Source organism: Gymnodraco acuticeps, unplaced genomic scaffold (genome assembly GCF_902827175.1).
Source record: "Gymnodraco acuticeps unplaced genomic scaffold, fGymAcu1.1, whole genome shotgun sequence".
In the NCBI taxonomy this organism is placed as follows: Eukaryota; Metazoa; Chordata; class Actinopteri; order Perciformes; family Bathydraconidae; genus Gymnodraco; species Gymnodraco acuticeps.
Genome location: NW_022991169.1, coordinates 110,541 through 254,719, shown reverse-complemented (window position 1 = coordinate 254,719; position 144,179 = coordinate 110,541). Strand labels below are relative to the sequence as shown.

The 144,179-nt window shown below is 42.7% G+C and overlaps 3 protein-coding genes across 3 annotated transcripts; 2 read left to right on the top strand and 1 right to left on the bottom strand.

Annotated features, from left to right (window-relative positions):
* Positions 1-1,507: 1,507 nt before the first annotated feature.
* On the top strand, positions 1,508-7,525 carry LOC117560702 (myb/SANT-like DNA-binding domain-containing protein 2). Its single transcript, XM_034237643.1, has 4 exons — positions 1,508-1,949; positions 4,013-4,268; positions 4,354-4,417; positions 5,004-7,525. The coding sequence occupies exons 1-4, from the start codon at positions 1,521-1,523 to the stop codon at positions 5,917-5,919; spliced, it is 1,665 nt and encodes a 554-aa protein (XP_034093534.1). The 5' UTR covers positions 1,508-1,520; the 3' UTR covers positions 5,920-7,525.
* Positions 7,526-26,752: 19,227 nt separating this feature from the next.
* Positions 26,753-110,898, top strand: esama (endothelial cell adhesion molecule a). Its single transcript, XM_034237648.1, has 7 exons — positions 26,753-27,129; positions 100,460-100,614; positions 105,241-105,442; positions 105,541-105,696; positions 107,092-107,214; positions 107,386-107,518; positions 108,312-110,898. The coding sequence occupies exons 1-7, from the start codon at positions 27,063-27,065 to the stop codon at positions 108,853-108,855; spliced, it is 1,380 nt and encodes a 459-aa protein (XP_034093539.1). The 5' UTR covers positions 26,753-27,062; the 3' UTR covers positions 108,856-110,898.
* A 1,371-nt stretch (positions 110,899-112,269) lies between these two features.
* fez1 (fasciculation and elongation protein zeta 1 (zygin I)) lies at positions 112,270-141,934 on the bottom strand. The gene is made up of 10 exons (XM_034237642.1): positions 141,669-141,934; positions 136,129-136,459; positions 118,918-119,005; positions 118,120-118,206; positions 117,642-117,816; positions 114,891-115,195; positions 114,074-114,154; positions 113,593-113,668; positions 113,437-113,502; positions 112,270-113,228 (listed from the first exon to the last, which is right to left on the bottom strand). Exons 2-10 carry the CDS (start codon positions 136,452-136,454, stop codon positions 113,212-113,214), a joined length of 1,221 nt encoding a protein of 406 aa, XP_034093533.1. The 5' UTR covers positions 136,455-136,459; positions 141,669-141,934; the 3' UTR covers positions 112,270-113,211.
* Between the last annotated feature and the right edge of the window lie 2,245 nt (positions 141,935-144,179).

Genomic DNA, 144,179 nt, shown 5'->3' with positions numbered 1-144,179 from the left:
CCTGTTTATTATTATTATCAACACAGTTACTTTTGTATACAGTGAGGTAAATGGTAAATGTATGTCGTTCAGTATGCGTTTACAGGTGAATACGTCTGCATTTCCTGCCAAATACTAGCCTCAAAAAGATTAAAATATAATTAATGCAAATAAACTACTTCTACTACTAATAATAATCATAATCAATTCAATAATATAAATACTATATTTTGTTATAATATAGTTGTAATATAGTCAAGACAAAACATGCTTATGACATGCTCAAAAACTGATATTTCTTAAATCTGTTTTCAAATGTAGTTCCCTCTGTCAGCAATGTATCAACAACTATACACACATTTCTATCAGTATTTCTCTGTGTTGTGGTTGACATGATGATGACTGTTAGGAGTTAAGGGGAGAGGCTGAGCATCACCATGAAATGCGCAAATTGACATAAAAATGTATAAGAGGGGGAAAAATGCTCCATGTTTTTTAGGCTGTAAACTCTAACTGTTACATAAGCCAACTAGACAGACAGTGTATCACTCTTCCTCCTGTACATTAGCAGATAAAAGGCATCACATACTTGAATGAATGTTAAATAAAGAATGCTGGAAATAACTGCATCTCCATTAGCCTGTATGCTCTGCAGAGACTGCCTTCTTCATGTCGTGAATTGCAGCTGATGTTTTAATATGGGAATTTGACTTATACAACATTCGCAAGTTGTACATTTGACTCATACAATAACCCACCTTCGAGTGATGCTCTAGTTTCTTCATGTTTTAGTTTTTTTCCCTCTTGTTTGCGCCGGACTGAAACTGTCTTTTCACCGACATCTCTTCACATGCACTAGTGGCCGTATCAAAGCCGTGATTGGTCAGATGTCGATTCATTGCAACGGTGTCGGGTTACAGACGTGCTCCCCTTGTCACCTCTCACTCTCGCGGAGAACTGAGCGGAGAACTGCACACAGCAGCTGAGGCCCTCTGCCCGGGGACCCCTGCGCAAGGCGGGGCCCCATGCAGCCTGCGTGATTGGCCTGTAGGGAGGGGCGGCCCTGGTTCTATACTTCTATTGCTCGAAGTGGAGTCGAAAGAGATGAGTTTTCAGAACTTTGTTTGTGTATGTAAAATGCTACTTGATGCAACAATATTATCTAGATATGTCACATATATAAATATAGTTATATACACACATAAAGGACTGTGGACATTCTGTACAATTTGGATTTTTACTTTTTACAATTGGCTGATAGGCCTAATACTTTTGTGCTTTTACTGAAGTAATATTTTGAACGCAGAACTTTCACTTGTATTTTGACAATAATGTAATGGTACTTGTAATCAAGTAAAGCATAAGCATCTGAATACTTCTTCCACCTCTGATTGTTAGTTAGTTTGTTTGCCTTAAAGTCAACCTCTTCCAGGATCCCTCTCTGGACCTCTCTCAGGATCCGCGCCGTATTTTTCTCCTCGCCATGTAGCGTAAAGACGTCACCCCCTCCCTCCCCCCCTCCCCCTAGCAACAGAGGCAACATGGCGGCGTCCAGTACCGCGGACCACTCTCCAGAGATATCGACGCCGTTAAAGATCCTGAAAACCGAGGTGCCATCCCCCGAGTCGGAAGACCTGAGTGACAGTAACCAGTACCACTCCAGTCCCTCCACCCCGAACCGCTTCTCGCCTCTGAACGTGGGCTCGGGGTCCGCGGGCCGGACGGCGGCCTCATCCTCCAACAGCTTCACGGCTTGCCGGGGGATGTCGTGGACACCGTCCGAGACTAACGCCCTTATCGCGGTGTGGGGCAACGAGAGGCTGACGGAGGCGAGGATGCAGCAGCTGGAGGTCGCGGGCACCGTGTTCTCTGGGAAGGCCCCCGGTCCTGCCATGTACGAGCGGGTGTCCAGAGCCCTGTCGGAGCTGGGGTACGAGAGGACCCCGTCCCAGTGCCGGGAGAGGATGAAGGTAAATCAGGTTAAGATGACACACCGGACAGGTCCCTCCTCCACCAGCAGGAGGGAGCTGGGTGGGGGGGGGGGGCATGTTACAGACAGAGAGGGCTATGACCAGGTACAGCTTGTTAACATGCAGCAACATCTCTCCTTTAACACTAGCTTACAGCCCACCATGTAAGAATCAAGTATCCCAACCAACATGCAACCTTTAAAATATGTTATCTTATACAGTAAATACTGGTCATGCATTGTCATGTATCTGACACAGGGACCCAATGGATACATGTCTTTAGTTGAGTTGTGCCCTTATGATGATCACCAAATCAATATCATATTTTACTGCATTTTCTATTTAGAACCACATTGCTCTATAAGAGTCAAATCAACCCTTAACTAAAGATTCTATTGATGAATTCATCAACTATTGTATTCATTCCCCTCCTTGCATGTATCAGCCAGAAAGGACAGCCTAGTTTGGGTCAATGCTTCATATTCATGTGACATTGTTATGCATTTGCCCCCATTGCTGTCAACACATGTCATGCATTAATGTTTCATTTTTATCACAAGTATATTTTAGGTTACATGTTTGTCAAAATCGTATTTCAACAGATTCCAAGTAATAAGAATTAACAAAATGGAGTTCTGCTTTTTAAATCAATATTTACATAATATAATATACATGAAAAAACGCCCTTACACTTAGTACTGATTTAATACCATTTGCCCCCTTTTGCCCAAACGTTTCTTAATGAACCGTATTGTTATGTGAGTAAACATGAGGCTGGATCTCTTCTGAATCTCTAGTGGACTGCTGATGTTGTGAGAAGATAAACTCCTGCTTATAGCTGAGGTGCTGTGATCAGAGCCAATACAGCTGTGCTTATCCACTCAAATATGTGTTTCTTCTTTTCTTATGTTTTAGCCTTATTATGGTTTTACACATCTGCTGTATAGTGTCTAGAGAGGACACAACTTAATATATTACTCGTTTAGTAGTCTGACTATTTATTTTAAACACATCTTAAAAATAGAGGTAACTTCCACCTGACATGGAGAAAATATAAAACTAGATAGAGTCAATCTTAGCTACAAGAAGCATTGTCAAAATTCACAGTAAAGGTCTACTACTGCCTTCACATTAAATGTAGCCGTTATTGTGCAGCACATACAGGAAGTGCTGAGTTACAGCAGCAGCATAACGAGCTACAATTGTAGCTTGTAAAAGTAGTTCATTGATGACCCGCTGATCCTGGCTCTGCTCAATGAGCTCCATCTCGGGGCGAACACTGATCCAACAGATCAGATTGATGCATCCAAACTAAGGCTGGAGCCACACGAGAACGGTAACGGTTGTATCCGCTACAGGCCCGGCATATGTACTACACGATACATTTGACAATTTTAAGCTTGGCCTACCATTTGATTGGAGCGATGAGGAACAGGTGGGGCTTGAAAAGGCCCACCAGTTCAAAGTGGGGAATGACAGGACAAGTTTGAGAACCACTGGGACATTTACATTGTTACAGCAGCAAGAGTATAGTGCAGATACATTGAAGAGAATTGCATGTGAAAAATAGCAAAGTATGCACACGTTATTATAATGAAGAATACAGTAAGTTAAAAAAACAAACGGCAGATAAATAAGTTGATTAAAATGAAAGAGATGGATGGTAATGTTTACAGATTGTTAATAAATTGAGAAAAAAAAGAAAGTATGAATTGCACAAGGGTATACTGCACATGCGTGTATATTGCACAAAGTTGTGTATTTACAGACAGTGTTATTGCACAGGGGTATAACAGTCTATGTGTGTGGGGTTCTACGAGGGGCCGTGGGGGTTATACAGCCGTACCACTGCAGTCAGACTACTGGAAGAACAGCTGAGTGAGTTCTTTATTCTCCCCCTACATACAGTTTTATTTTCTTTATTTATTGTATTTGTTTTCTCATGTCCTATATATAATATGTTGCACAGATGGAGGAGCTTGGGATCTAATATTTCCATTGCCATAACTTAACTGTAGCTACTGTGCATATGATAATAAAACCTGTGAATGTTGAATCTACAGACGCTGCGGCGCTGCTACAGCCGTGTGAAGGAGCACGGCATCGGCAAGAGGAAGAGCAGCTACACCATCGAGCAGCTGGAGAAGGTGTTCGGTCAGGGGGGCTGGGACTCCCAGAGCTGCGCCCCCGTGCTGATCAACAGCAGCGGGCTGTACCAGGAGATGGAGTCTGACAGCAGCACGCTGGAGGACTTCTCCCAGGAGGACTGGTGCAACCAGGTGCTGGACTCTGCCTTCCAGGAGGGGGACATGGAGACTGGTGAGTGAGCAGTGAGAGGACAGATAGCAGAAGAAACACAGGAAGAGTTGGTTTGAGCTAATATGTGTGTTTGTTTTCCCTCTAGAAGAAATCCAGGTGCCTAAAAACAGAGCTCTGCAGATTCAAATAGAGCTGTCCGAACAAACCCAGTAAGTCAACTAAAACTCTGTCTTTGTGAATGGAACATGTTTGATATAAAGCTTTGCAAAACACTATTGAAAAGCCAACACTGTCATTTTTCTAATGATTTTTAACGACTTCTCCGAACGGTATGTTCTCTCTGCCAGTCAAAACAGCCCAAAAGCATTAGTTCATACTCGTACAATACAACACATATTATCTTAGCTTTAAGATGTCATTAAGCTTGGATTTATCTTATTTTTGAATCTGTGTCCATATGCGGTGCTGTCTGCCAGAGTGTCTTCTTGATACTACTACAGGGAGTCCCTAAAGCCACAATTGATCAAATGTTACACTCAGAGACTTTAAGGAATCTCCTCCTAACTTCTTTGTAGTTATTTGTTTAAGAATTGTAGTTCACCCCCTGAATACTGTGTCAAAGGGTGCACAAAAGAATGAGAGACCTTCTGAAAGTCGTTTTTTTCATACGTAAGCTCCAGTAAACAGGCGACACATTTGAATAATTGTGTCTGGTCACGACTTGTTTGGCCCTTTATAAAATGTAAAACTTATTTTATTACGTCATCATTATAATGTATCTTGGGTTCTCTGCAGAAAAAGGGACATGATGCAGACGGTGGTGCGTATACTGGAGTCGGTCCAGCTGAAATGGGAGCACTTCCAGACCTGGGACCGAGTTCTCCCCGGCTGCATCTCTCCAAACAAACTGGCCATCTTCGGTGTGGGCTACAACACCCGCTGGCGAGAGGACGTGCGCTACCACTACGCTGAGATCAGCTCGCAGGTCCCGCTGGGCAAGAGGCTCCGTGAGTACTTCAACCCAGAGAAGCCGGAGGGCCGTGTCATCATGACCAAAGTTCAGAAGATGAACTGGAAGAATGTCTACTACAAGTTCCTGGACATCACCATCAGTGAGGCGCGCTGCCTGGAGCTGCACATGGAGGTGGAGTGGATCCCCGTGTCCCAGTCCAGAGCAGCAGGCTGCAGCAGAGACACGTCCCACTACCTCCTCCCTGTGGACATCCCCAAGGCCTACGGGCTGTACGCTATCGGCTATGAGGCGGTGTCATGTTGTAACGACACCGCTCACATCTTTCCCCAGAGCGACAGTGAAGAGCTACCTCAGAGTGAGTCAGAGAGGGGTCAGGCTGATGGAGGGGGAGGGTCACAGAACTGGTACAGGACTGGGGCTAATGTCACATACTGCTACCTGGGCATCGCCGAGGAGAGGACCATACAGCAGAGTCTCTTCCAGCACTTCCAGGGCTCTGGCAAACACTACGGCCATGGTGAGCCCTCGGCTGTGACCTGTTTCCTGCAGGAGAACTGCCGTGGCGGCGCCACCACAAACCAGAGTAGTGACGGAGGTGAAGAGTCGCCTCAACATTTTGCCATTTACATAAAATTCATCGAGGTGGAGCTGGACTTCCTCTCTGCAGGCTCCCTGGTGGAGTGCCTGGAAACTGCTATCGGTTGTTCATTGAAGTACAACATCAGAGAAACACTGTAACTACTCAGTGTTTCTGATCTGTAGGGAGATATCATTAAGGGTTACAGCCGGCAAGGCAACATGAAAGCTGACCAATTCTGTCTGTTACAAAGCATGGATGTGTGCAATAGTCGGCCATATTTTGGCAGCCTTTTCAGCTCTACTAAACTGATTTGTCATTATTAAGTCCTTAAAGAATGATGATGCACAATATGGCTAATGTATTGTGTAAAGATATGGGAACAGTAACTTAAGTATTACAGAGCTGCAACATCCACAAAGTATGTGCTTATCATGTCATGCTAATGTGCACTACTAAGGTTTTGCTGCTGGTTAAGTTAAGATAAATATTGCCTCATCAGGGAGGGTGGAGTTGGCATGGTGACTACTGCAGTATGCATCTGTCTACCTCAATAGGATGTAGCAAACACGGCAGTGAGGGGACCATAGCGTGTATTTATTTTAAAAAACTGCCTTTACTTTAAATGTTGAAGTGTGGACCTGGATTGAGCATTGAGAAGAAACTGCTGATTCATGCCTTATGTTCTGCACGTGTGACAGGGCTGCAGCTAGAGATGCTTCCATGCAAATGGTAAAAAAATCAATGTATATCCAACAGTATGGGGCAAAACAAACTTTGCCAGTTTGGCATAGTTTCCATTCAATTTCAATTCAGCACACTGAACGACACAGGCCTCTTATGCCTGTAACAACAATTCTGTGCAGCAAGAAGAACAATTACCCTGTGTATCAACAGCATTTGAATGATCACACTTACATTATTCAGACTGATAAGCATGGCTGCATCGAAATGGAAAAGGTTTTGTATTGTCTTTAAAAGACTACATTAGCTTTAAGCACTGCATCTCCTGCTGCTGTTTGGAGATTCAGAGTCATTACCTGCACTGCATTTGGTCTTGAGAAGGATTTTTTTCAACATATCTTGTTCCCTGTTTAGCCCTTTTTGCTGACTTTGTCGATGTATTGCTAATGCACATTCACATGGTTAGTGGTGTGTAAAGTTTTGCACAGGCAACACAACTTTGAGTTGAATCACAGTGGGGCAGTGTGTACTGTTGCAAGTACTTTGGAGCATCTCTAGCCGCAGCAGGGGGTTGTGGGTCAGTGGAGCTTCATCACAACAGATGAGTTTCCAGCAGCATTGGCACCAGTCCCTCAGATATCACACAATCATGCTTATAGGTGTAAACCAGGCTGCACTGATCTACAACTTCTAGTCAGGTTCAAATAATAATCTGCATCCTTGACCAAGAAATTAACTTATTTATGATTCCTGAGGTTATGTGCAATGTGCCAGGAAAGGACTGTAGAGAGAATCAAGCAATGGAGAAGTCCATTTTGAATCTATGTATATGAAATGTACCTTATATATCTATAATATATATATTTAAAGTTATTGATGTTCTTGAGCATTCCAGCTTTTGCAAACTTGCAATGTTCATTTGTTTGGGTATACAGTATATAAATATAAAAGGATATTTTATATTTTATTGTTTGACACCATGTCTTGTATGTGATTGTTTTAAAGTCACCGTCTTGTATGTTTACTGGTTTAAAAAACAATAAATGGGGCACTCACTCCCTGTCATTTGCCACACAGTGAAAATGGCCGTGTGTATCTGTTTGAGCTCATGAGCGGATACTTCCAGGATCATATTAGTATTCAGTGTCTCCGTCGGGACATGTCTCCATGCTTTAATGTTCAAAAAGCTCTTTATTTTTCTCATACTGCCTGCTGCAGCAGCTCTAATTTGAGTCTTTGCAGACCATCTACATGCACAAAAACCTATTGAACACACGCCAGGAAAGTGAGCATTCCAAAAAGCATAATAGGGCCTCTTTAAGCACTGATGATTACGTTAGCTAAGGATGTTGGTGTCTTATACAGCCCCAACCCCAAACTGGCACATACAGTGGGGCAAAAAGGTATTTAGTCAGCCACCAATTGTGCAAGTTCTCCCACTTAAAAAGATGATAGAGGCCTGTAATGTTCATCCTAGGTATACCTCAACTATGAGAGACAAAATGGGGGGAAAGAATCCAGGAAATCACATTGTAGGATTTTTAATGAATGAATTGGTAAATCCCAAGTGAAGGAGTTCAAGTATCTCGGGGTCTTGTTCTCGAGTGAGGGAACAATGGAGCGTGAGATGGGCCGGAGAATCGGAGCAGCGGGAGCGGTACTGCAGTCGCTTTACCGCACCGTTGTGACGAAAAGGGAGCTGAGCCAGAAGGCAAAGCTCTCTGTCTACCGGGCCATTTTCGTTCCTACCCTCACCTATGGTCATGAAGGATGGGTCATGACCGAAAGAACGAGATCGCGGATACAAGCGGCCGAGATGGGTTTTCTCCGCAGGGTGGCTGGTGTCTCCCTTAGGGATAAGGTGAGAAGTTCGGTCATCAGGGAGGGACTCGGAGTTGAGCCGCTCCTCCTTCGCGTCGAAAGGAGCCAGTTGAGGTGGTTCGGGCACCTAGTTAGGATGCCACCTGGGCGCCTCCCTAGGGAGGTGTTCCAGGCACGTCCAGCTGGGAAGAGACCAAGGGGTAGACCTAGGACCAGGTGGAGGGATTATATCTCTTCGCTGGCCTGGGAGCGCCTTGGGATCCCCCAGTCAGAGCTGGTTGATGTCGCCAGGGAAAAGAAAGTTTGGGGCTCTCTGCTGGAACTGCTACCCCCGCGACCCGACCACGGATAAGCGGGAGAAGATGGATGGATGGATGGAATTGGTAAATTCCTCGGTAAAATAAGTATTTGGTCACCTACAAACAAACAAGATTTCTGGCTCTCACAGACCTGTAACTTCTTCTTTAAGAGCCTCCTCTGTCCTCCACTTGTTAACTGTATTAATGGCACCTCTTTGAACTCGTTATCAGTATAAAAGACACCTGTCCACAACCTCAAACAGTCACACTCCAAACTCCACTATGGCCAAGACCAAAGAGCTGTCAAAGGACACCAGAAACACAATGGTAGACCTGCACCAGGCTGGGAAGACTGAATCTGCAATAGGTAAGCAGCTTGGTGTGAAGAAATCGACTGTGGGAGCAATTATTAGAAAATGGAAGACATACAAGACCACTGATAATCTCCCTCGATCTGGGGCTCCACGCAAGATCTCACCCCGTGGGGTCAAAATGATCACAAGAACGGTGAGCAAAAATCCCAGAACCACACGGGGGGACCTAGTCAATGACCTGCAGAGAGCTGGGACCAAAGTAACAAAGGCTACCATCAGTAACACACTACGCCGCCAGGGACTCAAATCCTGCAGTGCCAGACGTGTCCCCCTGCTTAAGCCAGTACATGTCCAGGCCCGTCTGAAGTTTGCTAGAGAGCATTTAGATGATCCAGAAGAGGATTGGGAGAATGTCATATGGTCAGATGAAACCAAAATAGAACTTTTTGGTAAAAACTCAACTAGACGTGTTTGGAGGAGAATGAATGCTGAGTTGCATCCAAAGAACACCATACCTACTGTGAAACATGGGGGTGGAAACATCATGCTTTAGGCCTGTTTTTCTGCAAAGGGACCAGGACGACTGATCCGTGTAAAGGAAAGAATGAATGGGGCCAGGTATCGTGAGATTTTGAGTGACAACCTCCTTCCATCAGCAAGGGCATTGAAGATGAAACGTGTCTGGGTCTTTCAGCATGACAATGATCCCAAACACACCGCCCGGGCAACGAAGGAGTGGCTTCGTAAGAAGCATTTCAAGGTCCTGGAGTGGCCTAGCCAGTCTCCAGATCTCAACCCCATAGACAATCTTTGGAGGGAGTTGAAAGTCTGTGTTGCCCAGCGACAGCCCCAAAACATCACTGCTCTAGAGGAGATCTGCATGGAGGAGATCTGCATGGAGGAATGGGCCAAAATACCAGCAACAGTGTGTGAAAACCTTGTACATACTTTTTTGCCCCACTGTATATCCCGGCCCCCCCACCCCCACGTGACAGAGTGAACTCTGTCTGTAGCCTCACTCTCACCTCGCAGCATGCTTTGGGACAAACTCCCCTCTTCACGACAGGAGCTATCCTAACTTTGTAAGCATGGTTATGTAATCAGCATCTCTCGTATGAAATTAAACAATTATAATTATAATAAACTCCAAAAAATGTGAATGCCATTTTATTTTGTAAACCTCTTTTCAGTTTGAAATCAGATGTTTATGAGCTGCTTGTTTTTTCTGAAATATAGAAAACTTTACAATCAAATGCACACCTGTACCATTTTTCAGACTAGACACTAAGTAATAAGTGAGTAGTAAGTGATCCCAAGTAAACAAATGATATATATAATGTCACCTTGAAGTTCTTTGCATCTCTGACCATATAACATTTATATGTCTTACTTTGTGTTTGCACAGAACTAAAGGTACACATTGTGTTCCATGACCATGAGGGACCCAAATTAAAGTGTTGCACATGTTCAGTAGGGCAGGTGGTTAGGTCAGGATGATGCAGACTTGCTGTTGGAGTTTAATAACTTACACTCCCCTCCACACTTTAAACCATGTGAAGAGGTGGGAGAACTACTCAGATATTGTACTCTAGTGAAATAAGCAGTAGTATTGTCATACTGATATTTTGTACAAACTGTAAAGTCCACTGAGACAAATGTAACATTTGTGATATTGGGCTATATAAATAAACATTGATTGATTGATAGTATAAGTTACAAGTAAAAGTGCAAAAGTATTAACATCGAAATATACTTAAAGTACCAAAAGTAAAAAGTACTTATGCAGACTGTTCCATTTCAGAATAATACATGATATGTTTTGATTATAATTATTGATGCATTAATATGTTATTAAATCTGGTAAAGGTGCAGCTTTTTATGTTTTTTATACATAAATATGTGTCCCCGGTGTGTAAGGAGACTCACAAAGTGTCAGAAAATAAAACTCTCTCTCTTTTCCTCCATACCCACATCTCTAAAAACGGGGGTACAACGGAACTGATCCAGATTTGATCATGACGACATTACTGAAATGTGAGCTGGCTTTGCGCCCTATCAGAAACGTTGCTATCAGAAACAATGTGCAACGTCTTTTGGAAGTAATGGTCTGTGTTTACATTAGCAAGCATCGCTAACACTCAGAGCTAACCTGTAGGCTACTGGAGAGAGTATGTGTAAAAAAGCAGGAAATAAAAAGGTACTCACCTTGTGGTAAACCATAGACTGTATACAGTGGCGGCCGGCCCATAGGGGCGCTAGGGGCGCGGCCCCACCTCTTCCCACATTAAATTAAAAAAAATATATATATTTTATATTTTTATTTTTAATGAACAAGGTAAATATCATACAATTGGTATCAGTAAAATGTATAATCTACAATAAAATCTCGTTTAAAATTGTGTTACGATGTCTAAAGTTACTGATAAGTCACATGTTTCCTGCCTGGCCTTGCCCATGGCATTAGTTTATCATTACCGGGCGGAGCCCCCGAGCCAAACAGCAGCAACCAGCACGTTGCAAAAGTCTCAATAGTAAACTGTGCCGCCGAAACATAATTTCAGCCAATCAGCGCCGTCAAATATTTTGGTCACGAGGGCGCTCACGTTGGCGCCCACGTTGCTTACATGACATGAGTTGTTTTTTAGACTCGTGAGTGACCAAGGTGACGCAGTATTTAGAATGGTGTGCAGGTGGAGTCGCCGGACCTCGGTCCGCACCCAATTCCGTGCAAGAGCTACTCTCCAATCCTTTCCAAAGGAGAAGTTTGGGAGATACATTGATACTTAAAGACCTTGGACCGCACCAACCCGATTTGTATATATCACAGCAAGCTCGTGAAAAAGACAAAACGTATCAACGAGGCTTCTCACATGGCTAGCTGGATGCAAACGATGCAAACAGGTAAATGCTATCTTTTGTTTCCCATGCTTGCTCTTCAAACAGCCGGGGACAGATACGATCTGTTCAGAAACTAGACAAAAGTTAAACAAGTACAAACCACAGACTGTCTGTGTCATGGAGAATACAGTCGCTGGTTTATTTATGTCTGTATATGCCGTTGTTGTGAGTGTGGACGGTCGGAGCATATAACGTTAGCTTAGCCAAGCTCCATTCAGAAAACAAGCATTCTAAAAGGTTTTTCGCCTGCCGTCTGTCTGCAGACTTGTCAAAGCATTAATTCATGGTTTTTACTAACCGGTATCAGTATGTTGTTACGTCGGCATCATTTAGAAACGTGTATTACAATTTAATCACGGTAAAATATGTTCATTTTGTTGTAGTTGTAGCTCCCGAGCCAGCGCGTCTTGTTTGAATGATGCGAGTAAACACAGCTGGCAGCCGCGGTGAAACTCGAGCGACTAGAGCGATGCGATAGGACCGTTTAGAGCGAAGCGAATATTCGCATCGCGTCCGGTCTGAACGCAGCATTAAAGCGAGCTCCGCGCTGCACTGGAAACGCGCCATTACATCACCAGAAGTCCTAATTTAAGGGATCATTTCTCCCAAAAAAAAATTGTTTACTCACTATATCAAAAGCCCCACCAAAAATATTTTCCACCAGCCGCCACTGACTGTATATATGTGGTAAACCCGCGAGAGAAAAAGCATTTGAGCTCCATACTGCTTAGGGCTGAACGATTTATCGATTTTAAATCGCGATTTGAAATGATGCAATTATCAAATCGCAAAGCCTGCGATTTTTTAAAACATTTAAAAAAAAACATTTTTAACCTATATATTTTTTTGTGTTCTTGTGTGTCAGTCATCCACACCAATCATACGTGCTGTGCTCCACATGTACCAGCCATTGTTAACCAATCAGAAGTGGCCCATGATAGAAGGTGATAGACAGATTGATCCAATCACCTGCCAAGTATTTTTGAAAGTGCCTGCCCTTTCCAAATGGCTTCCAATAGAGCTTTCCTAGATGGTTTGGTGAAACAAACCATCTGGGTCAGGTTAGTAATGCTCCATCACATGCTTCTATTACAGGGTGAATCTTAAACTGAAGCTTGACTTTAAAGCAACCCAACGGAAGTTTCATGTAAGTTTAGTTCTTTCACTCGTAGATCGGACTGCGGAGGTGCTAGAGACGGAAGCATGTTGATGCGACCTTCCTAGCCGGAGATATGGCCACATTTTACAATAAACTTCCGTTGGGTAGCTTAAAAACAAATATCGCAAATCGCAATCGCAATATTTGTCAGAAAAATCGCAATTAAATTATTTCCCAAAATCGTGCAGCCCTAATACTGCTCAGCCCCGGCCCATAGGACGATGCTCTGATGTCATCACCCTCGCACATTTGCCATATGTTTACAAAAAACGATATATATGTTAAAACTTTTCTCGGTCTTAATATAGACTATATTTAGGGTCGTATATGTGTTGACTTTACTTTAAAATAGCAGATCTCTGTGACCGGATATCGTTTTTTGGCTTAGTGAACGTGTGTCTGCTCCGATCAGGAGCTGCAGCACCACCCGGACTCCTCCGCTGCAGAGAGTCTGCAGCGGGGCCCCCAAACCTCCCGACCCGTCTTGTAACACGGAGCCCGTTTCTTAACACTAGAACCGCCAACGGGTACATTTTACCCGCAGCTGTTTTTTGATTGTATGTAACTTGTTTTCAATAACATATTAAAGTCTCCCAGTCCGTGACTTTTCCTGAAAGTGTGTTATGTATCACCCTCTGTTGTTAACAATTGTCAATATGAAGTCAGATTGAAAAAATCGGCAAAAAAATTACCATTTATAGTACCCATATCCGCCAGCGGGTAATATTTACCTCATAGAAAATGCAGCGTAAACATGACGTGTTGCTATAGCAACGACTTTTGTCTACTGCGGTTCCTTATAGATAGAGAGATAGATATATTGATAGAGAGAGAGATAGACAGATAGATAGTTATAGATAGTGTAACATCTTGGAGAATACAAGGTCTTGGATGACTGAGCTCACGTTGAGGACGTAATGCATGTGTGCAGGTTACGTGACTTGAATACAGATGGACACTCGGAATGAGAGAAGTAGTCCGAGTCATCTGTTTATGTAGACAATTATATGTCCATAGAACAGAACATTACAGATAGATTGATAGATAGTTATAGATAGAGAGATTTGTACCTAAACAAAACACAAGTCTAACACCAAGCGTTTTTAAATTAGCACTCTTAGCGATATTTTATACTTCCTGTTATCTGCACAAACTATATCATATGAAAAGCTGAGAGTCCACAGATTCTATTGGTATAAGTTTCATCCCTGTGCGATCAAAACTCACTGTTCTGTATGATAAATAAAATAACATTGTACCTTGAAAATCAATAGCGGGTACATTTTACCCGTTGGCGGTTTTAGGTATACAGCGACCTCTGGCGGTTCTAGTGTTCAACCATGCTAATTGTATGCTTAAGAGTTATGATCGGTCATAATATCACCGAATTTGGTGATGATTAAATCGTTTACAGTGAGTTAATAATTGAAGATGTAAATTAAATTCAGTTTATTTGTAGTACTTTCTATTTTTATTGTGTTATATGGTGGAATCAATGTGTGCATTTGATACAGATACATGAGCAGTTGCTTTAGGGCAGGGGTGGGGAACCTCCGGCCCCCGGGCTGTATACGGCCCGCGAGACAATTCGATACGGCCCTCGAGGTAACGGAACACACGCAAAAAAGAAAAGGAAAAAAAGAAATCTAGACCGCAAAAGAATTAAACAAGCGAGTACCTGTTTTTCCTGGCCAAGGTCAGGGTCCTTGAACACAACACAAGCCTAACGTGTCATCACATGCGATATGTCTTGTCCGACAGCAGTGTAGTTCTGACGGAGAGTACAAGAACGTCGCTCCGGGACTTCACAAATTGCAGTACCGATAAGGAGCCGCACACATGCTGCAGTTTTTGCATGGCTGTGTCTTTAGTTGTAAGCCCAGTGGCGATCTGTTCATCTGTCATACTGATCATACAGTCAATAACTTTGTTGTTATTAGCATCTGGTTAGCTAGCTATGCTAACGAATATAAGAAGCTTTTTCTACAACCAGTGAGGTAAAGGCACATCTTTATATGATCATTATAGTTATAAGAGAATAAAGTAAACAGGTATAAAATACTATATGACAGTAAAAAAAGGTTGTTATTAATAAACAAGAATACAGTTTGAAAGGGGAGTGATTTGTAAAATATCCAGAAAGAAAAATAAATCTGCTTCCAGTTCTGTTTCATATGGGTGTTGAGATGTATCCATAGATCTCCTAATGTTGCTCTCAAAGTGCACCAGATAGATGCTTTTAACTTCAACATTTAAAAACAAATCTTCCTGGGGGGGGCATGCCCCCAGACCCCCCTAGAGGAGGTTAGGTCCCCCCCCACACTTAAATCATGTTCACATGGATAGGAAACTAATTTGCACACATCTTGTGTCCATATCTTTCTGTTTTGGTGGTCACGCCACACCGTGCACATGCATGCATGCGCGAGTCATGGTAAGATACCTGGATTCAGAGGTTGCGTTTTCTTTGAACAGCATGAAAGAAAGGCCAAATGAATGGGCTGTGATTTTAGTATTTTTAAGCATAGGTCAATAATTTGTACGGCCCTCGGAGGATGTTGAAAACATTGAAATGGCCCCTGAGAGGAAAAAGGTTCCCCACCCCTGCTTTAGGGCCGTATAGCCCTTAAGGTCAAATAATGACGGCCCCTACACACGGCGGCGTGCGTTATCGCTTGCCGGCGGGGAGGTCTGAAACTCGACCAACAACCAATCACATGAATCTCCGCCCCAGACACCCAAGCACGCAGTTTGATTGGCTAGAGCTTGTACTGGCATATGATTCGATTTGCTGACGCCTCCGTCGAAGCGTCAAAAGTAGAACATTGCTCTACTTTTGCAGCGAGCACCGCGAGAGAAGCTACGCTTTGCTCCCACAATGCATTTTGGCGAATCGTGACGTCACCCCATTCAAAGTGAATGGGCAGAAGCGTTGAAGCGGCAACGCACGCCGCCGTGTGTAGGGGCCGTGGGGCTATACTGAACGGAACCGTGTGTACGTTACGTAACGTATCGTCCACACGGTTCCGTCGCGTTGAAGAGTGCCAGACACACAAGCACGCGGTTTGATTGGCTAGCGCTTGTACTGGCATATGATTTGATTGGCTGGCGCTTCCATCTACGTTTGAAAAGTTGAGCTTTTCTCAACTTTCAGCGCGAGCAACGGAGGCAAAGTGAAGCAACGGAACCACAATGCAGTTCGGCAAAGTGTGACGTCACCCCATTCAAAGTGAATGGGAAGCGTCTCCGTTGAAGCACGTGACGGAACCGTGTGGACGATACGTAAGGGCCAGGGCATTCTATCAAGGATATAGAATACCTTGGTTGAAGGATATAGAGACCCAGAACAATATCTGATTGGTTGCATTTATTTTCTAACACAAAACCACTCAAATGTGTAGTGCATGGACCGAGAAAGACAAACAAATCAGAGTAACACTGTAATATTACAGATCAACAACACAGATACGATTCTCATTTATTAATTGTATTGACATTTTATAAACATTTTATTAATATAATTAAATCGATTTTTTTGTTTGTTTTGGTTTTATCTGAGTGTTCCAGGGTATTCTCTAAATACCTTGAAGGCCCTGACGGTTCACCACTGGTAAAAGTACACCATTTATTTACCTCTGAATCGTAGTGTGGTAGAAGTACAAAGTAGCATAAAATGGAAATACTAAATTAAAGTGCATGTATCTCAAAATTGTACTTAAGTACAGTATTTGAGTTCATCTACTTAGCTACTTCCCACCTCTGACCATGTGAAGGGGGGAGTAATGGAGTGCAGGGCCGGATTGTAATTGGGCCAAAGTCTACGGCAGAGACCATAGACTGTATATATAGACCTGGGAGATGTAATTGGACACAGCGGCCAGGAGATGGCCATAGAGAGCTCCTGCTGAATGTCCCCACATGGTGGAGTAGAAATGTCCTTACGCTGCCTCTGAGGAGGAGAACTCTGTTGGCAGTGTGCTGTGGTGTGTGGGCCACTGCCCTTTAACTAAACTTTCAAACTGGAAATAATATATATTTTTCCAGACATCCAAATACAGCTCATAATACTTTAAATTAAATAAGTGACTTGAAGTGAACAGAATGAATGAATGTATTTTTCAGAGGTACTGAGACACCACCAGAGGAAATAGAAAGACATGTACTGTATTCTCTTGGGTTATAAAAAACATTCCTGGTTCAGCTAGCTAGAGCTACGGAACCCTGGAGGGTTCATAGAGAGAAAAATAAATAAAACTAGGCCAAGTTTTATTAATTTGTGCGCACGACAGGGGCGGACTGGCCATTGGGAATACGGGGTGTTTTCCCCGTATTCCCAATGTAATCCCGGTAGTGCCAGTCCGCTCCTGGCGCACAATATACTTTCTTATGGTTAGACACATCGAACTGCCCGATTATTACGCCATATTATTAGTTTTGTGTGTGTGTGGGCATTTGTTTTCAGAAGATAATTGAGATGATTTAGCACTAGCCTACATCGAGATTAAGATGAAACGAATTTCTTTCACTTGGGAATACACATATGGAGTTAGCCAGATGTGTGTAAATTACGGTTCATGGTAATTTGAAAACAAATGCCGTGTCAGACACACACACACACACACCCACACACAGGGCCGGACTGGGACAATAAGTCAGGCCGGGAATTATACACCCAGCCAGGCCACTACCAGTTTTTTGTGCCATTTTGCTGGATTTATTTGTCAATATGTACAGCGTTGCTGCCCATAGTGATAGCCCTCTAGTTTAAATCTACTACCCAAAAATAAACATATGGACATGGGTTACTATTTAAAAAAAATTGCAAATCTATTTAGGAACCTATTCATGTGAACATATTTTAAGTGGGGGTGGACCTCAAATCCTATAGGGGGGTCCGGGGGCATGCACGGACATGAATTCATAGATCAAGGCAGACTGGTTTACAGACTCTCCTGTTTTGCTAAATCTGGTGCTTAAACAAATAGCTCTACACCCCTGGCCGATATGTCCCTAAAATGAAGTCCGAGTTTGAAATAATTATATCTCAAATAATGTATGCACTGCCATTTCCCCACATAAACATAACAGTCTGCAATGAAATAGTTGTCTGCTGTGTGCTCCACTTCCTCCTTGGCGCACCGGTACATTTCTCAAAAAAAAAAAAAAAAAGTTGGGATAACGAGTTAGTATCTTTAGAAACGTTCTCGTGACCGTTATTACGTAATGGCAATAACGGGTTATTTATTATCCTGACTTTTTTTTTTCTCTCTCTGTTTTTTTTCTTTTCTTTTCATGTCCCTTTAGGGCAATAGTATGAAGCTGCAGCGTCGGAGACTGCAGTTTCAGGACCCTAGTTGTTTTGCAACACCGCCACCTAGCAAATTGGATGCCCACAAAAGTACAACCAGCGAGTACTGAGTCTCATACACAGCGAGTCTCTTTAGACATTGTAATGCTTGTTATTAACGATGTAAAAATGCATGAAAATATATTTTTCTTACAGAAATTAAATTATTATTATTAACAACACTTTGTTGTTAATATGTTTTTGTTTTTTAATAACAAATGTATTTTGTATGTTAGTTGTAAAAAGATAGTCTTTTATATGTCTTATCAAATTTGACATACAACGTAAATTAATATATGTATATATATACAGTATATATATACAGTATATATAAATATATATATATATATATATATTGTAGTATAATATATAATCTATTTATAATTGTAAATGTATATTGTATGTAGACATACATTTAGATGTATATTTTGTTAAAAGAAAACAAAAATGTTAATTTAGTTTTTGGGAGAAGGGGTGGGGTTAAATAAGTGTAAACTTCTTCCCACGTCTTTTCGGATGTGTAATTAGGTAGATCATTTGTTTATATATCATTTGTAAGTCAATAATATTTAGTTTATCAATTTGATACTGCTTACGTTTCTACAGTATCATAATTCTCTTGTTTCATTTCATTATTATATTACACGTTCAAAATCATTCGAAATAAATCAAATGAAATGTGTCTTTGAAGAGCTGCTTGATTACTCAAAAACAAAAACAACTGTTAGTGTGTTTCTGCACCTGGCTGCCAAAGATAAACATGCAGTTTGACCAGAGGCATTTCAGTGCAGAATACATTTTTATTTATTTAGAAGACGGGCACAATTTCCTTAACACGGACACGGAATGACCTCTGGAGTCCAGCATGTCTTTGAGTTCCTCTGACCCTTCCTCTGAAAGTGGAGAGGACACTGAGGATTCTTCACTGGGGTGAGGCGGGGTCTGTTGTTCCCTCAGCCACCAGAAAACAGCTGCAGTACACCGGGAAGCCCTCTTCGGAGTAAAAACCCTCCAAAATTCCTCGCCGTCCACTTCCCCGGTAGCCTGTGCCAAGGTCCTTATAAAGATGGTTGCATTGAAAGCACCCGGTTTCATTACACAAATAAACAAAAAGGCTAACAGTTGGTTTTGCAGCGAGTCGTCATAGGCTAACAGGTGACTGTTTCCCTGTAAGACTCACATTTAACACGTGTTGCTTGTATTGCTGTCCAATTCAATACACCAGAATAGTTGTTAACTTTAAACAAACAACACAATTCACATTACTCACACTCTTACTGTAATTAGTGATTAAATCAACAATTCATGTAGGACACCTAGTTGGGCTTGCCAAATCACGCTACAGTTTCATTAAACAAATAATCAAATATGCTAACAGTTTATTTTGCCGAAAGCTATAGCTAACGAATCATTGTTTTTAGTGCCTTTAATACGGTTAGAAGCTCATTGTCAGGATTATTATGTCATGTCACGTTTCTTTGTCTAGGTGTGGGTGTTTTTCCGTTCTCCTGGTCATGTTTTTCTCCCTGTATATTGTCTGGTCTCTTTTCCCTGTGTTTTCATGTCTGTCGTTAGTTTCCCTGGTGTGTCTAATTTCCTGATTGTTTTCACCTGTCACTCCTTGTGTGTCTCCTGTGCACATCAGTGTCAGCCCCGCCCCTGATTGTTCCCACCTGTGTCTAGTTACCCTGTGTTTAAATTCCCCTGTCTCCCAGTGTTCAGTGTCAGTTTGTATTGTCTCTTGCCATGGTCAGGTCTATGCTCTTTTGTGTTCAAGAATAGTTTTGTTCCTCACTACATGAGCGATTTTCCTTTTGGTCTCATTTTTTGTCATCTCATCCTGAGATTAGTTAGTGACCTTTTTTTTGGAAAAATAAAGTATCTTACCAGTACTTTACCTCTGTCTCCCTGTCTGCAATTGGGTCCAACATCCTAAGTGCCTGAGATTGTAACAGAATAAACTGACCAGAAATGGACCCAGCAGATGATCCTTTTGAGGTGGAACTACAACATTTTTCCTTTTATTTGGCTTGCTGCTATGATTGGTGGAAGGGAGCGTCCAGTGTTCTGCAGAGGGAGGCCGCTCTGGTAGAGGCGCACCGGTTGGCTATGGAGAAACCAGACTTTGTGAAATTCATACCTGGCTGGATGTTGAACTTCCTCTGGATGTGTGATTTCCAGCCTGCTGACTGCAGACGTCTCGGTGTGTTCCGTCTGGGGTCAACCAGTGCTTCTGCCCCAGTTCCTGCTCCTGTCCAGGAGTCGTTTTCTGGAACTCGTCTGGCTTTTGGAGGTCCACGGAGCCTTCAGGCGGCTTCTAAGAGAAGGAGGCGCAAAGCCAAGCTAGCAGCCATGCCTCCATGCTCCAGTACCGGCCCACGCAGCTTTGCGTCCATACTGGATTACCTGGCTTACATAGCCAGGGTCCAGGCTTCTGCTCCGGACCCAACAGCCATGGTTCCGGCTCCAGTGCCGGACCCAGCAGCCATGGTTCCGTGCTCCAGTACCATCCCACATAGCCATGGTACCGTGCTCCAGTACCACCCCACACAGCCATGGATCCGTGTTCCGGTTCCTTGCCCAGCAGCCATGGTTCCGGCTCCAGTGCCGGCCCCAGCAGCCATGATTCCTGCTCCAGAACCGGACCTTACAGCCATGTTTCCGGCTCCAAAACCGGCCCACACAGCCATGATCCAGGCTTCAGCTCCGGACCTTACAGCCATGTTTCCGGCTCCAGAACTGGATCTTACAGCCATGGTCCCTGCACCAGAGCTGGCCCATACAGCCATGGTTCCGGACCCAGTTCCAGCCATGGTTCCGGCTCAAGTACCGGCTCCAGCAGTCATTGTCCCGACTCCAGCTCCTCGTCACCTGTTGACTCATCGGCCGACGCCAGCTCCCCGAGTCCTGTCGGCATACCGGCCGACTCCAGCACTTCGTCTCCTGCTGGCTCTCCAGCCGACGCCAGTTCCCCGAGTCCTGTCGGCGTACCGGCCGACTCCAGCACCTCGTCTCCTGCTGGTTCCCCAGCCGAAGCCAGCTCCCCGAGTCTTGTCGGCGTACCGGCCGACTCCAGCACCTCGTCTCCTGTTGGCTCTCCAGCCAACGCCATCTCCCCGTGTCCTGTCGACGTACCGACCGACACAAGTCCCCTCTCAGGTCCCCTCTCAAGTCTCTTCTCCAGTTCCCTCTCCAGTTCCCTCTCGAATTCCCTCTCAGGTCCCCTCTCGAGTTCCCGCTCAGGTCCCCTCTCAAGTCCCCTCTCGAGTCCCCTCTCCAGTCCCCTCTCCAGTCACCTCTCCAGTTCCCTCTCAAGTCTCCTCTCCAGTTCATTCTCAAGTCACCTCTCGAGTTCCCTCTCGAGTCCCCTCTCGAGTTCCCTCTCAAGTCACCTCTGGAGTCTCTGATCAAGTTCCCTCTCGAGATTCCTCTCAAGTCAACTCTCAAGTTCCCTCTCGAGATTCCTCTCAAGTCAACTCTCAAGCCCTCTCTCGAGTTCCCACTCAAGTCCCTATTCAAGTGTCGTTGAAGTGCCTGCCAACTCTATGTCCTGTGCTGTTGGAGGCCCCGCTGACTACTCTCCTGCCGGGGGTCCTGCCAACCCTGTGTCCTGTGCCGTTGGAGGCCCCGCCGACTACTCTTCTGCCGGGGGTCCTGCCAGCCCTGTGTCCAGTGCCGTTGGAGGCCCCGCCGACTACTCTTCTGCCGGGGGTCCTGCCAACCCTATGTCCTGTGCCGTTGGAGGTCCCGCCGACTACTCTCCTGCCGGGGGTCCTGCCAACCCTGTGTCCTGTCCCGTTGGAGGCCCCGCCGACTACTCTTCTGCCGGGGGTCCTGCCAACCCTGTGTCCTGTGCCGTTGGAGGCCCCGCCGACTACTCTTCTGCCGGGGGGTCCTGCCAGCCCTGTGTCCTGTGCCGTTGGAGGCCCCGCCGACTACTCTTCTGCCGGGGGCCCTGCCAACCCCATGTCCTGTTTCGTTGGAGGCCTCGACATCACCTGTCTCGCCGGGGGTCCTGCTAACTCCTTGTCCTCTTCCGTGGGGGATCTTGCCGACACCTGTCCCACCGGCTCCGGTTCCTGTCCGGTCAACACCGGCTCCTGCCCGGTCCCCTAAGAGCTGTGGTCTTCGCCCCTCCTCAAACTCTGTCTTGCCCCCGGGCCGTCCGCCCGAGTTCCCCTTTTTGAACTCTGCCTTGCCCCCGGGCCGTCCGCCCGAGACCCCCTCCTCGAACTCTGCCTTGCCCCCGGGCCGTCCGCCCAAGTTCCCCTTTTTGAACTCTGCCTTGCCCCCGGGCCGTCCGCCCGAGACCCCATCCATGGTCTCTGCCTTGCCCCCTGGCCGTCCGCCCGAGACCCCTTCCTGGTCCTCTGCCGTGCCCTGGGCTGTCAGTCAAGGCCCGTCCTCCGGACCCCCTCCACCCACCCTGCTGGACCTTTTGGATTTTTTTTTTGTTTGTTTAGGGACGTCTAGTATCCGTCCCTTGAGGGGGTGGTTCTGTCAGGATTATTATGTCATGTCACGTGTCTATGTCTAGGTGTGGGTGTTTTTCCGTTCTCCTTGTCATGTTTTTCTCCCTGTATATTGTCTGGTCTCTTTTCCCTGTGTTTTCATGTCTGTCGTTAGTTTCCCTGGTGTGTCTAATTTCCTGATTGTTTTCACCTGTCACTCCTTGTGTGTCTCCTGTGCTCATCAGTGTCAGCCCCGCCCCTGATTGTTCCCACCTGGGTCTAGTTACCCTGTGTTTAAAATCCCCTGTCTCCCAGTGTTCAGTGTCAGTTCGTATTGTCTCTTTCCATGGTCAGGTCTATGCTCTTTTGTGCTCAAGAATAGTTGTGTTCCTCACTACGTGAGCGATTTTCCTTTTGGTCTCATTTTTTGTCATCTCATCCTGAGATTAGTTAGTGACCTTTTTTTTGTTCATCGTGTTTTTTTTGGAAAAATAAAGTATCTTACCAGTACTTTACCTCTGTCTCCCTGTCTGCAATTAGGTCCAACATCCTAAGTGCCTGAGATCGTAACAATCATAAGCTAACAGGTGATTGTTTGTATTGCCTTAAGACTATCATAGTTAACGTTAGCTAATCACACTTCGTTATTAATGTTAAACAAATAAAACTTTAAAAGCACTTCACATTACTCACACTGTGTGTGTTGTCGTTCATATTCATGTCTCCTACTCGCTAGGTGGCAGTGTCACGAAAAACTAGGGTCCCAGGAGTGCGGTCCTGAAACTGCAGTCTCCGACGCTGCAGCTTCATACTACTCCTTTAGGGGCTCCGTAAGTCAGTTAACAATTAATATGACATATCCATATTCATCCGTTTTATTTAGACGGTGTGGGTGCAAAACGTTTTCAATGACAGAAATTAATAACATGCTGTTTTATAATTGATAGGCCATTTTGCTTTTCTTCACAATGAATATGTAATACGTTTTCTTACATGTGTTATATCATGCAGGAAACAACAGGATTTTTAAATGTTTAATAATCTACATAAGGGTTTAATCCTTGAAGCATCATGGGGACCCAAGTTCCCATCAGCAAAAACACGTGGGTTTGCTATCCTGGCTCCAAAATGGTGGAATGAGCTCCCCATTGACATCAGGACAGCAGATAGCTTACACACCTTCCGGCGCAGACTGAAAACTCATCTCTTTCGACTCCACTTCGAGCGATAGAACTATTAACAAAGCACTTATATACTAATAAAGGGCTGGCTTACCTAAAGCCAGTTGAGTAGCACTTGAAATGTTTTTGCTCTATGAAACCTGATGTACTTATATGATTCTGTTTTCTTCAAGGTTGTATTTTGTTGGTCGAACGCACTTGTTGTAAGTCGCTTTGGATAAAAGCGTCAGCTAAATGCAATGTAATGTAATGGATCAATCTTGTGCTGAGCTGCTAACAGTATTAGTATTTAATTACTTGTTGAACAAACTGTAGAAGTGAAATGGAAAAAATTATTCACGAGCTGACATAAGAAAAAGCTTAACTAATCAAAAAGTGTCTATAGAGTATGTCCAGAAGCAGCAGGACGGGGTCAATAATCACGTCTCCGGTCTTTACGTATCTAGGACACGGATGATATCTGCCATAAACCAATAATACATGATGATGTAGATTTCACACATCAGCAATATCCTATAGAGTATAATCTGAAATAATCTGATCATAGAAACAATCACATAGTGGTCTTGTGTATCTATCGTTATATTTCATTAAAGCATGAAACATTTCCAAATTCCGTTGCACACAATGCACACATTTTGTATTTATGATTTGATGTCAACAGTTATTGCCCTTGATATTTATTTGTACTTATTTATCATATTATTGATAATACAAATGTTTGTCCGTTGTTGAAGGCATGGGTTACTTGCCAGTATTACAAAACCATGAACCCTTACATATAATTAATTGAAGCAAGCAGTTTGTTTGGCCTCCAGGTGTCAGGTTTGCTCATCGTATGGTTGGGTTTGTAGTCTTGTTAAAAATCAAGTATTAGGCTTGTGCTTACATTTTTATAGCAACACAATATAAACAGGGCTGTTTTGACAGCTCTCCTCTGAGTTCTGTATATTTCAGCTGGAGGCCCAGATGAAGATTACAACAACACAACAAAATCACATGAGGCTTGGACCCTGCTTCTTTGGATTTAATCACAGGGATAACCTTGTTCACCTCTCGTAATTGGGTGATCCTCATGCATTAGCCTCACCCTTGTTGCTGAGGCAACTGGGCAACCTTATAGGATGAAGTAAAGGGCTCTGACCACTGTGGAGAGCACAGGTCACTCCATATTTCTACATCAGGGGTGAGCTCACCTTGGGAATTCACGTCAAGCTGAGTCCTCTCTCTCTGTGTGTGTGTGTGTGTGTGTGTGTGTGTGTGTGTGTGTGTGTGTGTGTGTGTGTGTGTGTGTGTGTGTGTGTGTGTGTGTGTGTGTGTGTGTGTGTGTGTGTGTGTGTGTGTGTGTGTGTGTGTGTGTGTGTGTGTGTGTGTGTGTGTGTGTGTGTGTGTGTGTGTGTGTGTGTGTGTGTGTGTGTGTGTGTGTGTGTGTGTGTGTGTGTGTGTGTTGCAGACCCACACCTCTTCACACATGATGGAACAGGAGCTGACGGTCTGCAGGGGAAACATGGAGCTGCAGTTGTGTTGGTTTGGAAAAAGGCTTACTGATGAAAAGCTTGAGCCAGGGTATTTGAAAAGGGCAAATTGCACACGAGTGTGTCCGCCTACTATTTGATGAAACACACTTTTTGCTCTATATCTTTTTTAAAGACAATTTCAGGTTATAACAATTAGCCTAGTTGGTCAGACATTTGAGCTTTAAATAAGATGATGAAATGTAGCCTATATGGCGCATATTTTAATAAACCATAAGTGTTGGTGGGACCATAATAACTTATCTATACACAGATACAGGTGATTACTGTCTTACACCGTTTATGTTCATGTGTTTTAGGAACAAAATACACGGAAATCGTTTTTAACAGGTAACCTAGTTATATTTTTAGTTCACTGTTTTGTGAAATTGACTCCAAACTCCCAACATTGTACGTTAATCAGCTTTGCACGGTAGGCTACCGCTGCTAGCCAGAGGACAGGTGTAAGAAGCTGTTTCTACAACAAGGTGAAGGAAAGTCCTTTCCTGTCAGACTGAGTGGCTCAGATAACTACAGCTCAGTGAGGTAAAGGAAACTGAGTGTTTATATAGTTAACTTTAGTCTAAGTTATCTCAGTCGGTTTCAAACGGTTAGGTCACGATTTATGTAAACAATTATTTCCTAGGCACACCTTCATATGATCAATATAGTTATAAAACAATAAGAGAATAAATGAAAAACAGTTATGAAATAGTAAAACAGTAAAACAAGAATAGGCCTACAGTTTAAAAGGGGAGTGATTTGTAAAATATCCATAAAGAAAAAGAAAATCTGTTTACAGTTCTGTTTCATTTGGGTGTTGAGAGATGTATCCATAGATCTCTTCATTTTGCTCTCAAAGTGCACCAGATTGATGCTTTTAACTTTGATATTTTTAAAAGTATATTCTCACTCCAAGCTGAACTCAAAGGCTGGCAGTCCTGGGTGTACCTGCGAGTCAGTCAAGCTATAACATTTGAGCGGGAAAATAACGGATGTCAATAAAATGTTCCTGACAATATAAAAGCGGACTGTCACGATAAGCGTTCGCTAGAACTGTGTACGTAAAAAGGTTTTATTTTGAAGGACATCACCGGAACTCGTAATGATTATTAAGGTAAGGTGGTACTGCTTTTCTCTCTCTCTCTCTCTCTCTCTCCTCTCTCTCTCTCTCTCTCTCTCTCTCTCTCTCTCTCTCTCTCTCTCATCTCTCTCTCTCTCTCTCTCTCTCTCTCTCTCTCTTTCACACGCACTCACGCACACACACACACACACACACACACACACACACACACACACACACACACACACACACACACTCAGAGTTTTACTCGCTGGTGGAGCAGGGAGTAGCAGATGCAGCTGAGCGTTAAGAAGAGTAGTAGAAGAAGAAGAAGAAGAAGAGTGGTTACAGACCTCCAGTGTCCGCTGTGCTGATCCCACTCCACTGTCACCATCTCAGCTGGGTCAGGAGGATTCCCGCCGCTCTGTGGGACCGACCGGCTCCTCATATTTCCTCACCCCAAGTGTCCCTTACCTTCCGCGGCTGGCTCTGTGCTGGGCTCGGGGGGAGACACCTGCCAGACTGAGCCTGCGGCGGACAGAGTCACAGAGCCGGTGAAAGACACTCACAACCATGGAGCTCTCCAACACTTCCAGGAAACTTCCTCTGCTTGCACTCACCTTTCTGTGGGCGCTCTCAGGTCAGTGACAGCTCATTCCATAGCTCTCCTCCGCGTCAGAAGCACGAGACTGAATTACTGAGGGAATTGTGTTCCGTGACATTTTAGAGATAGAAATGACACACATTACAATTTTGTAACTTCCAGGTGGACAACAAAAAGTACAGTTGCTCCATTTTAAAACGAAATGAGACAAAGATAAATAAAACATTTATTAAAATATATTAATACCAATAAGAAGTTAAAGTCAGACTGTGCAATACAAAGATAAAATAAAATAAAGATATTTGTTTAAATATAAGAAGTCAAAGTAAAAGGATCAAAGGATTCAACAAATCTGACATTTTCCTTTGGTCTATCAGCAAATCAAAGCTGAAGTCTATCTGAGAGTGTTTTCAGACAGTCAGTATTCCTGTGATGAATGGTATTGAAATGATCTCGACATTATTCACCATGGCTTAATAACTAATGAGCAGATGACATCAGGCTGTGTTTCTGGGGGTTCTCTCTGTGTGTGCGCCGCAGGATGAAGCTGGACTTAAAGCTGGAACACCTGTTTGTTTTTCACAGGATTTGAAACAAGTGTGTTACACATGATTATGTCTTCCAGGGAATAATCCCTTTATAGCTGCTGTAACATTGGCTCAGCCGCACTCTCTCTAGCAATGTATTAAACTCCTACTGTGACTCGTATACAGGCAGCCTACTTTCCCCGTCAACTCTGATTAAAAAATTGGGGCACAGTACGGCTGTATGAGTATTTTGCAAATATTTTAAGGAATGAGTAGTTTTAAATGATTAATCGGGTAAAAAAGTGTTTTCTTGAGGGGAGCATTTTACAGAACAAGAATACTGTGGTTTTAAATCCTTGAGAGTTGTGCTTGGCTTTATGAGAGGCAGAAACTTGAAATCAAATAGTCTCAGTCAACAGGCTGCATAACTTGAGGTCATATAAAGCCACATGCCTCTGATCTGACAGAAACACATCCTTAAATAGCCACAACGGATTGCTGTAAATTCATATTCATCTGGTCTATCATTCCTCTTTAACAGAAACTTCATTTTTCATGGATGTCCAGATTTACGTCTCAAACATTGACTTGGATGTAGACTTCTCTCACAAACTGTCCTGCGTGCATATAGGTGGAACACATTGAGATATCCATTGAAGCTAAGCTGCTCCAGGTGAGTGTGTGTTAGTTCATTCAGCCTGTGAGACAGCAGGAGCTTCACATGTTGACTGCTCTCAGCTGAAGCCACTGTGTTCTAGCACTGTTGCCAAAACAATCACATGCGCTGACACGGGCAATCCCAGGCTGCCTGTTACTCAGAGGCAGGGCTGTTACCTGGGAAATGTTCCATTTACTAACATGCTTTAGACGACTTAAGGCATTTCAAGGACTTATTGCTAGTAATGTCTCCTACCTGAGGTTTAACAGCAGGCTGTGACTCATGTCAGACAGGACATCAGGACAATACAACCACAGTGCTGACCTTGACCTCAACATTTGACTGGCCATCAATCGCCCTGCAGGTGTGTCCTGAAAACACTCAGTGGTCAGACACAGGGAGGAAACAGCCATGAATAGCAGCCTGGCAACAGGAAAGCTCCCGATGGAGCCGAGTGCCTCAGAGCCGGAAGTGAGCGAACGTCCTCCAACAAACAAGACATGGTTGGTGTTTCAGTCTGAAGTCAGAGCAGTGGAGGAAGGAAGGAAAGAACAGGTTAGATGTTGACGTTAGACGAGAAAGAGCGGGATTTCGGTCAGATACCAAATAAAATATCTTCATGAAATTTAAAATGAAGACCTTACTGAAAAAACTGAAAGGTTGACTTTAATAAACAGATTTTTTAAATTAGGATATTTAAAAGCAATAACTTTAAGTTGAACCTACTATTTTTGTTAACATAATACATTTCATTGAGGTAGTTTGACTTTCTTACCTGTATACTACGTTTTTCAGAAGATTTTTGTTCTATATACAGTTTTAGTAATTATTGAAGTGGAATCACCATTTGATCATAAGCTTTGGAAGTGTGAGTAACTGCTGCATGTCCTAATCCTATACCACATGTAATGTTCTGGGGTTAGTTGGTGTGCCATGTTCACTGCTTTCTGAACGCATTTAGACCCATAGGCTGGAGAAAATGTGGAGGGGGTCTCAGAGACTTCATCATAGTTTTCTAAAGCTAAATGTGGTTGGCTCTATATCCCGTGAAACCATGTCTTTGTCATTATGCTACTAATCTCTAGTCCGTTTTATAACTATAAATAACCCTAACCCTAATTTTTGTATCTCATGTATTGCTCCTCTCTGGATGTTTATGTTTTGTTTTGTTGTATTCATTTTGACGAAATGTGAACAGTCACTCCAAACAGAGGAGCTGCCACTTATACATCAATCTAAGTTTGATTCTACTGGGGTCATGTAAATACCTTAACCTAATTATATTTCTTAATTAAAACCATATTCAGAGGATTAATGCTGTCATTAAAGGATGTGGAGCAGCGCAGTATTAGCTGCATATTTAAATTCCTGCTTTGACCTTTAAAAATCAAGTTAAGGCTATTTATCAGAGGTTTGCTCCAAATTCACACTTACTGCTATTTTGAAGTGTACACACACATTCATATTGAAATGTTTGAAAGAGGCATATGAGTAACATAGCTAGTAGCTTGTTACTTGGATATGTGTTGAACTGTTGTTGCCTCACTGAAAAAATGGATTCCTTGACTTTAATGTATGTATTTAAGTTTCACATAAATGTATTACGGTTAGTTGAAAGTATATAATATAAAAAAAATAAAGTTGAACCTAACGTTTTTTATTTAAACTTAATATGATTGTTTTCAAGTAACCTAATACAGTTATGTGAAATCTATTGACATTATACATTTCCACATGAATTAAAGTCAACGTTTCAGTGTTTTCAGTGCATTTCAAGCTGAATTATTTGGACTGTTGTTGAGACAAACAAGATGTTGTCAGGCCGACTTGGGCTGTAGGAATCTGGGATGTGCAGTTTTTAAAGTCTTGACCCGTAGACTGTTTAAAACATGGAGCTTGTCTACGTGACACCACCCATAGATGTATTAAGAGCTGTTGTGAAGCTCAATGTGGGTGTGTCCAGCCAACACCATCTCCTCAGTCCTGACTCTGCCTAACTCCCGGCTGGACAAAAAGTGGGCCAATAGGTGGAGCTGAGGCGGACAGGGTGACGCAACAGAGCAGACATGAGAGACCCACCTTTCAATCATAACGGCCACACCCTAATGATGCATAACTTTGAGCCTTATGATCATTTTTATTTGTGGTAAGAAAAATCACTGCTCTGTATAGTTTTCACAGATAGGGAAATAAGCTATAGAGATGTGTGTGTGTGTGTGTGTGTGTGTGTGTGTGTGTGTGTGTGTGTCTAACAATGCATTTCCATGAGCACGCATTTGTTGCAGCTTATCAGAGGCCAGTTGTTGGTGGCTCTGTGTGTAAGCCGTGCCTTATCTTCTGTACCATTACTCTTCTATTCTGAACACACCAGCTGGCAAAAGAACATCTTCATTCTTTTTCCAGGTGTGTCCCACAATGGACTTAACTTATTTAACAAGGTCAAACCATAAAAGCTTCAAAGGCTCCATTGGGACAGGATGGGGCTGGGGGGGGGGGGGGGTAGAAATCTGTGCTGCCACTGCTGATTTTTTGTGGCACTTCTCAGTGATTTGGAGTGAGGAACTAGAGGGTTGAAAGCATTATTTTTAGTATTGTTTTAACACGGGGCCATTTAGGGCCCTGATGCTCCCCCCATGCCTTAAAGCTTATCATTCTCACACTCTATATATGACAATATGACAACATTGGTTTGTTTCTGGTTTCACTCCCTATTGTTACCCTGACGACACTTATATCCCAAAATATAAAATATGTCCCCTGAGACTGGCAAAGGGAGGGCCATGGAACGCAGTTTGCCCAACCTACGACTATTGCCTTATCTCTAATTGCCTATTTCTTAGAATAATACCAAGTGGATGTGCAGCAAAGCCCCTTTCCACTTTAGCCGGGATTACAGCGGGCTGACGCTCCTCCTGATGTGTTCCCAGCAACTGGTGCAATTTTGATTTGAGGAAGGAGATTGAGGGATTTATCAGTTCCTACGTAATGACACAGAAATACATCAGTGTACTTTTCCTCCCCAGCGAGGCAGTTTGCTGTCCAATCGTCAGTCCGTGTAAATGTGCCAGTGCCTCATGTAATCCCATGAACATCCACTGACACTCTGTGCAGGGCCCAGGAGAGCAGGAACCTGCAGGAGATTAGTGCGGGTCCAACATCACAGCAATGGATAAAGGTCCAGAGCGAACAATCTTAACATGTTTCTCAATTTTTTTAAATACAATTCTTTAAAACAATACATTTATACGTTAGATCACGTTTCATTTAGCTGTTACTTTTATCCAATGCCATCCATGAAGATACAAACTCATAAAAGCAAGAGTCCTGCAGGTACATTAGCTCAGTGTCGATTCTAGAACAATTGTACTGGGGGCGAGCTGGGGCCTGTTATTTTATGAGGGGGGCACATTTAATGCGGGACAAACGAGACGAAGAGAGAGATCAAGATTTCAAAATGTTTAGTACAATATGAAGTTATAGTGCACAGAAACCCATACCATTTTCATTTGTCCCGCTCATGGTACGCAAAACCAAATGTACAATAATTGCCAACAAAACATGACTCTAGCAAAACACCATAGAGCGAAAAGGAGCAGGGAGAAGAATACAATCTTATGTGACCTGCCCCTTTCTAAAAAACTAAATAAATACAAATAGCATTAACAGCATTGTGATTTGTTGCAGCAACAGTAACAACATTGAAATGATACTATTGAAAACAAAACACATTCCTGTTAAATCCGGCTCAAATGACAGCACAGTATTTGCTTCAACACTATCACGGGTGGTACTATTATACACTCTTCTTGCTGTGGCCCCCCCACAGAACCATCCATGTTTTAGCTATCTACAGTAACCGCCAAACCACTGTATGGCAGTGCTAAGAAGTGGGAACAGTCACTTTAAACAGAGCCACCATGTACATCTTCACGTCATCTTAGTTTCTGATTGGGATGGGGGTCATGTAAACACCTTCATCTAATGGTAATACCTTAAAGTCATAATTACAGGATTAATGCTATGATTAAAGGATGTGGAGCAGCGTAGTATAAGCTGCATATTTAAAATGCTGCTTTGACCTCCAAAGATCATGTTCAGGCTAACTATTAGAGGGTCGCTCTACATTCACAGACTATTTTTAAATATACACACACATTCATATTTAAATGCGTATCCTCACAGCGAGAGCCGCCATTAGATGAGGAGGAGCTGTGTCTCTCAGCTGTGGGTTGTCCCCTGCTCTCTCCGATGTCCCTGCTCCATCCGTGGACGCAGGAGGAAGACGGCCTCCTCTCAGGGGTCATGAGAAAGCCTCTGGGCGACTTTCCCAACACTGGGCCCTGGCCTGGGGACTGTTAAAGGCACAGACACATGCTTACATCTTTCTCTTCCCTCTTTCTCTCTGTCGGTCCCTCCCCTCAAAAAAAGAAAAACCCAACACCCTACAGATATGGGCATAGTGGCTGTTTTTTCTACCCATTGATTGATGCCTGGTAAGTTGATAGAAATCTCCAGTGTACAGTAAAACATGCTATTGTGTATTGTTTTGCGTAGGGGTTACATAAACAGAGTGATTACCAGCTGATGTTTGCTTGAAGCAGGAAATAGTTTTCCTCAACAAGTTAATATATGGCTAATATATAAATAAATGCGTAGTATAGTATAAAGACATTATCATGGTTTCTGTAGGGTTTGCCCTCAGTCATAATAAAGGCATGTGCTGCTGGATTACACACACATGACAGCGTCAGCCTCATGCCGTCTTAATGCAGGGTTTGCTGTGGTGCTGCTGGAGCCAGGCTTAGACAGTTCACTGGTTAATGACTGTTTACAGCCAATAGAGCCGCAGGAAGATTATCAGCTGCTTTTCAGCCCGGTCGGGGCGCTCCGCTGTGTTCTCTCTCTCTTCACGTCAGACTGCTGATGTCAAAAAAATGGTTACCTTGAATAAAAACTGATAATAGGTCCCTGACTTGCTCCTCACTTCATCCCATAATATACTGTAGGATAAAGGTGACATCAGGATGTTCAGTTTGTTACTCCTTAACACATGTGGTATCCAGCAGATCAGCGGAGCAGTGGAAACAAGAGGAATGACAGCACTGCTGTCTTTAGTCATTGTGACCATACTAAACAACATGACTCATTAAATGTGCGAGCCAACAACTACATGGCTTTTGGGTAAAACAAGCCCATTTATACTCAAGAACTGCAAGGTCTGACACTGTCATGTAATGAACACAAAAGTATTTCATTTTTGGTCCAATAAAAGTGAAATAAAAAGTATTGATTGCATATTATCTGTGACAAATACCAATAGAATGATACATTTTCTAATTGGTGTTCTGTTGAACTGTCAGGTAGCAACCACACGTTTATTGTTCTACTTAGTTCATCATTCTTTTTCAATTTTCAACAAAAACAACACATTAATGTGCATTTAATGACATTCACCTAACATGCATAACATCTATTTAGCACAGGGTTTTGTTTCATGTCATTTATTCTGATCTCATTTTGACACTGGTCAAAATGAGCTTTAAAAGATTGAAACATAGTTACAGGGTTCATGTATTTAGAAATAAAAGCTTTGTTTACCATATAACCTATCCTCAGAAAGAGGGTGGAATATTCACTCTTTGTTGTGTAATTTTCAGTTGAAGAGCCGTGTCTGATATCTAATGGGTTTTGAAAGGGTCTCCTAAGGTCGAGTTTTGTAGAATCTTACCCAGCCACGGGGTCCACAGTTACTAAAGCCGGGGCTAGAGGAGCCCTGGTGTGGCTGAAGGCCTCCCAGCATCCCCAGTCAGCTGAGATGCTGCTGAGAGAAGGCGTCCTGCTTCTGGTGCCACTGACAGATGTTGCAGGCTGAGGTCAACAACAAGCGCAGCCACATATCCTTCTAAACCTGTCCTTCAGAAAAAAAAGTGAATAAAGCTGCTGACAGACGGGAATTGAGGGCATGAGCTTAGACAAGATAGGCTATGTTAAATGATTCTTACTTGGAGGTATTTAGGTGGGGGTGGGTTAGAGTCTGATGCCTTAACGACTTCAGGGACATAATCCTGGTTGTCTTCTTTAAGTGCTTGGGCAGCTCATAATCACACTCTGTAAACATGTATCCTGCTGCATTGTTTTGTTCCATGTCCACTCCTGCTTTCTTAAAGGAGCCGTTCCATCTGATCTTTGAGATATCATGGACTTAATCATAATTAGTGATAGCCGTTTGTCGTTTTAGCTGGCGCTGTTTGAGCCGGCTTAAATGAGAGGGGAGCTGAAGGTTCTGTACCCTGGTGTTTGCAATGAGAGAAAGAGACGGATACAATATTTGATAACAGATTTGGTACCATCTGAGCTTATTGTATTTGACCATTTTGGATGTTTTGATTTGTCATTTTTCACAATTGCACACAGACGAGGTGAATAACACACAGCAGAGTGCATAAGGATCAGATTTACTTTAGATGATACCATTATTTAAATACCCACAAGCTGCCCAGCGCTGATATTTAGCATCTACTCAGAACATCTGTGCTGATGCATTTTTCATGAAGCTTAATAACCCTAATTGCATCTTTCATAAAACATTTGAAGTACTTTTTATTAGTTAGTTAGTTTCAACAAAGTCATCGATGTGAGGAGATGATGTAAGCCTTTTATACTGGTTGGCGTGTCTCACAACTATATAGTGCATTGCTTCATGGATGCCACACTCAGAGCCATGTCGTTCTTCTGGCACCTGAGTGTTGAAATAAAATGTCTGTGACATTAGCAAAAGTGTAATTACAGTGACCAAATGAAATCCATACAGAGTAATCATGTATGAGATGACACTGGCAGCGAGCAGCTATGTGGAAAAAGTCATTATAGTCACACTATTAGGCAGGGGTCTTCAGGGCATCAGAACTGTTTCCTCAGTGAGGCAGAACGAGGGAAGAAGAGCCGTTATAAAGACAGGAGGGGACACAAGTAAGGTTTATGCCTTCTAGACGCTGCTGAGGGAGAAATCCCTCCCTGATGCTGATATCATTCATTAGCACCATGGCCTGCGCTCTCAGGAGGGATGTTTGATGGAGTGTTGAAACTCTATTTTAGGGGGGTTTGCAGCTTAGGAGGAGGTCCAATCGAAAGGTCAGTGGTTCCATCTCCAACCCCCCGCAGTCAACATGTGGTAGTGTCCTTAGGCAACACACTGAACCCCAAATTGCTCCCTATGGCATGGGCAACGGTGTGTGAATGTCAGCTTCCCTCAGAAGGCACCTTGTCTGGCTGCCTCTGCCTCCGTGTGAATGGGTGAATATTGAAAGCACCTAGAGGGGTCACAAAGAATGGAATAGCGTCCTTTTACCATTTCACTTGACTCTACTAAATCCTCCCTCGAATACTTAGTGATTTTCTACATTGAGTCATTGACCACAAGAAAATGAACCACAAAGAATAACAGCGGGTTCCTTGTATTTAGATTTTAATATTACTATCACCAATAATATTATTGTACACATTACATTACATTTAGCTGACACTTTATTCAAAGCGACTTACCATGTGCAATAAACCTTAACGATATAAACTCAAAGCAACGAGAAAAATGCTGATATATTCACTTATGTTCTGGTACATTAGTTTCAAATGGGCTCAGCTCTTCAAGTGCAATCTTTTGCAGATCCTTCCACCATTTGGGAGGCAGGATATCAAACAGGTGTGTTTTCCTTGATTGTTACCTTGGTCCCACTCGCAGTGAGCTGATTGGCTGATGTGCGTGAAGTGCAAATGCTGGAGTGTATGGTTTAACCTGGATTTAGGCAGTACATGTGAGAGAGGCACTGATGCAGCACTCTCTGTCTCAGTCTGTGAGAAGCAGGGCTCTGAGTGTGTGACTCTCTTAAGGTCAGTTTGATCAGAGGCCTGTTTAAGGGGAGTGAACCAGAGTTCTACCCCCTTCTCACACTGTGGATGACGCACAGCGGTCAATCGAGCACACCCCTACAACCATTTGTACAGTTTTTTGCATTACTGTGCTGACAATAGAAGCAGACGTGCATTCGGGAGGATGTTGGCCGTGCAGTATCATCAATTAGTGTCAGGATTTCTGAGATATGCCCTAATGCTCAGAAGGCATAGATTTGAAGGATTAGTCAAATTAAGATCTATTTCAAGCATTCAAAAGCTCAGCAAAACATTTGATATGTCTACATTTCACTCTCGAGAGAAGCATCAGGCATAAGTGCTAATATATTTGAGAAATAGTTTGACGTTCTGCTAAATACACATCGTTGTTTTCCTTGACAAAACATCATTAAACATGAGCATAGAAATTGTTTATAAAAAATGAATGAAAAGACACTTAAATATTTGGGCATACATCTCTTCTGACCCTTTGTGGCAGTGTTCCTGCACAAGGACATCCATCTCCCCTGGGTAGAAAGTCTGGATTCTTCTTTCCATCACCAAATCTCCAGAAGAGCATGGCACTCAAGAAGCACACTGGACTAAAAGTCGGTTTACTGTAATCCTCATCAATAGCTTAATAGCATAAGAGCTTTACTGAAAACATTCTGTAGTCCACTTCCAAATGCAGCAAAGGTCTTTCAACGACCTTCATGTGGCGCACCGTTAGCTGAAGAACATAGGCGACCAGGAAGTTAGCATCCAAGCACTCCCTCAACTAAAAGCAACAGGATTTTCCATTGGATTTTGGAATTTATAAATAATCTCTGTGGCAAACAAACATGTATGATCGTTACATGTTTTGTACAGCAGGATAATCTCCACATATTAACAGCACTTTCATAAAAGTTGCAATTGCAGAAGTAAAAGGCTAACGTAAGGCTATAAAGGAACTACAGCACGGTCACATGACTACACGTCAACACCGCTAAGCTAAAGGTGGCTAATGTTGTCACGATCTGTCTGTGTTGTTGTTTTGTCTTGTCTTTTTCTATCTTTGGGTTTCCTGTTTTATTTTGTAAATTGTTCACCCCCGTTTCCTGCCTGTTGCTTTCTGTCTGTTTTCCCTCCCTGATTACCCGATTGTGTTCACCTGGTGCCTCTGTGTTTTCTCCTCCCTCCTCACCTGTGTCTTGTTTGTGTGATTAGTCTTGTGTGTATTTAAGTTCTGTCTTTGTCGGTTCGTCTTTCGTTGTTGACTGTGTTCACCGGTGAGTGTTCTGTCCGTCCTAGTTCTATATTTCACTATCCTTGAAATAAAGGTATTATCAGTTTATCTGCATTTGGGTCCTGCTTCCTTCGCTCTACCGTGACAGAACGAACCGACCAAGAAATGGACCCAGCAGATGATCCATTTGAGGTGGAACTACAACATTTTTCCTTTTATTTGGCTTGCTGCTATGATTGGTGGAAGGGGGCGTCCAGTGTTCGGCAGAGGGAGGCCGCTCTGGTAGAGGCGCACCGGTTGGCTATGGAGAAACCAGACTTGGTGAAGTTCTTACCTGGCTGGATTTTGGACTTCCTCTGGGTGTGTGATTTCCAGCCTGCTGAATACAACCGTCTCTGTGTGTTCCGTCTGGAGTCAACCAGTGCTTCTGCCCCAGTTCCTGCTCCTGTCCAGGAGTCGTTTTCTGGAACTCGTCTGGCTTTTGGAGGTCCACGGAGCCTTAAGGCGGCTTCTAGGAGAAGGAGTCGCAAGTCCAGGCTAGCAGCCCGAGCCCCAAGAGCCATGATTCCGGTCCTAGTTCTGGCCCCAGCGGCCATGGTTCTGGCCCCAGCGGCCATGGTTCCAGACCCAGCTCTTGCCCCAGCTGCCATAGTCCCATCTCAAGTTCCTTCTCTAGTCCCTCCTCTGGTCCACTCTCTAGTCCCTTCCCAAGTCCTTTCTCAAGTCCCTCCTTTAGTCCCTTCTCAAATCCCAACTCTAGTCCCATCTCAAGTCCCCTCTCGAGTTCCCTCTCCAGTCCCTACTGAAGTGCCGTTGGAGGTTCTGGCTTCAGTACCGGCCCACACAGCAATGATCCAGGCTTCAGAACCGGACCTTACAGCCATGATTCCGGCTCCAGAGCCGGCCCATTCAGCCATGTTTCCGGCTCCAGAACCGGACCTTACAGCCATGATTCTGGCTTCAATTCCGACCCCCGCAGCCATGGTTCCGGCCCCAGCAGCCATGGTTCCGGCTTCAGTACCGTCCCCGGAAGCCATGGGCTCGACTCCAGTTTCGGCTACAGGGCTGGCTCCTCAGCCGACGCCAGCTCCCCGAGTCTTGTCGGCGTACCGGCCGACTCCAGCACCTCGTCTTCTGCTGGCTCCCCAGCCGACGCCAGCTCCCCGAGTCTTGTCGGCGTACCGGCCGACTCCAGCACCTCGTCTTCTGCTGGCTCCCCAGCCGACGCCAGCTCCCCGAGTCTTGTCGGTGTACCGGCCGACTCCAGCACCTGGTCTCCGGCTGGCTCCCCAGACGAAGCCAGCTCCTTGTCCTGTCCCGTTGGAGGTCCCGCCATCTACTCTCCTGCCGGGGGTCCTGCCAATCCTTTGTCCTGTGCCGTTGGAGGCCCCGCCGACTACTCTCCTGCCGGGGGTCCTGCCAACCCTTTGTCCTGTGCCGTTGGAGGGCCCGCCGACTACTCTCCTGCCGGGGGTCCTGCCAACCCTTTGTCCTGTGCTGTTGGAGGTCACGCCGTCTACTCTCCTGCCGGGGGTCCTGCCAATCCTATGTCCTGTGCCGTTGGAGGCCCCGCCGACTACTCTCCTGCCGGGGTCCTGCCAACCCTTTGTCCTGTGCTGTTGGAGGTCCCGCCGACTACTCTCCTGCCGGGGGTCCTGCCAACCCTTTGTCCTGTCTCGTTGGAGGTCCCGCCGTCTACTCTCCTGCTGGGGGTCCTGCCAATCCTTTGTCCTGTGCCGTTGGAGGCCCCGTCGACTACTCTCCTGCCGGGGGTCCTGCCAACCCTTTGTCCTGTGCTGTTGGAGGCCCCGCCGACTACTCTCCTGCCGGGGGTCCTGCCAACCCTTTGTCCTGTGCTGTTGGAGGCCCCGCCGTCTACTCTCCTGCCGGGGGTCCTGCCAATCCTATGTACTGTGCCGTTGGAGGCCCCGCCGACTGCTCTCCTGCTGGGGATCCTGCAAATCCCGTGTTCTCTTCCGTGGGGGATCCTGCCGAGGCCTGTCCCACCAGCTCCGACACCGGGTCCTGCCCGGTCTCTGGCACTGTCCCGTCAGCGCCTTCCTGCCCGGCCTCCGGAGCTCTCTGGTCTTCGCCCTCGAGCCCGGCCCCCTGACTCTTCCGGCCGCAGTCCTCGCCCTCATGCTCGGCCCCCTGACTTTTCCGGCCGCAGTCCTCGCCCTCATGCTCGGCCCCCTGAGTTCGCCCGCGGTGGCCTTTGCCCCTCCATAACCCCCATTTTGGACTCTGCCTTGCCCCCGGGCCGTCCGCCCGAGACCCCTTCCTGGTCCTCTGCCTTGCCCCCGGGCCGTCCGCCCGAGACCCCTTCCTGGTCCTCTGCCTTGCCCCCGGGCCGTCCGCCCGAGACCCCTTCCTGGTCCTCTGCCGTGCCCCTGGGCTGTCAACCCAAGCCCGTCCTCCAGACCCCCTCCACCCGCCCTGGTGGCTTAGTGATGCGTCCCTCCTCCGGACCCCCTCCACCCACCCTGCTTAAGGTTTTGGACTTTTTTTGTTTTGTTTTGGGACGTCTGGGATCCGTCCCTTGAGGGGGGGGGTACTGTCACGATCTGTCTGTGTTGTTGTTTTGTCTTGTCTTTTTCTATCTTTGGGTTTCCTGTTTTATTTTGTAAATTGTTCACCCCGGTTTCCTGCCTGTTGCTTTCTGTCGGTTTTCCCTCCCTGATTACCCGATTGTGTTCACCTGGTGCCTCTGTGTTTTCTCCTCCCTCCTCACCTGTGTCTTGTTTGTGTGATTAGTCTTGTGTGTATTTAAGTTCTGTCTTTGTCGGTTCGTCTTTCGTTGTTGACTGTGTTCACCGGTGAGTGTTCTGTCTGTCCTAGTTCTATATTTCACTATCCTTGAAATAAAGGTATTATCAGTTTATCTGCATTTGGGTCCTGCTTCCTTCGCTCTACCGTGACAAATGTTCTGTCGTCTCTTTTAGACACTTGTTAGCAACTGCCGATTTTGAGACACATAGAAGCTTCAGAAATTCACCAGTGGGGTATTCACTGACATATTGTATGTTACAGACCTTTTATTCTGGCCTCTAATCGAAAACTCTCTAATCCCGTTAACTTTGAAACAAGGAAGCCCAGAAGTGGTAAACTCATTTCCGGGTTTAGCACTCATTCCTGCACCCCTCTACTAGGTCAGTCCCACAGTCCAGGAGAGCAGTCCCATCTGCATTATCAATGACTGGACCAATAATCCAGCCACTTCAAAATCACACCTTAGATAGTAGAAGAAAAGAGAGAGTCACTGTCTCTAGATAACCAGCCAGACACCGCACACACCACGTCTCAGAGATCATCCCACATGATGTGAGATATGACTGAAACATTTCATAAAGGACGTAAATCATTTGCCCAACAGGAGAAGTAGCATTATTCCCCTGTTATTTCACTGTCTTGTGTCTGTGGTCCTCCAGAGAGCAAGCCCTCCTGTCACCTCAGCACTGACTGCATTAAACCCCCCCCCTCCCCGCACGAATAACATAACATGTGTTACTGTTTATTTTTTAAGAGATACAGATCTGTTGAGAATGTTTCATCCTTTTCATTCATAAAGTACATCTCCTTTTTCGTCCCTCTTCTTCTGCTCTTCTCTGCTCACAAACATCTCTCCGTGTCGTTCATCAACAATATTACATCCCCACCCGTTCCTTTTCTCTTTATCCTTTCTTCTAATCTTCATCTTCATCCTCCTCCTCCTCCTCCTCCTCCTCCTCCTATTCCATCCCATCTCTCCTGAGGGTTACAGCTCCAGCATCTCATCAGCATCAGAGTGTAGGGTCAGCCAGCAGGGTTAGAGCAGAGGGGCTTTGTACGTGTGTGTGTTTCCCCTCCTTTAGCCTTTCCCCCTCAGCCCTTAATACTTCATTGCCAGTTCAGATCATTTCTCCCTCCATCTCTCCTCTCCCTCTGTGGGAGGTGTGTGTAATTATAAGCTCTTATCTATTTTTCTGTCACACACAACTACACTCGTGGAGAGCTTAGTTAATGTCATCATCTCTGATAATAGCTCAGAGGTTCAGCCCCCCCACCCCTATTACCCCATCTTCACCACGCTCCAGCACATATAATTTAATTGCTATTTATTGAAAACATCTCCCACATTGCTCACCTCCCCTGGCTGATACCCCTCTCCCACAGACAGTTATTGGAGTGGATATGTTTCAATGTGCTGCTAATACAGGGATCCCTGCCAACAGGTTCATCATTGGATTTCTCTTTCTTCATGTTTAGTCCATGTGACAGCAGCCCTCAGAGGAAGCATGTGTGCCGTCGTCAGATGAAGTGCTTTCTGTCTATCAGTCACACAAACCACTGTATTAACACCCCTGTCATTTCCCCAACAAGTCCTACAAAGAAACCATTGGTCTGTTCCAAAGAAAACGTTACATATCAGTGAACTTTAATGCAAACTAATTATAATGTGACAATGATATGTTTAAGGTTTGGGAATACGATGTTTACAAGGTGGGCAAAGTTACAGAGCGTGTCAGCTGCATTGCTCTGTGTTCTAGACGTCATGTGTTCTGGCTCAGTATTGTGTGTAAAGCATAATGTCTCAATAGTGCAAGCGTTAAAAAGGAGATACACTTGAAATGTGAAATCAAGCCTGGGGTCATTCGACCAGTTTGAGCTGTTAGCTATGTTAAAGGTTGGAGTGATTCAAATAACTGCGTGTCAGAAGCAACATGAGACTGTGAAACATATCCTGTGCAGTAAAGCAGTTTCACTTTTTAGGTGTTTTAGGCTCAAAAACAACACAGAAGTTACAGTATATTGGTTGTGTTCAGGCCACCAGAAAGTGAGCCGGACGTTGAAGCAAATCTGCATAGTGGCCAATCGACGGCATTACAACTTCTGTGTCAGTCAGTCAGTCATCAGCCGATCTTTTCTTTTAATGAAATCAACTGCCCAGTAGGAAAACTTGTATAGCCCTTATCTAAATCATTATGGTCACAACATTTTAAAATGCATTAAAAGCCGAATGGAGTTATTTTCCCTCTCCATTCATCTGACTGAGCCGAGATCGGCTGTGATGCTGCGGACTGGAGGCGGGGCTTAAGCAAAACGCAAGCGTGCATGTTCTATATAGATACTGGTACGTTTGTTGGGAGTCAAGCCATTTGGCTTCATGCGCCACGTGAGCCCACCCCCCCACCTCTGCTCCATAGTCATATAAATCATTGCTATAGCCACTAGAATTCTTTGTCACTTGAGCACTTGCTGAAGGAGGACCCCTCCTGTTTCGCAGGCTCTTCACCACTAGCTGTAAAAATACCTTCTCAAAGCTTCCGCTGCTCAGGTCCAGCTGTCCTCGCATGAAACTATTGTTAATTGTGAAAGTCACTAAGGATCTGTGGCCCAAAGAAAAGGCTGGGTCAGTTTCCTTGAATGTCTGACGCAAGCTCTATTTTCTGACTCTGGAGCCAAAAACAATGTGATAATGGCTGAAATGTAGCAAGACAGGAAAGTACGAAGGAAATTCTAACTTAGATACAATGCTGTTATTGAATGCTACCCTCATCCTAAATGTCACTGTTGCCTTTGTTGTGTCCCCTCTATGACAGAAGAAACACATTACACCTCCATTCATTGCTCTTCTCATGTGTGTATGCACAGCACTATACTGTACTCTGAACTACAGTAGAACTGAGGCACAGAAAGCCCCCATAATCTCCCCTCACATGTGTTTGAAGAGGTGGAAGTCTCTCATCTGAATGCTAAACAGGATCCATAAGGATTAGGTCTTGGTTTGAGGCAGTGTAGCTTATTGCTGACTCTGTTTCAGGACCGGGAATTTGGAAAATATAGCCACTTTAACAACAAAGCGACAGATTTCTCTCATGTGGCACTCAGAGTCTCGCTAAGCCACTCCGATAAAGCTTCTTTTTTTTTCTTTTTTGAAAGCACCAACAGACCCAAAGCCCTTCAGTTGAGTATCATCATTGATGTTTTGAGTGTTCATTAGTAACTGCTCATTATGTTCACTGATTTCCTGAGGCCAACCATCCGTGAGAGTCCATTAACCCCGGACATTTAGAATAATTAGGCAAAGTGCAGATATTTTTACTCTGGATTGTTTGTGTGGATATACTGTATATAAAACGCCCTGAAGGAAATTGGTAAGAAAATGGACCTGGGAACTTTAATTGCTATACTCTGAATAACTGAAACGTTGACTTGGATGAAATGTATTATGTCACATAGCTGTATGAGGTTAGTTGAAAGCAATTATATTTCTGTAAGTTGAATATATCATTTTTTATTCAAACATAATTGTATTGCTTTCAACTAACCTAATACAGTTATGTTAAATCTGTTGACAACATAATACATTTAGTCAATGTTTCAATTTTCTCAGTGTAGGCAGCGGTGCAGATGTGAGTGAAAGAAAAGCTTATTGAAGGAGACAAACATTGGTGGTGGGGTCATGCTAGGAAGGATCCTCCACGCGTTCATACATGGCACAAAGGCCTTATTAAATGTCTTCCTCGTGTTGTCATATGGAATGAAAATCCTCATTTACAGTGTTTTTCATTTTTCCATCCCTCTTGGAGACCCTGCGATGCGCTGACTTCATTATCTCGTACTCTTGTCGTTTCCAGGATTCTCCCGTCAATTCCCCCGATGGGAAAACTTTAATCATGATGGCAGATCCATATATCTCCACCTCCATCCATCCGCGTGCTCACAAACACACTCGCTCATTCATTTCTATACTCACCCTCTGGGAAGGCAAACCTCGTCTGATCCGTAATCGCTCTCTTGAGTGCGCCCCCCCCCCACGCACCTCCACCGCATAACCGTCATCAAGAAAATAACTTTACAGATTCCGTTTAATAACAGCAACGGTATGCACAGAGCCCCCAGAGGAATACTAGCTCCTGTCTCATCTCGCCTCCTGACACTACCTGTCAGTGTGCGAGACGTCTCACAGCGGGGAGCAGGAGAACCATCAGACCCCCCCTCAACCGCCTATGCACTCATCTGTCTTTTACCTCCCCCCCTTGTTAAAAATAGACCCAAGCTGTCAAGTGCCAACCACAATTTGTTCTCTCTCTCCCCCACCCATTCCCTCCGTTACTCACTTTCTTCATATTCATAATTCCCTGGCTGAAATAGACTCCTCTGGTCATTACAAGTCATTTTCAATCTTTCTATCCGTTTCTCAATCACTGCTGGTGTTAGCTTGTCAAGGCAGTGTGCACAAACACGAAAAATACACTTTTAAAAGCAACATCTCTGACCCCGAATATCTGTACAAGATATATATATATATATATACATATATATATATACAAGGCAAGTTTATTTATATAGCAAGGCAAGGCAAGTTTATTTATATAGCACTTTTCAACACAAGGCAATTCAAAGTGCTTTACAAAAAATGAAAGAGATTAAGAAAATGGCATTTAAAATCAGTCATTAAAAAGAAAAGCTAATAAAATAAACATTAAAAGAAAAAATACATGGATAAAAGTTACAGTGCAGTCTAAGATATGAATAGTTCAATTATACAAGGCAACATAAGCCACTAAAAAAGCTTCAGAAGTCAGTGCTGTGGTCCAAAGTTGTGGAGCTGAAAGCATGATGTCATTCTTTCACCTTCTTGGTAAAAACAATATTGTGCTCTTCGGGAAGTTTTCTGCTAGTATTGCAAATGTGCCTTTGCTGAAACCAGTCTGAAAGTATTTGGTGTTTTTATGTGAACCTTAACTCACCTCAAATATAAACTCTCATCATCAGTGGATGCACAGCACGTGTGTACCATGAACTTTAATGACCTTAGTAAATGTGCTAAACTTAAAAAAGACAGGGATGAATACAAATGGGGGCATGGCAGGATAAACATGACAGAGCAAAACAAGCAAACACAAATAACACAACAACTGTGGATCTGCTGGTGGAGGGTGTGTATCAGCGAGGGTCCGAGGCAGTATATTGTGTACGGTTTTGTGTTCTTTAAGAAGGAAACAAATAAAGAAATATACAATAGATCATCAATGAAAATACTTTAAAGAGGTTCATGTGTCTTATCTTCAGCTTCAGTGTGTATATTTCATTGAGAGTGGATTGTAGTAAGTGTTTCTCCTCTGAAATACAAAGCTGACAATCAGAGTCAGGAAGGAGTGTCCGCTGCTTTCACAAGGACACGCAGTAGTTACTGTTGTCCTTCATCAAACTTTTTGTGTTTCCATTTCACTTCAGAAGTTATGTGATCAATTACTGCTACAAGCCAAATGCATCATGGGTGATAAGACTGTGCTGAGACCTCTGTTTAGTCCTTGTGTACACAAATACAAACTTAAAGGCTCACAAACACACAGAGAATATAAATGTTTGATTGTTATCACTAATGGATGGCTCATTCATCTTCCCTTCAGTGTGTGATGAATGGGCGGGTTCAGTAAATATGGAGTGCAAATGTGTGTCTGCATGTCTAGACAGATGAGTGTGACTGATATTTACTTGAGTGTTGTAATAAAAACATTTTGAAGCAGTTTCTTTGTCATTTCCATGCTATATTCTGTTAGCTTAATCAAGGACATTGCAGAATTAGCAGGAAATCCGTATTCAAGGGCACAAAGGGTCCATTGAATGAAAATCACCAACTACTTATGCAGCTGTTGCATATTTATGGTATTACTTATATAATAAGTTACAAATAACTGTAAATATGTAAAAACATTTTGAATAAATGTTGGGTTGAGAGTCATATAATTGGGAAAACAATTTCACAAAAGAAGCCGTTGACTAAATGAGAGTGGAGTGACACTGAGTGCACTCAGGTTGATTTGTCCCAGCCCTGTTAAAGGTCAACCAGAGCTGGGTTCTGTTCTGGGTCTTTCAATCAAAAGCACCCAAACAGCCATTAGCAGAAAGGTTACCAAAGTGCTCATCAATAGTGCCATGAGTACTGTGAACGCTAGCATGAGCTGAGTCAATGTCACATTAGCTGTGTGTTCTGAAGTAACTAAAAAAGGTTCATCCAGATGTAATGAAGTGGGGTTAATTGAGATACCTATCCAGTCAGTGTTTTACCTACAGTACATGTGTTGTGGAGACTTTCACTCGTCAACAATCTGGGGATGTACTAGTAGTATAGGCTAATAATAATAATAATAAAACTGGTCCGATGCAAACAGAGTCGTCTTGTTGGTTCTTTATTTGAAGCACTTTAAAGGTACATGTCTCACAGAGTACAGAGTAGTCTCCAGGAGTGCACCCAGAGGGAAATGTGTGTGTGTGTTGTATAGAGGACTTTGGCGGTCTTCCTGTAACTGTTGCTGTGCAGACAAAGAGAGATTCTGTCGACTGTTATCTTGCAATGCTCTTTTGAGGAACAATACACTGTACTGTTCAAATGTGACCTTGGCAGGAAGCATCTGGGTGAACAACAAGTCGAGCAATGAAAACTGGGTTACTGAGTACACTTTTCATCATATAAGCGTTGCATTTGGTTTTACCATATCAAGTAATATAAGAAATGACCACTACACATGTCAGGAGGTTCTGAAGACAGGAATACCTGCAAGAAGCTAATCATCTACTACTGTAAACAGGGGCAGCAGCAACACATATTTTAGAAACTGGAAATGAGCCTTAATCCAGGCTTGTTTCAAAGCCACCAGACTGCTCTGACAAAATGTCAGTTTTACCTCACATCATTTGGGAGTTACTGCTGCCTTGATCGATGATACGGCCCGGCTCATAGGCTGCAACAAAGATGGGAGACCAGACAAGTTGAGTGTAACAAAAAGCGTATTTATTTACGATATAACAAAAACCAAAGGACTTCAAAGAAACCTAAGCAAACGTGGAAGTCAGTTATCAGTAATGATTTGGTGTATGGGTGTGTATAACAATCGATGAGTTAGTTGGTGACATTGTGGTACTTTTTGATACAAACTTACAAAGTAGTACCCCATTCTGCTCCTCAAAACTGGGAGCATGTCTCTGTTTTTAGAAGGGATTGGGAAAATAGCATTATGTGTCTAAACTGCAGTGATGATTTACGATATTGGAGGAATATAAAACGTTTTTTACGAGGATTTACCTGGTCCTTTGCAAGAACCAAACAAAATAATTGTTTTAAGTCTGTAGCGTACGATTTGATGACGTTTCTCTGTTCCAACACAACACTTAGTTCAAGTTGATATTTTGCCTTAAACAAATGTTGCACCTCTAAGGTACACTACTGGGAAACCACAGAATATTAGGAAAGAAATCAAAAAGTAATGGACCCGCCCTTTAACAAGCACTCAGTGACAGCCCAGGGATGTGCACACTGAGATGGACCGTGACACCCAATACTTTTAGGAAAAAGCTTGGACTATATTGAAACTCTGGTTAGACCCTCCTTAATTTCGTTACACTGTGCTTGCATTTTGTAATGGCAATAAATTAATCTAATCTAATCTAATCTAAAATGACAGTAGATGTGATTTGGGGACAAGAAAAAGGTGAAACACAGAGGATGGTTCTGTTGGGTCTCTTGATCCAGCAAACGGTCTTACAGGTGGAGGTGAGTCGTTTTAAAGCTCAGTGCTGCACTTCAGAAACTATCTCCACTGAAGTCTACAGCTGCAGTTGCTCATGCATACATTGCTTTAAGTTGCACTTAGAAATCAACATTCTTCACAAACCTGTGTTACTATGTCCTGAATAACCCTTTGTGTTCCAAAGCTTTTAACCACATCTCATGGTGTTCCTTCGCTCAGTTGTCATGGAATGATTTATTGTTGTCATGTGACCTAAGTATGGAGTTTTAGTCCTCTGATATCTGGTTTTATACCAGGTTGGATGGTCAAAGATGATTTTTAACATTGGATGTGTGTGTCCTCCTGCATCTTCCTGACTCTTTGGTGATGACCTCTGACTTCTTCCATGTCAATGTTGTGACTGCTCTGTTGTTCCTGTTATTCAGCCTCCTGTTCAGGTTCATTCAAATATTTAGCTTTTCACACAAATCCTCCAAATGAAAGGACAAAATACAGTATGTCACAGAGAAGTTATTTCCTATCTGTTGCTACTATCAACAGGATGGCAGCCTTACATAGCTGTCACCTTGTAGGTGTAGATGGGACATAAAGGTGTGTGTTGTATCCTTCTGGCAACAACAGAAAGGGGGTCCTCACAACATAGTATTGGGTTATGGTCCTCACAATCATAGCAAAACATCAATGTGTACATTACATTATATGAAGACTTCTAAACTGTGATTGGGAAGCTATTCATACTCTCTTTCTTGACTGCACTGCTTTCTTTTCATATTTTGAGCAGACATGACTGACTAAACTCATTGAAAGCCTAAGCTCCAAAACCTATGCAGTAGGATTTTTTTTTTTTAAACGAAGGAATTAAAAATATGCTTCTCACTACAATCAACAACTTTTATTGAAGAAGGACTTTATAAACGTTTGGACCATTTTAAGCTAAGAGAGATATTCTTTAGAAGGTAGAAAGAATTTGGGTTTATTAAGATTGTTGGAGCTAGTTTCAAAAGCATCTTCTGAAGGTGAAATAACGGTCGAGCTGTTTTGACAGAAACCCAGTTGTAGTTTTATCTGAGCCGAAAGAAAGATGCTGCAGAAGCATCTCTGGGACGCTGAGAGCCAATGAGTGAGAGGGAAAAAGAGGACAGCGGATAATCAGAGAGGCTGAAAGAGAGGAAGGCAGACGACACAAAGACGATAAAGAACATGTTGTCGGGAGTCACGAGGTGGAGGGGAGGGCATGGGAGGAGGGAAAGGAAAGGCAGAAAGAAAGTGGAGGAGAGCAAATGAAGAGAGTGGCAGATAGAGCCAGATACTGAGCCGGAGATTTGGCTGCTTAATCGAGTGGGCGAGGATTAGAGCCGGATTATGGAGGGAATTGCGACATAGCAACAAATTAGCCTGGTAGCTTTAATCTGCTAGGCGGACAAGCCGAGTACTTGACCAGACAGCAGTGTGTGTGTGTGTGTGTGTGTGTGTGTGTTAAACCTAAGTAATGTGTCGACACAGTTCATGATGTCCGTTAAACAAAGTCTAAGGATGCACATTAAGAAAATGATCCGGTTCTCTCCTGCTGTGTTGATAGAAACAACACCTATTTAACCATTTTACGGTTTATCATTAATTATATTTTTGTTTATATACCTCATCTTTTGTGTTTCTTATTGTTTTTACTTTCTCTCAGAAATCAATACATAACAAATATAAGTTAGCAGTCATGCTGTGGTTTGTGAGTGAACGTTCTATCTGAGCAGTCTGATTCATCTACACAATAAAGAATATTGGCAGGCTAAAAAGATTTTTTAAGTTCACTGATATTTTTTTCGGAATGTTTCCCCTCTCAAATAGATGTGCCAAATCATTTAGGATCTCACATACCCAAAGCAGCCAACTTTTACTCGTTACTTTTCAACCATAGACTTCACTGTCCACATAAAGTTACACTAAATAAACTTTACACAGCAGACACTGTTAGACCAATAATCCTCACACACACACACATACCATGTATACATCACTTCAGGGGACATTACATTGACTTACATGCATTTCCTGGAGACTTATCCTAACCATAACCAACACATGCCTAACCCTAACCCTTACCCTTAACCTTACGGTACGTCCACACACAGCAGCTTTTAAAAAACTTGAAAATCTTGGAGCTGGGCGTGTCTGAAAGCTTGGGGATTTCGCGACCAACAACCAATCACATGAATCTCCCGCCCCCGACATACAAAGCAAAAAAACCCGGTTCTTCTCCACTATTTCTTTTAACATTTTGAACATTTATGAGATTAATGTCTATGGTGCTATTTTATGCTACATTCCATGCTGGCTAATGATACTGTCTATGCTTGCTAGCAACGAAGTAAACTAGCAACTGAGTAAACTGGATATAAACTCCCCAAACAGGCGAAAACCTACCAGTTTCACCCACTGCCTCTGCCACCTCCCTCCATGCCTGGTTACTCCGGTTTGTATCCCGGTAAGTAAATAGGGACTGGTCATAAAGAACCGGGTGATTTGCTACCGCAATAACTAACTTCTCCTCCATTTTTGTGGAATATAGAAATGAACTGCGGTCTGGCTCTCCCAGCTTGCACGCGGTTTGATTGGCTAGCACTTGAACTGTCAGATTTGCATAAACGGGATTTGATTGGCTGACGCTTCCAGCTCAGCTTCAAAAGTTGAACATTGCTCAACTTTGAAATCCTGGAAATCCTGGAAATCTTCGCTTCGCCCCCCCCACAATGCAGTTCGGCGACAAGCGAGGGAAAGTGACGTCATCCCCATTCAAAGTCAATGGGCGGAGACGCGCTGGAAGCAGTGGACAAATCGCCAAAAGCTGCTGTGTGTACGGGCCGTTACCCTAACCCTAACCCTAACCAAGTCTTCACCCTAAAATGAATGATTCCCCTCATGGAGACCTCCAATTTGTCCCCATAAGGGAGGCGAGTCCCCACACGTGACTGTGTAAACAGATTTAGGTCCCCACAAGTATAGTAATGCTAGGCCACACACACACACACACACACACACACACACACACACACACACACACACACACACACACACACACACTGATGCATGGCAACATGTTGACCATGAGCACAGTAGTAGTTAATGAGAACTCTTTAGTTCTCATGAACTAAGTACAGATCGGGTTCACACCGGAATAAGTCCCTGGGGAAGAATTAGGCAAATGAAGCCGCTGACGTCACTTCTTCTTCTTCTGTTTTGGGTTTACTGGCAGGCCGCAAACAACTTCACAGTGTATACTGCCACCCGAAGTCCCCGGCCGGAAGTCCCCGGAGCTGGGAGTCCCAGCAGCTTCTACTGAAGCCTTCCGAGTAAATTGCCAGAACGCCGACACCTCCTCATCTCCACCGCTCCCATGTTTTCTTTGTGTTGCCATAAATTAATCTCTCTGCGTTTGTGCGCTGGGCTAATGCTAATGCTAATAATGCTAATGCGAGGATAATAAAATGGCGCTTCACAAAACTTTTTGGGAGTTTTACGGGGCGTGGTTTGCAATCCGCCCAGCCAATCAGACATAGGAACCTTTTTTTCTCCCACGAAAGTACCTGCTCTCTAGCAAAGGGGGTAAAAAGGTTCTCATGAACTAATTTTAGTTCCAGATTTTTTTGGTGTGAACGCAACATTTTGGAACTATATCGGAACTAAAGTGGGAAAAGTACTGCGGTGTGAATGCGCCTATTGTGATGGAAACTTCTGAAGCAATGAAGACAGGACTCAGAGAGACTCGGGGAGAGCAGGAACTTTGATGGCAAACACTGATGGTTTATTATGGAGTTACGTCCGGAGGATTGACAAAGACATGTGCTGTGCCACGAGTTGACACACCAGATGCCAAACCAATTCTGAAGATCTCTACCCCAGACCAATGTATTCTGAGAGAATAATCAATATTGTGCATAACAAGATACAACCATAACACCTCTATGAGCTGACACAAACAGGCAGGAACATAGAACCATAACACCTCTATCAGCTGTGATATAATGAGCATATATCACGGCCTGAAGTGAGCTATTGCTTTTATAAAACGGTTACCAAGTGTGGCAATATGAAAGAAAAATACACACTCTAATTTAAATAGTTTTTATTAGTAAATAATGATGTTCAAAATAAAATAGTCCCTCCGTTGCCTTCTGCACGAAACATAGTGCGAGGTGGTTGCTATGCAACAACACTAACAGGTAGCGAACATATTAGACAGAGAGCGTTGATCCATTATTTGGCTATTTATTTACATTCATTTGTATGTTGCCGTTTATTGTGCACCCACTTAAAAACTGTCCAGCATCAGTAGAATGGCTTACGTGGTTACTTGTATAGGTTGAGGTTGTTCTAATCTAGGCTGTTGCTTGGCGTGGTCAGAATATTGCTCCGATTTCTCCGGTCCCCGAGATTTGGCTTCCACTAGCTCTGGAGAGAGCTTTCGCACCTGTGGCCATTAACGGTCATAATTTCTCTGCTTTGTTTCAAGACCCGCATCAGAAAGCTTTTGAATGGTGGTACTTTTCCAGTTGGTCTACCTGCTCTTCACGTAGCTCTGCATGTCGTCGTTTAGGTGCTTTCTTCTTCTGGAGAATGGCACTGCTCAATCCACTCCTCCATAGTAAGAAGACCCCCCCGGAGGTCGAAGTTAATCTTAAATGTTTCCATCTTATGCTTTGTAAGTTTGTTTCGTAACTGAAGAAATGGAAATATATAAAACTGACAAGTCAAATCAAGCAATCTGATTGGTCGATAGTGTTTTTGCGGACCTCTTTGATTACAGATTTGAAAACATTGTTGCTTGCTTTAAAAGTAGCTCAATTCATTATGTCAAACCTTGGAAAGTATCTAGATATCCCTGCCATAATGCCAAAGAAACTGCACACTGAATATGTTTTGCCGTTTGATGTCTATGTCTGGACCGCTGCGTAAAAAGAAGGGTTTCTGCCCCGTTACTTCTCCGCTGCTTTCTTGTTCCAGTTTGAAAAGCAAACTGCAGGCAGTTTGCTTTTCAGCCCAACGGTATACTGTTTTACTCAGACGCGGAGGGATACTGACTTGTTGTGAAAAGTAACTTACAATTCTACCCGTGGTATACGCTCAGTATATCACGGCTAAGAACCAATCAGATTGCTTGATTTGACTTGTCCGTTTTATAAAGAACCATAACACCTCTATCAGCTGACACCAACAGGCAAGAACATAGAACCATAACACCTCTATCAGCTGACGCCAACAGGCAGGAACATAGAACCATAACACCTCTATCAGCTGACGCCAACAGGCAGGAACATAGAATCATAACACCTCTATCAGCTGATCCAACAGGCAGGAACATAGAATCATAACACCTCTATCAGCTGACACCAACAGGCAGGAACATAGAACCATAACACCTCTATCAGCTGACGTCAACAGGCAGGAACATAGAATCATAACACCTCTATCAGCTGACGCCAACAGGCAGGAACATAGAACCATAACACCTCTATCAGCTGACGCCAACAGGCAGGAACATAGAACCATAACACCTCTATCAGCTGATCCAACAGGCAGGAACATAGAACCATAACACCTCTATCAGCTGACGCCAACAGGCAGGAACATAGAACCATAACACCTCTATCAGCTGACACCAACAGGCAGGAACATAGAACCATAACACCTCTATCAGCTGATCCAACAGGCAGGAACATAGAACCATAACACCTCTATCAGCTGACACCAACAGGCAGGAACATAGAACCATAACACCTCTATCAGCTGACGCCAACAGGCAGGAACATAGAACCATAACACCTATATCAGCTGACGCCAACAGGCAGGAACATAGAACCATAACACCTCTATCAGCTGACGCCAACAGGCAGGAACATAGAACCATAACACCTCTATCAGCTGACGCCAACAGGCAGGAACATAGAACCATAACACCTCTATCAGCTGACGCCAACAGGCAGGAACATAGAACCATAACACCTCTATCAGCTGACACCAACAGGCAGGAACATAGAACCATAACACCTCTATCAGCTGACGCCAACAGGCAGGAACATAGAACCATAACACCTCTATCAGCTGACGTCAACAGGCAGGAACATAGAACCATAACACCTCTATCAGCTGACGCCAACAGGCAGGAACATAGAACCATAACACCTCTATCAGCTGACACCAACAGGCAGGAACATAGAACCATAACACCTCTATCAGCTGACGCCAACAGGCAGGAACATAGAACCATAACACCTCTATCAGCTGACACCAACAGGCAGGAACATAGAACCATAACACCTCTATCAGCTGACGCCAACAGGCAGGAACATAGAACCATAACACCTCTATCAGCTGACGCCGACAGGCAGGAACATAGAATCATAACACCTCTATCAGCTGACGGCAACTGGCAGGAACATAGAATCATAACACCTCTATCAGCTGACGCCAACAGGCAGGAACATAGAACCATAACACCTCTATCAGCTGATCCAACAGGCAGGAACATAGAACCATAACACCTCTATCAGCTGACGCCAACAGGCAGGAACATAGAACCATAACACCTCTATCAGCTGACACCAACAGGCAGGAACATAGAACCATAACACCTCTATCAGCTGACACCAACAGGCAGGAACATAGAATCATAACACCTCTATCAGCTGACGCCAACAGGCAGGAACATAGAATCATAACACCTCTATCAGCTGACGCCAACAGGCAGGAACATAGAACCATAACACCTCTATCAGCTGACACCAACAGGCAGGAACATAGAAACCATAACACCTCTATCAGCTGACACCAACAGGCAGGAACATAGAACCATAACACCTCTATCAGCTGACACCAACAGGCAGGAACATAGAACCATAACACCTCTATCAGCTGATCCAACAGGCAGGAACATAGAACCATAACACCTCTATCAGCTGACACCAACAGGCAGGAACATAGAACCATAACACCTCTATCAGCTGACACCAACAGGCAGGAACATAGAACCATAACACCTCTATCAGCTGACGCCAACAGGCAGGAACATAGAACCATAACACCTCTATCAGCTGACACCAACAGGCAGGAACAGGGAGACAAAACCCTGAGAGCAGCCCAATGGTGCAGGCCTGTGCTCAGTGAGGGCAGAACAAACTGATAAAATGGGCCAAATTCATGGGCCCAGGAAAATATTTCCCCCAACAGACATGATGTGTTGAGGGCCTGCAGCAGTCTGTGTGGACTCAACACATGAGAGAGTGAGGGAGTGGCCACTCATCCACAGGTAGAGGTAGGCAGGGCTGTGGCAAGTAGATTGCTCTCATGTGTGTTCAAACACAAAGTGTGTATGTGTGTGTGTTTTTTTTTTCTCATGGTAATGAAGGTATTGCAAAATCTATGTTATTCCAGTTTGTCACGCCAGTGATGAAACCTGTATGCCCATCGACCCTTATTTACAATGCAATTGTGATTTAAAGGTGGGTTCAAATGCAATGATTCAATTAAAGATGTTACACACATAGCACCAGTATACTAGGATTCATAAACCGCTCTATTTATTCTGTTTTCCAATCCAAACACCTTTTTAATACACTATCACAGATCACAAGCAACTATAAAGTCACTGAAAAAAATGAAACTCGACTTTAATTAAATGTATTATGTCAACACATTTCACATAACTGTATTAGGTTAGTTGAAAGCTATAGTATGCAGTTCAATCTAATATTTTTAATTCAAACTTAAAATGTGTGCTTTCAACTAACCTTATATGTGAAATGTATTGACATAATACATTTGATTAAAGTCAACGTTTCAGTGCTCCTGTGTCGAGCGAGTTCATTTTAATTATCTTTACCGACTCCAAAGTAGTTTTTACTTAATTTAACTTAATTTGGGAATGAAAATGACCCTTTAAAGAAAGGTTTTTGAATCTATCTGTGAGCATGTAGCTGTAGATGCAGTGTGGCAGCAGGAGTTAGCAGGAGGATCTCAAGAGAAGCAGTTCCAGTCCTGTGAGCAGACAGCCTGCATGAAACCTGATCAGAGCAGGTAGGTCAGGCCCCATGAAGAGAGAGACAGTCCAGTGAGTCACCACACACACTGCAACGCTGACATGCCGCACACACATGCACAGCTCGCACCAACCCACACCTGAGTGTGTTGCACACTCTTTATGGGATAAACTCACACTGTTACACTGCAGCACATTTTCAATCAAGGAGGAGTGAAAGTCGCTTCACCTGAGCCTGGTTCTGCACCTCTGCAAATGAGGATAGGTGAGGTGCAGAGAAGCACAACATCTGAGTTATAACTTATTACAGATATGTGTGGGTGAGTGAGTGAGTGAGTGAGTGAGTGAGTGAGTGAGTGAGTGAGTGAGTGAGTGAGTGAGTGAGTGAGTGAGTGAGTGAGTGAGTGAGTGAGTGAGTGAGTGAGTGAGTGTGTGTGTGTGTGTGTGTGTGTGTGTGTGTGTGTGTGTGTGTGTGTGTGTGCAGGGGGGGATGGGCGGACAGTATGAAGACTTACATAAGAGCTCCTGCCCAGCCTACAGTAGCACCTTGCACCGCTCCTCTCTGTAATGGAGACGCCCGCAGCCCCGGAGCGGCGGTCTCGTGTCCATCTGAATCACGCTCCCTTCACTGGGACCTGGCGCCTTGTTTTCCCGCCTCAGCGCTGAGCGAGCATCGCTAACAGGCTGCAGGCATCATCTCTTATTAGTGCACATTCCACACACACTTCACCTAGGGGCATGTGTAGATGTTTTCTCAAGACAGTGCAACTTATTCACTGCTAGACAAATGCTTGTGTTTGTTTTCTGCTCTACTAACCCATTTGTCATGTTCTTTGGCGAGAATTTGGAAAGCTTCAGACACAATGAGAGCAGCTCTTTGTTCCTTCTGGCCGCAGGACATTCAGCCAGCCAATGTGAAGGTAGCTCTTCCCTGACTGCTGATACAGCATTCCAACTATCTGTTATTCTACGGACAAAAAGTTTATTATTATTATTCCGCCGACTTATTTTGCCGCGCTTCTTCTCCCACATTCCACAACGCAGAAACTCCGTTCGAACATCAAAACGTTCAGCTCGGTCGGAAATCAATGGCTATTACTTTTCTCATTCATAACTTTCATAATTCCAGAGATACATCCCATAATACATCCCATTTTAACCATTGAAGTCAATGGAGAAATTCTTCAGACTTCAACAAATCTTCATGCGACTTCAACTGCTAACTGCTCCTTCATACTTTCACTCAGAAACCTCATTCCAACTTTCAAATGTTACACATCTTTCTGACATTATTCTTGTAAAACAACTTTTAAATCTCATTATGACTTTTAGAGATATTAACATTTGTTTAGACCTTGTTTTAGAGGTTTTCTTCAGATTTTAACATTAACTAGAGTGCGTGATGTCACAGCTAGAGTGGAGGACAGCTTGAAATTTGTCTTCATATTTTTTTTTTAAACTGCCATAATTCCCAAACCCTACATTCCTGAGACATCATTGTTCATGACAAACGTAGGAAAACATCTCGTAGCTTGAAAAATGACAAATAATTAAGCAAAAATAATTAAACAAAATGCCTCTTGAGGGCATGAAGTGACAAAAACGTTCAACATTCCTCCATTGAAGCCCATTGTAATTTCAGGCTGATATTTCCTCACAGCAACAGACGCACACCTTTAGTTAAACTGCCAAAAAGGCCACATTATTAACCCGAAAGTACACAAAAATTACACTTCAGATACTCAACTTCCTTGACATGCTTCACGTTTTGAAATGTCACAGATATCTGTTACGGTTCTTCCACAAAACGTTCACATGTAAGAGGTTAATCTCTCATTCAGAACAATGGAAACCTGTGATCTCTACACACCTCGTTAGTTCAACTATAAACACCTGTGTCATGGAACACGATGATGTCATCGCTCCAACTGACATGCTCAGAGCAGCAGACTTCAGATAGCAGTGTGCTAACGGCCCGTCCACACAGCGGCGTGCGTTGAAGCTTCCAACGCTTCTGCCCATTCACTTTGAATGGGGTGTCACTTTTAGCCAAACTGCATTTTGGGAAGCGACGTGGAGCGTTGCTGGCGTTGCTGGCTTCAAAATTTGAGCAATGTTCAACTTTTGACGCCTCGATGGAGGCGTCAGCCAATCGAATCATATGCCAGTACAAGCTCTAGCCAATCAAACTGCATGCTTGTGTGTCTGGGGCGGGAGATTCATGTGATTGGTTGTTGGTCGAGTGTCAGACACGCCCGCCGGCAAGCGTCAATGGACGCCGCTGTGTGGACGGGCCGTAACAGTCCGGCCGTGAAGACATCTAGGACAGTTTTGAGATTTCTTCAAATGCCATTGCCATGGCAACACAATGCTCGCCATGAAACACGGTTTTCTCATAACTTCAGTGAAAATGCTCCAAACGCCCCAAAACTTCACAGGTTTGGTAACGATGCAGCCATCAACGCATCTAAGCGTATTATGGGGTGTCATCAAATGCCGTTGCCATGGCGACGGATCATTCACCATCAAGTTAGTTCAAAAGTTTGCAGTTCAAATATTCTGCTGCTTTTCCAAGCCTTTTTACTTTCTTTTCTTCTCTCATCACACATTCAAGCCCCCAGTGTTCATGTATCATTTCAATCTAAATTCTTCACTTTCTTCTTACACATTACATTTGAGCATAGCAGTTTAGCGTCAGCTTTTCAGCATAAAGCATTCCCACTAGCAATTTCTTCAGGAATTGCATTCTCTAGTTGAATTTGTATCTCTTTCGGTCAAACTAGAGAAATGGTCACTAAAATCTATGCTGAACATAAATATAATCAATCAATCAATCAATGTTTATTTATATAGCCCAATATCACAAATGTTACATTTGTCTCAGTGGACTTCACAGTGTGTACAGAATATCAGTATGACAATACCACACCCTCTGTCCTTAGACCCTCACATCGTACAAGGAAACACTTCCGGAGAAAACCCACAGTTTAAAGGGAAAAATGGGAGAAACCTCAGGGAGAGCAACAGAGGAGGGATCCCTCTCCCAGGACGGACAGACGTGCAATAGATGCCGTGTGTAAATTGAAAAGATAATACATTTGCAACATAGGTAGTCCAAATGTTTGGAAATGCATGTGTGTATAATAGGAAGATGAATCCACGAGGATATCCATCCAGGACCTATGATCCAGGACCACAGCCACGACTCAAGATCCAGGGCTCGCGATCCAGGACACAGGACCGCAGGATCATCCATGACTCCGGATCCCGGCGTATATAGACACCAAAAAGAAAGACATTTGGGGAAGCTGGGTTAATCGGAAAATGAGAGTACACAGGTATAGACAGAGAGAAGGAAGAAGTAAGATGTCCCCCGACAAACTAAGCCTATATCAGCAAAACTAGGGGCTGAATCTAATCAGCCCTAACTATAAGCTTTATCAAAAAGGAAGGTCTTAAGCGCACTCTTAAAAACGGATAGGGTGTCTGCCGCCCGAACACAAACTGGAAGCTGATTCCACAAATGTGGAGCTTGATAAGAAAAGGCTCTGGCTCCCATTAGGCGCATTCACACCGCAGTACTTTTCCCACAAAGGTTCATGAGAACTTAGTTCATGAGAACTCTTTTGTCGCGTTCACACCAAAAAGAGCCGGTACTAAAATTAGTTCATGAGAACCTTTTTACCCCCTTTTCAGTCCCTGCTATGCGGCTTTCACACCAGCGCTTTTCCCTTTCTAGCTCTGAGCTAGAGCTTTTCTGGTTCAGCTCCGGTTTCCCTTTTCTGCTCCCGCTCTGTTCACACCGCCCAGCACCCGACTGGTGCTGCCGCTGCTGCGTCATGACGTCACCGTTTACATCGCTGATTTGCTCCCCAACGGCATTACGGCGCTCACAACAACGGGGAACTGCGTCGGGTCGATGATCGTGTTGCTTTTAATCACACGAAGCCAGAATAAATTGAATAACGACTTCTCCAACCTTATACTTTGCTCCAGAGTGCCGTGGTTCATTGTTTATTCATGTGTTTCTGCAGCAGTGTTGGCTGCTCTTCCACGGGAGTTTATTCTCCTCCGTTAGCTCCCGGTTAGCTCACACTGCAGCGGCCACTCTAAAGTATTCACTGTCCGACTCACACAAGCAGCTGATACATATCCCCAGTTCCCCTTAGCCTAAGTGAATGTGTGTCAGTCTGAATTGACGCTGTTTGGTATCACAACGCTGTTATGAAAGTTTCTCTGGTATAAAATGGGTGATGTTAGCATAGCAACCGAAGCTAAACTGACTACTTGCTATTGCTATCCTATTGTGGCATAAACCGTTTTCTACAGGCACATTTATTTTACCGGCGTATTTTTATTATGATTCTACTTGTGATAGTTGGACACGACAACCTGTGCAGCCCATGTATTGATTCCATCCGATAGCTGCTATAATACAAAACAACACGTCTGCCTCTCTCCACAATGATCAATAACAGTGAACGGATGGTCAAAGTAAGGTACAAATAAACAGAATCACACGAAGCCTGGTTAGTGTTGCCTGACTTTATAAAGTGTGTTTATAAGCACTACTGCTTGTAGGCAGGCATGACAGTCGACCCATGTTCAGGGGAGGTGGGTTTAGTTTCCTGCACGCCTCGACGTAACCCCCAAAACACACCAGGAGCGTCTGCGTCGTGTTACGGCCGCGCCGCGGCGGTCGTAAGGATCGTGGCCACTCTAGTCAATGGGTGCTATTACACCACACGCGCCGCGTTACGGCTCAGACGCGTCCCAGAAGCGGCTCGGCGCAGCGCTTCTCTAAAATTAGGATGAATCCTATTTTTTGCCGCGGCGCAGCCGTAAGGTAAAGTCGGGCAGGCAGCCCCCCCCTCGCAGGAAGTGGAAAGGTGAGCATCCGGGCCAGGCAAATCCCCCACATATACTAATTTAGCAGACCCCACAAGTAGGAGAATACATGCCAGCGTTCTCCTCCGGTTTACAGGCACTGTAAATGATATATATATAGAATAATTATGATGATGAATGCATATTTTTTTACCACTAAAATACAGCAACACATCTTTGATTCATGTCGTTTATAACTGGAATATTACAATTATTATTAACTGTGTATGTAGTCTACAACACAACAACATAGGAAATAACAACAATAAACACGATTTAAACAGACACAAACATAAACCATTTAACTACGTATAGCCTACTTACTTGTAGAAGTACAAATGTCCAGGAAATATTCCAAAATCAACAACAACTGCGAGGCTGCACACACGACGCTCCGCTTCCGCAACGTTTTGAAACGCGTCTGGTGTGTGTTGTCGCAGGAGGAGGTCGCAGCGTGGCGCAGCCGCAACGTAACGCGGCGCAGACGCTCCTGGTGTGTTTTGGGGGTGAGAGAGACGTAAGCGACGCCACCTCTTAGCTCCGAAGCTCTTGCCTCTAGACCGACAATTTTTTGGAGCTGGAAGTGAACCGGATTCCGGAGCTAAGAGCCGGCGCCGCTGCGGTGTGAACAGGAAAAACCGGCGCTTTTCAGGCTCCAGCACCGAGCCGGAGCTGAAAAAGCGCTGGTGTGAAAGCTGCTGACTGAAGCCAGTCCCCAACTCCGGGGACTTCCGGCCGGGGACTTTGGGCGGCAGTATACGCCGTGAAGTGGTTTGTGGCCTGCCAGTAAATCCAAAGCAGAAGAAGAAGAAGTGACGTCAGCGGCTTCATTTGCCTAATCCACCCCCAGGGACTTATTCCGGTGTGAACGCGATCTATACTTAGTTCATGAGAACTAAAGAGTTCTCATGAACTAAGTTCTCATGAACCTTTGTGGGAAAAGTACTGCGGTGTGAATGCGCCTATTGTACTTTTAGAGACTCTAGGAACAACCAACAACCCTGCATTCTTGGAACGCAATACCCTAGTACAGGGGTCGGCAACAGGCGGACCGCGGAGCTATAATCAATACATTAATAGCGGTTTTTTTCGGCTCCTCCCGCTTTTTTAACGCTGATTTGGTTGACTTGTGTAATACGTGGAGAACCGAAGAGTTTTCGTTTTGGGGGTGGGTGGGGGGAGTCCGTCAGTCAGTCCGACTGACGGACAACTTCTCACTTAAAAAAAGAAGAACAAATCTAGACCGCAAAAATAATTAAACAAGCGAGTACCTGTTTTTCCTGGCCAAGGACAGGTTCCTTGAACACAACACGAGCGTAACGTGTCTTCACGTGGTATATGTCTCGTCTGAAAGGAGTGCTGACGGAGAGCACCGGAACGCCGCTCCAGCTCTTCAAATATTGCAATACCCATAAGGAGCCATACACATGCCGCAGTGTTTGCGTGGCTGTGTCTTTAGTTGTAAGCACAGTGGCGATCTGTTGTTATTAGCATCTGGTTAGCTAGCTATGCTAACGAATTTAAAGAGCTTTTCAACAACCAGGTGGAAGAGAGCTCTCTCCTGAGAGGCTCAAATAACCTCAGCTCAGTGAGGTTAAGGCACACCTTGATATGATCATTATAGTTATTAATGAGACTAAATGAAAAACAGGTATAAAATACTATATGACAGTAACAAAAAAGTTGTTAAAAATAACAAGAATAGAGTTTGAAAGGGGAGTGATTTGTAAAAATATCCAAAAAGAAAAATATGCTTACAGTTCTGTTTCATAGGGGTGTTGAGAGATGTATCCATAGATCTCTTCATTTTTCTCTCTAAGTGCACCAGATTGATGCTTTTAACTTCAATATTAAAAACAAAATCTTCCCGGGGGAGCATGCCCCCGGACCCCCCTAGAGGAGGTTAGGTCCCCCCCCCACTTAAATCATGTTCACATGGATAGGATACTAAATACATTTGGACACATCTTGTGTCCATATCTTTCTGTGTTGGTGGTCATGCCACACCGTGCACATGCATGCATACGTGAGTCATGGTGAGATATCTGGATTGGTTGCTTTTTCTTTGCACAGCATGAAAGAAAGGCCAAATGAATGGGCTGTGATTTTAGTTTTTTTAAGCAGAGGTTGAGTTCAATCATTTGTACGACCCTCGGAGGATGTTGTAAAAATTGAAAGGAAAAAGGTTCCCCACCCCTGCTGTAAATAATAATAAAAACCCTTGATTTATAACTTAACATCTCTGTCTCCTCTTGATCTGAGTATATTATAAAGAATAGCAGTTAACTGAAGCATTATAGCACAGGCCTTTGTCAGACGGTATATTACGCTGTTTTTTTCCTGCTTCGAATAGTTCTCTCTTTTTTCACCATACCTGTGTTTGCATCACTGTAACCAATGAGCACCTGCATGTGTGTATGAGAATGGCCCTGACACCATTTCAGCCCAGATTTAAACTCCTGGCAGGACAAGCTCCAGCTCAATTCTCACACTGAATTTAAAAAAAGTGAGTGAGGGACTGCAATATAAGAGGGAAAGAAAGAGAAACTTTAAAACGGTTCAATTGTTATGATGTTTAAAGACTGATATTGTTCTATAATCGGCTGAAACTGTTAACAAAGAAACAGGGAAACTCAAGCTGCTGCTACACTTTATTTTATTTATCTAAAATTAAGCACTTTTAAGATGCACAACATTTTATTTATTTTCTCTATTTTATTTGTAAATGCAGCCCGAGAGGAACATTACACATATCCACAGTATTTACTATATATCTGTATAGTTCAATGTTAATTGACAATAAATATTGTTGTTTTTTAATTGTACTCTCTTTATTTGATCGGCAGTCAGTTGTTGATTACATGCAGACGTTGATACAGCTGCAGGCTACTTCAATATATATCACACTAATTCATAAAGCAACTTAGACATTTTGATGTTCCGGACCTTTGCACGGGGAGATTTTCTCTAACTGGACCTCGTTGAATTTTAGTTGAAGACCCCTGCCCTAGTAGGACAGTAGGGTATAATGAGTTATTTAAGGTAAGATGGCGCCTGCCCATTAAGGGCTTTGTAGGCGAGAAGAATAATTTTAAATTCTATCCTGTGTTCTATAGGGAGCCAGTGTAAGGCAGCCAGAACAGGAGTAATGTGGTCCCTTTTCCTAACTCTGGTTAGTACACGAGCTGCAGCATTTTGAATCAGCTGAAGTGACTTAACTGACTTCTTGGTACACCCTGATAATAAGGAGTTACAATAATCCAGCCTTGAAGTAACAAATGCATGGACTAGTTTCTCTGCATCGTTTTGAGGCAAGATATGAGCCCTCATACTGTATATCTGACTGTATAGCAGCATTTCTTAACCTGAAAAAGTTATAACATGTATCTCTAAAGTGGTTGGCAATACAGTGCGTTTATCATGTTAATATTTGACAGCAGCAGCTGAGAAACATGGAGAACAACGTAGCATTCATGTTCTCAGAGTGAGAGACAGATTATTTTTTTAAATATCAATGACGGTAGTGTCAGAACAAGATTAAGGATGGCTAGCATTAATACTGAAGGTATGGATCCACCCTTTTTGAACAGGAAGAGATCGGACTAGAACTTTGGCATGTAGTTGACAAGTGACACAGGAACACAGGATTACAACTATTTTTATATTTCTGTGTACTGAGTGTACTGGCCATACTTAAAGGGGATAGTTTGAAAGGACAGGATACTATCTGCAGCCCGGCCTCTACCTCCTGTCCGTCCTCTCTGCTGATTTGTTTGTTTATCGGTTGAACAACATGACAGGGTAATCCCCCCCCCCCCCCCCTGGGACTCAGTGGGAAGATCAAGGGCAAACAACTGACTTCTGAGGCAGGAGCAGGATATCACTATCACCACTGCCCATCACATAATTACAGCCCTTCTCCCAGAGGATGCTCACTACTGTGGTGATATTGGGGGGGTATGAACCTCCCCAGTGGGGGATGTTTCCTCAGGACAGGGACGTCCTGCAGAGTGCTGCGTTCAGGGGTAGGAGAGTGTCTTGCATTATGCATGTGCCGTTAGTTCACAGGTTGTTGTTTTGGTGGCTACCTTAACCTCCTCTCCCTCTCTCCGTGTTTACTCTCTCTGCACTTGGTTTCACTGCGTCAGGGAAATGGGTTTGAGAAGACCCAGTGGGTTCCATTAACGTGTCCTGTCTCCAGAGTGGTGAGGGCCCCAGTTTGAGGAGGACTCAGAGTGGACCCGCCTGATATGACAGAGCCGGCTCTCACTATGAGGCCACTCAGAGAATGAGAGGCAGAGAGTGGCCCGCTCTGGAGCCCATGCATTATTTCACACAGCCAGTGGCAGCTCAGCACACAGACACAAATGCCAACAGACGCCAGGGTGTCAGCAAGAGGTGTGCATGTGTGTTTGTGTTTGTGTGTGTGTGTGTGTGTGTGTGTGTGTGTGTGTGTGTGTGTTTGTGTTCTGTCTTAATGCCTTTGCTACTGTGGATGCTCAGCATACAGTTTTATTCCCCACCCGAATATATATATATATATATATATGGTCAGGTTGAGTGGAATTGTAAGACTAGCAGACTTGTCCTTCAAAAGGCCTTCAAAAGGCAAAGCAATAACTGTTTCGGAACGGTTGGTGATAAAAAGCTGTTTGTTGTAAATGCTCTTTAAATGACCTTGATATCGCATTGGTCTATTAAAGCCTCATTACCTGGAAGAGTTGCTCATTCATTTTAAATGAGAATAAGATGCATCATTACGTTGTGGCTGCTCCTGATTAACCCAACAATTGAGGAGGGAAGAGTATTGATGGAGGCTGCTTTGATGGGTAACTGAAACAGTTTGACTTCAACGGTTCACACTCTTCTCTCTCATTGATGGTGTTTCTCTCTCATTGAGTTGGTTATTTGTGTTAATGAATTGCGTCATCTTTAAAAAATATTGACCAAAGTCTTAATAATAACTATTGGTTACACCACCTATTCATTTAATTACTTTTGGTCTCACCTTGTAGGCCGTTGCTGGGTGATAGACTTTAAGGGGCCTATTAAGCTTTTTTAGGTTCTCCCTTTCCTGTACTGTGTTCTATAGGGTTTTTGCTAAAATCCCTGTGTTACCTCCAGAGGGAATTTTTCGTTACAACCTTTTCTTACAATATTGAATTGAAGTAGTGGATGGATATAAACATTTATTCACATTTACTGTTGTTACTTATTTATGAGGAAGAATTGTTGCCACATTTAGATATACTTGGGTAGTTTACCTACATCTGTTCCTTACCACCATGACTATTTTGCTATTACTACACCACTTTACTATAAGCTTATCTTTTGCTTAAATGAAAAGAAAGATGCATTTAAAAACATGGTTGACTTGGACACATGATAACATGCTAACACACATGTTCACACAGTTGTCACATGAACTTTAGTCTTCAGTTCCGTCACCCCTGTCTCCCTTGGTGTAACATTCAGATACCTTCAGCATCACAACGCTGCAATTTCTCTTTTCCTCCCCCAATTCAATCTAAAACCTGCTGATAAAGACGCATATGTATATATGACATAGAAAGAGTGAGTGAAGAGAGGACCGGATTGGAGATAGAGGAAATAGAACTCAAATCACAGACAGGAGAAGGGGGGGGGGGTCTTCTCTCTACTGTTGGTGATTATGCAGGAAAGGTTGTGTGGTGTGTGTGTGTGTGTGTGTGCTCGCCTGAATGTGTTATTTGTCCACGCCTGACTCTATGTGTGTGTTTGCACGTTACATTCTAGCCTACTTCCTCTTTCCCCTCCTGACACACCACTTCCCGTCACAGCGGCCTGGCGCTCCCAGATAAGGCCTTCCAGAACATTCCTCCTTCCTGTCGTCCCTCTCCCCTCCATCCAGCACCAATTCCAGCCCGCGGCGATCAATCCCGCCGATAACGGTTAGCCACCAAAATAAATAAATACATTCTGTCTTCTCTACATCTCAATACAAAAGGCTGTGAGTGGAAAACAGCCTCTATTGTAGCAGAAGGGTGGAGGAAAAAACAACCTGGGGAGGATGTTGCTGGTGTGGAGACCTCAGCTGTGAAGAAAACCACATATCAATATTTTGTTGCCAATTTGGGTGATTAGGAATCAGGTGCAGGAATGCATATGCTGCGTTCCATTTACATTGGAAGTCGGAGGACGGAACTGAGAGTGTGTCACATTCGAGATGACTGCGTTCTAGTAGCACAAGTTGGAAAAACATGGCCGCCTGCAGGAAAGTTTGTTTGCCTTGTTTACAGTTTTAGCAGTCACCTTGGGTTGGCAGCCATTGTTAGCAATACTGGTTGATAACTACACTTTGTTTTGTATTTTGGGAAGTCAAACATCGTAGCAACATATCCACAGATAGTAGATGAGCAGTACACTATGTACAGTTGATTTAATATGAAACCAATAATACTGAAGAGCTCAAAATGTTATATTATCAAAGTGCTCTCTTAATGTTCATATGAGGAGACTCCATTTTGAATGATAATCTGGGGTACGGCAAGGTATTTTTCCAAGTACGAATTCCGACAATGTTCTAGTTGAAATTTCCGACTAAGACTTCCAAGTTCAAATGGAACGCAGCTTTATGCACTGGTTGTGAGTTTGTCTTCAGAGGAAAAGGGATTGTTGTGGGCCGGTGTGACAGGGACACCACGCCCATTCCTCCTGCAACCGGATCCCTGCTGGGTACGGGCCGGAGGGGGTCGGAAATCATGCGGAGAGTGTGTGTGACTTGTCTCCCGTTCCTGCTCATGTCCATGAGTGTACAGGTGCCTGGAAATCGGAGATAGACCCCATTGTCCATTGTCGTGAGGGATTCTGGGTAGCAGAGCAGACTGTGGTGAATACAAAGGCTCGATTTAGACACAGGCTTTACCTGGAAAATAAAAGTATCCAGGTCTTTACTCCGGCTCCAGCACTCAAACAGCAGCTGCTTCTAAAAGTCTCTCTAACAGAGAAGTGTTACTGTGTGATGCCTGCTCCTTTACAGAGAGTGGGAAGATTATGTAGCAGATTACTGAAATGGATAGGGGGGTGTTTGGTTCACTTTGCTCATTTCTTGTATGTAGCATAACACTGTGAGCCAATCAAATCCTTGCCAATCATTTATCTTAAAGGAAATGTTATTTCATTCATTATTCTTTTCACAAATGTGTGAAAGAGCTTGTTAATGAGCGTGAAACAGATGTTATGGAACTGGATTTCAGCAGCAATTTGATTCTTTTCAGAGTAGAATAAGTACAGAATGTTGGTGTTTCTTGAATATATATCAAGATCTTCATTACATCTCATGAGGGCCTATTTATGAACATTTTTGGTATCCAAGGCAACATGCTACAAGGCAAGGCAAGGCAAGGCAAGTTTATTTATATAGCACTTTTCAACACAAGGCAATTCAAAGTGCTTTACAAAAAATGAAAGACATTAAGAAAATGGCATTTAAAATCAGTCATTAAAAAGAAAAGCTAATAAAATAAACATTAAAATAAAAAATATATGGATAAAAGTTACAGTGCTGTCAATTAAACATTAAAAGAAAAAAGTACATGGATAAAAGTTACAGTGCAGTCTAAGATATGAATAGTTCAATTAAAAGCAGCGACAAAAAGAAAAGTCTTCAGCCTGGATTTAAAAGTAGTCAGAGTTGCAGCGGACCTGCAGGTTTCTGGGAGTTTGTTCCAGATATTTGGAGCATAATAACTGAACGCTGCTTTACCATGTTTAGTTCTGACTCTGGGGACAGAAAGCTGACCAGTCCCTGAAGACCTGAGAGATCTGGATGGTTCATAATTTAGCAGGAGGTCAGAAATGTATTTTGGGCCTAAACCATTCAGTGCTTTATAAACCAGCAGCAGTATTTTGAAATCTATTCTTTGACACACAGGAAGCCAGTGTAAAGACTTCAGAACTGGAGTGATGTGATCCACTTTCTTAGTGTTAGTGAGGACTCGAGCAGCAGCGTTCTGAATTAGCTGCAGCTTCCTAATAGATTTTTTAGTGAGACCTGTGAAGACACCATTACAGTAGTCGAGTCTACTGAAGATAAAAGCATGGACAAGTTTTTCCAAATCCTGCTGTGACATTAGTCTTTTAATCCTAGATATATTCTTTAGGTGATAGTAGGCTGATTTAGTAACAGTTTTAATGTGACTGTTGAAACTCAGGTCAGAGTCCATGACTACACCTAGATTTCTGGCTTTATCTGTTGTTTTGAACATTGCACACTGAAGCTCAGCGCTAACTTTTATACGTTCTGCCTTGGCTCCAAAAACTATTACCCTCAGTTTTATCTTTGTTTAATTGGAGAAAAGTTCTGACACATCCAGTCATTGATTTGTTCAATGCACTTACTCAGTGTTTGAATTGGAGCATAGTCTCCTGGTGAAATTGTTACGTAAATTTGTGTGTCATCTGCATAGCTATGGTAACTTATTTTGTTGTTCTTCATTATCTGAGCCAGTGGTAGCATGTAGATGTTAAAGAGAAGAGGCCCCAAGATGGAGCCTTGAGGAACCCCACATGTCATATTTGTCAACTCAGATGTGTATTTACCTATAGAAACAAAGTTGTTTCTGTCCTTTAAGTAGGATTCAAACCAATTTAGAACTGTTTCCGAAAGTCCCACCCAGTTCTCCAGTCGGTCTAGTAATATGCTGTGGTCAACAGTGTCAAACGCAGCACTGAGATCTAATAATACTAACACTGAAGTTCTGCCACTGTCTGTGTTTAAGTGGATGTCATTAAAGACCTTTACAAGAGCAGTCTCAGTGCTGTGGTTTGGACGAAAGCCTGACTGGAACACATCAAAACAGTTATTTAAATGCAAGAAATTACTCAACTGTTGAAAAACAACTTTTTCAATGATTTTACCTAGAAATGGGAGGTTTGATATGGGCCTGTAATTGTTCATTACTGAAGCATCTAGATTATTCTTTTTTAAGAGCGGTTTAATGACTGCAGTTTTCAGGTAACCTCTCTTCACATTCACCTCTTTACTCAGCGTCTCACATTGTTTATGTCTGTAATAAATCAGCGAGAATAGAGAAAGTTAGCTGCAGGTAGTGAGAGAGGAACTGTGAGTGATTAGTGCACAATTGGTTATAAATATTCAAGTTTTGGTCTGAGTGCTGGAGGTGGCAGATCGTTTACACAAACATTAGGACAGCTCCTAATGTTGATGTGATTCAATAATGAATTCAAATGTAACTGTTTGTAGTGTCTAGTTTACAGCTTATTGGGGTGTCAAACTGATAGCTTTGGATGGATAATACCAACACAGTCTCACTCCCTGATAGTCCAATAGCGACGCTTGGTCAGGTTCCTTTGGCGTGCAGTTGTGACGCACCGAGTCTCCTTCAGCTTCATAAACGGACGCAAAGAGCTTTCAACTGATTTCAACGTATTCCCATCGGCGGCAGTGTTTGACACTCAGGGAAGCACCGCATCCGTCCATGTCGGCGGCAGTTAAAGGCAATATGAGCGTCCATTCCCATTGGATAATGGAGAATTTTACACCCGGATATAAGTATTCTCCTTACTGTCGATTGATTTTACAGTGATATCTGCACTACTCATCAACTCAAAAACACCAGATTATCCTTGTTAATTACACAACATTGATTGGTTTAAATTGTGTACAATGCTTTTGTATTTTCCCCCTTCGATTCGGAGAAACAAATATTTTTTCGGAGTTTAGGATGGCAGAAGACACTACTCTACCCAGAATCCTCAGCTATTGTTTGGGACTACACCATGTGCTTTGCTTGACAAACCCCGTGATTAGTCCTCAAGCTCTGTGATTGGATGTTGGAGTGGCAGTGCGCCAAGGTTACGTCGAGCGTCAAACAGCACTTTGAAACGGAATGAAGCCCATTGACGGCACACTATTCAAAACAGGACTCGAACCTGTCCACCCCCCCACCCCCAGAACTACACATGGTGGCTATATGTGTGTTTCGCAACATGTTCTATGTCCCAAAGGACCCTGACCAAGCGTCGCTATTGGACTATCAGGGAGTGAGATGGTGTTGATAATACATGAACCCTGGTAATTTTTCAGAGAAAGACATTCCAAACATACTGTATGTGCAGAGTCTGATGTCATGATCCCCTGCAGCCGATAATGCTGATGAATATGTGTTGTTCCTGATGAATAAATGCACAGAGTAAAGTAAAGATGTCCTCTATTGATATTTAGTTTATCTTCTGTGACATGTCTCCATGCTTTAAAGCTCACCTATTATGCTATATTTGAAAAATATATTATAGGGCCATATCTATGCAAAACATGTTTCTGAAGTGTTTTTCTCAAAATACCAAACAGATCACCCATTGTAGCATGCCTCATACCCCTCTATTTCAGCCCTGTTACTAAAGTGCTGATCCTGGGTCTGGCCCTTTAAATAGAGTGGTGAAGTCACGCCCATCTACTTCCGGTCCACGGGACCTTATTTGGGAAAAATAATGTATTGAAGTCAATGGAGAGAGAAAACGTATCTTTCAATCCCGTTTGAATTGTGCCATGAATTACACATATGATGTTTATCAATCTTAAAAAATAATTTCCATGTCAAAAAAGTCACAGTTTGTCGTAAAACTGTTGAAATATAAGACTATGAAAAATACGCAACTAGAAAGACTACAAATCCCAGAGTCGCATAAGTGATGTCACAATTGTTTTCCTCCACTAAGAGATAGCTAAGATCAGCGCCATATAGATCTAATCTATCTATATGGCGCTGGCTAAGATAAGATAACTTTAACAAGATGCCTGTGTGCTTAGTACCAGGTTGTTATCATACCAGCAATGGGTCTTGCTCGTTCTTTCGCTTCCCGTCTGATGAAAGGACCAGGAGTGGCTGGATCAAGTTAACTACCTAGCACGTTAGTTAGCATTACAGCCTTGTCATTTTTATTAGCCTTAACATGAAGTAACATTAAGTAACCCAAAATGTTAAACAGTAAGAGTAGTAGTCATATTTCGTAAACCCTTTGAAGAGTACTGTCACACCGGTGTGATCATTCTATAATACACAATTAAGCCCGGGAGAGAAATGCTAACGCTACATTAGCATCGGCGATATTTTCTACTTCATGCTATCTGCACAAATGGTTGACATTAAACATTAAAAAGACCAGGCAGTTCAGAGAGAATCAAAGGAAGGCAGGCAGCTTTGCATGACATTCTTCTGGACGTGTTTCATTGTGGTGATAGTGAGGGTAGTCAATCGTTTTGTTGACAAGACAGTAGTGACGGCCATCTTGGTGACGTGTGTTGTTCTGCGAGACCAGAGATTTAGTTAATTGAGCGTTTCACACAAACAAATGTGTTACTTCACAGTTTTACGACACATTTTTTTTTTTTTTACTTGCAAAATTATCTTTTAAATTGACAAACATCATATGTGTAATTCATGGCACAATTCAAACGGGATCGAAAGATAATCTTTCTCTCTCCATTGACTTCAATACATAACTTTTTCGAAATAAGGTCCCATGGAGGTCCACAGGAAGGGGAGGGACTTCGCCACTCTATGTAACCGAGCTGCTGCTGGCCACACCCCTTTGTAGCTGCTGCTGGCCACGCCCCTTTGAAGCTGCTGCTGGCCACGCCCCTTTGGAGCATCTACATGTAAGCAGTGATCTTTGTGAAGAGAAGGTTGTCTACCAGCAGAAACTCATCTAAACGCTGCTGTGATTAAACGCCATATTATGTTCTAAACCACATCAAGCATTATTTCTGAAACAGATATGTATAAAATAGATCAAAAAGTGCATTTTGCATAATAGGTGACCTTTAACCTGTTAAGCCCCACAAGTGTAATAACAAAGGCTTTGAATTAGCCCTGAGCGAAAAAATGCTAACACAATTAGCATAGAACTCAAGGTAAAATACCCTTATTATTTATCGGATCTGCACAAATAATTAGCAAGCTGAGATTCCACAGATTCCAGACATATAGGTATCATCACTGAGCGATCAGAACTCGCGACAGGGGAAGCAAAAACAGACATCACAACACGTAGCTTCACGGAGGAAACGCGGAGATATTCTTACCTCAGCTGTTGTTCTGATCAAAAGTTGTGTTCAATGGCATCAAAACGATAAAAACGCTGCTGAAGGTTAATCCAATGGTTAATCCAATTTTCCTCCCGGGAAAAGATTGTCCCACTCTTGACCTAACAATCAACATCGGCACCTCAGTTGTTTCCCCGACTCAGACTGCAAGGAATCTGGGTGTGACCCTAGATAACAACCTGTCCTTCACTGCAAACATCGCTGCTACAACCCGTTGCTGCAGATACACGCTTTACAACATCAGGAAGATACGTCCCCAGCTGACTCAGAAAGCGACTCAGGTTCTGGTCCAGGCTCTCGTCATCTCACGCCTAGACTACTGCAACTCCCTCCTGGCTGGTCTACCTGCATGTGCCATCCGACCTCTGCAGCTCATCCAGAATGCAGCGGCTCGTCTGGTCTTCAACCTTCCTAAATTCTCCCACACCACTCCGCTCCTCCGCTCCCTTCACTGGCTTCCGGTAACTGCTAGAATCCACTTCAAGACACTGGTACTTGCCTACCATGCTGCGAATGGATCTGGCCCTTCCTACATCCAGGACATGGTTAAACCGTACACCCCAGCGCGTGCACTATGCTCTGCATCAGCCAAACGACTCGTTGCGCCCTCGCTGCGAAGGGGACCCAAGTTCCCATCAGCAAAAACACGTGGGTTTGCTGTCCTGGCTCCAACATGGTGGAATGAGCTCCCCATTGACATCAGGACGGCAGATAGCTTGCACATCTTCCGGCGCAAACTGAAAACTCATCTCTTTCGACTCCACTTCGAGCGTTAGAACTATTAACGAAGCACTTTTATACTAATAAAGGACTGGCTTATCTAAAGCCAGTTGAGTAGCACTTGAAATGTTTGGCTCTATGAAACCTGATGTACTTATATGATTCTGTTTTCTTCAAGGTTGTGTCTTCCTGGTCGAATGTACTTATTGTAAGTCGCTTTGGATAAAAGCGTCAGCTAAATGCAATGTAATGTAATGTGTCTGTGTCACTTTTAAATGATTACTGATAATCCATCTTCATATTTACTAGTTTGAGCCTAGGTTTCAGTTTTCAGTTTTCAGAGCTTTCGACGGCTGCGCGTCACACTCACTCCTCAATGGTAACTTGTGTGTGTATGTGGAACTTCCCCTTCGATTCTATTGGCTCTAACGGTTCAAAAGAGATGTCAATCACCAAAATCGACCAATGGGTTCCAGAGAAACGGCAAATCCACCCAAATCCACCCAAATGACCCCAAAGGTGGGTTTATTTTGGCTAAACCTCTCTAAAAAGGTCAAATGTCACTTGTTTTGCATCAATCTTGATACAGGGTACTTATTATATGTTATAGTTTGGATTCCTAAAGCTTTTAGTCTACTATCCCAGGGGTTCCCAATCCCTCCCAAGGTGTTACTGCCGGGCCGCGAAATAGCTGTGAGTTTATCGTAATATTTGCAGAATTATAAATATATAAAATTATATTTATCATAATGTTTTTTTCAATAAGTGTTTAATTTTCACACCTATACCAGTCATATTATTTCATCCAGTAGCCTAGGTAAACTTCCACCAGAAAACAGTTGAAAATTGCTTTTATGGTGTTCCGAGGGATTCGGCAGCTCAGCAGGTCTCAGCCTCTCGTTCGCACGAGCAGTGGCGGCGCCAGAGTATTTTTGTTGGGTAATCTATGGTAGGGCTAACCCATACAGTGGTGGGGCTCAAGTCAGTGTTTGTAATGTAATTACATACACGCTATATCGCACCCCTTGACAGTGAAACGCCACGCGTGAGGCTTTTATTAGCTTTTATTAGTCTCCTTTTATCTGCTAAATTACATCGAGAGCAACAGGTGTGAGTTAAACAATACAATAGCCTATTCTGCTAATTCCACGTTGTTACAACATGCTACGCAGCGGAAGAAACAAGAAAAGTTGGCATATAGAATTGACACGGAGAGGGAGAGAGAGAGAGAAAGAGGGAAAGAGAGAGGGAGAGAGAGAGAGACACAGGTAAACAGAGAGAGACAGACACAGCACACAACAGGTGGCTTGTGTCTCTATTGTCATACAAAACACTTTTTCAAATTACCCATTATTACAAAATATATTCAAAACTCACTATTGACGTTCTCAAAGCAGCACGATCCGCCGGTTGTTGTGATTGGAAGCGAAAATGTAAATGACACGCTGGACATCCAGTGCCTTACTCCTCTGCTTATTGATAGCCAGCAGGCCCAGGTTGCTGTTCCGTGCATCACCACTGCTATTTCTTAGATAATTCTTGATGCAACGGAGACAGGAAAAGCTGCGTTCGCAGCCAGCAGAGGTCACAGGCAGAGTCAGGGAAATGCATATGAGTCTGTGTAAATCCGTAAAGGCATCCTTGTAGGGTCGCATTAAAGCCAGAAATTCCGCTGTGTCCTTCAGTTCATGTCCCTGTTGTTTCTTTCTTTCCAGTAGGCGCTTAACCTGGTGTAGCTCTGGGGTCAGGTTCTCTTCCGTCACTCCATAGAACTTGGCCATGGGTTGCAGACATTTATTGTCTAAGAAGGATGCATGTTTGGGGCTGAGTGCAGAGACTCCGGATAGGACACCACCGGCCTCGGTTGAGAAACGTCTTCTCATTTCAACCACAAGTCTGTCAATTACCGGGTAGAAACACTCTGTGCGCAGCGCATCTAGGGATGTAGCTGGTGTGCGTTCGATTTGGGCTTCCACAACAAACTCCTGTAGATTTCGAGGAGGGTGTGCCTGTCTCCTTTTGGGTGTCTCGTTGTGATTTACATTGGCTTTGGTGCACAGGTCGCTTGCTCTGTCCCGAATTTCCCTCCATGACTCCTCTGCACGTCTGTCTGTCAGTGTCGCTATGACCGAATCAGCCAAGTCCATTGCGGAGGACAGCTCAAGGCTGGGAGATTGGAGCTGGTCAGACATGAATTTTGTGACACGGGAAAGATCCTCGAAAAGCGTAAGAAGCAAGACAAACTGCTCATCAATTAGTCCACTCACCGCTCTGGCCTCCGTTTTCCTCCGCGCATTGGGCTGAGACATGATCTCTGTAAATGTTGCCTTTACTGCAGGCAGTGATTTGCGGATAGCCACCAGCGCTGTATATTGACATGACCAGCGTGTTTCCGGTTCTTAAGTTTAACTGGTTGTGAAGTTGGCTCCATTTATCTCTGTTTCTTGATGAAAATATCATGGGCGACTGAGTTGGCGAAGAAGTTGTACAGCATTTGTACAGTTTCAAAAAAGTAGGCTGCTGCTTCAACGTTGCGGACCACATCAACCAACACGAGGTTTAATCTGTATGCATGGCAGTGGATATACAAAGCATTTGGCACCTCCTTTTTAAACTTCTGCTGTACTCCGTTCTTGCATCCCAACATGACAGCAGCCCCATCGTAACACTGTCCAACACACATGTGTGGGTCGATGTTGCATTGGCTGAGCGTCTGTTTGATGGTACTGAGGAGCGAGTCGGCGTCCAGGCCCTCTGTGCGTCTGAAGTGCAGGAATTCTTCACGCACTTGTTCTCCTTTTATATAACGTACAACGATAGACAGTTGCTCGCTTTTACTGACATCTTTGGTTTCGTCAACCATTAGGGCGAAACATTCAGCTTCCCTAATTTCTGCACTTATTTCACTTCGGACCATATCTGCCATTATCTGGAAAATCTCGTTTTGGAGGTTTTGATGTGTATATTTAGCATTTTGAGGATTGTCGTTCAGTTTCATTGCTACAGTCACGTCAAATTCACCAATTAAGTGTAGCAGCTCTCGGAAGTTTCCCCTGTTAACCGAGTTCTCCTCACCCTCCTGCTCCCGGTGACCTCGCTGTGCAATGTCTTGACATGCAGTATAACGTAAGGACATCACCACAGCCTTCATGTACTCACGGGTTTCTTTCACTAGTTTTAAATGACCTGCATCAATCATGTTTCCCAGTCTTGAGCCATCTTTCATTGTCTGTTTAAATTCAGCCCATGCCTCCATGGCAAACCTGTGTGCTGCACTCCCGTTGTGTTTTTTGAAAGCACCTGTTGCATTTTTCCAGTTTTTAAATCCATTGGCAGGCTCGGAATGGAATCGCTTCCCAGCACCCAAAAAATGACGTCAGGCAAAGCAAAACACTGAGTCAGTTTCAACTGAATATTCGACCCAGCTTTATGTGTCAAACCAGGCCCAATTAAAAGACCGTTGCTGGCTTCCAATCCGTCTTGACGGATAATTTTTTCAAATTGGACGTTTTGGTCCATTTCCGGGTCCTTGGCTAATGTCGCTAGCAGCCTCAGGTCCTTGGCTGATGTCGCTAACGTTAGCGGCTTCCTGCTCGACATTTTTCATCATCTTCGCCACCTCTGGCCTCTCCCATCGGGTCCCCGCTGGCTGGCATCCTCTTCAGGTGGGTCGTGTGACTCTGGCACCTGTTCGATTTGTACCTCAATGCGAGGGCGTTTAAGAACAAATCTATCCATCCGAAATATACAATTAATCCTAGAAGTTGTGCTGTCTGTACAATTTACTCGGCGCGAGTTTGGGGACTTTTCACTGTGAACGTGACATATCAGTAATGCATGTAGATCTATTCAAATTGCATTCGGATGCATTTTGATCTGACCGCGGCCGCGCTGATATTATAACGCGAGAGAATGTCCACACCTTTAGTGTATACAACTCCCTCACTACTCAGACTATTCCTTGCACCCCTCTAGCATAAGCCCGAATGGTCTCAACCATATTGCGTCAGTAACGTGCACTTGTTGTTACAGCAGGATCAGTTTGTGTGTTGTGGACACGACCGGTAGATTTTCGCAATCCGTGTTCTCAACATGCTTAATTTAAGGCAAGGCAAGGCAAGGCAAGGCAAGGCAAGGCAAGGCAAGGCAAGGCAAGTTTATTTATATAGCACTTTTCAACACAAGGCAATTCAAAGTGCTTTACAAAAAATGAAAGAGATTAAGAAAATGACCATAATTTTTCATGGTCGTGCTAAGGTAGGGCTAAGCCATTTCTTGGTATGGCTGTAGCCTACCCCAGCCATACCCTGGCGCCGCCACTGCGCACGAGAAAGTTACCGGTGTGCCAAGAGGAGCGCACAGGAGATGACTGTTTCATTGCAGACTGTTATGTTTATGTGGGGAAATGGCAGTGCATACATTATTTGAGATATATTTCAAACTCGGACTTCATTTTAAGGACATGTCGGCCAGGGGTGTAGAGCTATTTGTTTAAGCACCGGATTGGCAAAACAGGAGAGTCTGTAAACCAGTCTGCCTTGATCTACTGTATGAATTCATGTCCGGGACTCTCACGGTATCTGCTGCCCGCAGTTGTTTTATAGAAGGAAAACCTCCTTCCCTTCATGAAATGGCTGCAGCATCAGGAGGCAGCGGGACGTGTAACTCCACCTCTGAGAAGTGCAGCACCAGCGCACCGAGAGCTGTGCCTTTTTACGCACCGCCTTCACTGTGTTTACCTTCATCAGAACAGCTTAAGAGTGACTGCAGGCTGCTATGTGTTAACCACACACACACACACACACACACACACACACACACACACACACACACACACACACACACACACACACACACACACACACACACACACACACACAACACACACACACACACACACACCTCTACACACATCGAACTGCCCGATTATTCCCCCTATTACTCGTTTTATGAAGGAGATGTCCGGTCACCAAGGCGCATGATGTGTGTGTGTGTAGTGCTCTGCTCAGCTCAGCTCTGTGTGTGTGTTCGGTGTGTTTGTGTCTGTCCGACAACGGCATTTGTTTTCAAATGACCATGAACAGTAATTTACACACATCTGGCTAACTCCATATATGTGGGTGTTCCCAAAATAAATGAGTTTAATCTTAATCTCGATGTAGTGCTAAATGCTGTCGGGGTGCACCGGAACGAACGTCACTATCATAATATCTTCTGAAAACAAAAGCCAGTGACACACACACACACACACACACTTTAAAATAAAACAATATTGATTCTGACTTTTCTACATCCAACTCACAGGTGTATCATTGCTTTGAGAAAAAAGATTATTAATTTACCCCTTTTAGAAGTGAAGTTATGGTAATTTGTTCTGGGAATGTCATTTTCGAGCCTGAGGGGGTTTAACAGGTCAATGTTCAAAAAGCTCATTATTTTTCTCATACTGCCTGTGCTGCAGCACCTCTTTTCACCCTCTGTCTGAAACCAGAGCCCAGTGATTGGTGTGATTCATCAATCACTTACCCCTAATTTCCACCGGGTCCGTCTGCGTTGTGTTACGGCCGCGTTTTGCTGCGCCGCAGCGTTCGCAAAGATCGAAGCCACTCTAGTCAATGGGTGCTATTCCACCACACGCGGCGCGTTACGGCTCAGAAGCGTCCCAAAATTAGGATGAATCCTATTTTTGACGCGACACAGCCGTAAGGTAATGTCAGGCAGGCAGGAAGTGGAACGGTCAGAGCATATATAGCATATATACACACAAACTAATTTTGCAGACCCTATCCCTCCGTAGTCTTTCAAGTAGGAGGAGAAATGCCAGCGTTCACAGGCACTGTGTAAATTATATATATATAGAATTATGTTGATGAATGCATTTTTTTACCACTAAAATACAGCAACACATCTTTGATTCATGTCGTTTATAACTGGAATATTATTATTATTATTATTATTATTATTATTATTATTAACTGTGTCTGTACAAAGTAGCCTGTCCAGGAAATATGCCCAAATCAACAAAAACTGCGAGCCGGCAGGCAAGACGCTCCGCTTCTGAAATGCTTCAATTTTAAATCACAGTTGAGCTTCTAACCCTTTGTGTCAAAGTCTGACCTTAGATCAGGGCTGAACAATTAATTTGTATCAAAATGGCAATATATTTATTACAGGCGGAATGTGTTTCAAAATAGCTGCTGAGATGCCCTGGGACACACGTCCATTTCTAGTGACTTAAAATACAAAACGTTGCTACAGATCCTAAAAAGATCCCCCACCATAATAATGTAAGTATATTTTTGAATGACTATGAGTTTCTGTGCCATAAAAACACACTTAACACTAGAACCGCCAGGGGTCGCCGTATACCTAAAACCACCAACGGGTAAAATGTACCTGCTATTAGAATGCATTGATTTTCAAGGTACAATGTTATTTTATTTATCATACTAGAACACAGGGTTAACTGTGAGTTTTGATCGCACATTGATGACACTTATACCAATAGAATCTGTGGACTCTCAGCTTTCATATGATATCTAGTGGGCAGATAGCATGAAGTATAAAATATCGCTAAAAGTGTCTCTCTATCTATAACTAACAATCGATCGATCTATACATATCTCTCTCTCTCTCTCTCTCTCTCTCTCTATCTATCTATCTATCTATCTATCTATCTATCTATCTATCTATCTATCTATCTATCTATCTATCTATCTATCTATCTATCTATCTATCTATCTATCTATCTCTCTATCTATAAGGAACCGCAGTAAACAACAGGCGTTGCTATAGCAACAGGTCATGTTTATGTTTTCGCGCGAGATCAATAGCGCGAAAATCACTGCATTTTCTATAAGGTAAATATTACCCGCTGGCGCTAATGGGTATAAATGGCCATTCTTTGGGCCATTTTTTCAATCTGACTTCATATTGGCATTTTTTAACAAAAGAGAGTGCTACTGTACATAACACAATTTCAGGAAAAGTCACGGACTGGGAGACTTGAATATTTTATTGAAAAAAAGTTACATACAATCAAGAAACAGCTGCAGGTCAAATGTACCCGTTGGCAGTTCTAGTGTTAAGAAGGTGTATAGCAAAATGCTAAGCTACGATTAAATTCCACTCCCGACAATAGTATTTTCTGATGCCTTTGCACATACTGTACTCTACACTGTAAAAAAAAAATTGTAAAAAAGAAAAATTGTACAAAAACGGCGACGGGGGCGCCAGAAAATGTCCGTTAAAAAAAGGAAAAAAACGTACCTTACCACCATATTTTTCTCTTAACATATATTATTTGTTAGAATATAGAATCATACACCTCTAGAAAACAGAATAATTATCTTTAAAAAATGATAAAGAAAATCTAAAATACAGAAAATTACTTTTATTATTATGAGCTAGTAGGGCATAGACAAATGTCTCCTATATAACCCACAGTCTATGGCTGTTACTTGTGGGTTATGCAGAGTTCCTGTTAGCCGGTAATTACCGGACTATGACCGGTAAAATATGCTGAAGACCGGTAAATCTAAATCTCTCCGGTCAAAATAATTTCCGTTTAGCGCAATACCGCATCAGTTGTGCAACTTGCGCCACTTATGTGACAGACAAAAGAGTATGTGACAGACAAGAATAGTCAATTATAATGTCTAACACTTAATATGGAGAAATAGATGTCCTGTATGGGTGCGTTGATCTGTTGGTAATGCCTAGGGGTTCCGGTGGGCATGTAAACAAATGCATAATGCTGCGCTATACTTTGCGGCCTCACCCGGTTGCATAGTGACGCTTATTGTTTAGGTGTCTTTTAATAAGCAGGTAGTCCTATCATTAACTAGAACTAGTCAGATCTGATCGATATGGACATAAACGCGAGTAAAGTCTAACTGGAGAGAGAGATCAGCTGCTGCTGACGAGTCGACACGCAGCTCTGCATAATCCAACACATCCTCACTCCCAGGTCGGCCTATGTTGACTTTATGTCAAGTCCCCTGTCGGCTTTTTCCAACGCAAGGGGGGGGGGCCTTAGCGTCCATTTTCAACGCAAGGGGGGGGCCCTTAGCGTCCATTTTCAGCTTTCCGGGATGTCCATATGCTTCTATGGACGCTCATGGAAGCACGGCGTTCGTTTGTGTCGACTGCCCTTAAAGGCAATGTGAGCGTCCATTCCCATTGGATAACGGAGAATTGTACACCCGGAAGTAAGTATCCCCTTACTGTCGATTGATTTTACAGTGATATCTGCACTACTCATCGACTAAAAAACACCAGATTATCCTTGTTAATTACACAACATTGATTGGTTTAAATTGTGTGCAATGCTTTTGTATTTTCCCCTAGCATCATTGTATATCTGTATTGTGCTCTGGTAGGAATTGGCACCCAACATGTTAATAACAGTCAACTTTATTTTGTTGTATTTAACTCTATGGTTTTACACAGTTTTTATAACCTGAAATTCACATATTTAACAATTCAATCCTCAAAAAGTAATACAAGTCAAAATATGTTAAAAATGTAGTTGTTTTACTATAATAGGATAGTCAATACCTGTGATTTTTCAGTTTATCAATGTAAAGTAGTGGTTAAATTAAGCAACATTACAAAAATATTTCTTTCTTTACTCATATATTTTCTTGCAATTATATATTTTTTAAATGAGTATTAACAGTATTTCTTATGTATTTGACAGTGATATAGCCATAACAAAAGTATGTTTTTGTAAAATTACAGAAAATTCAGCTAATTTTGCCAACAGAAAATCATTTATTTTTACGGTTAGTTTTGTTAGTTTTAAAAACAGCTAAAAAACAGATAAATAATGTATTCCATTTCTACAGCTTTTTTTGTAAAAATTAGGGCTGTCAAGTTAACGCGTTAACGCAAAAAAGATTAACGCCACTAATTATTTTAACGCGATTAACGCATGTGTATCTTTTGTCCTCGGCCGCCCCGTAGTTTCAGAGCGCATCGAGTTTAAAATACCATCTACAAGCTGATGCTCACAGCCCTTCTCCTGCCGTCCGCTTGCGGCAGACCACACTTCCACGCTCACCGGCAGGCACCGACTGGCCATCGGGAGGGTGTGTGTATGTGTGGCGCGAGCGAGCGAGAACGCGCACACCTTACGTGTATTGTTGTTGTTAGCATCTGGTGCTAGCTAGCTGCGCTAAAGGATATAAGAAGCTGTTTCAATGAAAACAGAGGAGTGTAGTGATCAGACATTTCGCCGACAACTGCGCCGAGCACTTGACTTTATGCAGGAAGCCAGACAGTGGGACATTGTACGAAAAGTCAGCACACTCAGCACGGATAGTGCGCACAACATGATTGCAGCGTCCAGGCAGCTCCCGTTCTAGCCTTGAGTTGCACATAAGTCCAACGATCCATCACAGGGTCCACACACACACACACACACACACACACACACACACACACACACACACACACACACACACACACACACTTTGTATTATTGTATGAGAGAGGTTCCAGGTTGAATTGAGGCGAATATTTGTAATGTTCAGAGGTTGCTGTGTTTAATATTCATGAGAATATTTGTCATTGTTCAAATGATAATAAACATTTGCATAAAGCATATTTGTCCACTCATATGTTGATAAGAGTATTAAAAACTTGAAAAATATTCCTCTAAGGTACATTTAGAACAGACAAAAAATGTGTGATTAATTCGCGATTAATCGCGATTAACTATGGACAATCATGCGATTAATCGCGATTAAATATTTTAATCGACTGATAGTCCTAGTTAAAATACATCACACATTTCAATAAACCTTTTATTCTTGTAATTTTAATATGATTTCCTGTAATTATGAAATACAATAAAAAACTGTACATTTTTGGGGGAAAAACTGTTGCTGCACTTCTTTTTTTTTCAGTGTAGTTAAATTCCTGGTTAGTGGTGATATAGGGAACAAGGGTACAGGCTGAGGTGCAGCCCTTTTTCCTGTGGCATAGATTATAGCAATCAAATGTTTTCAGACTCCATGCCAGCAGCTCTATGATTCACTGTTGATCCGACAGTGTGTCCACCACGGTTTCTTAAACTTGCTGTATTACATTAAATGGTAGTGACAAAATCTGTGTCTCTTCGATGGTGGTCGCACTGTCTACCATAAAACTCATTTCATCTCCTCTCATGTGATCTTATTAAAGCTAGTCTCCTGATGACGGACTGACAGCTGGCTTGATGATTGAAACGCTTTACAACAGAGCAGCTAATATTTCTCATCGTCAGTTTGATTTCCGTCAGTGACATGTTTACTCTCAGTCACTTTTTATTTATAGCTGGTAGCAAGGTTTCATTATAACATGTGGTGGATGTCAAACATAGCCTGTATGCCTGACTCCCTGTCCGTCTGCTGCTACCACCCCTCCACCCAGCACCAGATGTGTGTGTGTCTTCAGGGAGCCTTACCTTTAGCACTGCCTTTGAACACTGATACGATTAGCAGTGCTGAGGCTTAGCACCTCGCTGCTCCGCCATCCAACCCAATCAGCTGTGAGTGCAGCTGAGACGAGATGAAGAGCTCCCACACCTCTGTCCACATGCTTTTATGTTGTATCTACCAACACAGTCTCACTCCCTGATAGTCCAATAGCGACGCTTGGTCAGGGTCCTTTAGTATGAAGGTAGATATGGTGCAAAATGTGAGAGCTTGTAAAACCTGATGTAAGCAATTGCAGACAACAAATCTGAGATAGTGTGCATACATTTACACTTGTATAAAATATCCACGCATCTGTGAACCAAATTTGAAGTCCATTACAACTGCAACTTGGTTATTACAACCTCTCAAATCAGTCATTACAACTTGACGAATCTGCTCTGTGGCAGTATACATCGACGAATCTGCGGCCTTGACTTTTGCTACACTTCTTGCGATGAATGTGTCGCTAAAGTAATTTTCACCTGTAGATGTGGGGGGAGGGAGGAGGGAGGAGGGTTGGAGCGAAGGGGCGGAGCTATCAATGGAAACGGAAATGGAACAAAACCACGCCAGACTATCCAAAACTGGAATCGAACGCCCCCCCAGTACACATGCTGGCTATTGTGTTTCGCAAAATGTTCTATGGGACGTCTCTACTGATGAATGAAAAACTTGGGTCGCAGGTTCCTCAACAGTGCATTACAAGACATCTATCAATATGTGTGTATACCTCCACCATTAAACTGTCAAATTCTGCACATTTCTTATACTATCTACATACATAAGAGTATAATTCATATGTATAATATCATTTAAAATAAGTGCTTCAACATAGTTAACATTGCAGGAAAGCAATATATTAGACGTTAAATACTTTGTCAGGCTTAATATTTATCTGTAGATCGATACCCCCAAAGCTTTTTTCTTATTTGAAAGAAGACCTTACTCTAAAGTATTATTTAATGTTTAAATAAAGGTTAATTCGTTTTTCTGTTTTGCACATCCTCCTATTAATATCTTTGTACATTCTGCACTAAACTGTTTTATTGTAGAGATCACTTATAGTATCGTCTTGATTTTTTATATTCTATATTTCTATCGTAGACGTATTGTGTGAAGAGAAATTGAAGATGTTGTTTAATTGCTGATATATTTATGATCCAGTTTTTCCAAAGGTCTTCTCATCAGGGCTCTATAAATAAAGACCTACGGCAGATCTGTAATATGTAATGCAGCCGAACCGTGTATTACAATGCCGTTATGTGATGACTTTCAAAGAGAAAAGCAAAAACACTCGGAATAAAGTATTATTTTCTTTTTGATATGGCATGAACACCATATCCCTACATGCATTGCGGCTAAAACATCCAATCAGCGAGCTTAAACCATAGCTGAGGATCTTGGGTAATCAGTTCAGTGGCAGTGTATCGCAATGACGCTCGAAATGTCCCTTATAGGCCTACGTCTGTTTCCGGTTATTTTTATTTTGAAATTCAGTTCCTGACGGACGCTAAAAAAGCCCGAGATTATGGAATAAAACAAATAAATAAAAACAAGGATAATGGTGTGTTATTGGTGAGTAAATAACACTGTGTTATTTTGAAAAGAATAACAAATTAGAAGGAAAAAAAGATTTTAAAAAATACAGATTTCAGTATTCTGAGGCTCTGAGCCCCATTTATTTTCCTCACAGACGACAAAAAAAGTCCGACATTATACGATTTCAAATAAAATCGTGGCTTGATATTGAGTAAGAACATGTTTTTATGAACCACACAGCTTCCGGTCTTCCAAGACCCGAACGGACAAAAAGACGTGCTGCAGGCACGAAACATACTACCAATAGAAATACATTGCTTTGAAAATCGTTCTGTGTGACACGAAGAAAAGGGGAAAATCGTGTTGATGAACACGAATCAATAGATTAAATGTCGTGACTATAACATGAAATGCAGTGAGACTGGGTTGGGGGAAAACAGGGCCTCTGGAATACGTTAAAAGTATGGAAGGTTAAATATATGAATGGCAGTGCAGGACATTCACACATTATGCATGCATTTAAACACATGTATTGATATATCAATGTTTTAAAGATTTTATAATTTTTGAAAACGACCTAGCTAGGGTGCTACAATGAAATCACATTAAATACACATTAAATGCAACAGTGCTGGGATGTGTGGGGATGTCCATTCATTGTGAGCAGCAAGAGGATATATCCCACAAAGTGTTGAGATGTACTGATATAGAGGTCACTTTTGTGAAAATTATTATTAGTGTGATAATGTGTGCTTCATGTGAGTGATGGGGGCTGTAGTGAGATCATTATATTCTCTCCAGTAAAGGCAATAATTACAGCATAAATATAGGCTCTCTCCCAGGGGTTCATCCCATTACTGTTTTCACAAACTCCTGTGACTGACCCAGCCCCCTGCATGCCACACCAACTAAATGCAACCATATCATTATGTGGCACAATTGCTATTATTATAATACATTTTCCATACATTATGCCAGGAGCACTCATTATGACGCCCTGAACTCAGTCACTGAAGGACAAACTGTGTTTGACTCTTGACTTCAAACAGTCAACACAGATAAGCTTTATGTTTATTGACCAAATGATTTGTGACAACCACAAAATCCACTGCACACACTGATGACGTCAGTAACTGTAAAGCCTGATCTACTGTTTCAGGACAGGAAAAGTCATGTATTATCCTGAAACATTTGGGAATTGTCTAACTATAAAATGCTTCAATCATTTACTTGAGTAACAGTAGCAGTGCCTCACTGCATTTATATTTTGCAGCATTTTCTGTATTTTGTAGCTTTCACACAAGTACCTTAAATGTACTGCAATATATATTGCAATGTTCATTAAACCTACTTTGCAGTCACTATCAATGAAGTCAAATAAACACTGTTTGCCTTGAGTTGAGAATACTTTTGAGTTTCAAGACGGGTTTCCTGTTTTGCTCACAGACTGAATGTGTCTGTTTCATTCATTAACTGTCACTTCCAAAGACACAGTTGCATTGATATGACAATAAACAACACATGTATCCCAGTCTTTAATAAGACTTAACAAGTTGGCAATAATAACACAGGCTATTCCTTAAAAAATATATTTGAAATCAAGTTATTCATTACAGTGCCCTGTGCCCAGAGAGTTGACACTGAGCAGCACTGTAGATTCAGCTTTATCAGAGACTCTCTGAGTTCTCCATCTATAGCTCTGTGATAGCTTGTCATGAGTTCTGCCTCTCCTTTGCTCTCTCTCTGTCTCTTGAGACTCATACTTAACAAATATCCCACCGCACTTATTTCATAGCTTCCTCTTTAGGTGGTTTTTACTTTTGTTCCTATTATCACAGTTAGTGTACATTTACTGCGGACAAAAAAGGGACATTTTCCATAGTACTGAGGCTGGAGGGGATATCAGAGACCAAAGTAAAATAAGCACTTCCTCTGGGGACTGTGAACTTTGCTGTCACTTCCTCGCCTCTGAGAGCTCTTTTGTTTGTTTTTGATGCCCCCACGCCCACACGCTCTCTGTGGAATCATAAGCTCGCTAATTAGGATATGCAACGTCTTCTCAGAGAAGGAAAGACAGGATGTTATCAGAGGATGCAGAGGGCGCCATAGTGCGGTTTGGTGACGTGATAGATGTACAGTTTAGCAACTAAATGTTTATCAGCAGTGTACCACTCTGTTTATGCCAATGCCTTGTTTAGGGAAGTCATGCAGATTGTAGGATGCACATCCAAAACTCTTCAACAGGTTGATGATGACAAGGCAAAAAGTCAGAGGAAAACAAAAGAACTGTGCGCTGTGCTGATATCACAGCAGATGTACTGTCACAGACCTTCATCAGCCGCCGTCAGAATATTGTTTTTTAGAACGTTTTATCATAAACTACAATGAGCCAATCACATATTTCTATGTAGCAATAACTATTTCAATATTATAATAGGTTGATTTTGAAAAAAAGGAGTGATTTCTGTCATTTCAAATCAGCCTTTTATATATTTTGGATATTAACATTCAGTTAAACTTCATTTGGCTGACGCTAATGCTATCCTGCAAAGAGCAACTTACATGAGAAGAATGTTACTTCTCATTATGTTTTCTTTAAGTATGAAGCCAAAGCAAGCACAGCTTCTTAGCTCAGCAGAGTTTAGCTTAGAGACTGGAAGCTAGGGTAAAGTGCTAACTGCAGGAACTGCTCCATCCAAAGCAACAGTCCCTCACTTGCAGTGTGTGTGTGTGTGTGTGTGTGTGTGTGTGTGTGTGTGTGTGTGTGTGTGTGTGTGTGTGTGTCATATTTAATCTACCACACTTCCTGAGAACATCATTTAATCCAGCCCTTGCTCTGTGTCATTTCACAACTCGTGACTGCTTTTGTACCATTAACGATGTAATGCAGAAAATACACTGGCGTGTGTTTCTGTAGGCCTATTGCTGGCAAAAAGCCTCCCGAGAGAGAAAGTTTCCCCCTCATTCTTCCTTCATTAGCATTTGAGGTTAAATTAGCATGTTAAGTTGTCTGACATCTTATATTAGCATTGCTACACGGCAGACAGCCTCTCCCTCCTGATCCTATACGTTATCAGACTCTGTGTCAAAACAAGATGAATGCCTCTGACTCCCTTATCTGTGATTCCAAGCTCCATCCTCCTCTCCTTCCTGCCTTTTCAAGGGTGAGCAACACTAGGTTCTCAGTTATGGAGAAACCTGTTTAAAAAGTTACATCCTAAAAGATATGTAACCTCAAAAAGCACAAAGAAAAGACCTGGAGCTAGTTCTAATACGAGGAAGCTTTCAGAAGTGAGATGAACTGTGAGAAAAAAGCCAATGAAGATGTTAGAACCATATGTGACAGCGTCTCTGCTGCTCATTCACTCAGAGGATCAGGCAGGTGGATTAGTTACACACTTTGATAAAAACATCCAAACATCAACATCTGCTCCTGCTAGTTCTGAGAGAGAGGAGGCGGGCCCAATGCAGCGTGTGCATTGCATCATGGGAGGACCAAATGGCGTTATGATGGCCGTCGTCCACTCCCTCAGTGCCAGGAAGACTACTTTCATCTTCCACAAACCAAGGTCTTCTTTTCCGTCTTGAAAGTGTAGTGCTCCACAGCCTGCAGGCTTGCTTCAAGTCCTCTGCCTCTCTGAGATTGTTCCCGATGAAAGCATTTTGTCAGATTATAGGTTGAGTTAAAATGATCGTTAATGTGATTATCACCGTACCTAATCAGTTTTACCTCGGCCTGGCTTTATGTCGGCTCAGAGCTCTGCGCTCAACCGGCAGCAGCAGCAATGCATTATGGATCAAGCGTGATCCCGGGACAACACAGCAACTAAACACACATACACAACACATGCTACATTATAGAAACACACTGCATTTATCCATTTATCCCTCGTTACTCATCCCCAGCAGAATATCATCTCACCTGGCTTCACATAACTGCCTGTCAACCATGCCAGCACATCTCTGTAATGGCATCCACTGACACACACACTCACACGCACAAACACACACACACACACACACACACACACACACACACACACACACACACACAATCAGCCACTGGAGACAGCACATCTCTGTAATGGCATCCACTGACACACACACTCACACGCACAAACACACACACACACACACACACACACACACACACCCACACACACACACCCACACACACACACACACACACACACACACACACACACACACACACACACACACACACACACACACACACACACACACACAATCAGCCACTGGAGACAGCACATCTCTGCCCATCTTTTCTGACCCAGCAGAGTCACGTCAGACCAAAATGATTCCTGTCTTTTGATTAAAGTGGAGACATCATACCCAGATCCCTGAAGAATGGCAGTTGGGTTTACATGTCAAACCCCTTGTGTGCGTGTGCGTGTGCGTGTGTGTGTGTGTGTGTGTGTGTATGTGTGTGTGTGTGTGTGTGTGTGTGTGTATGTGTGTGTGTGTGTGTGTGTGTGTGTGTGTGTGTGTGTGTGTGTGTGTGTGTGTGTGGTGTGTGGGGGGGGGGGGGGGGTTTAACATGCTCTATGGTTTGAAACTAAAAGTCATATCCAGCCTCTTCTCACTGTTTTGTCCTTTCTGTGTTCTGCTGCCCAGATTTTGAATAGTTGTAAGAAATGCTGCCTTATCAAAATGACCTTGATGCTGCAGGAGGTCCCACATGGAGGTCACAGGTCACATAAAGGCCAAACCATCAATGAGTTGTTACTCTTGCTTTATTATGTGCTGTGTAGCATCCAATTCATCCGTGGAACATGTAGGCTTGTTCGACCATGTAGTAGACAAACATCCCAGCATGCATTTACAGTGGCGTTTCTATATGTACAGAAGTGGTGGGGCACAAAAAACTTAGATGTCTATATATAAGCTTCTGCAGTGACGTGCAGTGAGGTTCATGGCTGGTGAGGCACTGGCACCGACTCTTCAGGTTTACAAATATTATATTTTGACCTAAATCAAAATATAATATTATTTTCAAAAGCTTTTTTTGTCTGATGCTTCAATTAATTTTAAACAGACAGTTCAACAGAAGGATACCCTAAAAATGTAATTTGATCATTTACATATTGAATTGTTCTCTCTTAGTAAGATCCCATTTTCAATAAAATTGTGGTCTTACCTTGACTTGAAGATGAAGTCCATTTGCCTATCCTTCTGGACAAAAATCTTTATTACTTTTTTGTAAAAGTCCTCCTTATGTTCTTGTAGTTTCAAAAGTCTATCATAAATCTAATCTAATCTAATATAGATTTATGATTCGAAAATTATAAAAGTAGGGTAGACATGTGGATATTATCCGGCTGAACAAAACGTACATTTATCTAACAGGTACGTTTCCCACAGATCTTATTTGGAGCTATTTTCTAAAATCCTATGGAGAAATCTCATTGCTTTTTTGTGGAGGGAAGCCATGCGCAGCTTACTTCCTGGTTTTAAAACGCGTCACTGCAGCTCTCTCGTCTCCTCTTCACACACCACACTTTTCGCGGCACACGTACTTACAGCCAATCAGCTCTGAATGATGTGAGATGACGTATGGTGGGGATGGCAGCTCAGTGCCCCTATGGTCATTATTTTTTTACCACACACATTAAATAGGAAAATATTCTTAGCATGCGCAGTGTAGTTTTTACAGTCACCGTTCACGTAGACAGTGAGAGGGAGGGGCATGATCGGGTTTTGTCCCACATGGCTCTAAACAGCTCAATAGGCACACACTGTAGACACTAATTAGAAGAACACAGACTAAAACAGTAATGTACAGACGAATCAGATGATTAAACTTGATCTTAAAATATATTTAATATATTTTTTTATGTATTTTTTGCATTTTTTGGTAATCATTATTTGTAATACTTTCTGCTGACACTAGGTGGGGCTGTGCCCCACCTGCCCATAATGACCAGTCGCCACTGTGCATTTAACATCAACCAGCCAATGGTTCTGGAATGTAGCTTGACTTTCAATTATTGTTCTACAACCAATCTTGTGTTATCACATCGACATGCGATCTATTTCAGGTTAGAGATGAATTGGCTGGACACTAATTTTGAATATGTAGTAAATGTAGCTACATTGCTCCAAAGCCATGTCCATGTCCTCCATGAGTCATGACTTTGCCACTGATGTCAGCATAGAGTTTAAACATTCATCATTTGTTTTAAGTAACAGCATGTCTCAGATCAGATTATAATATATATTTTTTCAAAAATAAGACAAGATAAAACGTTATTGATCCACAGAGGATAATCGAGATGTTAAGGCAGCAACAGGAATATGTTTGAAACACAGGAGCACAGGTAAGAGTTCACACAAGGATGCATCTGAAGTCAAAATCGAAGGAAATGTATTCATCACAAGGATGCGAGTTTGTGTACTATGAATTGAGTTTAATTAATCCACCTTCAATCTGCGTGTTATTCATTTTCATTACTGATGTAAATAGGCAACAAAAAACCCATACAGGTCATACAACTGTATTTATTCTTGGAACAGGGAACTTACATTAATGACGTGTATTCGTCATGGGTTTAGAATTTGTCAGTGAGTCAGGATTCAAATGTGGGAGTACTCAGTGTGTTAAAGGCTGCTAGTGATTCAGTGTGGGTTACTTCCTGTCTGACCCGACTGCTGGACTTCACTTTAACACTACCTACCAAGAAAACACACTAATCATGGACATCACAGCTATCAGCCAGCACAGCTTTTTCCTCCCTGCCATGGTCCACACAATGCAGAGGAAGTGTGTGTGTGTGTGTGTGTGTGTGTGTGTGTGTGTGTGTGTGTGTGTGTGTGTGTGTGTGTGTGTGAAGTGTGTGTGTGTGTGTGTGTGTGTGTGTGTGTGTGTGTGTGTGTGTGTGTGTGTGTGTGTGTGTGTGTGTGTGTGTGTGTGTGTGTGTGTGTGTGTGTGTGTGTGTTGTGTGTGTGTGTGTGTGTGTGTGTGTTGTGTGTGTGTGTGTGTGTGTGTGTGCGTGTGCGTGTGTGTGCTTAGGGCAGTGATGCTGCCTCTAATTTGTTGTACATGATGTGGTTTTTGTTTTGTTTTTGGATTGTCCGGTCCCACGTTGTATCATCGGAATCAGAACAAAGTTACCATTGCGTTAGAGCCATCGCTGGCTAATTTAAATAAGCTGGGTTTGAGATGAGGTGCCATTGTTTCTGTCAGCTGATAAGACTGATCTGTTGGATGTGTGCTCTCTCAATTGACTTTCTCAGTAATTCTGTCTCCAGAAGTTCTCATGGTGTCTGGATCAGATGGACGGCAGCTCCAATTAACCAAAGTCTTTGTTCTTGCTAAAGGCTCAGCTGCTATCAGAAACCCGTGCATCACTCTGGTGCCTGAACTCTGCTGCATCAGGATATGAGAACAGAGATAGCACAAAGTATTATAGAACTGTCTTTCTCAGCCATTGAGCATGTCTGTTGGCCAGGAACCATGTCAACAGTTTAGTATGATGTGTGATTATGTTAACATAGCCATGCATGCATAGTGCATGCTGCTGTTAGAAATATAGTTTGTTTGTATACTCTTCTCTTTTGGGATAGTCATTTGGCCTGCTTACCACCAGTACTAACAGTTGTAGCAGCTATGTCTGTTACACACAGCTAATGGAAGCAAACAAGACTAATGACTCTGTGTCATACTTAAAAAATCTCAAAGTCATTAGGATGAATCATCTCAAAGCTTGACTATCTGCACATAATTGGTGCCAATCCATCTGTTGATTGTATTGCATTGTATTATGAGTGGCACGGTGTATAATATCACACCAGTTAACGAACTCTGGTATAGCCGATTAGACTCAGGACATTTAACAAGAAAATATGTTCGCAAATAAATATATCGCTCAGATGATCTCTTACTTTGTTGTTTCAGCGCTGTGGCCCAGTTGACAGGGTGTAACGGATGGACCCAAATGCAGCACACAGGCACTTGAAAATACCTTTATTCGAGGCCTGGTCCAGGCAGTTCAAGAAGGCAACTCATGCAGCACACATTAATGTCAAGGACAGCAGGACCTTCACCCATTGAAGGAAACAGTCAAATAACACAGATATTCATGTTCTAATCATTGTAAATGATTCATTCAGATAGTAAAGCACAAGACTCATTTCAATGTGTGTGTGCATTGTAGGTATAAACTACAAAATGTAAAAAAACTAAACGTGTGCATTTTAGTTTTAACTATAAAGCTACAAACACACACTGCTGACCCTTGTGGCCTCACAGTCCTTGTTTCCCCAATCAAGCAGATGCCCCCCCCCCCCCCTCTCTCAGTGTATCCAGCTGATGAGTGGCTGGTTCTGCAGCTCAAGGACAAGATGACACACTCTCCTCTCCTCGAGTGCCAGCGCTGTGTCTCTGCTTTAATTATACTGCAGAGAACGACTATATCACAGTTATCAGATGATGAGCTCTGCCTCGCTCTCTGGCCCTCAGCCCTCTGTGAACGAGGAGCTGAGTGTGTGTGTGTGTGTGTGTGTGTGTGTGTGTGTGTGTGTGTGTGTGTGTGTGTGTGTGTGTGTGTGTGTGTGTGTGTGTGTGTGTGTGTGTGTGTGTGTGTGTGTGTGTGTGTGTCAATAGTAAGAGTCAGAAAACACATTAGAGTGATATTCTCACTTTAATGAGATTACATTTGCATTGTTTGTTTTGTGAGGAGAGTATATTTGTGAGGGAAGAATAAAATAGATGGCACTGAATTATTTTCAAGCAGACATCAAGGGTGAAACTGCATTTAATGATGTCTACCACCATATAGTAAACCCCTTTGTGAGGTGTTCTATGCTGTGCTATTAGATATTCACACACTGTATGCACATGTTTCCACGTGTGTGGTGAAGGTTGAGAGTAAAGGCGTATTCTGTGTGTGTTAGCGGTGAATGTGTGATGTTAGGTCTGATTCAATAATTCAGTGCTCAATATAAAATGGTTTTCTGTTATCATGAAAGTTTAACTCATGAACAGCATATAAAATAACAACTCTACATTATAAATTACGAGTGCTTGGACAGGTGGGCTGTAAAACAAGCCTAAAGTACAATTGTGAGCTGGACAGTTAAATCAAAATGTGAACGATGTGCGCTTAACAGGCACGAACACCATGTACGTTTTTGTAGTAATAAAGTGGTGCAGGAATGAGTCCTAAACCCTCATATGAGTTAGCATTTTAGCACGTCCAAGCTACATTGTCTGAGTCAATACACTGAAAAAACTGCAACACTGATGTTACGTTCCGGCTCGTGGAAAGTGGAAAGTAACAAAGAACCAGTTGGAAATTGGTAAATTGGAAGTTGTTTATTGAGGGAGCTCAACAGAATTGGCAACAAGCAGCCACAATCAACTTGACTTTAATTAAGTGTTATATTTCATCAAATTTCACATTACCGTGTTAGGTAAGTTGAAAGAAATAATATTAAGATGAACTTAATATTTTTTATTTAAATAAATAACATGTTATTTAATATTATTGCTGTCAACCTAATACATAGTGAAATCTGGTGACGTAATACCTTTAATTAAAGTCAGCGTTTCAGTTCTTCAGTGTAGTACCTCCGTCTCAAACTGTATTTCTGAGACTATGGACATTCCCAAGCTTCTGTGACACATCACAGAATGGTTGGTAGGCAAACATGAAACTGCTTTATTCAGACCTTTATCTAAATATTAACCGCGTGGCTTTTATTTGATCCTACTCCGGAGTGAGTTGGAGCTTCCTCTTTGATGACGGATAAACCTCCAATCCTCAGTGAGATCTGGTGAGGTGGGATAAGCCGTCCCATGAGTTGGTTCAGTTTATCTCCATGAGAGGGTGAAGCTTCACGCTCCACCCAGCCTCCGGAGAGAGGACTGTCCTCCATGGGGACATCTCTGTGACACTGAACTACTTCTCACTGCAGATCATCCAGATGTCATCCTCTCCTCTCTTCGATCGCTCTTGTTCTCATCCTGTCATCTCTTTGGTCTCCTTTTAATTGGCTGCTTTCTTTCTTTCTCCCAAATCGACAGCATTTAAAATTAAGATGCAGGAAGAAACGTTGCTATATCTTACCTATAACATTCTGCTTTTCCATTTATTCCCCCCCCCCCTCCTTTTTAACAGTTTACTTAAAGGGGCTGATAAAGCTCTGAGAGGAAGCGAGCGACCCACTCCACCCATCTTTTAGCATGAAAGATGTGAGTTGAGGTCGAGCTGATCAAATGCTGCTTGGCTGCTGCTTTATCTACACCGAGGCCTGTAGGAATAAACAGGCTCACTCTGAAGTGTTTCCTGTAATTAGGTGATTGGCACATACAGACACACACACCGAACTTTGTTTATCAAGGGAAAGAAGTGGCTCTGTGGTGCGTCTAGTTCTTGGAATGCCATCCAACCCATGTGTACAATAAACACAAATTACTTAGAACGATACAAAAGTTTCATCAGATTTTTTCAGCACTGATGTATGGCCAAAAGTTTGACATTCCTCAACTACTTTATACATATACACACACATTCAACTGCGCTAATCAAAACACTGAAACTTAACATTGATGGAGTTTAATGGAGCCCTATTCTGCTTTTTGGCGTTTTCCCTCTCCTGTAGTGTGTTCATAGGTTTGTGTGAAAACCTTTATAGGACTCTAAAAAGGCTAAAGGCTTTGATTGCTACCATAACATAGTGACATCACTATGTAACACTCGCGTCTTTATTTGGCTAGGGCTCAAACACATTGTACGTGCTAAGGGGCGGGACATGTCTAAGCTGTTGACCAATCACAACAGAGCCGGCCAGCTAACCAATCAGAGCAGACTGGGCTCTGGTTTCAGACAGAGGGTGAAAAGAGGTGCTGCAGCACAGGCAGTGTGAGAACAATAAAGAGCTGTTTGAACGTTAAAGAGTGGACACATGTCACAGTAGAGGAACAGTAATGAGCATCATAGGGTCCCTTTACATAATGTGTGGCTGTGCTTTCTGAAGAAACAGCTTGGTTTTACTTCCGTTGATTATATTGTCCCTCGATTACTACCAGGAAATGCATTGTGCTCATTTTGAGTGTGTGTGTGTTGTGTGACTTGTTTGTGTGTAATATCCTGTTATGTTACATGTTAAAAGAATCTAACTGGCTTTCATAAAGGAGGAAACACACCGACAGTGAAACCAGACACCACATTCTTTCATTATTCATTCAGTGTGTTGTTCTTATTGTAACCTCGTTATTACTTCCAACGCAATGTCCAATCGAAATGAGCTAATGACAGACCTGGTCAGGATTGATGGTTGTCACAGTATCACAACACTCGTTATGTCTTGGGAGTTTTCAGGAGCTTGGTAGTAGAGCAGACTAGAAATTCTGAATATTATATTAGAGTTTTGTTGACTGTTGCCATGACATTAATATGAAACAAGTTAGTAAGCAGTGCTGTAAGCCTGTTATCCTTTATCCACCTCCCTATGAACATTAAGTCCTGTGCACACCCTCCACCTATGAAGGCAGGCAGATGAATGAACACCTTGTTAAAGCAGACTTAGTGAAATGCCCTCATTACCTCAGTGAGACCCTGTGACCTCATTACTCCCCTCATTCTCTCCAACCTGAACCAACCGGTTCCCATCAGCCTTCCATCAGTCAGCATGGAATATTTAAAGCCAATCGCCATGAAGCCTGCAGAGTGGATTTCAGAGCTGCCACAGAGATTTATCCTCACTGACCAAATGAAGATAGGAGAGTGAACGTTATGAGTGTGATTCACGTAGCCTGCTTCCTTTCTCTATTCATCCCTCCCTCCTCCATCTCTACATAGGCCCATTCATCTTTCCTTTGGTGTGGGGCACTCTCATCAGTATCAGGGAGGATTTCTGTCAGGAAATCTTCTTAAAGCAGCACTTGGCGTGGACAAACATGCACCCATCTGATCAGGCTAAAGCATGAAGAGCATCTACTCTAATGAGGAGAGGGAGTATTTTGCCCATTTCATAAAAAAGCGCTACAAGTAAAAGAACGCTGCAAATAAAAAAAATGACAGTGTTTTTTACTTGCACTTTTTCGTTTATGCAGCACTTTTTTTAAACACTGAGCATGTGTTGTCAAATTGGGAAAGATGTTTCTTCATTTGCATGTGTTTGGGCACTTTTGTGTTTTTAAATTTGCATCGTTTTTTAAAGTGCATGCGTTTCTCCTGTTGCTAGTGTTTAGGGCCGTTGCACTTTTCTGCACACTGCAGGCCACACTGCAGCCTGTGAACCTCTCATGGCCCTCTCACAGAGATACTTGATGGACATTTTTGGGGAATATGCTTACTTGCTTTCTTGACATATTCTCTATCCGTCTGTTCTGTTAAATATGAAGCTTTAGCCAGGAGGCGGCTTAGCACAAAGAAAGAGAGCAGGTCAAGTTATAGTCCGCCCCATAACCCCTATAAAACCACAACTGATTAATCTAACAAGATATCAGATGTCAGAGAGCGGGTTTTATTACTCCCCCTGCTTCCCCTCTTATGCTAAGCTAAGCTCATGGCTGCTGGCTGTAGCCTCATATCTTTTTTTGTTGTACATTTTTATTTATCGTGTTATCTCATTAAGCAGATGCACTCTGTTCAGAGTATAAAATCATATGTCTACGTGCAGTATAAGCAAACGAAACAAGAAAAAAACTCTAATACGCTTACATATTTTCTTGTAGACATATACATTATTTACATGAGCAGCCTTATATTTAGCAGGTCAGCATAACTGAAAACAATCAGCATACACTGGAGAAAAGGTCAACATGCCTGGTGCTTTAGCCCCAATAATAATAATTACATTTGGTTCTTTTGTTTTAGTTTTTGCAATATTTGCTATGTGTTTTTTTTTTTTAATATGTTGTATGTTATCCTTTCCGTAGTGCACACTTGGCTCACATTACAGTTTTGTATAAGATGGCTCCTCAGACGTACAGCCGGCTTACTGCATCATCACAGAGCCGCTCCACACTGACTCACTGCCTTTATGTTTAAGCCTCTTTGTGTCATCTCTACACGTCCACTGATCCAACTCTCCATCCATCAGCCAACACCTAGACAAGAGGTCTGCGTCTCACTGCAGAGCTTCTTAGGGTCTGAAGAGTGATTGACAGCATGAATCTCCTCTCTGTCTCCTGTCCTTCTTTCTCCTCCTTTCCCCCGCTGTTTTTCATCTCCATGCTCACCTCCATCTATGTCTTAATGACTTCATTACTATGACTCATTCCCAGAGGAGAATAGCCTACACATCATGTCTCCCTCATCACCGTCAGCTCCATCAGTTTCCACGGTGACATAGAAACTGATACAGATCTCTTACCTGTTATTTGGCTCTAATTTCAGCTGTGCCATTAAAGCTTCAATTAGAAATAATATTCATTTAAATTAATTGAGTCTCACAGATGTATATTTGTAACCTGCATGGCGAAAAGGGGACACCTGTGCCCCCCAAACAATGCATTGTTAGGAATGGTTTTCTATCTCCTGTTGTAGTGCAGTGGAGGGATACTACAGTCTGCATGGTTGGCATGCGGCTACTTTATAATCACTATTTTTGGAGTGCAGTGAAGTTGATGATGAGTGTTTGTGCTGTGGATGTCATTAGCTAGATTATATTTTTTTTGCAGTGAGATTCACAAATATCATGTCTATCACACTCGTTAACACATGCACACACAACAGTTGCATCAATACATGCTTTTTCTTATGTACACACACCTGCCACATATCTACATGCTTTTTGATGAACACACACACACACTTTTAGATGGCACAACATCGATTCAAGTACATATTTAATCAATTGCCGTGGGTGTGCGTGTGAGAGTGTGTGTGTGTGTGTATGTGTGTGTGTGTGTGTGTGTGTGTGTGTGTGTGTGTGTGTGTGTGTGTGTGTGTGTGTGTGTGTGTGTGTGTGTGTGTGTGTGTGTGTGTGTGTGTGTGTGTGTGTGTGTGTGTGTGTGTGTGTGTGTGTGTGTGTGTGTGTGTGTGTGTGTGTGAATGAACACAGTTTTGCTGACTGGGGACACGTTAACCACTTGGTGGGTCTGGGTCTCTGCTGCCCCCCTCTGGTCATACAGACACACTACATGTTCCTGTGACTGGAACCTGAAGCTCATTTGACCTGTCTGTCAGGCTCAGCTGGATCCACAATCTGCTTCTTTGGAATTCATTGAGCCCTCTTCGACATTTATCTCGATCAGAATTGTTGTGACAGTTGCTCCATTTTAGAATTAAATAAATCAAAGATTAATTAAAAAAAAGGAGTGCTATTTTCCCAGATAAACTGTTTTCTTTCTTTTTTTTTGCTCTCATGTTGACGTCACATATCTACATCATATGAAGTCCCATATAATTCCCTCAGCTCAAATATTTTTTAGATGAAAATTGGGAAGCTCTGATCCTGACAGAGTGACCTCTTGTGGAGTATTTCTCATCACAAACGTTATTGTAATAGACATGTATTGAAGATCGGACCTGCATGGATACACTCTTAACTTTGGTTGGTAGGGACAGCATTTGTTGTGATTTGTAGGATGACGCTCAGACTATGATTATACTTTCCTTCTTGAGATATGACGGTCTCATTGTGAACTCTGACAATGAGCTTTATCCTCTGCATGTTTTAATTTATTTAGGATATTCTGGTTTTCAATGCTGGACACTCAATGCTTGGTAAACAATTGTCTTTAAACATCGAAGCTGTTTTTACCGCATGTCAGATCTCCTCACCACAGTCCATTATTATAGGATATATGATCAGATCCTAACTTCCCTCTCTCCCTCCCAGGTGTGTGGGCCCAGATCCAGATGCCCCAGTCCAGTATGGATGTGATCCAGGGTCAGATGGTGGTTCTGACGGCCAAATACAGCAGGAGCTCCGGCAGTGACCTGAGCCTCAACACCATCATCTGGAACTTCCAGACACCTGACACCACCCAGCTGGTAAGGAGGGACACCCTACATTACATCATGGAAAACACTTAAGAGATATTTGTATATCTTATCTTCAAAAATTCCCAATTTAGGGTCAGTCAAGTACATCTTATCTTTTTATATCTTGCTCCATAAGAAATATGCTACAGTACACAGGCTTCAGGAGTATTGGATTACATGTAACAGTATAATCTAATCAGGATAAAAAAGGTAACTGTATTCCCTTAAAGTTACATAAATAACAGATTAATCAGATTACTGCTACATTTAAAACAATTGGGAATTACTTTTTAGGTTTTACAGTGTTAGTAAAACCTAAAAAGATCATATAGTGTTTGTTGTAAAGGATCAGATGTTGTCTCTTCTCTGTCAGCTGTTCTGTTCTGTAGGATAATACTTTAAGTGTGAATCTATACTTCTACTGCCTGAATCTGCTTTATGCTTTTCACTTTCTTTGCTTCATTTGTTCTGTTTTTAATTCAGCAGGTGAACCTGAACATGTTCATTAAATAGTGTGTGTGAGCTTAACTGTGTGTGTTAAACTAAAATGGAGCATTTCCTGTCAGCTCAGATTTTATTTCTGCTTTTTCAAACTGTAGTTTGTGCTCATGTGTTTCAGTGTTGCTGAATGGCTGCTGCCTGGATGAATGAAAGGCAGCTTTTCTTATAATATCTGAGCAGAGGACACGTTTTGATACTAAATATCTTGGTTTCTTCTTTGATAAGGTCATATTGTTCTGTTGTTTCTTTACTTTTATATTTAGATATTTAGATTTTGTTAGTGATTACATTTCTTATTAGGTAACTAGTTTTTGTGATGGGTTACTTTTGTAAAGAAACCCCCCTAACCCTGACAGTACTGCAGTATGTGCAGCCTAGCAGGGGAGTCTCTCGCTCTGAGGTGGAAATATCTGTGATGACAGTTATGAAGGATGTTTGCATGTTCCCATGTTTTTAATCTGGCAAAGCTCTTCCTTCGTAAACCTTTAGAAACTAATCCAGGACAATAACTACCTGAAGGCGATATACTGTTTGTTCATACTGTACAAACATTATTATTTCTTTACTGCTTTAATGCACTTCTCTGTAGATGAACGTGTGTTCCCATATTATATTATTTATGAAATCATTGTTGTGGTGGAACAGGAAATCAAGCAGGGAGGGGTTGCATAACAAGCGCAACCCTATGAAGGGCCGTGTCTCTCAATGGGAGAGACAGGCCGGCAGCAACACACAACAAAGAATTTCCGAAACTAAACGAAGTGTTTTTATTTATTTATAAAAATTATAACTACAATCCGAAAAAACAGGGGAAGCCTGGCTTCCCTTGATCTCCAGGTGAAAACGCCACTGCTGTTAACTAACTAATGCTAACATAACTGTTGGCTAGAAGTACACAGCTTAATCAACCATATTTAATTGGCCTTTGTCCTCTCAGCCTGAAATATCAATCACTTCAATAAATGGTAAAACTAAAAAGGAAAGATGCTGGCTCAATTTCGGTTTAGTTAGCTTGTTAGCTTATTGCAGCTGTGCATGTTGCTAGCGGGTTGCTAGGCCACCTCACGAGCTGCGCCAGGTGATGTAAACAAGGACACCTCGATAGACCAGACCGTCTCAGTTTGTAGACTGCTCGGTCCAGCCTACTGCTGCGGTGCCGTTTCTCTATAAATCCATGCTGAATTGGACCTTCTGTTTCGTTCTTCTTCTTTAATGGCGACTTCCAAACAGAGTAGAGGAGAATTATCACCACCTACTGTATCACTGCAGCATTGTTCTTTGTTACTTCCGTTTCATTACAATGACTTCCGTTTCATTACAATGACTTCCATTACAGCAAGAATCCCCCTCACACACATAGTTAGGGTTGCCAACTTCCAGAAATGGAAAAACGAGACACAGGCATGTGTCCCACGCACGCGAGCCCGCGAAGATTTTCGGGTTTCTGGCGGATTTAGTTACTTTTTTTTGTTACTTTATTTCGGTTTTAGGGTTAGGGTTATGTTATTTAATTCTTTTGGTGGAGCCAGCCCCCTGGGGTTCGAGGGGTCAAAGCCCCCCAAAACCCTCAAAATGCATAGAAAACTATGCATACCTATAACACAATACAAACACAATGGTCTTACAGCTGCATTAGGCTACTACATCACATTGTACATCAGCATGTTCAAATCGGATAGGTGGGCACTAGGGACATCTGGGCACCTCGATGTACAATTGGCTATTTTGTCCAAAATGTTAAAAAATAAATATTTGAAAAATGATATTAAGTAATGCAAAGTATACATGATGTGAACATGATTAGACTTAATGTTATCCTTCAACCAACCATTTCCCCAGCATTTTCCCATCAATCAGCTCACACACACACACACACACACACACACACACACACACACACACACACACACACACACACACACACACACACACACACACACGCAGAAGACCCGAGACAGATCTCCACTCACGGGCTTTACCCAACTGTGTTTTTCTTCCACTGTTTGTTGTAAGACACAAGTCTTTTCTTTTTAGAAGGGCCCAGAACCACATCCTCTCTCTCTTCTCCTCTTTCATCATAACCTCCTCCACCGGCAGTGCTCATTTTCCCACACGACCACACAAACAGTGATGCCGCGCCCGCGGCCCACCGGAGAAAATCTCACACACACACACGTGCGAGCATTGTGCCTGCCCTGTCAACTGAGCGGTCCTAGTGTCCTTCTCATACAGCACACAAACACACAGGCACGCAGCCAGACACGCTGCATTGCGCGCAAACAGAAACATATTTTTTATTTTTCCCTTTACACGGGAATCCGGGACAAACAAAGTCCCGTACGGGACACGCCCCTTTTGGCTCAAATACGGGGCGTCCCGGCTAATACGGGACGGTTGACAACCCTACACATAGTTGAAACACATGCATATTCCCTACTGAGAACCTTTCAGTAAAATGTTTTCAGTTGCGTGTGTGTGAGGTTAATTTTCAGTTGTGAATGTGAGAGGATTTCAATAGTGTGTGTGGTTGGTTAATTTTCAGTTGTGTGTGTGTGAGGTGTTCAGTAGTGAATGTGAGAGTATTTCAGTAGTGTGTGTGCAAGGCCATATGTTTTCAGTAGTGTGTGTGCGAGGTTAGTTTGAATTTTGGCCTACATGGCCCCTCATACAACCCCCCCCCAAACCGGCATTGTGTTTTTACTCATTACCTAGAGACCTGGCCGGGGCTTAGTTTACAGATCGGCCCAGGTCAGATTACTGGGCTGTACAGATGGACGACCCAAAAGAGGATCAAATCCAAAAGGAATCATGGGAAAAGAGAACTCCCAGAGCTGGAAAAGTCACAGTTGATAAAGTGAAGCTTTGTTTCATGCGACTGCCATCCAGTACCTCAGATTTACTCTCATTTGTAGCCAGAATGATGAATGAGAAGGACAAACTCAAAGCTGTGTGTGTGTGTGTGTGTGTGTGTGTGTGTGTGTGTGTGTGTGTGTGTGTGTGTGTGTGTGTGTGTGTGTGTGTGTGTGTGTGTGTGTGTGTGTGTGTGTGTGTGTGTGTGTGTGTGTGTGTGTGTGTGTGTGTGTGTGTGTGTGTGTGTGTGTGTGTGTGTGTGTTTGTGTGTGTATGTGATGCACAGCCCTCCCCATGGTGTGTGAGGTCGTATCTGCTGACAAACTATTAAGATAGTTTAACACTGAACAACTTGTTCTCTTTTTTTACAATGTTTGTATTCTCCAGGATCTTGTGGTCCAGTAATAGGGTCCTGCAGTCATATGTCTTACATGTTACAGTATTGGCACACACTGACTCCTATAGAGCGCTGTTGGCATATCAGGTTGTTAAATCCATATGCAATCACACTCTGAACCACTGTCAAAAAAACAGACTGCCTCTACCTGTGATCCATATGCCTGAAGCTACACTTATGTCAGCTGTCCAATAAGTGCTGTTTTTATTCGCCCCTACTTAAATGGTAAGGCTGGCAATATAATTTATGCAATATAATTTACTTTTGTTACTGCCAACAAAACAAACAGTGTGTTGGTCCATCCCTAAATACAATCTGCCTTCACTGTCAATCAGCTACAAGACCACTGGTTCCAAATGAAGATGTGAATCTTATAAACTAGCCAAGATATGCATGTGTACATCATGCAATAAACATTTGCTGGAAGCTAAACCGTTTCTTGCAAACATTTCTCTGGAAATAATCCACATTTGGATTTTAGGGCAGCAGGGTGGTGATGTAGAAGAAGATATACTTTATTCATATCAGTTTTTACTCTGTTAGTATATACTATTGGTGCTATTTGTGTAATACAAACATGGCAAACATGTTTTGGCCTGTACTTGGACTTAAACCAGTGACTGGTGACCATCCAGTTGCCAAGCCACTGAGCCACTGTGTGTGGTACAGAATAAAGTACTGCATCACCTAGTGCAGCGGGGGGGCTTATTGAAGTGTGTTTATATGTGAAGATGGTAGGCTTTGAGCATAGACTGTATATATACATAGGAGTTCAACCTATCCCGTTTTTCTCCCATGGGACAAACTGAAAGTTCCCCTGATGGCTGAAGCCTCTTCCATTTCTTGTTATTTTCCATCTGACCCTGGTTCTCTGTTCTCGTGTCCAGATCATCTCCTACACCAAAGGCTCCATCAGCGTGGGCAGCCCCCAGTTTAAGGGCCGCGTTGGGTTCAGCTCCAGCATGCCCTCAGAAAACCTGTCTCTGTACATCAACGACACGCAGGAGTCCGACTCAGGACGCTATGTCTGCCAGGTCATCATCCCCGGCGACCCCGGCAGCACCGCCCAGCTCACTCTGGACGTGAAGGGTAGGACAAATCCTTAATATAAATATACTTCTTACACTGAAAACTGGACCTATGTTGTGAGATGTAAGAAAGTAATCACTGTGTGATCCTGTTCTCAGTGCCCCCGGCGGTCCCTAAGTGCTCTGTGTCGGGGAAGCCGGTGCTGAAGGGGAACGTGACCCTGAGCTGCTCCTCCAGCTCCGGGAAGCCCCTCCCTCTGTACCGCTGGAAGAAGACCAGCCCCACCTCCCAGGTCTTCTTCTCCCCCATGCTCAGTAAGTGTCACACTAACTTATTATTGAGATTTATGAACCTGCTCCTGTCGCTGCAGCTGAGCAAGGGTAGACTTCAGACATGAAGATCAAGGAGTACGTTTGGGCTTTAAAGAGTGTGTGTAAAATGTTCATGTGATTAAAATGATGAATACATTCAGGTGGAATAAGCAACAGGTTTTGTTTTGATCCACTTGTTGTTTAATATATTATATAATATTAAAATGAGTTGGATAAAACTACGTAATAATAAATTAGATACTAAGAAAGGATATGTTTGCAGTTCAGAGGGTGTGAACTGGTGGAGTAATGGGAAGGGGCCTACACTGCTGATTGGGCTCCTTTAATCCACATGACTCTCAGCTTTCCAGACACACACAATGTATGCAATGTAGGAGACTGTCAGGTCCCCACAGTGCGGTGACGGGTCAAATTATAGGTGAAAATAACACATTTGAACTGCATGTAAACAAGCACTTAACTTATACCTGACTATCCATAGAACACATTTGAACTCAGATGTCTCCTCTCAGGTTCAGCGCTTTTCTCATGGTGGCCATATTCTATGACGTGCGCTCTGTTTTAATTGGAAACCATTTAAAGAAGAAGCCGGTGCTCAGAAAGTGGCGCTGTGTGGACACACAACATGCTTTACCTGAGCCTACAACAGCTGACAGTACCATTCCATTCTGAAGAGTTGAAGGAAAGTTAGGAACCCCTTTTGTCTTGTCTGTGGTTAGTTAGGATGACAAAGTAACCAACACTTAGAATTAAAGATGAACTTCCATCTAAATGGTTGTGAATAATACAGCAAAGCATCTTCATATTGTTCTAATGTGTCAAAGCCATGGATGCTTCTGCAGTGTGATTCTGTTCTGTCTGGTGTGTGCATGTGGGTTTATGTGCATGTCTTAATACACATGAGTAATGTGTATGCAACCTGGCTGTAGTCCTCCGTGTTCTCTGCTTGTAGTGGCCAAAACAAACAGTTTGTCTTATAACTCCATATTTCAAAGGTTCTTTTTGTTGGCCACATGTAGAACTTGGGAAGCAGTGTCAGAAGCGCAGTAAAAGCGTCAGACGCGCAGTAACAAATCCACTGGACCTTTTGGTTGCTCTTGGACGTTTTATTTCCAGAAAAAACTAAACTAAATACGAAAACAATATCCCCTTTTTTAACGTAAACTTAAACAGCAGATCCTAATAATCTGTCTTTACTAAAACAAAGGCTGTGTGTCAATGACGGTATTGCTGCTGCCCTCCCGTCACACACCGCACCTCCAATTTAAGGTTTTAGCCCCCCCGTCACCTGAGCAAAGCGCACCTCCCACTGAAACAGAAACATTTATTAATAACGGTTCCAAATAAATCAAAACAAAATCAACTTAACTGTTTCAGACGAGAAGACCGGCACTCTGAAGCTGAGCAACCTGAACAGCAACATGTCAGGGAAGTACGAGTGCAGCGCCAGCAACTCCGCCGGCTCCGAGAGCTGCTCCATCAACCTGGACATCGTCACCTGTACGTAGCACCCAGCACCGGATGACAGTTCTTTAGCTAATGTTTGTTTACTTGTAATGTGACCATTTTGATTTGACACACTCCTTTGAGTTTAACAAAGAGAACGTTCACAAAAACAATATGAATGCTATGTAGACATAATTACTGTGTTTCCCATCATTCTTCCTGTAGCCACTAATGTGGGGATGATTGTTGGCGCCACAGTGGGCTCAGTGGTCGGCTTCATCTTCCTCCTCCTCATCTGCCTGGTTTTCCAGGTGAAGAGGCGGAGAGACAACGAGGACGACATGGCTAACGAGATCAAGTGAGTTGGTGTGGCGAGCCTTTATCAGTGTCCATGTATACATCTACAGGAGGAGTAATATAAGGGACACACGTACACTCTGTGGCTGCGGTCAAATCCTCTCCTCTGTCTTTCACTAATCACTAATCCTTAACATCAGTGAAAAATGTCATGGGGTCAAGGAAAGATGTGAAGGAGAAGTCTTCAGCACACTATCAGAATTCCTTTATTTGTCCCGCAACAGGGACATTTACAACAGCAAGAGTATTAAGTCAAAAGAGTAGACTTACATATTATATGAAAAGATATGCACACGTTATGAATAATAAATAAACACATTAAGTCAAATCAAATAACAGATAAGGACCAAACTTAAGAAACACCATCAAACTCAGTCCATATTTTGAATTCTGACTTCATTTGATGATTTCATAACAGTAATACGGATAAATAAGACAAAGACAAATAAGAACTTTAGCAAGATTTGGAATAAGATATAAAGCTCTGTAAATTACATGATCTATGTTTGTTGGTCACTATCGGTTGTTCTATGATCGGCCTATTTGGTTTGCCACTTTATATGTTGGCGCTGCAAGGAATTGTGGGACAGCATTATGTGTAGTGCTGAGCTAAATGAGACAATGAAGAAGCATTAATTCCTCTCCTATCATGTAGAGAAACAGCTCTTATCATGGCTGACACCAAGTGACTTCTGGGTAATGTTACTCAGTTAGGAACCCTTCCGAGACTAAAACACTATTTGACAGTAATCTGAAACAGGAAGTTGACGTTGTGTCATGTCCCCCCCCCGCAGGGAGGACGCTCAGGCTCCTAAGCGTGTGTCCTGGGCTAAGAGTGGCATGGGGTCAGATATCATCTCTAAGAACGGGACCCTGTCCTCCATCGGCTCCAGCCCCCACCACCAAGAGCCCCCCCACCACCACAACAACCACCACCACCTGCAGCAATACCCGCAGCGCCCCCCCTCAGACACCGCCTCCATCATCACGGCCACGGGCAGCATGGCCGGGTACCGCCCCTCCCGCCACCACGGCGCCTCCACCCCCACCCCCACCCACTACAGCTACAACAACAACAGCACCCTGCCGCGGGTGGGGGCCCTCCCCTCGGAGGCCAGCACCAACGGCAGCTCCCTCCCCAGGCCAGAGCGCTACGGCCAGCTGCCCCAGGCCCAAGTGCTCCCACAGACCTACAGCCAGCCTCAGCACCTCCAGGCTGCCCCCGCCCCCGCCCCCCCACCGCTGCCCACCTCCACGGTCACTGCCTCCAACATCGCCCGCATGGGAGGGGTGCCCATCATGGTGCCTGCACAGAACCAGGCCGGATCTCTGGTGTAAACCTACAGCGCTGACACAAACTGTCCTGCCCCCCCACACACTGTGGAGAGGGTCAGCTGCAGATATGTTGAAGGGGAACTCTACGCCTAGCGTTAGCAGGAACACAGGATGGAGAGCTCCACTCCACTTCCTGCTTGACTGTCAGACACAAACTGTTTTACTTATACGTTAGTCTTTTATATTCTTTATGCACCGTATACATTTCAAACTGTATACTGTAGAAATGATTTTCATACATTTGTCAAGTATCCACTTTTCTACTTTATCAATGCATATCTAACATTTCATTTGTTTCTTTGTTTCATATTTTTTAAACGTTGTATTGTAATTTTTCTCCTGCCACACAAGAATGAAGCACATGGATAATGACCGGGGGGGGGTCTCACAGATGAATATATAATAATGAAGAAGAGGGCTAAGCAGGTCAGCTGTGTCCATTATCTTCATATGAACACAACCTAAAGAAGGGACTGTCAAGACACAATAGATGTTAGCACAATATATCAGACAGAGGAGTGAATGTCCGAGCCAGGGAGGGGCTGGGTGTACAATATGAAGATGTGTATTAATGAGTGTGTTGCTGCAGCAGCAGGACGTTATACATGATTCAAGTTTGGCATTGCAAAATATTTGTAATCCTTTTTTTGGCTTTACTTCTGTCGGTGGTTCAGATTATAAAATGCTTTCAGACTGAATTCTTTAAACACAGATTAGCAAAAGCCTCTTAGAATATTGAGCAGTATTTAGAAATGCAGTTTGGTGACTTTGCTGAAACACGAGTCCAAACTTTGAATAATTTAAAGTTGCCAGCTAAATTGAAATTGTAAATATGATATTTATTTTCTTACAGCATAGCATAGTGTTGGCCTGTAGGCCTATAGGAAATATAACACAGGTCCCATGTCTGCCTGCACCACTGGATACCGAACCAAAGATGAACAGGATGGAACGCTTCATAGTTACATGTTTCTCTCTTTTCTTTCTAATTCAAGTCAGTTGGAAAAAAACGGATTTGTTTCCAAGTTACAGTAACAGGAAGCTGACACAAGTCTTTCCAAATCAAGATCACTATTGTCCACGTGTTGTTCGGGAAGGTGTCTATAGTGCTCTGATACTGTTTCCTTTCATGAGAAACACCTCCTTTAAGTTTGGGGCTTTGAAGCAACTTCCAGAATATGATCAAATAAATGGCGGCTTAATACTGCTACTGCTAGTTTCCATTTCAAATAAGAAATATCGTTTCCATCTGTAGCTCATGAACACACTACATGACACAGAGGCACTGTGCTCAGTGAGTGATCATTAAGATTATGAACTTATTATAAATGTTAGCTTTTAAATGTATAATATCTTTATGCAGAGTCAGTATAAATCAAAATGGCTAAAGTCTTAATAATAAATAATGCGCAAAATCAATACATCTATAAAACGTAAGACAGAAGAAAAAAGTGTTAATCATGTTTTTTCTCTCCACCTTGAAGTCACAAAAATGCCTATTGCGATATAATTTGAATTATTTAAAGAAAGGAAAAACAGATATATGTATAATGATCATACTATCCATTGTGCTGTGTTGTCATTACACTGGAGCATGTGTGAGCAGAGGATGTACGTGATGATGTTGAAGAGTCACATCATGTGTTTCACTGAAGCCTGACGGGTCAGTGAGCTGCCAGGAAGCTTCGGAAGTTATTGTTTTTTGTATTGTTTTTACTACATTAAAGCCAAATGACAAGAGTTCATGTGGGAAGTGGTAAGGAAATCATTTATAGAGCTACATTGTTGTGAATGGCAGTGTACATTATGAACATACAAATGTATTCAAGACAAGCCTTTATTTTGATACAGTGATGTATAAGAGCACAGAGCTCGCTGTCAGTGAGTTCCACCATGATGGATTGTTCTGGAGGCCAGACGCTCGTCATGTAGGCAGTAGGCCTGACTTGTGGACCTCCATGTACAGTGTGCACTTGTATACTCCATATTTATGTTTATGGAAAAGCTTTGTAAAACATTTTCAATTAAAAGAGAAATGATCACTTGTGTGTGTGTGTATGAGTGTATTGTAGCCATACGAGAGCATCACATTCATCTTCTCAGCAGAAACAGTCACATTTAATAACCGCTGTCTGCATCTGCCCTCTACTGGCCATAGTAAGCCAGTACAGGGTAAAACATATTTCCACTACCACCTTTCAGAAATGTGTATATCTGACTATAACATTTATTTCCTAATATACATTATAATGGATCTAGAAGTACAAAAATAAGCCTTTAGAAGCATTTAAATGGACTTAATATATTTCACAATCCCGGAGGTCATCCTGAGATATAATGTAGGACTTTTTTTGCAATACAGTGCAATAATCACTTTGTTATAAATGTCCCAACATTTTTAGCCATAGCTTTGTACATATTTTCTTTAACTAATCCTTTCTTTCCTATATTTGATAAGTGAGCTTATTATTTATGATGGCATGCCTTTTATCCGCTGTTATCCCAGTTTGCTGTAACACTTGTAACAACTCCGATTCTGCCACCAGTCTCTCTATCAGCGACACAAGAAGCCAAAAGAAATACCCTTATGCTAAAGTACACATACATTTCAAACTCAACCCTTTCTCTGCATATTGTTGTCTTAAGGCAACAGACACACATTGTAACATTTGAAGTCTTGTTTCAGGGGTCAGATCAAGCAGAGCCACAAGTAACAAACTGCCAGAGAAGGTTAAACAAATCTGATAATTGAACAACTTTAAATCAAGATTAAAATAGACAAGCATTCAAATCATCCTTTAAGAAGCATCATTGATGGTTTAAATATATCTATATATTTGTATTAAACACTCCAACACTATGATTTTTGTTTTGTTTCTTCAAGTGCAATTGGTTACTGATAAGAGATGTGTTATGATGCTAACCCTGACCTGATGGAGTTGTGGTTCTCTCCTGCTCAGAGCAGTGACAGATGCACCAATCACAATTGAGAGGAAGTTCTGTAGCATTTTTTGCAAGTGTGTGCTGAAAGTTAGAAATACTGACCCATGAAGATGTATGTATTTTGTATTCAAACGTACAAAAAATATGGTGCTAAGGATTTCAAGTATCCATACTTGAAATCCTTACATATTATGTAAATGTGAAGCATCCAGTGCACACACTGAGAATGGACTTCACTGACAGCGAGGTCCATTCCACACCAACTCTGCTTTTGGGGTTTTCCCTCTCCTGTAGTGTGTCACAGGTTTTAGTGCATGTAAATAGTCTGCAAAGGCTAAAACCCTGTTCTCTTCAGAGGGAGTTTCTCTCCCATAAAAACACCCTTTGTGCTGTAGAGATATCCCGGGGCTCATCAGAATTGACATGTTACCTAAACTCTGAGGGTAAAGACAGAAAGACAGATGCAGTCAAAGCTAGGGTAGAATGTTTATTAGAATTAGCGATTAGCGATGTAACATTCACCTACATGGCACAAAGGAAGTCATACATGTGCTAATATGCAAATATGCACGCCTTATTGAAATGAGCTCATCACATCAGGGGATGATATATCAACAAAAAAATACGCCTCCACTTATCCTGAACAGGGTGAAATGACACGGTAAATAAAAGTCAAAAGTCAACGACAGAGTTTATATAAAAAATTTGAAAAAATGTAAAGTAATTGAAAAAGAGTCAGAAGAGCATATTAGGTGAACTAAAAAGAAAAAAGCTTTAATATGCACTGCACCCGTAATAGTCGCGTGTCTCCTCTCATCCACATGGAGCTACAGTACTAAGTTGGCAGAAAAGGTGCATGGCTTTTATATTCAAATGAATGTTCACATAGGGTGTATCATGTGTGGATGCGGTATGGCATTTCATTTATTTGACAGTGTGGTCCTGATGAGTCAATGAGAACAGGCAACAGAACTCAGTGGGAAAGAGCTCAGTTTGAACACATGTTTAAACATTTGGCAACATTATGTTAGAGGAAACAAAGAGACTGTAGAGAATAGAAATTAAAAAAGAAAGTAAAAATAATGTTGTATCCCTGTAGCGAAGTGGTGTTGTGATATTAATAGCATGTCATGCTCCGTTAGTGAAGTCCTTTACAGTTGTAAACTACTTGTTGAACTTCAGATGGAGGCCATGTTGTCTGGCCTGAGCGCAGTGTGCAGGTGGGGGGGGGGGGGGGGTGAGCTCAGCGAAAGGCAGTAATCAGAGTCGAGGTGGATACAATGATGTTGATGGTGAGGATCCATGATTGATAATGGTAAAGATGGGAGGTCATGCAGCGGGGGCCAGAGGCAGGGAGGGGTGGAAAGCCCTCAGGAAGAAGTCTCCGTCACAATGTGGCCCCTGGCCTCCAGAGATTTAGGTGGGACACAAGACTGGAGAGGAGACAGCATAACAGTGCTGAGTCACTACAGGAGGGTATATAATACATTATTGTAGTGATTATTGTAGCATAATGAGAAATAAGACAATATTCCAATCAGAGAACAAACACTGTTGTGATTGTGTTTCCTTTGTGCAGGTCTACTGTGGTAAGAGTTCCAGTCAATAGAATAATGTACTAAATGTACGTTGTTTCCTTACCTTTCAGTATGTAGTCAGTTAGCAATGTAGGCACCTTCTCACTGTCGTCCTTCATGGCATAGAGAACTAGGTGGGAAATAAAGTGTTTTAACTGGGAATACTCTTTTCACCCGCTGGTAGATTTGTATTTGCCTTTGTGTTCTGGGCTATTCTTACTTTTTGTGAGCATCTGCAGGTCTTCAACAGTTGGAGGGATGCCTTTCTTCTCATATGGAATAACTGTGTTTAGATACTGGAACAGAGACGTTCAATGATCAGGGTTAACACAGCACAGCACCGGAAAAGCAATAGCTCCACATTTTGGGAAATATGCTAATTGTCTCTCTTGCCAGATTTAGGTGAAAGTATTAAATCCACTCTGATGTTAATATATGAATATAAAGCTGGAGTCAGGAGATGAAAATGTCCCCTCTGTGGGACGAATAAAGGTATTCTGATTCTGATGGTTCAGTTAACCAAGATTTTGAAAAAGAAGGACACATTTAGCCTGGCTCTGTCCATTATGAGTGTGTTACAGGTTCATCTAATGCTCATTTTTAACCATTCTCTTTAGTGTCTGGTGTATAATATTTAATTGTGTAATTACAACACCATAAATGGTTTGATTTAACCTAAAACTTTTTAACTCTGTCTTTACCTGTTTCTCATTTCCTGTGCTTCCAAATGTCTGTCTGATGCCGGTCTGCAGGATGTTAGACAGTCCCTCCATGCTGAAACGCTGTGGGCGACACACACACACACACACACACACACACACACACACACACACACACACACACACACACACACACACACACACACACACACACACACACACACACACACACACACACACACACACACACACACACACACACACACACACCAAAATATACATTATTAAAGGCTGCTGATCATAGCTTTCTTGATCAAGTTGAGAGTCTGATCAAGAGTATTTTTTGTCGGAATCCAGTACAGGATCATGACATCACAGTACTAAAAGCTTTATTGTTTATATTGCATCTGCATCAGTAAGACATGTGTCCATTAATATTCCTTCAGTGATGCAGCCTCAGGTACCCTGCAGTCAGCACATTAAAGCTGCCGCATGGAGAGGAAATGCATTAGGTTGTTTTTCTGTTCCTGGACAGACTGGACTGTTACTGTATGAGAACACTGCTCTCTTTAGGAGCTTTCCTGGAAGACACTTAACAGGCTAATGGACCTGAGATCCATTATGCCAAAAGTCAATGAGAAGTAAGAGGGAGAGTTTTCAAGCACTGTGCGTTTAAAAAAAATTCTAATTGACTTAACTTAATGAAAATTGCGCACAACACCTTTTCTGAGATAATCCGGGCACATTATCTCTGGTGTAGGGACATGGGAGAACAAGCTTGCATAAGGTGTGTAAAAGGGCATTCCCACAGACTCATATAGTGTGAATAATTCAGGGTATTTAAGGGCATGTGTCTCACCTTGACAGGCATGCTCCCACTCTTCTCTGTGTTGGCTGTGTTCCCTCCGGTCACAGGGGGCGTCCCCCCCCCCTGCAGGCTCAGGGTCTTGTCCCGGCGTCTGCGCTTGCTGCTGTCCCGCTGCTCCCTCTGCCTGTTCTGCACCTCCATCAGGGCCGTGATGAACGTGTTCTTCACCTCCTTCTCAAAGTCCAGCTCCTCGCGCCGGGCCAGCTGGCCGACCAGCTCCTCGGAGAACTCTCTGATGGTGGCCTCCACCCGCTGCAGCAGCTCCACCAGCCCCGAGCTGGGCATCAGAGTCAGACCTGCAGGGGAGAGTTGGGTTTTACTTTGTGCAGCTGTACCCAGCGGATCAGAGGTAATGCTAAAATATGATCTAAATCAGGAGTGCTGGATTTGACTCCATTTGGCGGAAAAGACTTGTCACCAAAACGATATGTTTACTGCAACACCATTTGGTCTCTCTGACACTAGCATTATCATTCATTTACTTAACTGTGTTCATCTCTTTCAGGGTAGTGGTTCTCAACTTAATGTTGTTAGTAACCAACTTCCAACAGAAAGGATTTCTGACGCATATTGAACGTTTATGAATTGAATTTAGGGCAGTTCGATCACAGAGTGATATCACCTCTGCAGATTATTCAGAGGATATACTTAATAAGATTTATAGGGTTCCATAGGGGAGATTTGAGAAAAATAAGCAACCATTTCAATTAATCTCATGACCACTTGGAGGATCCCAATCCCCAGGTTGAGAAACATTGTGAGGTGAAGACAATTGGATCAAAAGCTAAATCCTCACATAAGCAACAGGTTCAAACCCATCATTTACATTTAACACTAACAATTCATTTATTCTGAAAGGAGATAACCATGTGGATTACTTAATCAAAACTTGTTATTTAACGGTGTCCTGGTGACACACATCTCTCCAGCCTCTTCGCAAAAAGCAAACATGTTGTTACATTAAATGGATATATATAGCAACTTGTGTTGCTTGTTTCCCACTATCTGTTATGATACGCACAAAATTCTTTATTATTCCGCCGGGTTATTTTGCACCTCTTCTTCTCCCACATTCCACATCGCAGAAACTCCGTTCAAACATCAAACCGTTCAGCTCGGTCGGGAATCGATGGCTCTTACTTTTATCATTCATAACTTTCATAATTCCAGAGATACATCCCATAATACATCACATTTTTAACATGGAAGTCAATGGAGAACTCTTCAGACTTCAACAATCTTCATGCAACTTCAACTGCTAACTGCTCCTTCATACTTTCACTCAGAAACCTCATTCCAACTTTAAAATGTTACACATCTTTCTGACATTATTCGTGTAAAACAACTTTTAAATCTCATTCTGACTTTTAGAGATATTAAACCTTGTTCAGACCTTGTTTTAGAGTGTGTGATGTCACAGCTAGAGTGGAGGACAGATTTAATGTTGCCTTCATATTTTCTTTTTAAAACTGCCATAATTCCCAAACCCTACATTCCTGAGACATCATTTTTCATGACAAACGTAGGAAAACATCTCGTAGCTTGAAAAATAAAAATAAATAACGCAAAAATAATTAAACAAAATGTCTCTTGAGGGCATGAAGTGACAAAAGCTTTCAACATGCCTCCATTAAACCCCATTGTAAGTTCAGCCTCATCTTTCCCCACCACAGCAGCTGCACACCTTTAGTTAAACTGCCAAAAAGGCCACATTATTAACCCGAAAGTACACACAAATTACACTTCAAATACTCAACTTCCTTGACATGCTTCACGTTTTGAAATATCACAGATATCTGTTACGGTTCTTCCACAAAACGTTCACATGTAACAGGTTCATCTCTCATTCAGAACAATGGAAACCTGTGATCTCTGCACACCTCGTTAGTTCAACTATAAACACCTGTGTCATGGAACACGATGATGTCATCACTCCAGCTGACCTGCTCTGAGCAGCAGACTTCAGATAAAGGTTAATGCTCCTGCCCTCAACAGCTCTATGTCAATTATGGGGTGTCCTCATCATATGCCGTTTCCCTCACCATAAAACACGATGTCGCTATAACTCCTGTAAAATGTTCAAAAAGTGCTCAAACTTCACATGTGTGCCAACAGTACAGCTGTGAAGACATCTACGGGACAGTTTTGAGATTTCTTCAAATGCCGTTGCCATGGCAACACAATGCTCACCATGAAACATGTTTTTCTCATAACTTCAGTGAAACTGCTCCAAACGCCCCAAAACTTCACAGGTTTGGTAACGATGCAGCCATCAACACATCTAAGCGTATTATGGGATGTCATCAAATGCCGTTGGCATGGCGACAGATCATTCACCATCAAGTTAGTTCAGAAGTTTGCAGTTCAAATATTCTGCTGCTTTTCCAAGCCTTTTTACTTTCTTCTCTCATCACACATTCAAGCCCCCAGTGTTCATGTATCATTTCAATCTAAATTCTTCACTTTCTTCTTACACATTACATTTCAGCATAGCAGTTTAGCGTCAGCTTTTCAGCATAAAGCATTCCCACTAGCAATTTCTTCAGGAATTGCATTCTCTAGTTGATCATGTTGTCCATTGTGATATCTATAATGTCCAGGGAGGCAAGAAGGGGGGAATAGGTAGGTGGTCTATGGTATTTGATTGAAGTTGAACGACATGCTTCACAGGCACTCACCTGTGTACTACCTGTGTACGGTGTATTACCATTTGAAAGACTGCTTTACTGTAAGAAAACGTACCTTCGTAGGAGCAGTTGTTGTTGGAGGCCAGGGACAGCTGCCGGATCTCCTCCAGCAGGGAGGGGCTGGTGCTGGAGGAGCAGCGGCTGCTCTCCTCCTCCTCATCCTCCTCCTCCTCCTCAGTTTCAACAGGATCTGGAGAGTTCTCCATCATCTCATCTATCTCCTCAATGACCTTAAAGAGAGGATATGGCAGGATGCAGGGAGACAATATATGGATCAAAATGGGAATAGCACATCTAGCAGTTCAAATAGTCCAAACAGTTCCTCAGGGATCTGTTCTTGGTCCTTCACTTTCTTTCTTTATGCTGTTCACACCCAAAGACTTGTTCCAGGATTGCAGGGATGATATCATTGATTTCATGCTTGATGGGCAAACCCCTGTTTTACACCCTGATTTATTTGTCATATTATCAAAAACCGGACACTGAGAAAGGGCTGTTTGTTATTTAACACACACAAACACACTCCCACACACCTGATCAGCTGTGATAAGAGGCTCTTCATTCAGACAGTTGGCGTTGTCATTCTTCTCATTCATCTCCTCCTCCTCTTTTTCGTGGATCTGCAGAAAGGGAGACAAAGCATGAGAGCAACAAACAAACAGCTGGGACAGTACAGTGTGTCTTCGTGATAAATGAGAGACAAAGCGCTAAATCCACAATCATTTCTTAAAATAACTTTGCCTGGCATGGTGGAGATCAGTCACAGAAAGTCTTATGGTTAAATATTTGATAGGTTTTACATTATTTAGTGTCACCTTTTATTAAGCAATATACTCCACTATGTTCCATTTTCAACTCTGAAATGTGGTTCAGACAGACGGAAACTCCCACACAGCTGAACTAAAGGCTGGAAGCAGCTGGACTGGAGCACTATGCTGCACTTCCACTACCCTCCTCTCTCTCTGGGGCAGGACCTTCAGTCTGGCCTTGACCAGCCCAAACATGGCCCAGACTGCTAAGTGCCTGCTGTCCAGCTGTATAAGGCCATTAAGGAGAGAGAGGAAGAGGGGGGCTCTGCTGAATGGCAGCACAGTCAAGGTTGGCCAGGCATGTCTTCAAGTGTCAGCATGAGAATAAGCCTCAGAAAGAAAGTGTCAGGACGATGTTAGCTGCTCAGCTGGACCTCTCAGACTAAAACATAATGACACATTGTGTCTTTCTGTACTGATATAAAACTAAAACTATCAAAAACAGATTTTACCCAACAGCTAAATTGGACAGACTATTTTCACAGATCTTAACCAAATATAAGGGCGTGGAGTGATTCATACCTCCTGGTCCGACAGATTGCCGTTGAGTCCCTCGGAGTCGTTGCCGTCCCAGGTGGAGATGTAGTTGTCGGTTAGAGCATCCCACACACTGCAAAACAGCACACACACATGCACTCATGTAACCAAGGTAAAGTACCACAGAGACATGTAAAACAGCATCAGGCTACAGTTTGGTGTGTTGTTTCCTCTCCCTGGTTGTAAGGAGGTCTCCAGCAGCCTGCAACTTAGTCAATATGTCAATATGGTAAGTCAATGATGGAGGTCAATACACAGAGCTGGAGGCTGCAGAGAAACAATGCACAACAGAAAACAGCTTACTACTCATTAAAAGGTATCCTTAGCAGAGATTTAGATAAAGCTTCTCACATCATGGTGGAGGTCTCTGCCTGCAGCCGGGGGCCAGCATCTGTCTGAGCGGGACCACAAAGAGCAGAGAGAGGGTCTTTGTGTTCCTCCTCCTCCTCCTCCTCAGAGGCTGGCTCAGGCCTGCTGCCCCGGCACTGCCTCCACCCGGCACACTGGACACCATTCAGCTGACCGCTTACCTCACCACCCGCACGATGACATTATTGTGTGCACATAAACAATGTTGTGCTGGCATTGTTCAATGCTTTACTGATGTAAATAAACAGCATGAACCATTTTTCATTGCCAATCAAACATTGAGGACTGTCTGTTGTCAGAGAGAGGACTTATTACTTTTGATTGTGTTATTACTCTGTTAAGAAGTATGAAACACTGATATGAAATACATTTGAACTCAAAATGCTGCTAAACAGAATATTTGTTTCGCAGAATAAAACCCACACTGATTAATGTAGGTCAACACCTTTCACATAACTGTATCAGGTTAGTTGAAAGCAATAATATTAAGTTGAACCTAAAATGTAGAAAACTAATCCTCATTGTTGCTAACATACAAAGTAGCTGCAGCCCAAAATAATGGAATAACCTCTTAAAAAAACTCACCTCTCCTAAAGTAATGTACTAGAATGAAACAATTTGTTTGGAAAACAGTCAGGTGAGCTGTTCTGTTCCCGAGGTTTCTAGCCTTATGCTAAGCTAACCTTGCTAACTATTGCTTTGTAACAATAATAACATTTTCCCATTCGTCGTTGAATGAAACGGAACACTTAAAAGTGAATGGAATTGAATCAGCAATCAGCACACTACAACCCATTACATGTACAGCTCGTACCACATGCATAATAGAGGGGCGGGGGCATCTGGCTAGCAGGAACAAGAACTCCATGTCACAGAGCTGTCCTGCTGTGTTAGTTGGCCCGCAGCCATGACATAAATAATTCTTCTCGTTCTCGGTCAGCTACAAAATGTGCGACAGTCTGTTTTCAAACAAACAGCAGAATGACATCATTTCTGTGAGGGCACAACTTAAAGATACCCTTTAAATCAGACCACACCTGCCAATGAAGAGAGATCATTGCAGTATGCCATAACACGACTTAATGTCAGAGTTATGAACATAACAAGTGCTTTAGTTTCTAGTTGAGATGATTTGAAATGGCCTCATGTATCTTGCAAAATGGTTATGGAAGGGGCGGGACTATTAGGAAAAAGCCCAGAGCAGGATGGAACGGATGTTGTGTTATTATATCTGTAAGAGTCCTAGGCCACAACAAATCAGTTTAAAGCATCATCATCATAACGTGCAGATTGATCACATCCACCCACAGCCATGTGCATCTGTCAGTGATCAGTAAATGCAGACCTATTTTATTAGGGCAATTTAATAGTGCTTGTTAGATCATGTGATTCCTCTCCAAAGCTCTTCTCTACAACTACAGGCAGGCTATTTTATTTGTAGTTCGATTCATATCCACACAGTGTGAGGACCTGTGTGTTTCCGCCTGGCCGCCCGAAGCTGAAGGAGGAGGGTCTGCAGTCAGCTGGTCTGCAGTCAGCTGGTGTGCAGAGACAGACACAGTGGGAGCTAACTTACCTCATTCACACCAACGCAACTCCGGTTCAAGCTCCGTGCTAGAGCTTTTCAGGTTCAGTACCGGTTCTACGGTTTAGCTACGGCTCTTTTCACACCGCCCAGAGTCCGACTGGTGCTGCGTCATTGCGTCATCGTTTGCGTCATGACGTGAGGTAGGGGGGAGCCTGGTTGTTGAGGGCTTTGTGAGTAATCAGGAGGACTTTGAAGTCGATTATTTGACGGACGGGGAGCCAGTGGCGTTTTCTCCTGGAGGCCAAGGGAAGCCAGGCTTCCCCTGTTTTTTCGGATTGTAGTTATAATTTTAATAAATAAATAAAAACACTTTGTTTAGTTTCGGAAATTCTTTGTTGTGTGTTGCTGCCGGCCCGTCTCTCCCCCATTCTCATTGAGTATTTTACAAAGAGTGAAACAGCGCCCCTCTAGATGTTATGGTGAAACAGTAGATTACACTCTCTGTTGCGAGAGGAGGCTAGCTGAAATTGGCTTCCCTTGGTGAAAAAAAATGGAGGGCTTGACCAATCAGACAAGGCTCACGTCATGCCCCTGCCAACCTGTGATTAGTCAGGGCCATGCCAAGGGAAGCCAGAGGCGGCTGGCTTCCCTTGCCTCACAATCCAATCAAATCGCATCAACTTAGTGTTGCAGTGACGCGTCCTAAAACCCGGAAGTAAGCTGCGCTCGGTTTCCCTCATGTTTCCCTCGACAAAAAAGCAATGGGATTTCTCCATAGGATTTTGGAAAATAGCTCGAAATAAGGTCAGTGGAAAACGAACCTGTTAGATAAATGCACGTTTTGTTCAGTCGGATAATATCCACATGTCTACCCTACTTTTATAATTTTCGAATCATAAATCTAATCGATAGAAGATAGATAGCGTCACTGCACCACTCTCACCGCCGTTAGACAGTAGTAAGCAACTGAAGCAAGTGCAATTATGGAGGGTGGAGATTTGGAGTATTTAATCAAAAATAATTGTGCTAAACTTCCGCTACAGCAGCAACAACAACAAATACAATCTGATGACAGGCCAATGCCCAAACTGGAGCTGTGTACAGCGAGGAAAAAAGGAGTGAATCGGACGTAAAACTTTGAGGGTCTCCTGATTTAGTTTGTGAATGAATGCTTATTAGAGTTTGGGCTGGAGAGTGCGTGCGGACCTGTCGGTTAGATAACAGGCGTGTGTAAGTCCTGCATCTGTATGATACAAATGTGTGTAAAATGATACCGGGTGCTGTAATCACTCATCTGGTTACGTTATTACATTGACCACCACACCCCCAACCCAAAAGAAAGGACATATTATTGGCTTCCCCTAATTTTTTTCCCACGCCACGCTACTGCAGGGAGCCAGTGGAGGTTCTGGAGGACGGGAGTGATGTGGTCTCGGGAGCGGGTGTGGGTGAGGAGGCAGGCAGTGTTCTGAGTTCTGGATATGTTGGAGTTTATTGAGGAGGTTGGATGGTATGCCGTAGAGTAGGGGTGCCCAACCAGTCGATCGACTGGTCGATCGCGGGGAGATTCCCAGTCGATTGCGAGATGTGTCTAAAAATAGAACAACAATATTATGTTTTATCGTTAATGTCCTATAACATAATCTTCCTGTGCCAGAATAATGCACATGAACGCATCAAAGCTTTGTGATTGGCGTGACCCCATGTGTCGGGGCGTGGCTGGTGCGCATGGCACTAGTTAGCTGACGTTGTCCGTGTCAACCAACAGGAGTGACAGTCCGCACACACACAAGACCACAATTATGGCAGAAGCAAAAAAGCCCAAAATATATCATTTTCACTTCGAGTGGGAGGATGATAATTTTTTTGTTTATTCCAATTCAAAGTCCATCTGTCTCATCTGAAATGCGAGCGTGGCTTTACCGAAGAAGGGTAATTTAAAGCGGCATTTCAAAACGGTGCACACACGCTACGAGACGGAATTCCCTCCTAATTCTGCCCTACGCTCTTGTGTTCGTTGCATGCATATGTAACAGAGTTAAACATGTGAATACATAATTATAAGTTTGTGAATGTTCAATTCATAATAAGTTGTGAATTTTAAGAGATGAGATTGTTTCATTTAATATTTTAAGTTTTGTTTCCCATGGGAACACCGTCCCGTTGCACGTCTTTTTTTACTTCCGGTATGTATTTTCCACCCTCCATCTGTAGAATCTGGAGAATCACAGAACAGCCGGTCATCAAGGGCCTGCTCGATTCGCCGTTTTTAAAAGGCATCATTGAAGTTGCACCGACAGAGGTCCACCGTTTCCCCGCAGCAAGGCTCCCCCCAGTTGACAGTTCGCTAGCACCCCAGCCCCCCCCCCCTCTCTTATTGGACTGGTAGATCTCGGCAGACTGGCAACGTTAAAAGTAGCTCTTGGTTCAAAAAAGGTTGGGCACCCCTGCCGTAGAGGATGCTATTGCAGTAGTCGAGTTGTGATGTGATGAATGCATGAATCAGGGTTTCAGCAGCAGAGGAGGAGAGTGATGGGCGGAGACGGGCAATGTTTTTGAGGTGGAAAAAGGCGGTCCTGGTGATGTGATTGATGTGGTGGTTGAATTTGAGCTGACTGTCGAAGATGACTCCGAGGTTGCGGATGTGAGGGGGGGGGGATAGAGTGTGGCTGTCAATGGTGAAATTCTGGATGGCTTTGGTACGGGATGGGGGGCCGATGATGATGATGTCTGATTTGGCACTGTTCAGTTGGAGATAGTTTGTTTGCATCCATGCTTTTATTTCTGAGAGACAGTTGGTGAAAGTGGAGTGTGTTGTGGGGGTGATGGTTTTTGTTGAGATATAAAGTTGGATGTCATCGGCGTAGCAGTGAAATTGAAGGTTGTGGCGACAAATTATTTTGCCAAGGGGGAGCATGTAGAGGATGAAGAGGAGGGGGCCAAGCACCGAACCCTGGGGGACGCCTTGGGACAGAGGAGCAGTGGAGGAGGTGCAGTTGTTGATGTTGATAAACTGATGTCTGTCGGTGAGGTAGGATTTCAACCAGGAGAGTGCAGTGTCGGTGATGTTGAGTGATGATTCGAGGAGGGACAGCAGGATGGCGTGGTTGATGGTGTTGAATGCTGCGGTGAGGTCGAGGAGGATGAGGATGTTCAGGTTGCCGGAGTCAGAGGATAGGAGGAGGTCGTTTTCTATCACATTAAGATGTTCCTGCCCCCAAGAGGCATTGTAGTTAAAGGTCACCTGTCAATGTTATTTTTTTAATTTTTTTATTTTATTATTTATCCAGATAAATCCCATTGAGATCATTGAACTCTTTTACAAGGGAGACCTGCTCAAGTAGGTTCCACATGAAACATAAAAACATTAACAGAACAACAAAAGGACATCTTACATCATCATCACAGGGATTACAATTTACATAACTATCCACATGTACAGGTACCAACAGCTTCCGATTGAGTAGCATCCAACCGAGCTTTAAAAACATTTAGTGGCACCAGATTGCTCAGTTTCCATTTCAGTTGCAGACTATTCCAAGACAGTGGCGCTGCACATCTAAAAGCTGTCTTCCCTAAGACAGTCCTAGCAGTTGGCACATTTAATAAAACTACAGCATGTGATCTCAGGCAGTAGCCACTTACAATTCGCCGTGAGATCAGGGAGCAGATATAGGATGGAAGTTTCCCTAACATGGCTTTGTAAATAAAAATGTACCAGTGACTGAGCCTCCGTACAGTTAGTGAAAGCAAACCAGCCCTTGCATACAGGGTACAGTGATGCGTTAATGCTTTACAGTTTGTCACAAATCTCAGTGCACTGTGATACGCAGCATCTAACTTGATCAGGCAATTGGCAGGTGCATTCATATACATCAAATCACCATAGTCCAGCACAGGTCAAAAGGTCACAGTGACTAGCCTTTTCCTGGCCTCAAGCGAGAAACAGGACTTATTTCTGTAAAAGAAACCTAGCCTAGCCTATTGTTGGGCAATAGCATAGGTCTCAGATGTCTATGAAGTGTTTTGCTCAAAATACCAAAAAGATCACCCACTCTAGCCATGCCTCATATCCCCCCGTTTCAGCCCCCCTTACTAAAGTGCTGATTCGGGGTATAAAACTTTTTTTTTTTAAATAATTGAAATGAAAAAAGAGGGGGTGTAGCTTATGCGGGACCCAGCAGATACTGTCTAAATGCTGCAGTGATTAAACGCCATATCATGTTCCAAACCACATCAAGGATTATTTCTGAAACAGTATGGAGCTCAAATGCTTTCTCTCTCTTGGGTTTACTACAAGGTGAGTACCTTTTATTTCCTGCTTCTTTTCACATACTCTCTCCAGTACAGGTTAGCTCTGAGTGTTAGCGATGCGTGCTAATGTAAACAAAGACCATATTATGTCCAAAACACGTCGGGCATTGTTTCTGATAGTCGTCATATTGGATGGCAAATCTGGATCAGCTCCGTTTTTAAAGATTTGCGCACGGAGGAAAAGAGAGAGGGTTTTATTTTCTGACACTTTGTGAGTTCCCTGACACACCGGGGAAACACAATTATGTATACAAGACATCAAAAAGTGCATTTTGCATGATAGGTAACCTTTAAGTTAAGTCTCAGTAGTATAAAATGGGATTTCAGAGTAGTTTTACACAACTGATTTTTTTTTTTTCTTTCAAACATTGTAGAAAGAACAACATTCCTGTCCCAAACAGCTGGAGAGAGAAGGGTTCAGCAGGTAGGGTGTGAGAGCTCACATGATCCAGAAGGTCAGCTAAGGGTGACTGGTCTTGTGGAGCTAAATACAGAATCTTGATAGAAGGAATTCTATTATTTTAGGTCTAGATCGGTTCAATCATTTTAAGGCACGCCAGCATCTTTCCTGCCGTACGTAAGTAACATCTTTAGGAAGGACTACAGCCTATAATAAAAGTGATTGACAGATAAGAGACTAACCACATTTGATAACATGAATAACTATCAATGACTAGACTATAACAATCTGTACAGTACATTTACAACAGACTGGTACATGTGTTTACCTACCAGCTACGTTAACAAGGATATCTATTTGGGGGGTTCTGATCTGGTTCTTTCATGTTTGTTTTACAGGCATTAATTCCCTCCAAACGTGATTTATATTGATGAGGAAACAGGTGTCACTACAGTGCAGACACCGAAGCAGGTAGTGGCAGAGAAAGGGAAATATATTTTTAACCTCTGTAGTGGAAATGTTTATTATATCCTGATATGTTTAAACCAAATGCTTCTCATTTCCTGAGATGTGCTGTTTTCCTCTATCTACTCTACTTCAAGGCCACAGAGATGTTTTGGCTACTGGGTTGAGACTCACACAAAGTCACACGAGAACTTCTACAGCTCAAGGCCAGGTGTCTAATAACAATATGACCGTGTGAAAACAGATTTCTGCACTTCCCACTCTTTCCTGTATATAAGCTTTGCTTTCCTATTGAACTGCGCACACTCGCGCAGACTATTCTATACTCTGTGGGACCTGTGTCTATATTTATTGTATTGTATTTATATGTATTTGAAGCTTCAAATAAATAACCAGTAAGACAACTCTGTCTGTTTCACCATTTATTTGTTCTGATCTTTCTGACTTGTGAATCTCCACAGTATTGGGTCTTAGATTTCCATAACAATTGGCGCTGCGAGCAGGGTCTCTGCAAGTTCGATTGGGGACACCTACGGACGCTGGTGGTCGCGCTCCAGGATCCTCGGATCCTCCTCTACCTCGACAGAAACCGTACGGGACAAGAGGACCAGCGCCGGGGGTGGAACCGATTGACTTCACGAGATCCAACAAACTCAAAAGGCTTTCAATACTCGGTGAGATGTGCAGTGTCTAAATTGTTTAAAGTTAAACGTAATTAAACTCCATGACATTTATGAGAGGGACTGCTCGAAAGAAAGGATATTTGGGATATCCATCGTAGCCTGGGTTTACGATTAGTTTTTGTGTGATTTGTACTGTGAAACAAATATCACATCATCGACGGATGAAAAAATAGTGTTTTGGTAACACGGGGTGTTTTGGTAACACTTAAAGACTTTGTTTTGGGAGCAAAGCAGGTGTTTTGGTAACACTTAAAGACTTTGTTTTGGGAGCAAAGCAGGTAGGGGAATTGTACACTCTCCTGAGGGTCCGATTGTAGATGTCATGCGAGAAAAAAAAACATGGTGAAAACAGTCTGTCTAAATTAAATATCTGGACGGAAATGTTCAGATTACCAAAGGGAGGTTTTTTGAGTAAATTAAAAATCAAGAACCTAAAGAATAAATTACAAGAACATGAAGATGGAATGAAGGGTAAAAATAAAGTTAAAGTAAAAGACTTATAGAAAACTGGACACTCAAAGAAAGTGTTTATAATACTGGGAGTAAAAGAAGGCAGTTGGCCTTGGGCATTAAAGAAAATATTAAGGTTGAAGATGAATGTGAAGAAAAGAAGGAAAACAAATTATTTCCAAAACCATGTAAACCCCAGACATCTCTGTGTTCTTCCATTGCAGGCCTGAATGACCTCTCCTCGACTGGGTATCCTTTCCCTCCCCCGGGGTACAACCCTGGCAATCCGGCTGGCCCACCTCAACCACCTCCACCGCCACTACAAGCCCCAGCCATGCAGTCCGTCAACTCCAAGCTCGCCACCCCCATCAGCCCCAAGTAGATGGGGACAACAGCGGGAAAAACAAGCCCAAGCAGGTGTTTGGGCAACACACCTCAGTAATGCCTTTCTCAACGGACTCACAGACATAGCGCAAGCTACGCAGAATGCTGGCCGGTTACAATACCGAGGGAGAGGCAGAGGAGGTTTTCCAAGGCAGAAGACGAGAAGCAAGACCTTCATTTGACGAAAGATGTTTCAAGTGTGGCAGTGTTGAACATTGGATTATGGGACTGCTCACAGAACACTGGCAGTGGAGGCAGAGGGGGACAGCAAGGACGGGGCCATTCACAATCAGACTGACCTACACCAGATGGGGAGGAAGGGGCCCGATCGAGCGAGACGGAAATTCAGCCAGCAACATCGAACCAGGGAAGTGACACACACACAAACACATCATGCTATTGAGTAATTGGAAAATGTAGAAGACATGTCTGTGGTTAAAGAGGGTATATATATTTGAAATATGACAGTGAAACAGCATTTGAGAAATGTCCCACACTGACTTTGGCTGTCATGGGTGTTGATGTTCAATTTTTTTGGTTGATTCTGGGACTACACATTCTGTGGTAAAAAGGGCAGATTTGCCTGATTGCAAATTTAGTGGTAGATTTATTCACTCAATAGGAGCGGCTGGGGTAACTGTAAAGGAGAAGTTTTTGTATCACTTCAGAGTAAAGATAACGGTGATGATAGTCATCCATTTCCCACATCAGTAAAAAACTGTTTTATTTTATCATCTGTCTGCCCTATAAATACTGGGCAGAGATCTTATTCTCCGGTTCGGCTTAGACCTTATTTTTCCACAAATGAGGGTCTTAAAGTCCGGCAGCCATCTCCTACGATTGTTCAAAAACTGGCATTTGATGATAAAGAACTGGTGAATGTGTATCAAATGGCTGCTGACATATCCTGATTCTCAGGCGTTGTTGCGTTTGACTGATCAACGTGTTTTTCCACCTGCTGTGTTAATGGAGACTTCTCATTTGCATTGTACTGCTAACGTTGTTGATGATCCGTGTAAATGCTATGATGAGAGTTTTTCTGTTAGAATGTGTGAATGATGAGCTCATGTTTAAAACTATGCTTGGAGTTTGCTGTGCAGCGCTGGTTCCTGTTGCACTCACACCCACACAACACAAACTGTGTCAAATCCCAGGGGCGGTCCACACATTTCACTAGCCAGGGGCCCCACTGATAGATAGAGGGATTTGGGTTCAATCGTTAAAGATTGGGAGTCAGTCACTGATTGGGCACCTACACACACAGAATATGTCATGTACACATGTACATGTGTCACGTGACGTGTATCAAATGAAAATGTGCACGAACGTAGCCGTTCTGCGCACATTGCTGTTGGTTAAGGAGGATGACATTGGTGATGCTATTTTTCCACCTTTACGGGTAATTCTCATATCTCTGAGCTTCCTGCCGCGCTTTCAGATGTGCCATACTCACTCTGGGCAGCTCACAGATATGACGTAGGGTTAATGTCCACGTTCCGTTCAAATCAACCCCCGTACCCATTGAAACGTGAAGCTGTTGATGGCATTGGGCCAGTGTTTACCTCTCTGCTTAAAGAGCCTGTGACACGAGTTTCCCCCATCATCCAAACCCATCAATTTGAGTAAATATTGTCCCCTTGAAAACCGTTACTGAACTGATTTTGGATATTTGTACTTTGATAACTATTAATCTGCCCTTCAATGTTGACTATTTTCTGGATCTTCTCGGGGATTCTTCAAGTCCCGCCAAATTATGTGTGACGTCATTGCGGGAACAGCGCTCCAGCTGCATCGTTCAGGATCCCAGCATCTGCATGTAAACGCACGATGGCGCACACAGCAGCAAGCTCAGACAGCGATGACAGTTTAATTTTGAACGTGTCTGAGAGCTCATATGAGGCTGAAGGATCGGTTTATGTTGTATCTGTTAGAAGTTTAGGAATTAGGTGCGTCAATATGGGCGATCATACGGTCATGTAGCCAGTGGTGGAATGGGACTAAAAATCATCCCGACTCTCGACCGGCCCACTTCGGTACCGCTAGTAAATTGTCAACGGGGGGAGTGGGGGATGTCAGGGGCGGCGGGTGCTGTAGATAGTAAATGTAAATATGTAAATATTTGTGTCACTGCATCCTGGTAAAATACAAATATAATGCAATGTCTGTGTCTTTGACCTTAGCGCTGCTAGCCACCTGTGCCCTGTACTACGAAGCCAGTTCAACATACCCTGGATATGTTTGAGTAACACACAAACTAACAACAACAAACTAACAAACAAGATCTCGCTAAGCGGTCCTACAACGCTGGTTATCAACTCGGTAAATCAAGCCAGGGTTTCTCTCTCCAGCTGAGAGCGCGTTCACGTCTAAGACACGAGTGGATCTGACTTTAATTACATTTGACTCGAGTGTTTCGTCAACATAATGTGTTGCTTAAAATAATACTTCTGCATACAGTATGTGACACTAGTGTTGCACGGCCAGATACGGCTGGAGAAGCTGACTCAGATAAGGAAATATATGATATATTATGATATTATATGATCGATGATCTGATTGATGATGTAATATGAATGATAAGTGCGACACGTCGGCGTCTTCTCTGCATACGGCAGTTTAAACTGTATTTCCTTTATGACTTGAGAGATTGAAACTCCGCACACTGAGTTGATCTCTTTTCTATAGACGCCGGAGGCGGGCAGCGTCAGGTAAAAAAAGTTATTTAGCCTTCCCAAACCTGAGCCTCACGCGCCGCCTATGGGGGATGTGCTAGTGACTTATCCGACCGGCCCATCGGGATTCGTCCCGATGGCCAGTCCGCCACTGCACCCAGCCCACGTAAACTGTAAACGGGGGGAGCCTCGCTGCGGGGAAACGGTGGACCTAGTGTCCCGATCGGAGTGGGAATAATAATAATAATAATCCGTGCATTTTATCCATTAATTCCCCCAACATTGTGGTAAAAAAACCACACGTTTAATCCATGTTAGTGTAAAAAAGCATCGGTTTGTTTTCTCATCAGGAAATGCAGACCGGCTCAAACAAACGATTTTTAATCATCATTCTCACGATCATTTAATCTATCATATGTTCGCCGAATTGACATGAAAGCACTAATAAATGTAGTTTCATCCACTTGAGTTTACAACTACAAAAATAATCGATTTGTTTTTATATCACATACGGGAGGAAATTCAGCAGCTCTCACTACCGATTTTTAATCCTAATGTAATCATCATCTTCACCACGATCATTTATGTTTATGTTCGCCAAATTGACATGAAAACACTGACAAATATGAATATACTGTAGTCAACTTCATTAAAATGTTATTAACGTGCCTAAACTCAGTAATTCACCATTTCTACGCATGACAACACACTTTGTCCGTGTTTGGCTCTCTCGCCGCACAGTGAAGCGTTCCCGCATTGACGTCACTTCCGGCTTCCCCCAAAACTTCAAAATGAGTCGAAGGAATTTCCCCGCGATGTTCGAAATTATTGATATTTAACGGAACGGTATCGCTTTTTCTTTTTTAAACTGACGGTTCGAGATTACTAGTAGCCCCAATATTTCATTGCACAACAGTTGTTGGGATGCTGTCACAGGCTCTTTAAACAAGGGGTCATTATTCCGTGTAACGATTCCGGTACGCACTCCAGTGTTTCCTGTCAAAAAGATCAGAGACAAAACCTCCTGACGAGTGGAGATTTGTCCAGGATTTACAGTAAATGCAGCTGGGCATGCACCGCTCGTCCCAAATCCTTATCTGATTCTTTCCCAAGTTCCAGCATTTTTTTTTTACTGTCATAAGATCTCTAAAATGCATTTTTCAGTGTTCCTGTACACAAAGACAGTCAATTTTGTTCACATTTGAATATAATTCACACGTTTGTGTCAAGGCTACTGTGTACAACCAGGCATTGTGTGAAAGGTTGGCCTCTCTCCAGAACAGTGTGGAGCTGATACCATTTCCTTGTTAAAACACCTCACAGGGCCACAAGGCCAGTTTGTCAAAACTCCAATATGTACAAAGAACAGTTACATTTTTGGGTCATGTCATTTCAGGAGAGGGGAAAACGCTTTCAGATAAGCGTATTGCATCATTGGCTGCTCTGCCAAAACCTGCCACTAAGCGACAGGTGATGTCATTCTTGCGTATGTGTTCATAACACACGGCTGTTGTTATGCTTGCTGTGATGTTACATTAGTCCGTTCTCTGCTTGTAATTATGCCATTACAAGTTTAATATTCTGAAAGCCAATACTTTGTTTATTCGAAAACAGATTAAAACAAACTGTCTTTTATACAAAATGGAAGTATTATACAAGTAAAACTACATGTTGCTTTAATCCCATGTAATTGTAGAATGAACACAGTCTTCCTTTGTATAAGTCAGGTGTCTTGAGCAGTGTTGGGACTAACGCGTTACAAGTAACGCATTACTTTTTAAATTCAGTAACTCAGTTACCGTTACTACATGGTGCGTTACTCCGTTACTGCGTTAGTTTTTTTTATAGTCAACAGCCAGGCGAACAGAGATGAGAACTGTACTTAAGTACTTGAGTAAATGTACTTAGATATTTCCTGTGTCACATGCGGAGACGGGCTGTGGGCGTGTTTGTGTTGTTTACTAACAAGACTATCATGGCGGCGGCGGAGCTCAAGTCTAGTTTCTCCACCTGGAGATATTCTCACTATTTCACTTTTGTCGAGCACAAAGAAAAGAACGTTTTAGTTAAATGTAAATTGTGTCTTGGCGGGTCAAAGATCCTATCTACTGCCCAAACCAGTCATTCATATCTCTTAAAACATCTGCAAAAACAACATGCTGGGACGAAGCTAGTAGCTAAGACCACAGAGACTCAGCCGACGCCACTCCACCTCCACCTAAGCAACAGCGGCTGGATTTTAACCAAGGGACTGCTGGCCAGGGAAAAGTCGATAAAGCCATTGCACGGCATGTTGTAGAACACATGCAGGCTATTGCTACAGTGGAGTCACCCGCTTTCAGGGAGCTAGTTAGCATGATAGCATGTCCGGGCGGCACACGGCATATGGGACGGAAAACTTTTTCCAACTACCTGGAGAAAGAATATACAAAAATGGAAAGCCAGCTAATATCGATGCAATCCAGATTGCATATAATGCATGTCAAGTTGATCAACAGATTGTATTATTCTCCAATGCAATAACAGTACTGAAATGAAGGCTATAAGGGCATTAATGGGAGCCCGTTTTTCAAGTAACTAACACGTTACTTTTCACAGTAACGCATTACTTTTGAGTTTAAGTACCCGGTAAAGTAACTGCGTTACTTTTGAAATGAAGTAATTAGTGATGGTAACTAGTTACTGGTTTTCAGTAACTAGCACAACACTGGTCTTGAGTAGTACAAATTACCTACAAATCATTGTACACATTTGTAAATATTATTTCCCACTTGTTACCATTGTGAGGCTATTTTTATGCAGCTCTGTGTGATTTTGTAGCTACAATTCAGACTAATACGCTACCAGAGGTGGAATAAGTACTCAGATCTTGTAGTGAAAAGTACAAGTACTCAGATCTTGTACTTGAGTAAAAGTACAAGTACTCAGATCTTGTACTTGAGTCAAAGTAGAAGTACTCAGGTCTTGTACTTGAGTCAAAGTAGAAGTACCAGAGTGTAGGAATACTCTGTTACAGTAAAAGTCCTGCATTCAAAATGTTCCTCAAGAAGAAGTAGAAAAATATTATCAAAATATAGTTAAAGACAGTAAAAGTATTCATTGTGCAGATTGGTCCATTTCAGAATAATATATATGATATGTTTTATAATGATTGATCATGAAAGTGTTCTCAAAGCTGGTAAAGGTGCAGCTAGTTTGAATGGCTTTGTATACTGCAGGGTAGCTGGTGGATTTACTCCAGGTGGAACTAAAGTCTGATTATATCACTTGATTATATTTCACATCATTCATCCCACATCTGTGAAGTAACTAAAGGGATTAAATACATGTAGTGAAGGAAAAGTACACCATGTACCTCTGACTTATGTTCACTGCCAACCTAAAAGTATACCTAAAAGAATAGTAATCAATAATGTATTGAAAAGTTATTTGGCTGATTGTTTTTATATCGGCTCAGCCAGGTTATATGGGAGGCCCAGTCTACGTACACTCTAAAAACAAATGCTTGGCTTAACAAAGAAAATCAAGGCAATAGGTTGCATCGATGGTTATTTGAGTTAAGACAACTTCTAATGAAATGTTGTTAAAGCAACAAAGTTATTTGAGTTAGGGGAGAAGGCGTTTCCTCTACAATCAGGTGTTTTCAATTACCACTTACTTAATAATTGGTAGCATAAATACAAGTTTTTAAGTTGATTACTCCAAAAGTTCCAACTTGTTTTACCGTATGATTTAAATGTAATCTTAAGTTGTATATACTTAATTACCACATGTTGAACATGAACACATGTTTTTAAGTTGACAACCATTTATAAATTAAGTTGCTCCAAATAATATTGTATTCAATAGGGTTTTTCTCTTAGCTTTTCCATGTTTTTTCCTTTAAAGAAAGAAATTAATTGATTCCACAACAAAAATATTAGGCAATTCACTTTTTATTTTTGAACTGCAGTTGTTTATTTCAACACATGATGTTTCAATCAGGAGAGTTTGAATTTCAAGTTGTATTTGAATGACAAAAGATGACACTCACTTTAAAATGTTCTTTGTATATTTCGATTTGTCTGAACTGTGGGAACTTGTCCAGGCATCTTAAGTGGGAGTGGACTTGAAATCCTTAACTCAAGGTGTAGAACAATTAAGTTATCAAGCCAATGGCATTACTTACTTCAACTTGAATTTAGTTTGAAGTCAATTTATAAATTAATGTAGAGGTGAAAGGTCGCCTGAATTCGGTTTTTAGACGTACAGATCACTCATTTTGAAATATTAAACTTAGTTTTATTTTCTTTAATTTTTCATCCTCGTGTAGAATGCTATCACGAAACACACATTTGGTTGTTTATAGCATAAAGAACATCTGAGGTAGGGAAATAATCATTTGAGTATGTGCATATAAATATGTAATTTACAACAGCTGTAAGATACTTGAAAAGCTTGAAAATGCACCTTGAAAATGCTTGAAAAGTGCTTGAATTTGACTTTGGAAAAGGTGCAAGAACCCTGCTTATGCTTTTGCCTGAAGACGGTGACGAACACGACTGTGTTGCCAAACTTTCCATTATGTGCACACCTAGACCGGACTTAAAAGACGTTCCTCCGACCAACGCTGACCTCATTTTGTATGTTGATGGGTCTGCCTTTCGCGACCAAGGGGGCACTAATCGGGTGGGTTTTTCTGTTGTTTCGGATTCTGCTGTACTCCGTTCCGGACCAATCCCATGTCTCAGCACAAGCAGCAGAGCTCATCGCACTAACTGAAGCCTGCACGTTTGCAGAAGGCAAAACCGTGACTATTTACACTGACTCACGCTATGCTTTTGGGGTAGTACACGATTTTGGGGCTATTTGGAAGTGTAGACAATTTCTGAAATCTGATGGCAAACCAGTACTTAACCATGTACTGGTTGCAGGCTTACTAGACGCCACTCTGCTCCCATCTGAAGTTGCAGTCTGTAAATGTGCCGCACACACAAGCAGTACAGACCCAGTTTCCCTAAGAAATTGGGTCCGCTAATTTATCTGCTGACTCAGCCGCAAAGGCAGCTGCTCTGATTCCTCTCGCACCTCACGCACACTCATTTGTTAAAATCCCTGTCTCCTCCTTCACTGACAAAATGTCATCACTGACTTCCATGCAGCAGCTAGCTACACCAGTTGTGAAGGCTCAGTGGAAGGCTGTTGGGGCTGCTTTTGACCCAACCTCCAGCATCTGGGTTGGTCCAAATTCCAATCCATGTCTCCCAAGACATTTCTTCCCTCATTTTGCTAAGTTGACACATGGGTTGGACCATGTGTAAAAAGGGGGGATGTTAGAGGCTATAAATCAGGAGTGGTTCACAAGGGGGTTCACAGTAACAGCTCAAAAGCACTGTGAAGCATGCCTAATTTGCATTATGCTCAGGTTTAAACTTGAAAAAGTCCATTGGTCAGTTTACCCCCAGATGGCTCAATTTACCCCTTGACTCGGATCAATTTACCCCTTAGATTGGGCAAGTTAAGCAGACAGACCTTTTTTGAGAAGTCATATTTTCATGGCCCTTTGTGATGGATGCATTATATTCATTTTGATTGACAGAACACTTCCGGAAGTAAAGGTTGTTGTTGTCATTTTACTTCTATCTAATTTTTCCTTGCCTAGGATAACATAAGTAAACATTGGCTCATCTTACCCCACTCTCCCCTACTATTGGGTGCTGTATGTAATTTATTGTTGATGAACTATAAGTGAGGTTCAATGGTGTACAAAACCAAATACATGTAGTGCTGTTAAAAAATTAAATATGCAGGACTTGTAGCAGAGTATCTCTACAAGTATTACTGCTTTTACTGAAGTAAAAGTTATGAGTACTTGGACCACCTCTTGTGCCACTTTAGGAAAGAGAAGATTTATATTCTTGTACTTTTTGATAATGAACTGTGTGGACTCACTCTTCGTCCTGCAGCTGCTCCTCATCCTCCTGGCTGTGTGTCTGGTTGCGTATGGGCGCCAGGCACTCGGTCTTGGTGTTGTAGTTGTGAAAGCACACGTTGAGCTTCTCATCAAACTCGTTGACCAGGTCCTCCATGGACTTGAAGCTCATCATCTCGGAGAAGTTCTCCAGCTCAGAAAAGTCCTCTCTGGTGATGGAGCTCAGTGGTATGGTGGAGGTGGAGGAGTAGGAGGACTGTTGGAGCGCCGGGTGGTCCAGCTCATCCATGTGACAGGGCCGGAGGTCCTCGAACTCCTCGTCCAAGCACACGAGAGGGGCCTCCATGCTTTCTACAGGAAAGGCAACATCAGGATATAAGGGATAATAACAGTGAGGCATACCATTAAAGTACACAATGACAAGGGATGCAAAGACTTAGTGAAGATAAGAACAAATGATGAAAGGTAAAATATGAAAAAGTACAATAAGCACAAAAAAAGGTAATAAAAGCAATGATAAGACAAGATGAAACATATTTGTATAAGTGTGTAAAAGTGGTTTTAAGTAAAGATTTAAAGAGGTCACTGAGTCTGTGTGCCCTATATTCCCAGGCAGGTCGTGATGATGGAAAAAGTAGGCTAGTTTTTAGATACAAGCCTAAAAACATAATTATACTATCTGTCTGAATTCATCTGTATTCACCCTCTGTCAAAAATAACACAGCCAGGGAGCCACATCTAAATAGCTGGATATTTCCCAGGCAGCACACAAACAGACTGGGCTGTGTTTTCACGTTCACAGTCCGCGGGTTAGGTACTCCATATATATTTTCTCATGGGTTTTCATGATATGTCCCCTTTAGGTTTTATCAGTGTTTCTCTGACAGGCAGGACCACTGCTGCAGCATTGTGTTTGAAACAAAAGACCAAATCAGACATGTCTTCATCTGTTTCCCAGAAGGATTTATCTTGCCTCTCCTAAATCATGCCTGCCTCACCTCATATGGAGTGGCACCATGTTGTCGAGACAAAGAGGAGATGGAGGTACATCTGCCAGAAGGGGACCGGGGCCCATAGGGACCAGAACCAGTTGGCTCACTGGTAAACCTCAGTTAATGAAGAGCACCTTCTGGGATTCAACTGATGAGGTTCACCAGAATCTGGGCCATGAAACTAGGAACTGTCATAGGATATGATACATTACAGTAAGGCTATTGTTAATGCAGGTTTTCTTTAATGGATCTGATAATTACATAATTAAATGAACATTTATCTTTCACTTAATTGTATCATAAATTGAGTCAGATAATGATAATAGTGACAAATCAGCTCTTTTGGGACTTTAGGAAAGGTACTTTGAAAAAAGGTACAACATATATTTGGAAGAAGGTTATAAAGTAGTTTGATATGAAAATATGTTTTGTGTTAACTTTACCTGTCAAATAAGGCAGCAAAATCCACTGAAAAAGCTGAAACATTGAATCTAATTAAAAGTATTATTTCAACAGATTTCACATAAGTATTAGGTTAGTTGAAAGCAATAATATGAAGTTTAAATAGGTTACATTTAATAATATTGCTTTCAACTAACCTAACACAGTAGTGTGAAATCTTTTGACAAAATACATTTAATTAAAGTCAACGTTTCAGTTTCTTCTGTGAATAAACATTGGCACTTACTGACTAACTGGTGGTTATTGAAACACAGTGTGTTCAATAACTGACTGTTGGGAGGCCTTTTTCCTCTCTATTTACATAAAAGGTCTTTGCTGCATGTTGTCCTATGGAATATGTAATTGTTGGTTGAAAGATATAATGAAGGAATATAGAACTGTAGCACTTGACACTGCATTAGGTAAAACATGTACTAAATACCTTTTACTATTCAAATAAGTGGAGTAGAAACATCACCATCTCTATAAAAATGGCCACAGAGTATTTTCTATTCCTCTGATTTCATACCAAATGCTGTTTGCCTTTCCAAATTGTACAACTTCAACCTTTTACTGGGACATAATTATCACATGGGAATTCCAAAAGAACATTCATTGTTTCCAAACGTTCCCATGCCTAAATGAAGGTCTCAGTTCATCATCCATAGAGTTCATATCATACAGTCTATGGTTCATATTGAGGTCATTCCACTTGATATGATTAGAGATTACCCCATAGTAAATGGAGGAGATAATGTGATGAATCACTTCGCAGGCACTACTTTCTGAAACAGCTGTAATGAATGGATGTGAACCTGCAACAGAAGCAGCAGTGGTGGAGCACTTCCTGCTGCAGTCAGAAGTTTTTAGAGGAGGTGAACCTCTGTCATGTTGTCTGACTGTCTGCAGTGTAATGACTGAGTGAGGCTTATATTTCATCCTCTGTTCTCCGCTGGACCGTGGCCTGGCCTAAGTGGGTGAGTGCAGAGGAGCCCATTTAAAAGCAGCTTGTGCAGCCTCTTCTTCCTCATCACACCATCAGCAAAGTGCTGCTCCATCCTCAGCCAGAAACTTCCCTGCCTCCTCTTTTTAAAATGCATCCACTCTGCTTTTGGCTCAACATTTGCTTCTAATTTCTCTGCTGAGAAAACGACTTCATCTAATATAAATCCTTGGAGCAGAGAAATGAATCACTCCTTCTGTGTGACAGTGACTGACAGCATGCGTCCATCAATAGATCCAATTAAGGTTATTTGGTCTACTCAAATAAGGAACATTATCAGCTGACTCTAACCTTGCAACAGGTACTCCTGGAGGCACTGAAGCAGTGAATATCTAGCAGGGGGGAAATCACAAATCGTCTCCTTCTTTGGCCTAAGTCATATTTTGGAGACTTTTTTTTTTTTGCCTAAATCATCTCTTCTTGATGCTGACCACCTCTGGTCAAATTGCCTACATCCTTATTGAAAGGATAGTGCTGTTCCTACACTGATAGTATAATGGCCTATGTCAAGAGTGTGACTTAGGCAATATATTTAAAAAAGATAATGGCTTAAGTCACATTGTCTTGTGACTTAGGCAATTTGACAAGCTTTACAAAATGGCTGCTTCAAGAAGAAACAGATAAATTAAGTTATTTCCATGGTTCAGGCCTGGTCCCCTGTTGGTAAGTGATGTTTACTATACTATAGGCTAGGCTATAAATGTTGTGTAGTTATTTAGTCTTTTAATTTAAGAATTTATAGTTACTGTAGCTTCTGTAGGTACTATAGTTACTGTAGCTACTGTAGCTCCATGAAGCATGCACACATTTCACTCTGGGACAATGAAGACTCATCTAAAAACGAATCTAATCTTTCAAAAGTAACGGTTACAATTACAGAACAGGCTAGCAAGTGTGCAGGTGTGCGTCATATGAGAGGCCCCGACTTAAATCTTCCGCCAAAGATTTTGGAAATTGGTCCGTGCGCAAAGCATTGTGGGGATTTTAAGACCGCGGAGGATACACATGTGCAGCCTTGACATTTCCTGCAACGAATTACGCCGGCCTCTGTAGAATTCCAAGGATCCTGGATATTTCTGAAAGTTTGGTCAATGGACAACTGGGAAGCGTTAACGCAAAAAAAAATTAACGCCACTAATTATTTTAACGCGATTAACGCATGTGTATTTTTTTTCCTCGGCCGCCCCGTATTCAGAGCGCATCGAGTTTAAAATACCATCTACAAGCTGATGCTGACAGCCCCGCTCCTGCCGCCCGCTTGTGGCAGACCACACTTCCACGCTCACCGGCAGGCACCGACTGGCCATCTGGAGGACCGGGAGGGTGTGTGTATGTGTGGCCCGAGCGATCGAGAGAGAGACCTTACGTTCATTGTTGTTGTTAGCATCTGGTGCTAGCTAGCTGCGCTAACGGATATGGAGCTGTTTAAATGAAAACAGAGGAGCGACATTTCGCCACAACTGCGCCGAGCACTTGACTTTATGCAGGAAGCCAGACAGTGGGACGTTGTACGAAAAGTCAGCACACTCAGCACGGATAGTGCGCAACATGATTGCAGCGTCCAGGCAGCTCCCGTTCGAGCATAGGCCTATGCCTTGAGTTGCACATAGCGCCAACGATCCATCACACACACACACACACACACACACACACACACACACACACACACACACACACACACACACACACACACACACACACACACACACACACATACACATACACATACACACACACACACACACCATTTGTATTGTATTATTGTATGAGAGAGGTTCCAGGTTGAATTGAGGCAAATATTTGTAATGTTCAGAGGTTGTTGTGTTTAATATTCATGAGAATATTTGTCATTGTTCAAATGATAATAAACATTAGCATAAAGCATATTTGTCCACTCATATGTTGATAAGAGTATTAAAAACTTGAAAAATATTCCTCTAAGGTACATTTAGAACAGACAAAAAATGTGCGATTAATTTGCGATTAATCGCGATTGACTATTTTAATCGACTGACAGCCCTAATTTAAACTTAATATTATGGCTTTCAACTAATCTAATACAGTTATGTGGAACATGTGGGACATAATACATTCAATTAAAGTCAACGTTTCAGGTTTTACAGTGTGTGTTATTCTGTCTAATTTATACATGAATACAGTGTTTTCTTTTTCTGTACTGCTGTTATACTGCTTTAGACTGTTCATAATGTAAATACTTTCAGTTATACATTATATATTTATATTGTATCATGAATAACTGTGCACTTTACTACTGTTTTGCACTTCTGGTTAGATACTAACTGTATTTCATTGTCTTATACTCAACAATGACAATAAAGTTGAATATAATCTGATCCCATGGAAGCTGACACGATACGGATGGTGGATGTGTTTCAAATGTGCAGGTATTACATTTCTGCGTAGTGTCAGCCGTTTCTAAGTGACCTTCACAGTGAGCGGGGGTCTCAGGTGTGTCTCAGGGCTTCACCAGCATGCATGTGAGCTCATCAGAGGTCATGTAATGCAAGAGAGCCAAGTCACATGTTACTGTGGGAGGGGGGGGGGGGGGCCACAACATGAGCAAACAAATGGAACACCTCTTCCACTGTAGATTCATTCAAGACATCAAGCTTTCCATGTGCTGAAAGTCCTTATTTTTTAACATGGAGGTTTATTTAATTCAGAATCTTCTTTTTTCATATGCTATTAAAATACATTACTGTGAGCCTACTGTGTATCAGGAATATGAAATGAAAATATCACTCACATCTCAAATGACCCATGGCCAAAACTAAATATGACTCCAGGCACTTGTTTTGAAGATGAGTGTACAATCACTCTGATTTCACACAAAAATAAAACCAAAATGGATTCCACTTCAGAACAATATTCATGCCGCCGTGGTAGAAATGGAAATCAAGCAAGTGCATGTCATCAGCTCATCAGAGGACGAAAAAAGAGGAGAGTGGGGGAGGGAAAGAAGAGCAGCGAGGAGAGAAGAAGGAGAGATGGAGGAAACCATGGTTACCAGGGAAGGATGGAGGAAGGATGGTGTACAGCGGAGACCTGAGAGGGGTCAGGACTGTGCGGTGAACAGCAGGATGGGAGCATGGAGACAGATTACCTGCAGGAGAGGCTGCTGTCGGTCTGGATGCTGCAGTCTGGATCTTCAGAGCAGGGGAATCAGAGCCTAAACCTCCCGAGCAGCAGCTACACTCATTCCAGGGGAAAGAGAGTAAATCAGGGAGGTAAAGATGGTCGCTGCTTCGGTCTGTATCCCTTCCCTCACCCGTTAGCCCACAGCCTCCCTTATCTGTCCTCCCACAGCCCGTTGTTTTCCAATCAATAGGCAGCCAGCAGCTCACAGAGCCTGCGCACAGCCTCTGACGATATCACCCCCCTCCTCCCTCTGCATTCTCTCTTTGTCCCTGCCGCCTCCCTCCCTCCCTCCCTCCCTGCATGCATGCATTCATTCCCCATTCATGAGAACAGGAGGAGGAGCAGGTTTGGGGGAAGGAGATGTTTCTGGAGCAAGGTAGCACCATGTTTACCTTGTCCAATAAATCCTGTTTCTGCTTCCGTCTACTTGATGATTCAGACAGGGATGACGTATCCACAAGAGAAGGTATGATTCTTAACTGAATGTTTAGATCATGAAATCAAGCTCGTATTATCCTGGAAAGCCTGCATTTATTTCTTAATTTTGAAACAACAAAGCAGAACATGTCAGAAAACCATACTGCTGTTCAAGCGTGTGCAAATACATACAAATCAGAGCAAAAACATCACCATCCTGCCCACTCACACAACAACACAGGAGCATTTCAAACAGAAGAAAATGGGAGGAACACTCAAATAGATTTACAGGAAATACAGCTGCTGAAGTAACTTCAATCGTAAGATTGATGTAACTTAAATGTAAATGGTTGTAATACTTTCGATAGAAAACATTCCTAGTGATTTTGCATCTATTGAAAAAGTAGGGGGATAAACAAACATCAAGCTAAACATACAGCAATGAAAGTGCAGCAAACATTTTTGTTGTACTTGTATAATTCCAATAAATGCTTCTAATCTAATATACACGGCAATTTAGAATTGTATTCATATAATTCAAAGAGAATAAACATTAAGCAATACAATGAGTTTTAGAAGAGACAAGCTTTACACTACATCATTCCACATACAGTATTCAAAGTGAAATCAGACACAAAGTGTAAACTGCAGGAAACACAAAAATATGAAAGTTGAAACACAGAATATAATTGTGTTGAAATTCAGTAAAATATCAATAAGACAATACAGTATACCAAATGGAAAATGCCAAATATTGTGAACTTGATGTTGGCCCCTCCCTCCTTCACAGCATGTGCTCTAACATCTGCATAATCCTGTTTTTAAATCTATGCTGGGGGTTTACACCTCGTGTCTGAAAGCCTGTTTAAAAACATGTACTCACATCAGAGCCTGTGTTATTATCACACCCAGAGTCACTCAGGAAACACTGAGAGGACATCCAGCTCTCAGATGGGAGCAGATTTGACAGATTAATCTTTGTACACTGTGCCTGATGGGTTTGACAGAATTGAGAAAATAAGCAGGGTGTCAGTGTGGACATTTCCCAAACAGATTTAAAGCAGTTTGTATAATGTTGGATGTGGCTCAGGGTTAAATGGGTTTCTACCAATCCGAGGGTCATTGGTTTGACCCCCCCCCCCCCCCCCCCCTGCAGTCAACATGTTGAAACGACGTTGGCCAAGATATGTAACCCAAAAATTGCTCCCATAAGCATTGCACCGAAAAATTTGTCGACATGTATTATGTCGACACATTTCACATAACTGTATTAGGTTTGTTGAAAGTAATAATATTTATTTATTATTATTAATAATATTAGGTTCAATTTAAAACTTTGCCCTCAACTAACCATGTGAAATTAGTTGAAATAATACATTTAATTAAAGTCAAGGTTTCAGTTTTTTCAGTGTAGGTACTGAAGTGTGTGAAAGTCGCTTTGGATAAGCTAAATGGAGTGTAATGATGTTTTGGGACCTTTTTTGGAAAGCTAACAAAAGTCATGTTTGTGTACACTCCAAACAGGATAAGCAGGGCATAACTAAGGATTTGCTTGAAATCATGTTGTTGTCCTCACAAAAAAGACACCATAATCTTATAAATTGGCAAGGAGACAAAAGAGAGGCTGCAGGGCTCACTGATCACATGACGTCAGAGCCGGAGCTGCTGGGAATACCTGCCTGCTTCAAGATGCTGCAGCTCTGGAAATGAAATCTGACACCACAGAACATTCACTCAACCACATTGGTAAACGGACACACACAACATGCAGGACATGTATTCCTACATTTCATCATCATTAGTGGGAAACACTATATTGAAAGTATGACCAACTGCTCTCTGCTGCTTCTTCCCACACAACAAGAGAAAGAGAAGAGAAAGGACAGAGGCCTCCCATCACTACGGCAACATGGCTCACACAGCCCGGCATCGCACAGACGCTGGTTGCCATGGTTATAGCGTAATTACTTCACTATCAACAGCAGAGGGAATTTAGTAGCACTTTCAACCAGGGTCGGCGTCATGGGGGGTCATTCGCGGGCCATGCCCCCCCAAATGA

What these genes read in the sequence shown, in the direction of transcription:
- LOC117560702 (XM_034237643.1), top strand. Translation starts at nt 1,521, where the DNA reads ATGGCGGCGTCCAGTACCGCGGACCACTCTCCAGAGATATCGACGCCG. An exon ending in AGTGCCGGGAGAGGATGAAG is followed by an intron (nt 1,950 to 4,012) that starts GTAAATCAGGTT and finishes TTGAATCTACAG; the next exon opens with ACGCTGCGGCGCTGCTACAG. An exon ending in GGAGGGGGACATGGAGACTG is followed by an intron (nt 4,269 to 4,353) that starts GTGAGTGAGCAG and finishes TTTTCCCTCTAG; the next exon opens with AAGAAATCCAGGTGCCTAAA.
- esama (XM_034237648.1), top strand. Translation starts at nt 27,063, where the DNA reads ATGGAGCTCTCCAACACTTCCAGGAAACTTCCTCTGCTTGCACTCACC. An exon ending in CACCTGACACCACCCAGCTG is followed by an intron (nt 100,615 to 105,240) that starts GTAAGGAGGGAC and finishes TCTCGTGTCCAG; the next exon opens with ATCATCTCCTACACCAAAGG. An exon ending in CAACCTGGACATCGTCACCT is followed by an intron (nt 107,215 to 107,385) that starts GTACGTAGCACC and finishes TTCTTCCTGTAG; the next exon opens with CCACTAATGTGGGGATGATT.
- fez1 (XM_034237642.1), bottom strand. Translation starts at nt 136,454, where the DNA reads ATGGAGGCCCCTCTCGTGTGCTTGGACGAGGAGTTCGAGGACCTCCGG. An exon ending in GAGCAGCTGCAGGACGAAGA is followed by an intron (nt 119,006 to 136,128) that starts GTGAGTCCACAC and finishes GCTGTTTTGCAG; the next exon opens with TGTGTGGGATGCTCTAACCG. An exon ending in CTCTTATCACAGCTGATCAG is followed by an intron (nt 117,817 to 118,119) that starts GTGTGTGGGAGT and finishes CCTCTCTTTAAG; the next exon opens with GTCATTGAGGAGATAGATGA.